The 109,640-nt window shown below is 38.8% G+C and overlaps 3 protein-coding genes across 7 annotated transcripts; 1 reads left to right on the top strand and 2 right to left on the bottom strand.

Annotated features, from left to right (window-relative positions):
• Nucleotides 1–712: 712 nt before the first annotated feature.
• Nucleotides 713–47,185, bottom strand: LOC137104152 (LIM/homeobox protein LMX-1.2-like). Of its 2 annotated transcripts, none has more exons than XM_067485035.1 (9): nt 46,895–47,182; nt 39,495–46,463; nt 37,955–38,141; nt 6,460–6,692; nt 6,055–6,230; nt 5,380–5,457; nt 4,481–4,547; nt 3,095–3,265; nt 713–2,701 (listed from the first exon to the last, which is right to left on the bottom strand). In XM_067485035.1, exons 2-9 carry the CDS (start codon nt 39,559–39,561, stop codon nt 2,544–2,546), a joined length of 1,137 nt encoding a protein of 378 aa, XP_067341136.1. In that variant the 5' UTR covers nt 39,562–46,463; nt 46,895–47,182; the 3' UTR covers nt 713–2,543. The 2 variants fall into 2 exon arrangements, with proteins under 2 accessions (XP_067341136.1, XP_067341137.1); XM_067485036.1 differs by having other exon boundaries at nt 2,569–2,701; nt 3,032–3,265; nt 46,895–47,185.
• Nucleotides 47,186–49,667: 2,482 nt separating this feature from the next.
• On the bottom strand, nt 49,668–67,203 carry mvb12ba (multivesicular body subunit 12Ba). The gene is made up of 10 exons (XM_067484659.1): nt 66,941–67,203; nt 59,887–60,009; nt 59,213–59,320; nt 58,933–59,029; nt 58,623–58,752; nt 58,149–58,292; nt 55,090–55,184; nt 53,487–53,542; nt 53,033–53,092; nt 49,668–52,651 (listed from the first exon to the last, which is right to left on the bottom strand). Exons 2-10 carry the CDS (start codon nt 59,995–59,997, stop codon nt 52,565–52,567), a joined length of 888 nt encoding a protein of 295 aa, XP_067340760.1. The 5' UTR covers nt 59,998–60,009; nt 66,941–67,203; the 3' UTR covers nt 49,668–52,564.
• A 14,061-nt stretch (nt 67,204–81,264) lies between these two features.
• On the top strand, nt 81,265–100,672 carry mapkap1 (MAPK associated protein 1). 4 transcript variants are annotated; one of them, XM_067484581.1, is made up of 14 exons: nt 81,265–81,426; nt 83,709–83,846; nt 84,221–84,708; nt 87,558–87,596; nt 87,937–88,026; nt 89,035–89,183; nt 89,485–89,657; nt 89,737–89,913; nt 91,342–91,451; nt 93,153–93,260; nt 94,194–94,334; nt 96,983–97,120; nt 98,198–98,295; nt 99,356–100,672. In XM_067484581.1, the coding sequence occupies exons 3-14, from the start codon at nt 84,426–84,428 to the stop codon at nt 99,476–99,478; spliced, it is 1,629 nt and encodes a 542-aa protein (XP_067340682.1). In that variant the 5' UTR covers nt 81,265–81,426; nt 83,709–83,846; nt 84,221–84,425; the 3' UTR covers nt 99,479–100,672. The 4 variants fall into 4 exon arrangements, with proteins under 4 accessions (XP_067340682.1, XP_067340683.1, XP_067340681.1 ...); XM_067484582.1 differs by lacking the exon at nt 83,709–83,846 and adding an exon at nt 82,544–82,610; XM_067484580.1 differs by lacking the exon at nt 83,709–83,846.
• Nucleotides 100,673–109,640: the final 8,968 nt, after the last annotated feature.

Raw genomic sequence — 109,640 nt, 5'->3', positions numbered from 1 at the left:
GTAGCTGTTAGGATAAGGTGTTCATGGTCAAATAAAAACTTTTTATTGTCTTAAATTAGGATTGATAAGATTTGGCTCTTGTGATTGTTTTTATTTTTATGGTTGGATACACAGAGCAGGGGACTTTCCCACACTAGACTGGAGATCGAGCCCAGACTGATAAATCTTTTTGGTATTGTCACCAAAAGGACATTTACATATGACAGTACATGTGCATAGTCGGCGGCAGAAAGCTGTTTTTGGTGGCGCTAATTGTGGTATTAGTATTATTATGTAATAGCATTATATTGGGGGCTAAACTGGTGCATGGCATTTAAAAGCCTACAGTATATTGGATGTAGATCTTGTCATATAGGCCGCCACTGGCAATAAAATCATATTTCCATGCTTAATTGTAATTGAGTGTAACTGTGGCGCGGGAGGTAGAGTGGCCGTGCATCAATTCCACAGTCGTTGGTTTGATCTCCAGCTCCTCCAGTCACATGTTGAAGTGTCCTTAAGCAAGACACTGAACCCCAACTTAGTTGCTCCCGGTGAGTGTTGGCCAGCTGCATAGCAGCTCCCCCATCGGTGTGTGTGTGTGTGTCATTGTGAGTGTGAATGGGTAAATAAGAAGCAGTGTAAAGCACTTTGAGTGCCAATAGGTAGAAAAGCGCTATATAAGTGCAGACCATTTAAAGTAAAACAATAAAAAATAATAAAACAATGTTCAGTGCACTGACAGGATTAGGGAGACAGTGTGAATTGGCGCTATATAAATAAAGTTGAATTGAATTGAATTGATTTGAATTGTTGGGGGACAAGAGCTAGTAGGAGCATTGAATCTTATTCTATGTTTAGACTCTCAGTTTTAAAAGTGATAACTTTACATCTGTCACAACAAAAACTGCCTCTGCTTCAGGAGGAGAGAGACAGAGAGAGATAATTTCTGCAACTATGTAGATAAGGTCATCTGGAGGTTGAGTCATGTGAACTGCAGTTATTTCCTCTTTTTTGGAAAGAAGCTTCTTCAGTCTGGTAGATGTGGACAGACAGGAAATACTCTGGGAGGTGGCATTGTTAGTCAATCTGTCTGTTGTAGTAGTGTACTACTGTGTACAGTAGACCTTGAGAGTACTGGTCATGCTGTAAATGAAGCTTGTATGTTGTAGCATCCATGTGAAGAGGAGGTTACTGTCACATGATTTCTCCCAGGGCGAACAGGAACAGTATCATGCTAACAGCCACTTTGGTTCCATTTTAAGACACGGCAGCTGTAAGTTACAGGTATAGTGTGCGTGTATAATCGTATTTCATTCTTTTTCTCTTCAGGTCAAAAATTAATGCTTGATGATTCTGCAGAATCTTGGAAAGACCATAGTTATGACAACCCATAAGTAAAGAAGGGTAAACAACTAAAACACTGCATTTTCAGGACTTGGTACTGAAGCACTGGTTTTATCAAAAGTCTCCTTTCACCTGCAAACTTTATGTTAACATTGTTTGTTCAGATATAAAGGTTCTTCACAACTATTGGGTTAAACTCCGTTAAGTTTGCTTACAACATTCGTGCTCACCTCAGGATGACCTGTGATAATTCTTTTACTTTTGTGCCATCAGTGGGTCAGAGTTTAAATTAGTGGGTGTTTTTCATCTCTGCTGTAGGATGTTGTCCTGCTGATGCACTTAGCTCATATCGTTATCACGACAGCACACATAAATATTAAAGGTGAAAACAGAAGAGAATGATAATGAAAGAAAATTCATTTTTTATTGGAAGTACCATCACTTTTTGGTAATTTAGCAAATTTAAAATGCACTCCAGAGGATCTCAGTGGTAAAATAAATAGCTAAGTGATACTAACTCACAAAATGAAAACAAAACAGACACTAAGATAAATATCAGTCAGGGTGTTTGGTTGTGTCCTTTACAACGGCCTAATATTGTCTTTTTCATAGGAGGTTTTTATTTATTGTGCGCCACCATGATGATGAAAAATAAATAAACTGCTGCTCAATCCAAACGTGATGTCTGACATTAACTGTATTTACATATAGAATAGTATATAGATTCAAGAAAGGGTATCGTCCCACAGGCTCACAGACCATAACAGCTCGATAGATGGCTTCACGTATGTCACCAAAACTACATTTGCTCAAATGTCTTATTAAAACCAACTGACAACATTAATAACTAGTGAGGAACATACAGCCTACTGTTAATGCAACACTTTGTGATTTGGATTAAAATTCCAACAAATGCCTGACTTTAGTGTTTGTCTCACTTTTTTATACCACTAACAAACTCTGTGGTATGTGTCCACATATTGTCAAAATACACTGCATCCAACTTCCATACGAGGAGTGAAAGAGTTTTATTTTCAAGCTTTCTGTTTCATTTGGCTGGTGGAGGTCAGTCAGGTATATTTGGTGGAGTCCATCCCATAGTCCCTGCTTAAAGATAAGTGTCTCGCAGGACAAGCCTGTGTCCTGTGGGTCTTTTGTCTGTGGGCTCACAGCTCCTGGCCTGTATGGTGAGTTAGGTGGGTAGCGATGACATGGTCTCAGGAAGCAAAGTAAGAGCTCTGCATTGAGTACAGGCGGTCGATGGGGTTCGCTGTCCGAGCCTGTAAAGAACCTGCGTCTGGAGCAGCCATGAAACAGTCACTTAGACTTGTCAGTGAGGCGTCACTGTCAATGTCAAGGAAAATGGAATCTGTCCCTGGTGAGAGTAGAGAGAATATAGGGAAGTCAGACACAAGCGTTGTGTTGTTTTTATGTTAAGTTATTTAAAATATTTAACTCATTAACTTGAAAAGCTACACGCTTGACATGCTACACTATTTTTTACTGTCTCTAGACAGTAAAAAAATAGTGTATTTTATTCTACTCTAGTCTAAAAATAGTTTTTCTGCTGATCCCTGTTGTTGTTCCCTGAGACAGTAAAAAAATAGTGTAGCATTAAAATCACTTCACATTTTTCAGGGAATTTTACATTAAAATCATGATGTAACAGGTGCATCCACTCTTCACAACATTCACCATTTCTTACCTGAATTTTGCTCTCAGACTGTGACTGGAATGTCATGTGCTTGCTTTAACCACTGACACTCACCATAGGGGTTCATGTGGTCACCAGGCATCTGTGGTGGGGTGAGGCCCTGATGAAAGGTGTCAAGGTTGTAACCATTGTGCTCCGTGCTCACCAGCTGATGCTGCTGCTGGTTTGGAGGAACAGGCCCTGAGTAGGAGCTGAGCAGCCCCTCTATACAACCTGAGATCATGTCTGTAACAGTCAGTGACAACATGATGTTCAGCTGTAACCACATACACAATAGACATTTTACACTGCTTCTTATTCACCCATTCACACACACTCATACACTGATGGTCCAACGCTCACTGGGAGCAACTAAGTTGGGATTCAGTGTTCTGCTCAAGGACACTTCAACATGTGAAGGGAGGAGCTGGGAATTGAACCAACAACTGGAAAATTGGTGGACGACCGCTTTACCTTCCTGCGCCACAATCGCCCCTGATGTGTTATCTACTTCTGTTTGAAATGAGAAAATTAGTTTCCCTGTGTTCCTGTGTGCACTTGTGAGGTTATTGCATTCACTGCTGCATAACCAGTAAAAGATGTAAGAAGTTTTTTAAAAAGTAATCTGTCGTGAATTACTGAAAGTTCCAACCCCACAGCAAATAAAGTACATTTGCCTACTTGCCTGTATTTTATACTGAGTACGGAATGATAGGAAAAACATTACAAAATCAGCATTCACTTGCAGTGGGGCATTAAACACCAAACATCCTTACACATATATGCTGTACAACTAACACTGTTGTATAATCACACAGTATATTGTAAATGCACTGTTTAAACTGATCTCAAAGACGTCTCTCCAGTCATCCAGGAGACTTCATCTCATCCTAACGTCAACTTCAAACAACCCCCATTTGCTGGTTTGCTCATCTCATTTGGTAACAGCAGCAGCTTCCACTATATTAAACCCTGCTGCTAAGCCAATATTGACATGCTGGAGAGTCCCTGAACAGATAGAGGCAGCGCTTGCCAAAGCACAGAGACACTTATCTAAACTGTCTGCTCATATCCGCTGTGAGACTACAGTGGCAATAAGCCGGCTCACCATGACGAGCTGTGCCGCACTTCTCGCTTTACAGTCCCGCCGTCAGAAAAACTAGCATTTACCAGCAGAGATGTGACTCACACTAAAGCCCACAAAACTGGAAGTGTTTGCTGAGTAACTCCACTCTGTTTATTGTTCCTATAACACATTTAATATTTCAATCTGTTTCTCCAAATAATTCATAAATTACAGAGCTGTCAGTAATCACTGTCATCACAGTCAGAATGCACAGATTACTAGTTGCAGATGGACATTGACTGAGCCTTTTTTGTGACACTGGAGAAAGCAGCAAACCAGTTAAAGTAAACACACACACGCACACACATGCGCACACACACACACTAAATCCTCACCTTGGCCTAGCCTTTGGCTGTTGTGTTGCTCCTGCTGTTGCTGTTGTCTGCGAGCTAACTTCTTCATCTGTAAATAAATAAAGTAAACAGCTTGGTGTGGTGCGAGGCTCATTTATTGAGGAGACACGGGCAAAATAAAAGAGAAGGAATTTATCCGCCAACCTCCTCTGTCCTCTTGTGATGTCTAGATTACACACAGTTAATGATGAGATGTTTAGGTGAAAAGTGAGTTATTAGTTCTTCGACTAATAAATGTGCATATAGGAGATGCCAAAGTTCAGATGTTTAAAATAGTGACACAGTTGTTGTGTTGATATTAAAATGCAGTAATCCAGATATCACTAAAGACTTTGATTTGAGTCTTATTTCAAGGGGTTTAGCTAAAGTATTCAATGAATCGTTTAGCAATTGCAGGCATTTTACACACACTCCCATATTGTTTTAGAGATAACTAGACAATGAGGACAAGTGGTTTGATGTTTCCAGGTCATCTTTATACAACAAAGGTCTGGTGTTGGTTCTGAGTGTTGAATTTGCATTGGGTTTTGGTTGACTGAAAAACTCAATATGTGGTCCATAAAATGTATAAGGTAAAAGTCACTAGCATTGCTTACTAGGGATAACTTCAGAGCAAGTGAAGAATGTTCAGAGTCTGTTGGTTAAATCTAACTTTTTACACATGAGGTCTATAAGCTTCAAGTTCAAACCAGGGATTCCCTGAGAGGGGACAATAATGACCTTTTTCATCACATTTGAGTTTGCAGGTCTGTGTGCAGAACGGTTTGATAGTAAGACAGAGACACTGTCATAAACACAGAAGTTCTTCCATCACATACAGGATGATGTGACAGCCTGCTGTGAGTGTGGATAGTTTGTTTTTGATGCACTGCTTTACTGACCTTTGCCCTCTGATTTTGGAACCAGACCTGGACCACACGGACACTGAGTCCCGTCTCTGCAGCCAGCGTCTCTCTCACCTGCAAGTCACAGCTTACACTCATTCTTAAGCCCACTGTCAATGATCTGAGAGCAGGTGCACACAGCAAATCAAATACATTCTCTTACGGTATAATTGACTAAATTTAGTCAATTATACCATAAGTCACTTGGAATAAATTGGGGTTAAACTAGCCCATAGAAACAGGGTCTGAAAATGCATTTGTTGTGACTTACACAGATTAAACTGCATTATTCAGGAACACAGCCACCTAATACGAACTGCATTTGCTGATAATATGTAAAGGAAAAGTTTAGTCACCTCCTAAATTAGCAGCATTTTTACCAATACAGACATTTCAGCCAATAACGAATGTCTGCGACCTGGATTAGTTTATCTATGCTGGACGTGTCTGATAGAAAACACATCAGCCAGGGTTTTTGTGCTGAACAAGTCCTTCATTCTTATTGTCCAAACAGTTTATTTGTCTACACTCTGTTATTCGACGGAGAGAGAGCTGCTTGTTGAAATAGCACTGCCCCAAATGCTGCCAGCCATTTGTTGAAGTGCCAACCTTTACTGTATTTTTCCTATGCACTGTTCATTGGAAGCCAAACATTTGAACGTCTGTTTCTACCTTTCGGCAGGGCTTGGATGACACTTCGAAGGAGGCCTTGAAGGCTCTCCTCTGCTGTGTGCTGAGGATGGTGCGTGGGCGTTTGGGCCGACGAGGGTCTTTGCTGTCATCACTGCCTTTGCCTGTTGCAGGACAATTTTCTGTTTTGACATCCAGATTCTCATCTTCACTCTTGTCTGTCAGCAAAGACAACAAACAAACACAATTCTTTAATTCTTTAATTTATTTCGTTATTATTTGTTACTTGACTGCAGATTTGACCTGACTAAAGTGTTTCTCTAGTGGTAGGTGGGTTCTCTTTGTCTGCACCGCAGACAGGAGAAGCTGAGTAGATGATGAATGGTTGGATGGATGGATTGCATTGCTAATCAATCTTCAACTCTGCTACAGAATCGTCAGTGTTACCTGAGCCAGAGCTCTCTGGACTGACTGTGTTCAGCAGGTCTCTCTCCCTCTCGTAGTCACTCTTGCACAGCAGTTGACCTTGTTTCAGGACAAACTCATCTCCTTTGCACAGCTGACGCTCACAGACACAGCAGCAGAAACAGCTAAGGTGGTAAACGCTCTCCAGAGCTCGCATCACAAACTCTGTTGCTGATATCTTCTCCAAACAGCTGCTGCACTTAGTGGCGAACAACCTGAGGACACACAGGAGAGAAATCAGTGTCCATCATTATGTGCTTTTCCTCAAGTACGACCATTCAGGATCACATCAGCCAGACACACAACTCTACAGGATGACACAGTTCTTCATCCCCAAACCAGTGACCTTAACGTAGCACAGCATGCTCCAATTGAGCACTTCCTTTGTATTGCACCCTGTGAGCTGTGCATGCACAACATTTATGGAATTACAAAGACTCTGAATAGTTTAGACAATGCTTACTGTCAGTCAGGTACTGGTGTGTCCGGTTGATGGGTTTTTAATTCTTAGAACAAATGAGGGAACACAGGCTGCATGCTGACAACTGACCAAACGTGACTACAAAAGATTTAAAGTTGGCTTTAGAGTCTGTATGGTGATTGTGGACCTTACGATACATTTAGAAAATCATCTTTAATCTGCTTGCAGAAAGGACACTACACCTGGTAACTACAGAACTGAGAGGGCAGAGGAGCAGTCAGGGCCACGCGAGGGAGAGGAGCTATCAGGGCAGCAGCCCCAAAAGAACAAAAGGCGTCAGAAGAGACAATGTCACCCACCATGTGTTGCCAAGAAGGTTTATCGATTTACATGTTGGGTATCTTCTTCGTCTTCCAACCCCTTGCTATAGCTCCATCAAATTCAAGCTGCTACTTTAATGTGAAAGCATTAAAAAAATATGTCTCCAGAGCCAGTACACCTGCTCCCTATGTAGATATAATAGGCTCGTTCTGAACAAAAGGAAGTGGAACAATTCTTAATTCAGCTGATTACATCTCTCTAAAGACTCAATACTCTCTCCACCATTGTGACCACTTACACTTCTGCAGCTGGATAAACTTTACCTGATTTATATTTGATATGGTTCTATGACTACTGTTTGATCATCGTTACACTAAGTGACCAACACTGGCAGTTGCATCATCCTGCATACCTTTTGGTTTTGTTTTTTTTTACTAGAAAAGTTGCCTAAATTTGGTAAAATCTGATCAACATGGGACAAACATAAGTGAGACTCCTCTACTATGGCAGCAGCACTGACCTACTGTACTTAATTTTTTTCACAATTATGACAGAAAGTCAGAACAGTGACTCGCAACGTTGCACATGACAACTAATCTTTAACACTACCAGCTAGAGTGGGGTGTTAAAAAAGGAAGAAGCCATGTTTTTTGTGACTGATCCAGATGTATTTTTAAATCCAGAGTTAAAAAGCACTGCAGCAAACACATGAGAGGGGACTTTAGATGGTTCATAGCAGTTTAGCATAGCATATAGCAACTAAGTTACATGTTCTATGCAACCAGTAGGCTGTAATATGATCCAGTATGCATTGGGATATGCATGATACTGTTGTTGCTGAGGTTATTGAGTGAGCAGACCAGAAAAGTGTAACATCATCGAAAGTGGGGAATTAGAAGACGCTATCTCTGCCCCCACATAGACACAGGCTCATTTCATTTGTCACTATGTGAATATCTGAATGCCGTTTTTCACTTGATCACTTCTGTTTTTTGACTTTATTCTTGTCTGCCAATGGAATCAGTGTGTATAGCTAAGTTACCATGCAAGGTTCAAATTGAAGTGTTTATTGCCCAGTTTGAAACATTTGCAAAGTAATTAATGTATTCAGTTACATTCCCAGTTTTAATTAGTGGCTGTGCCCCCATTCAGGTGGGCCTTAGCAAACTGGAAAGATAAGAAACCAAAAAACAAAAAACAGAAAATTTTTAAAATACACAATACAGAATCTGTTTATTATTCTGTTTATTAAGTATGCCAACATACAGAGAATGTGTCTCAATGTAATACAATCTAATAATTATTATTAATAATTATGTAATTTATTTTGTATTTATAATAAGAAATTATATCCAAGATAAGAAATAAGAAATCAGCTGCTGGTTTTGGTTTCGAACTAATATTCATACATGATACATCAGTATCATGTATGAATGGTTGTCTGTTTGTTTGTGTCCTTCTGTGTTGGCCCTGAGATCTGTCCAGGGTGAATTGTACCCGTGTCCCAGTGACCCAACCAGGGCACTGAAATGTCTGGAAATTAGAGTGCGTTATTGCTGTACATACTTTATACACACAGAAAAGCCAGATGTGTTCAGGCTAAATCACTGAGCCATTCTTTTTCACCCTTTCAAGCTCAAGTGAAAGGCTGTTTGAAGTTATAATGGGCCCACACAAGGCCTGCAAAGCACGGATTTAAACGGAAAGAATAGGCATAATTTTCCAATCACTGCCCACAACCAGCTAATGAGGCAATATGTGATCTTTGAAAGAGGAAGTGGGTTCTATTAGATGAGGTCTGGTCCACCCGGACAAAATCAAGATGCCTGATTTATTTGCCCTGTCTTTTATTAATTCAAGGATGTTGTCAAAAGAACCACAAGTTCTATTCCAGATATTCAGAAATACACAGCTCAAAATTAATTCTGTAATAAGGAGAATGGTTTCAAATGCTACACATTGAAGGGTTGAAGGATTTTGATAACTTTTGAAAGTGGTGAGAAAATAAGTGTAATCATGTAGAATTACAATTTGAATGAGAACATTTCCACAATAAAGCCACTGGCTCTTCACAGTTGTAAAACACCAACAGATGAAGCATCATTGGATGCAGTCAATCATTGCACCTTGTGAGCAGGAGAAGTGACTGCAGCAGGTGCTGTGCTCTCGCTCTCAGAAAAGAGAGGGGTTGAGCAAATACATTCATTTGGTCATCTGTACTGGGAGTCATGGTTTGCTGTTTGCACTCACAGAGGGTCCTGTGTGTGGATTAGCTCTATAGTATTAGAATGATAACGAAAATCTAAAAAGCAACCAATGAGTGGAGCCAAGACTGGCACTCAAGAAAAAACCCCAGCCTGCAGCACTGCTCTCTATAGACACATTCTTCCTCCAGATGCTAAAGAGAGTGAAATGTTAGACAGGGAACAAAAGGAAAAGATTTGAGTGGAGGGTCTTTTTGGAAGTGTCAGAGTGGGCAATGTTTGTGTTTGAGCGCATGCATTTATCTCGCTATGTCTGTAGCAAGCAATTTGGGAGAGAGGACACTGTGGACACCTTCACATGGCTGTTTGACAGTTAGGACTTGGTTTGGGGGTTTAGGCTGGAATAAGGTTTAGGGCAAGGCCTGTCTATAAAGTTTAGCTTCTTAAGTGTGTTTAGTCAAGCTCTTGTTCTACTTTCCTAGGTTTCCTTGTTTTCTTACGTTTAGCTTCTCTTATTTCTTAGTTATGTTCATGTGGAGCTTCCCTAGTTTCCCTCTAGCTGTATTTATGTTTTGTTCCTCTGCCCTGGTTTAGTTTATGTAGGTCTTACCCTTTATTTTCAGTGTTTTTGTGTTTTTGAATGCACTGGTTCTGTTGCTTTGGCCCAGTAAACCCTTTCCTACCACACTCTGTCTCTGTTTTGTACTTTTTATTCTATGTTTTTTTACTGCAGATTTGACCGGATTTTGATTTTAACCATTGTCATAGTTTGGATGACCTGCTGTCATCCCTAGTCATATGACTAGAATTGAATTTCTTTTTTTAATGGAAACAGTCAACACTACAATCATTTCATTCCTGAATTGTAACGCTTTACCAACCAACATGTAAAAGCTGCTGCTTGTGGCAGTGAACCCACAGAGTATTAGCCACTTATTCTGCAGCGTATTGTTTCCTTCTTTACAACCCTCACCTTCACTGTTTGATTCAGCCTCATTTTCAGCAGTAGCAGGCTGTTGTTTTCAGTGAAAACTGAATCTGGCAAGAGGGTTAAAGGAGGGAGGTGTCTGTAGGGCAGGTACAGAGGGGCTCAGTGTTTAGACAGCTGCACTCCTTTACTCTGAGGGTACCCTACTCTATTCAACAGCTTTTTCTCTTTGCTTTAGACCTCCCTCCATCCTTTCAGCCCCTGTCCCTCTGCCTGTCTGTTCAGATGCTGACATTTCCACTGGAGAAAGTCCCATTATTAGAAAAGTCAGTGATGGTAGAAAGTGGTAATAGTAAGAAGCATTCAAGTCAAGGTTCATAGATTTTAGAAATCAACAGAATGAAGCATTTGACTAATCGGCAAGAGATCAGTGGTTACTACACCCAAACCAAAATAATTAGAAGCTTCTCATTGTGACCAGATTTATAAGTCTGGGATTTCTTAGTTTATGTCCTCTGAGTTTGTCAGCAGCCAAATCTGTAGTTTGCGTGTCAACTTTTGTGACTAGCGGGATGTTAAACTGACGTGAAGTTTACCTGGTTAGCTTCAAGGGAGTTCATCTCAGTGCATCATTGCATCTTTCCAGCTCAGTCACTTTTAAAATACCGCACAAATAAACTTTAGATTAAAAGTCAGGACTTGAGACTGGATGACAGACAACCATTAACACTCACATACACACCTACGGGCAATTTTAGAGTCACAAATTCACCTACCATGCATGTTTTTGAACAGTGGGAGGAAACTGGAGGACCTGGAGGAAACCCAAGCAAGCACAGGGAGCACATGCAAACTCCACACTCTGGAACGAATTGACTGTCTCATTTAAAACAATTACCTGGCAAAATAATTGCCAAAAAAGTCTTGTAAAATTTGAATTTAATAACTGTAAAAAGAATTACAACTGGATATATTTTACAGTTTTATTGTATTACAAGACTTGCTGTAAAATTACAGCAATGTATTATAAAAACAATAATTTATTGTAATCTAGTTTACAACTTTATCTTGTATTCTATGAAAATTACAGAAATCATTCATATCCATATGGTTGTACGAGACAAACAAATTATTTGCCCTTACAAAACGAACATTGGGCTGTTCAGGCTGAAGCAGAAAGTAACTCTGCAATTCAATTTGAATTTCTTGTCAAAAGATTATATGAGTTACTCATCTACTATCCATCAGTGAGGTAGTTTTGTCCACCTAAACACTGGTTGGATATTTCTCAGCCAGCCTCAGCTTGGAAGGACAACAGCAGCATCAAAGAACTGCACCCAAATACGGTTTTAGTACCGATTCCTAAAAATTATCAGGGTTTAAATGTTCTTAAGCAGTTGAGCTAGTGTGCGGTTGATGTAGACATGTTGGGAATTCTCTAACAAAATGACTTCTTCAAAACTGGTCCAAGTCTTCTTAACACCAGGATGAACACCTCCACCCATATAAATGTTAGTTCCAACCTTATACAAATGTTAAAACGAGTCAATTTCAGGCCAATTCAAAACCTTTTTGCTACTTAATTCAACTAATGTTCTGCCAAGGCGTCTGTAGTGGCCGAGGCTTCTTACTGCTCACTGGGTCCAGGGTGTTACTCGCTCGTCTCTGTCTCATAAATACAAATGTCCAACGCTCACAGACTGTGTCACACAGTAGCTAATAATAATAAATACACCAAAGCTATGCTAATGTTGCTGGCATGCTGACACGCTAATAGCATTATAACCATCAAAAACTGCACGGAATTAATACAAAATTACAAATGTGCACATGTAGGTACTTTCTCGAAATTGCAATAAGTACAACTTTGAAACGATGCAAAGGTATAAAGGTATTTACATATGGCTTTAACTTAACTAGTCCTTCCCCATGTGGTCTTTGCCTTGTTTCGGACCATCTTCAGGGGTCAAAACAGCTTAGTGAGAATAATGGGAAATTACAAAATTACCAAAGAAATGACAGCAGCTCCTCTGCTTCCGTCATCAAATGCTCCTGTTCTCGTTTAAATTCATCCACCTAAATAAAGTGTCCAAATGAATTGTTTAGTTAACTCAATGTCAGTTTTGAAATTCCATAAAAAACCTTTCTTCTTCTTCTTCAAAAAAAGTATTTTATAGTAAAAACAAATATATATATATATATATATATATATATATATATATATATATATATATATATATATATATATATATATATATATATATATATATATATATATATATATATATATATATATATATATATATATATATATATATATACATATATATATATATAGGGATCCTAGACAAGTTAACTGAAGAAGGAAGAAAAATGAAAAGTTGAATTCAGCCCAAGCTTAAATATGAAGAAATTAATTACATTGACTAACCTAAAACTCAGCTGAATTTTTTTTTCTCCCAGCCTTCTTTTTTCTTATAGATAATTTTATGCTTCATGTAAATTAATTCAAATCAATAACTGAGTCTTTTAGTCAGTCACAGTAGGTCAGTTCAGCATGTAATTTATTGTTTATGGAGAGTAATGTTTCCAATACTAATAAACAATAAAGAAAAACGAAATAGTTACCCTATAAATCAAAGTAAAAGTGCAGGATGTTATTAAGAATATTATTTATTCTCATAGGTTGATTTTGCATATTGTATTACAATTCCAACATATGTGTATCTGCCTTTACAGATGGCAAAATTACTTTCAGCTGAGAAAGTTGAAGAGCATTTAAAAATAATATTTGCCACTGCCTTGTCATAATAAGGGTTTTTCGTTAGGGGTCGTATGCATAAAGCAGAAATGAGTTCTAGACTAGAGGCAAATGCACTGGAGAAAAGGAGAAGAACCTCTTTGTGTTCAGTGTTACAAAAACCTACCGCTACATTCCAAACCATTACCTCGTGACGATATGGAGTCAATGACAACTACCCAATGATTAGTTCACACGGAGTAGCAGGCTAATCTGCAGGTGTGTGTGACTGGGAGGAGGGAAAGGTGGAACAAAGAAACAGGGTGGAAACACAACACACCAGGCTTCAGATGATGCAGTAGAGGTTCAAGGTATGTTCTGACTAAGTGTTGGTCAGCTCAATGATTTTATAATAATGCAAAAGGCTTTTGGTGCGAGCTAACTCAACAACACATGGCTGACACATGTGCCCACAGAAAGCTCAGACGGTTATTATTTTCATGAAAGGAAAATTACAGTCATGTCAAGCTGTATTATGTGTTCTTTAAATCTAATTTATTAAACCATCCATCTTCTCGGTTCTTTAGCTGATGCAGAACACATATCACATAAATATGAACGCAAAGAGAACCCAGTGATCACAAACCAACACAACACATCTACAACTGATGCATTAGAATAACTAACAAAGCCGTTACTGCAGCATCAGTGCTGCATTTGAAGAACACTGATCGCTGCCCAGATGTGACAGCACAGAAAGCCTGAAGACAACTATTCACCCAGGTTAGAAGTGTTCTACATGATTTAATAGAAAACAGATGTTTCGATGTTTTCATTTTATTTTATTTAAGTAGTTTTACTTTGGGGAAGGGAGAAAAGGTTCTCCTCTAGTCAGCACTGTGCAGTTTCAAAAACAATGATAAAAAATTTAAATATAAACAGGAACATAACAATATAGAAACAATATACAGGAACACTAGTACCAGTTCCAGACAAGTTTTCTAATTGTTTTGTTTGGATTCACTAATCACTGCACTTTCTGTCTCTGTGTTAGAATAGACACAAGCCTTAAACAGGAGTAAAACAATCACTGATTTTATTAAGTAAAAAGTAGTCATTCTCCAAAGGAAACAATATTTTAACCTTTGCTGGATTGAAATATGTAGAGACGGTTTTGATGCTGCTGCAGTGAAACATTTCAATTATTATTCAAGACAATAATGTTGCTTATTGCTCATTGTCCCTCTCTCACACATGGAAGAGCACATGTCGACATATCGACACAGTAAAGGTTAGTAAAATTGGCAGAATTTGACATTTGTGTGTCAGAGTGAGATGAGTGTTCCAAGGCTGTGACCCGTTACTGTCTGAATAACAGAGATGACTGAGGCTCAGCTCTGGTGGGACAGAGACATAAAAAGCAGAGCATGAAGGACAGTATTGATGATATGCACCTGCTGAAGCATACAGTACTTATAGGCATAATGACACCTGAAACTGCCCACTGAAAGACACAACAATGTCCAAACTGAGCTTCGAGGGCTAGCGAGTAAGACTATAGACTCAGACAAACCACTTCTAGTGAGGATCTAGACTTTTACTCTTGTTTTAAACTTCCAACAGTGGATTCATGCAAAGTCCTCAAAGGTACATTTCACAGTGTGGGCCTGGACCACCACTGCTAGGGGCCGCCTCTTTCGAAAAGCCTCCTTGACCCTCTGGCCCTGTGCCCTGTGTCTCCACAGTGCCTGAGCGGCTTAACAAGCATAAAGAGGTACAGGATTAAAGAGGATAAGAGGAGTGGAGAAAGGATGAAGCATTGAAAACAGATTGTGTGTGTTCCTTCACTGTTCTCTTGTTTGTTCTCCCTCCTCAGGGAGCTGGGTGACCTAAAGAAGAAGGCTGGGTGGGTGGGTGCTGGCTTCGGGTGGCAGGTTGTTGGAGTTTTAATTAGTAGGCGTAATTAAAAGATGATTGTGAAGGAGGCAGGGAGAAATAAAAGCAGGATTCACAGAGTGGGGATGTGCTGTTTGCTCAGCCAAAGCTCAAGAAGTCGAAGGAAGGCCTCAGGATTCTCTGGGGACTCACTTTAACATGTTTGTTAGAAGGAAAATGATCTCAGCAGTCAATCAGACGCCCTCATTTGTTCGCCTTCTGGAGTTCACATTACCCCGAAGGATTGTTTGTGGACTGTGGTGTTAGAAGAAGAGGAAGAGGACGAATTTGGTGACTATAAGGTGAAGCAGCAAATCATCATTTTATCCTTTTAGGCTAAAAATATTATTACACATATATACACATGGGCAGTGGCAGTGGAAGGCTTAGTGCTGCTTCCTCACAGCTAGAAGGTCCCCAGTTCTAATCCACTTGCCATCTGCGGCATTTCTGTGTGGAGTTTGCATGTTTTCCCCGTGCTTGTGTGGTTTTCCTCTGGGTACTCTGATTTCCTCCCGTAGTCCAAAGACATGCATGTTAGGTTAATTAGGGACTCTAAATTGTATGTGAGTGTGAATGGTTGTCTGTCTGTGTATGTCTCTGTGTGTTGCCCTGAGATAGACTGGAGACATGTCCAGGGTGGACCCTGTCTCTTGTCCAATGGCCGGGATAAGCCCCAGCGGCCACACAACCCTGAACAGGATAAGAGTGACAGATGATGGATAGAGGGATTTATGCATGTGACCAAGTAAAGACACCCCAACTAAATGTGACAAAGCCTAATATTCAAGCGATATTGTCCATGTCCGGTCAAGACAGATGGCCGTCCACCCTGAGCCTGGTTCTGTTGGAAGTTTCTTCCATTAAAGGGAGTTTTTCCTCTCCACTGTTGCTCAAGGGGGAATTGTTGTTCAGGTAGAGTGGGTTTGCTTATTAACCTGGATTTATCACAGTAAAAACAGCAGCAATACATATAACGTGTTACTGTACAAAACATGAGAAAATTCAATACAGATGTTTATTTGGTTGTATTTACACAGTAGCATCCTATTGGCTTTGGCTCATCTGATCTTCCAGTACTTTCTTTCTTTAAACACAGGAAGGTCCAGAACAAAAAAATCTAGCTTGATTTACTGACTAGATATAATCTAAGAGGGGGATTCTGACACTGATGCAAGATCAGCTGATGATTTCACTATAGAAGGAGAGAAAAGAGTTTTTGGAAGTACAGAGACACTAAGTCCAGTCTGACTACAATGGTGTTACAGAAAAATATATTCTACAATCTTAAGCTTCAGTGGCTTTGCGTTGTAGCCTGTTTCCCCACCAATGTTTTCATATATGCATTATCTTACTCGCTTGTCCTGATCAGAGTCATGGGGGGGGTTAGGGGGGCTGAACCCTATCTCAGCTGTCATAGAGCAAGAGGCAGAGTAAACCTTGGTCAGGTCTTCAGTCTTTTTCAGGGCAAACATTATTTCCCTTCCTCTCATGCAGGCACAGAACACACATACAGTCATTTAGGAACCACAAGGGGCAGTGGTTCGACTCCCGGTCCTTCTGGTTTTAAGTCAAAGTGTCCCTGGAACCCTCAAGTTGTCCCTAGCATCTGCTGCTTAGTTGTAAGTCACTTTGGATAAAAGCATCTGCTAAATGACTAATTGTAACTAAAATTGCTAATTGGCTGGTGTTGTGGTGTGTTCAAGTGTCACATGAGGCAACCCAGCCGCTGATCCTTGTTGCCGCTTGTTCTTTGATGGTTGCTCCTAAACTTAAGGTCGCTAAAGCTGAAAAAAGCATTCCAGTCCATGGACGAATCGGTGGACGACTGCTCTACGTTCCTGTGCCACAGAAGGAAGGAAGGCAGAATGTAACTTTTTTTTTTTTTTTTTTTACAAATCCTGACATCTTTATTTAGTAAGTAACCTAACCTACTCCTGTTCACAGTTTCAATGACACTTTGAGTGTTAACAACAAGTGTGATACTGACACTATTTTGGCTTAATTTTAAGGGGTGGTGTCTGACATTGTGTCAAAAGTGGTGCAATTTCAACAGATGCCTGCCTCCCTATATTGTGGGGAGGCAGGCAGGCTGGTTCATCAGTCTGTGTTCTAATGATGTCTGCAGGCATTAAAGTTGGAGGATTTGTTGGGCTGCAAGTGTGTGTGTGTGTGTGTGCTGATTGGAACTCCACATACTGTCTAGACATAGCACCGTTGGACCAGCCCTAGAAGCAAATCACAGCAGAGAAGAGTTCAAGAAGAGAACAGAAGTTTAGTGGATCCTGCTTCAATTCGCTCATATTTATGTTTGTCTTTATCTGGGGAATTTTTAACCTTTTTTAAGCCTTTGTGTGTGTGTGTGTGTGTGTGTGTGTGTGTGTGAGAGAGGGGGGTGGGGGTAACAAAGCCCCAGGCCATCGTACATATTTCTGCTATTGTTCTTTAATATTATGTCTCAATCTTAATGTCTGTATAAAGCCGTCATACACAGATGCACCAGCCACACACACTGACCCGTCAAATCTCCACAGTCAGACTGCGTGTATTTCCTGCAACTCTGTCTCCTAAAGAGGTGCATCCAGAGTAACACAGGATTTGCCCCTGCTGACTTATGTTCACCACAAAATTCAATAATTAAACTGGTGTGAGTGCTGTAGCTAGTTTGTGTACAATAGAAATGATGGATTAAATGATTTGCATTAAATTAAATTGCATTGAATAATCCTTTAGCCTCCTCCAATACCACCATTACTTGTGTCCCTACACTGATGTGCCACATAAATACTAATAGCTGGCATGTACTTTTTACTGTACATCATACAGTAGAGGGAATTTAACAGATACACACACACACACACACACATACACACAGTTTTTGCTCATTTCTCACTAACTGCTCTGTCTGCTTCCAGCTCAGTACATCATGTGGACTGTATCCTGTTTGATGAATTGTAAAATACTCATACGTCCCACACTTGATTAAAACAAAGTATGGAGGATCGATGGTCATGTCAACAACTAATAAAAAAAGGCTTATAAAATACTACACACATTTATGGAGTTTGAGTTGACTGATGGTACCTTCACCTCCATCTCCATATCTGTATGTCTCCATATGTCTGTCTCTCTGATATTTTTGAAGAAATATGGTAATATTTGTAATAGTCTTGTCATAAGGTTTGGGCTCTTCTTTAATACAATAGTTTATTACTTAATGAAATAAATAATTATTCAGCCCATTTTTGGATCGACTATAATAACCCTGTCTCCTAAAGTTTACCTTTCTATAGAATAAACCTGCAAACACAAATATGTTTATAGGAAATATTATTGCATTCAGATTACATTTTCTTTTATTATAACGAGGAACAATTCATAGTTAATGTAAATGGAATGTCACATATATGCGAATACTAGGGCTGTGAATCGATTACAATTTTTTTGCCTTTCTGTAGCTAATATAACGGTTGGTTTATCTAATGAACGGACAACTAACTGGGTGAACATTCATTGATTTCTACAACATCTGTACAAAATAAAAATAGCCCTATATTAATTACTGGTTGAGGCTCTGTGACCCTCTACATCCATCCCATAAGAATCAGCTTGACTTATGATGGAGTCATATTCCCAGGAAGGTCACAGCTGCTCCTGATCATTACTTCCTGACGTAGTGACACAGCCTCAGGCTCATGAGCTGGTGCGACTGGTGCTCCAGCTGGATATCACCGCGTCTTTGTTTCCTTCAAAATGTCTGCCTACAGGCCAGTAACCCATCTCCCCTAAGACCAGCCTCTCACCTGTGCTCCTCACATTAAGCTCTGCTCTCGATTCTGAGACATGAAATCCCACAACATGACATATTTTCATTTAAAAATGACCTGCATAATAACGCAGATATTGAACAAATTTCGACAGCGTTGTAACGTGCAGTGTTGGACTTAGGGTCTGAGAGTTGGGACCTCTTAGCATCTTTGATAAAAAAATGGAGCACAAAGCTGCAGGCTGATGACAGCTAGTACAAAAACAGAAAGAGAATAAGGAAATAATAAGAAGTGAAAAAAAGCAAGTCTTACAAAACAATCTATTCAAGTGAAAATTAGAAGTGACAGACCACACACATGAATACTCCAGAGCTGGAACTTATGACAGTGACAAGGACATAAACCTTGTCATCAGTACTGGAACATAATGTCAGCTGACACTTGTCTTTTGTGTGTGTGAGGATAACAGACACACCCACAGACTGACGGCCAGCTGCAGACTGAGAGGTGGCGACAAACCTAGAACCAGCACATCCACACTGATACACCACATCGGTTTCTTTGAATTTGGAGACAATTTGACAAATGTCTGCTAGTCAGATTTTACAGACCAATTTTAATGTTGGGTTCATCCACACGAGTTCAGAAGAGATAAAGTGATAAATAATCAGTACTGCAGCTAAACACATCACCCGCTGCCCTGTGATTATAATTTGCTTCTAAAGAATTGCTGCATATCAGGCAAAGGTTTAATAACACATTAAATTGTTTGGTTAATAAAATCCCAATATATTTTAAAATAAAAAATAAGTAAATACAAATTTGCGCTGTTATTTATTTCCTTGTGTGAGGGATACAAGTGTTGTTGCAGAAAAAGTAAACTTTAATATAATATATTACTTTTAAAAAAGTAAAATATAAATTATATTAATCAGCGAATAGAAGCACTGTTTTGACTTTGTCCAGTTTAAGAGGCAAGACATCAGCAAAAACAATGGCTGGAGCCTCAAAAGTGTGTGTTACTGATGTAAAACAAAATGTAAATATACACAGTATCTGAAGAAAACAACCCATGAAAGCAGAGTGAGCTAAACAAATAAAAATGCAGCAAATGTGTATTAATGGACAGCAGCTAAAGTAAGAAGCACTGAGTGCGGCACAGGTGCAGTCTTACACTGCCTTGCAAAAGTACTCATGCCCCTTGAAATTCTCCACATTTTGTCACGTTACAACCACAAATATACATGTGTGTTATTGGGTTTTTAATGTGAAAGACCAACACAAAGTGGTACATAATTCATTCATGTGAGCATCAAAGCTGCACATGGGCTCAACTAATATTAATTTATTGTGGGTTGCTTCCATCTCCACCATTGCTGACTCCATGGGTACAGCCACGAATTACACACAAACAGCACAGGAAGTAATGTGATGATGGAGCTACACATCAGCCTGATGCTACAATCTACACTCAGTGCCAGGAAATGAAATGAAAGTGAAAACAGAATTTTTTTCACAGCTGACAATTCACACTACTCTATCAGCATCTATTATCCTGTTCAGGGTCCTGTTCAGCTTATTCCAGCTGTCATTCATCGAGAGGCAGGGTCTACCCTCGATGACTGGGCCAACACAGAGTGACATACACAGATAGACAACCATCAAATGTAACGAATTCTTTGGAGAAACAGAGCACATATAAAACTAAAGGGACACATTCCTGTAAGAAATAAAGATCATGGCATAAAAGCAGTGCTAGGACAACACTTTCACCAGCTCCTGGCCTTTCCATTGCCAAGCAATGCAGTCCACAAAAGTCAGCTTCCACAGCATCCTCGGTAAAATGGGCACCTCTAGCTACTTGACCTGTGCTTGGCTGGATGCAAGAATGCAAGTTCAGAAAAAGGCTAATTGAGAAACACTTTGGTCCTTTTGTACAAGATTTACAAACTGTAGTGTTTTTATTCTTCAACCTCCTATGTCAGTGGACAGGCTGTATGAATCAAAGCAGAGAATAAATGGATAGATAATAACTCAAAGAAGACATCACTCATGTCAAACTATTCGACCATCTTTGAAAAACTGGCTTAAAGCTCTACCAGCTGTTTTGTGATGTGGTTTTGGGGAAGCAGCACACTTAACACAATGAACTTGTGCAATGTAAGTCTGGTTTATAACTTAGCTCTTGTTGCATGTCATCAAGTCTCTCTGTGCATGTTTGTCTTGTCATTCTGTCATACAGTGGGGAGTGGGGGTGGGGGGGGCGGGAATGGACCAAAAACAAAGGTTTCTTTAGACTATGCAACTGTTAAGGGCATAAGAAGTGTATATTTTTCTAATGTGCTGTTCACCACAGCCCAAAGTAAACATTTTACTAATGCCCCCATCCCAGCCAAAAACACGTTAACACCTGACACATGCACAACTTAAGCACCACAACTTTACCGTGGCCAGGTTTCCACAAGATTTAAGGTAAACACACGTTGCCAGTCATTACAACAGAGCCCAGCATTGATTTTCCTGATGAAAAACAAGGGAGAGGCAACAGAAAAAGTCATCCTGGCTTTCAGCAGTGTGTTCCTGTCTGTGCCACAGCGTCTCTGAGCCTCATAAACCGCTGGTGCACTTTTAACACTCACAGCCCTGTTAGAAAATGCTGCTCTTTTATTGTTCACTGGTTATTTTTGTCAGCAGGACTGAAAGCTGTCAACAACTTATGATGTCAAGGTTTGATGCTTTGAGCAGTACAGTCATGGTGTTTACTAAAGGTCACTTCACCCAAATTGTTTAAAATCCCTACCCCCAGATACCCCTGCTGTTCACACCAAACCTTTGAATGAATTGGATATTTTACTTTTATAGTAGAATGATTAAATTTGAAGATAAATTATTTTAACAGTTTTAAACAGTTGGGCCATTTAAATGATTATCAGCGGTTGGATTTGATTGGGGGCATGAGCTATGATATCAGTGTGAGAGAGTTAGTGGAGCTAAGACATGACAAAGGGAGAGTGTGATAGAGGGAAGTTGGACAAAAGGACTCTCCCACATTTAATGTGGAAACTTAAATTTTGAAGTTTCAGACAGCAGTTGCTGGAGAACAGTCACAGTGAACGACTGAAGTTGAACTCATGCTCATGCTCATGGCCTCAGTCAAACAGCTGGACTTGTATCTTATGCTAAAGTTGAGTATGTGGGAAGCATCACATTGACTTTAGGAGGAAACATGACAAAATCCCTGCACCTCTCTTCATTATTGAGGAAGAGGTGGAAAAGGTGCAAACATTTCAATTCTTGGGCTCCTAACTCCATAGAAATCATCAAGAAAGCACAACAATGACCCCGTTTGGTTAGAGTGCTCATGAGAAAGGGGATGGAGAAAAAGTTGCTGGCTGCGTTTTACCAGGTGAACATGGAAAGTGTCCTCATATACTGCATTACAGAGTTCTTCACAGGCTGCTCTGCTGCAGACAAACAGCACTGCAGAGACTGATAAAGGGAGCAGAAAAGATCTCTGGCTGCCTGCTGCCCCCTGAAAGACCATTCCGTGACCTCCGCAGGGCTTAAAATTATGACTGAGGATCCTACTCTCCCTAGACACCACCTTTTAGAACAGTCACCTACAAGCAGTAGTTACAGAGCTGTCAAAGCACCAGACTCAAAGACCCAAAGTTTTTCCAATGCTTTTGCCAACTAGTCAGTTACTACAGTACTGCATCACGTTATGCATTCTTTAAGCTGTGCTAAGTATTCAAACATATTTATTGGCCCTCTATGCTATTTTTATTGAATGTATTATTAAATTATTATTGTATTTATTGTAATTATTATGCATTATTAAAATGTATAAAATTGTATTTATTTATGTACATGTCTAATGAATAACTTTGCTATCCAACAATAATTCTGAGTAATCGAGCAGGAATTAGTGTTTATGTGTATTTTGTTGTCTAGTGCAATGCTTTTCCAGATTAGCTCCCACTACAACTAAGTGTCCTAAAAATAACAAGACAGCTAAATTGCAGTCACACACATATTATTGTAGGGAGCATATGTGCACGGTTAGATTTTATATTAATATGCAGTTTGTGGTTCCCAGGCAGGTAAGAAGCTTTGTAAGAATGTAGCCTAACTTAAAACACTGCAAGGTATTGAGTGAAGAAATTCGTCATTTGTATTATAAGATAAAGTTGCAGTTCTGATGCACAGGAAGGTCCATCGTGCTGAGCCAGTTTCAGCATTTCTGAGTAATTTTGTATTAATAAAATGTTTGCATTTTGGTCAACAATGTGAGTCAACTCTGCTGCACAATAATCCAAACAGACCTCAGTAATTGATCTACATAACTGATATGTGTTGGCCAAACCAGAGAGAGGTCTATCAATGGCTGAACATAAATGTTGATTAATAAATATGGGATTTAAAAAAGCAGAGCAAAGCAAGATCAGCTTTGCTTTATCACAAACAGAGGTGCTTTCAAATAACCACCTGCGTTTTCTGTTGTTCCCACCACGACTGGTCGGAAAATGTTACTGCTTGTAGAATTTGACTTTACTAAAGACCCCATATCATCCTGTCCAAAAAATTATATAAATATAATAAAAGCAATCAAAACCACAGCACTTATTCTCTTCAAGGAATTTTGGCGCCTTGTTTATATCAATGTCAACTTCTATTTTGTATGTGTAAATAAAAAAAATACAATTACAGATGCTTGATTTGACAAACTGTGTTCACCGTCAATGCTTTTCAGAAGTTTGCCTGAGCTCGTACAGTGATTTCCACTTTTACAATGCTGTGGCCCCTGAGGGGCCAAAGATCGTGGCCCTTCAGTATTGGCCTTGTGTTTTCATCATACTGCCAATTAACATCATTAGCTATGAGATGGTTGTTAATTTGTTACACTTTGTTAAATTTGTTAAATTTCATATTTTACATTTGTTACCTATTTACTTTTTTAGCATTAAAATAACATTAACTTTATTGACATTTTAAATGTTGCCATTGAATTATTTAGACAATAAAAGTAATTGGGGCCAAAATGGAAGCTCAAAAAGAGTCTAACACTCAATTAAATTAATTCTTTTTCTTTAGCTCTCACCATCAAAGCATTGAAGACAGGGAAGAGAAGTGTGATTCTGCATTTGTCAGGAGTCAATTTGCTTAGCTAAAACCTGCAAGACTGATAAATAACAAAACAAATAAGTTCAAAATGCTAACGTACATATAAAACTTCTTATTAAACTAGGAAGAAATGAGGAATTATCCTTTAATAAATAAAAACTAATTTCAGGGCTGGAGAGTCTACATAGAGCCTCTTGCCTTTATGCAACACAACACAACAGGGGACATCATTTAGAAATAAATAACGCAGAAAATGAGGCAGGTTTGAGTATTTTCAGGAAGTGCTGGTGTCTAAACACAGATACTTTCTGACATAAGTAGAGTTACTATACATCACAAAGCATTTGTTGATTGGCACTGATGCCGTCCTTTAAAAGATTTTATTAGCAGGCTAAACATCACACAAAACACCATGCTGGTTAGTCACCCTGGTGTCACAGACAGTCACAGCATTCAGTGTACGGACTGAGACATACATAGGCACAGATAATGTATGCTCCAGTGAAACCAGCCCAAACAACAAGATTAAAGACATCTGTTTGTGCTCGTGATTAAAAAAAAGGAAAAGATTTATGCAAATGTCCACAGCAGTGTAATTAGGCAACGAATATCAATAAAGTAATTACTGTTACACTGGTGGTGGTGATGATCTCTGACAACATATCTACTTCCTCTTTCTCCAGGGACAATCAGCGGAAAGTGCAGAGAAAAGACGATGTGAAAAGAAGCGCGGAGCTGGACAGAAAACAACAGAGGAAGACAAAGAATCATAAAATCACAGAGGAGTGTGTGTTTGTTTTGGTGTGTGTGCCATGTGTGTGAATGACTAAGGTCTCCTCTGAGAGCAGGAAGCTAATAATGTGGACAGCTTGGAGCAAGCAGGTTTTGGATGAGCCCTTGGGCTCTTGGGGTCTGGGCCTGCTAAATGCCAGCCAGATTCCCAGAAGAGGCCCAGAGCGCTGATAGAACGATTAAACAGGAGAAAAGAGGGGGAACTTGGCGGGTGGGGGTAGAAGAGGCACAGCCAACCAACACTGGCAAACATGTATCTGCCAGATCCAAAATCTCAGTGAGCTGATGCACTGAGAAAGATTTAGAATAAAATAAATTTAAAAAAGGGGTTAATTACTGTATACCAACATTTTAGACATCTCCATATTGAACCAGAACATTCCAGACTTTTAGAACTTGGTTTTTAATTTCTGCAGTTTTTTCTTTCCTTCCAATCAGCAATCAAGCAAGAAACACAAGCAGACAAATGATCAGACATGGTGGTAAGGTTACTCTGACCTATTCAGATAGAAAACGAAAGGCAAACTGTAAAATTATTGCTTGGTCTGTTAGGAACATCCATCACATCTGTCGGATGCAGATTTACAGCTTTTACGACCCCTAGAGGAGCCGGACCACCGTCATCATGATGAAACAATAAACATGGTTTTAAGGGTTATGAACTAGTGAAGTGTTGTTGTACAATTTTGAGGAGCATCCACTGTTTCCATCTTATGATGATATTTTTTACTTTATTAACCTGACAGCTATAATGACTAGTTACTTTTCAGATTCAAACTAATATTTCAAAATACAACAAAAACAACAAATAACTTTTCCTTGTTTTACTTTTAATGTGCACTGTGGTGTTACTAGATTTACTGGGTTTAAAGATCTGAGTAAGTACTATGTACCTCTACTAATGCTGATGGTCTGGTTAGGGTTATACACGCAAACTACTTAAAGTTAGGAGCTAAATATTACATATACATACAATATTATTTAAGATATGGAAGGGGATGAAAACCTAACCTTAAACCATACATAACATAAATTAATACTGCACAGTATGTATAGCTTGTAGGAAAAGTCATCATCAGAAGAAAGAAAAAAACAGTCAGGTAGAGTCTAAAAAATTTTGTAATTTATGTTTTAAAAAGTTATACTGTAATGAATTAATTTAAATTTAAAAAAAATATTTCTGATGAAGCAACGTTTCTAATAGCTCAATGTTTATTAAATATTATGTTATACTCTTTTTGTCATTTTAAAATAATAGAGTGCAACCTTTTGCACCCAACTGTAGCTAAACAGGCAATTAGCCTGTTTCTACTTTCAGTTGTACCTTAACCATTGTGATGATGAATCTCAATATAATCCAAATCCAAAGTGTCTATAAATGTTTACGTTTTTTATGTTTTTACAACATTGATTAATGGTCAGTTTAACTAATTTAATCGGCTTTTTAGACAAAATGTACAAAAACGAGATTCTGTCATGTCATTTATTAAAAGCAGATCACCTGTGCTCTTGGAGCACAGCAGTGGCGGAGCCAGACTTTTTTCATAGGGTCGTCCAGGCTGAGAACATTGTTCAGTTCAGGGTGGCACAAAAACTAGGTAATGCTATGTCCTTACATGTAGATATACGAGAGGAATTTTAAAGCTCTGTTTAAAAGAAGTCTCCATAAAACATCTGATACACCTTTTACAAATTATTTGATGTACTTGGAAATAAAGACTTAAAACTATTTTTTAAATAATAAAACAATGAAATGCAATTACAAGCAAAAGACTACAGAATTCAAACAACAAACCTGTGAGGCCTGGTTGTTTTTCTCTGGGTCAAACATACTCTGTTTGCCAAAAGAAGACATTTGATTGTGGCATCTTTATTGAAATTAGACCAGTTTTGATTATCACATGGACAAATTAAGCTAATTGTTAGATAATTAACTCAACTAGCTTACGCTACAGATCATATCTCAGTTCAGTTTATTTTTAAAGTTACATTCAGGTCACGGAGGTTAGCAACGACTTTTCTACAATTAGTCAACGTTTTTGATAAACACATATATTCGCCTGACAACTTTTACCAATGTTGTGAGTGCCTTTTAAGGTTTTTTAAAGACTTGGAATTATCTTTAATTTAAAATACTGTGTTCGGAGGAACAACTAAACCGACCAACCTGCCTGAGAAATGGGTTTAAATTGTTTCATTGTGGAGCAGAGGAAAGAATTTACCTCCAGATAGCTAAATGAGATCAGATCAATAAAATTTCAAATAAACAAAAAAAAAATTTAAACTTTTAAACTAAATTAAATTAAAACAAGTTTCAAGGAACCCGACTTTTGACTAACCGAAGTGCTAAAACGTGAGCCAAACAATCAATAAAATAAATATATTTGTTAAATATATATACATTTACCTGCAATTATACTTAATTGACTTTTAATCCCCAATTAAGGAACTCTACAACATGTCTTCAAGTAAACCGCTAATACAATGAAATCCTAAACCAGGAAGGACGCTCAACCGGATGTTCTTTGTTTAATTGTTCTCTGGAAGAACATTAGTTCTGCCCTGGGAACAACGGTGGGGCTTGAAAATGGTATTGTGTGTGGTGGCCTATGGGGTGGCCAGACTTTTGTCTATCGTGCCTGACTGGAGCACAGGTAAATCCATCAAGAAATGGAAGCAACATGGCACCGCTATAAAGCTGCCTATAGCTGGCGTACCTTAAAAACTGTCTGACCGTACAAGAAGGAGACTAATGAAAGAGGCCATCACCTATGACCCCTCTGAGGGAGATCCAAGTTTTACAGGTGAGATGGGCAAAACTGTACAAACTGGTGCCAGGGTTCTTCTCAGGTCATAATGTTTGGTCAAAAGCTCAATTTTGGTCTCATCAGACCAACGAACTTTCTTCTAGTTGACTCTATAGTCCTGACAAATTCTAGCTGAGATTTATTGCTTTTTGGTTTTTTTAATCTCTTTCTCATTTTGTTCTACAAAACTGTGACTAGTGACAGAGGTGGTCATCAAGTATTGAAAGAAAGCGAGCAAGCATTGGTTTGTATGGGCAGGAGGCTGTATCAACAGCAGAGCACAGGAGCTTGTGGAAGAGGGGTTTTGTATGTGCTGCACGCACAGGATAGGACTAATGTCTAATGCAAATTTGGTTAAGATGTGGCCTCTGAGCAGAGGTGGCCCACTGACAAGAAAGAAAATAGCAGGCATGCAGGTTTGCTGGTAGCAGATTGCAGCTTGTAACATATGTGGCAAAAATGGAAAATATTTCATAACATATAGAGTTATAATTATTCACTGAAATAACTTGCAAAGCTGTCTGCTTAATTAGCCTAAAACATATTAGTCATTTAAAATCTAAGGCGCCAAACATGCTGAAAACAACAAGAATAAAAAAAGAGAAGACTCAAACTTCTAGAAAATGTGGGCAAATGCTTGTTGGACCCTGATGCAGAAATCTGTCCAGACAGAAAAAAATCTTTTCATGCCTCCTCTGAGATGCCACCACTAGCTAACATCCTCATACTAATCCCCTACACTAAGCCAATATTATCTTGTGAGGGAAACACCAGTCAGACATTTTTCTTCTACCAAGTAGCTGAGAGAGTGACACAATCCTTCCAACACCTAAAGTGTCAGGTTAGGGATCTTTTTTATGTTTTTATTACCATTTTGTATTTTAGGACAAAGTCTGTTATCTCCTATCTGAACCAATACTAGTCCCTGGTTTTGTGGTGTGGGCCCTAAATTAGTTGTCTCTAAATTCTCTGTGATGGTTCATAGTGTAATATACTGCTATATAGCCTTTGTTAATAATTTGCATTTATGTCGATTTGGTCAGTTTATGGGCCTGCAATGAAATCACTGTTTCATAATTATGTGATGAGATTACAGTAGAATTATCCAAATGAGGACAACTACATCAGAGACTTTGTTATAGAGGCTGTTGTAACAATTAATATGATATTCTTATTAAAAATCTTTTGATAGTGATGGTGTGATAGCTTTGAAAAATCACATGGAATTGATGTAATAACCGAACTCAGAGGGAAGAACTAAAATTGTAAATAGCAGTGTCATCTCCACTCCTGTGGTTCATCAATAAATATTAATAAAAATAAAGAAATAATAATAGATCCTTGTTGTACAGTCTTCCTAATAAATGTTCTGCACTTATTGTACATAGCACTTTTCTACCTATTGGCACTCAAAGCTCTTTACACTGCTTCTTATTCACCTATTCGAGGGGTCGTCCACCAATCCCTCGGTTGCTTGTTTGAGCCCCAGCCCTTCCTGTCACATGTCAAAGTGTCCTTAAGCAAGACACTGAACCCCAATATAGTTGTTGGCCAGCTGTCCTCCGTCAGTGTGTGTGTGTGTGAATGGGTGAATAAGAAGCAGTGTAAAGTGCTTTGAGTGCCAATAGGTAGAAAAGTGTTAAATAAGTGCAGAGCATTTATCATTTATATATATGTACATATTTAAATGCTTTTGCTGTTATGGAAATAATGGAAATTGGTTTAATTTTAATATCAGGTGTATTGACACCTTTTGGAAGTCAAGTAACTATCAGCTGAAAATGTTTTACTTTACCTTTATTTTCCAATGGTCATTTAATGAAAGGGCACCTTCACTAATCCTGGACTTGTTTTGGTTCTGGTTTGGGTGGTGCATGGAACTGAATGCTATAAAACTCCCCCCTGATTTCCCTATATAAAAAGTATCTGTCTACTTCTAGCTGAAAAAAACCTCCAGATGACTTGCGGGAACCTTTAGTTCACATTATGTCATCTTGTTGCTCATACTATGACGTTTGTGATTATGGGTAACCTGATTTTTCAAAACTCCACCAGATGACATAATTGAACCTCCTAATGATGTAAAATTCTTCTGGGTGATGTCATATGGAGGAGTTTTTCAGCTAAAAGCAGAGAAATATTTTGATATATGGATGCCAGAGGGAGGCTTAAAATCATTCATTTACATTTACACCACGAAATACAGCCATGGAAAGCAAGTTGAAAATTGGTAAAGTTGCCCTTTAAATTCACATAAAATTCCGAGCATCTTAAACATAAAGTGATCAATACTTATGTTTTTGCAATGCTTCATGTTTGTGTGAGAGGATGAAGATCTTAATCTTTTAAACACACACGAACACACACACACACACACACACACACGTGTGAGCTGTATACTATATACTAAACCACACTGTTTGCAGCTGTGGGATTTGAACCTCAGAGAATAACCCAGTCAGTAGCCAGGCCAAGTCCTGGGTTAGGACATTACAGAGTGTGGGACATATAAAAATAGTGTTCACATTACGATGTCTGCCTGTCTGTCTTATATGAACTATTGTTGTGAGAGACAGGGAGGTTCTGGTTCTTGTTTTCTCTCTGGCTTGTCTCTACCAATAAAAAAATTATTATTCCAGCAAATTCTCGTGACACTCCTCTGTCCCAGCCTAGGATGTGCTATAAATTCACTGTTACAGCAACACAAAAAAAACTACCCCCTCAAACATACAAACACACTCCCAACCCACAGTGCTCAGTGGTTTGGCTGTGTTTCATGGAGTCTGAGTGCAGAGGTGATGTTGCACCACAATTGTCAAACCATAATAAAATCAGTCAGGTCTAAACCCACTCTACCCCCCACCCCGTTCTCTTACAAGGTTTTATTTTATAAAGAAAACAACTAATGCACAACTTAATATCAGGCAACTAATTACTGGTTGCATCTAAAGAATACTGCAGCAGTAACACTGCTGAAAACTGCTGTATAAATTCATTAGTAAAAACCTTCTGTCTGAGACACATCAGAGGATAAACAGTGAGACTTTAAATGGTTCTACACTTTCTGTTGGCTGAACAGACTGTCCTGCTGTGGGTGCTCAGTGATAAATCCAAGCATTTGTGCAGGACTCAGTAGGAAGTGCATTAAATCCAAGCAATGCTCTAGAACCCAGTAGACACGTATCACTGAGATATGAGATAAACCGCATAAAGGAAGAGATGCTACTGCCAAATCTAGAAATTAGAAAATAGAAGACCAGGCAGCAAGGTGCCGAAATCGATAAATAGCAGCATGGATTCATTTTAATTGTAATGGGAATGAACATGCTGCAACAATATTGTATACTTTTCTTAGACAGATTAAATGACTATTATTTGAACCTTACAATGCCCAAACATTCTTACTGACCAAAGCAGAAAGTTGATGCCACACTGGACACATGACCATAAACTGTGAATATTATAACTCCAGTGCAGAAAATACATTTGTAGTGACAATTGTTAAGACAATTGTACAAGACATGTACTATACAGTGCCTTAAGAAGTATTTACACCCCTTTAACTTTTTTACGTTTTGTCATGTTACAACCACACATCTAAATTTATTTTATTGGGATTTTGATAGAACAATACAAAGTGGCACATAACTGTGAAGTGAAAGAAAAATGATAAATAGTTTTAGAATTTTTTTTACAAACTAATATCTGAAAAGTTTGGCATGCATTTGTATTCAGCTCCCTTTACTCTGATACCACTAACTAAAAGAAAGTGGAACCAATTGTCATCAGATGTCATCTAATTAAATAGAGTCCACCTGTGTCTAGTTTAATGTTATTATAAATACAGCCGTTCTGTAAAGCCCCAGAGGTTTGTTAGAGAACATTCGTGAACAAACAGCATTATGAAGTCCAAGGAACACACCGGACAGGTCAAAGATATAAAAGGTCTCAAGCTTTGAACATCTCACTGAGCACTGTACAAGGAGACCATTAATCAGAGAAACAGACAAGAGGCCCATGGTAACTCTAGAGGAGCTGCAAAGATCCACAGCTCAGGTGGGAGAATGTGTCCACATTCATGACAATTATTAGTCATGTCACTCCACAAATCTGGCCTTTATGGAAGAGTGGAAAGAAGAAAGCCATTGTTAAAAGAAAACCATAAGAAGTCTAATTGGTAGTTTGTGACAAGCCATGTGGGGGACACAGCAAACATGTGGAAGAAGGTGCTCTGGTCAGATGAGACCAAAATTCAACGTTTTGGCCTAATTGCAAAACGCTATGTGTTGCTGAAACCTAACACTGCACATCACCCTGAACACACCATCCCCACCGTGAAACATGGTGGTGGCAGCGTCATGTTGTGGGGATGCTTTTCTTCAGCAGGGACAGGGAAGCTGGTCAGAGATGATGGGAAGATGGATGGAGCCAAATACGAGACAATCTTAGAAGAAAACCTGTTAGAGTCTGCAAAAGACTTGAGACTGGGGAGGAGCTTCAGCTTCCAATAGGACAATAACCATAATACAACAGCCAGATTTAGACCAAAGCATATTCATGTATTAGAATGACCCAGTCAAAGTCCAAACCTACATCTAATTGAGAATCTGTGACAATGAAAATTGCTGTTCAGAGATTCTCCATCCAATCTGACTGAGCTTCAGCTAGTTTGCAAAGAATAATGGGCAACAATTTCACCCTGTAGATGTGCAAAGATGGTAGAGACAAACCCCAAAAGACTTGCAGCAATGCAATAAAAGGTGGTTCTACAAAGTTGACTCGGGGGGCTGAATACAAATGCACACGTTTCACTTTTCACATATTTATTTATTTTTAAAAATTTAAAACCAATTATTATTTTCCTTTCACTTCACAATAATCTGCCACTTAATGTTGGTCTATCACATGGAATCCCAATATATTTGTGGTTGTAACATGAAAAAGGTCTTGATTGTAACATGTAACTAAGGAAAATTTCAAGGGGTATTAATACTTTTTCAAGACATTTAGTCATTTAGCAGGCGCTTTTTTATCCAAAGACATTGTATCCTGAACAGGCGGTTAGATTCACACACACACACTCTCTCATCTTGACCCCATCCATGAGAAGGCTGCTGCTCAAACAGGGTCAATGTTAAAATCTGGAATCACTGCCATTTTAAACTACTGTGTGTTCAGTTCTCTCCTTTTAAATTTCCATTAAATTGCTACTAGTTTTTTGGTTGTTATTTTTTCATTGTGTGCACAGCTAGTGAGAAACGTCATTTAGCTTCAGACTGTGTATTTTATAAATACCATGTGTAAAATCACAATAAAAAAATCAGGAATCTTGAATAATTCTATTGGCAGAACTGAGATATTTTCAATGAGCTATGCTGTGGTATAAACCGATGATTAATTGCACGGCATCAATATTCAAATGCAGACTCTTCCGTATTTCCTCAGCAGGATGGGCATTTATCAGGGACTGTTAGTGGCCCCTCAGTGATTTGTGGCTCTCTCAATTTTCAGAGTCTTTCCCAGTGTGGTAGAGGAATGCCAAGTTGTTCTGATGTCAGTGGGAAAAAACACAGATCACTTCCTTAATGACTCGAACACCTAATACTGTGTAATAAAACAGCAGGAAGCTGGCTGCACGTAATGTTAGAGTCCTGAAGAGCAATAAAATGCATCCAACATAATCTCTGTTCTTTACAGTATAATTTAAGCATCATATATAATCTTAAATTGTTTTTTTTTTTTTCATTTTCACTGTTATTTAGGCAAAATAATATAAAAAGAAAATGGCTATTACATTTTTGCAAGTTTAAAATTAAAACGAGCAGGAGGAAAAGAGTGGCAGAACATCACTACTGAAGAAACCCAGATTTCAGGAAAATTACTTTTTCTTGCAAATGACATACACCGGAATATTTAAAGTGAATATTTAAGAATAAACTATGGCTATACCTAAGATAAATCTAACAGATATGCATCTTTTTTGCTGACAATAGAGATGTGTATTATTTACTTTACCCTGTCAATCCTATAATAAAGAAGTCAGAGTAATGTGTGTTTGCCTCATACAGCACACTGTATTCATTTCTTTAGAGAATAGTTGTATTGCCACTCTGAAAGCTGAAAAGTCTCCCTCCACAGCTCCCTGGTTTCATGTCTACGAGTGTTTGATGTTGCCTCTGTTTGAAGTCAAGGTGGGGTCAGAGGACCAGTAGCATAAATCATTGTATTTAGATGGTGGTGGAAACTGTGGGAGGAGTGTTTAGTGGGACAAGGGTCTGGAGAGGCGATGAAACCCAATCTGCAAAGTTTTCATGAAGGTTTGTTTTTCTAGTGCTGCACTTGGCAGTTGATCAGCTGTGGTATCAAAATAGAACAGGGCTTTAAGGAGCCCCTGCTGCTAAGTGTGCTGCTTCTTTGGGTTGACTTTGTTAACCCTCCTCTTTTCTTTGCCTCCTGCTCCCAGAGGAATAAAGTGTTTAGAGTCCAGGACAGCCTGCTGTGTCTGGAACCAGAATTTACTTGTGGATCCTCACTCACAGGGGTCTCTGCTTTGATTAATGCTGAACACACCGAGTACTCTGACTTCTAATAAAATAAACCTGCTCACTTTTACAGTGACATATCCCAAAAGCTCCCTATTTAGTGATGAATAATGGATGACTTACAGAGAAGGGCAATGACCACACATAGTCCACACAATATAATACGATAATAGTAGACAGTTCTAAAGAAGGAAGAAGACACCTAAATAGTTATTGTTACATAAAATAAGTATTACAGATTTCCTGCCTTTCAAATAAAATTTAAAGGGTGCATTAGTTTAATGAAGTAATAACAGCATGAGTCTGTTATATTGTATTCAGATACATATCAAAAGAATAAACATTTCTGAGAGAATTTAGTCAACATCCATGCCTGGCCTGTATTGTTTAAAGACATTTTAATGTCTGAGCTGATGCCCTGTGCTGTCTGACCATCAATACCAATGTGTCACAGCTGTCTTGAGAAACACAACAAGGATTTAAAACCTGAAAAGTCTAATTTCATTACATCCTCCGAACTGCTTTGCCATGTCCAACCTATTACTTCACACCTATTTGGATGAGTCATTCGTGAGTCATTCAAATCTAAATTACTCTGTTACGCTTTCCAGCTACATGCAATTCATGCAGATGCTGCTTGTGTTGCTGCTGGAAAAAGTTGAACTTTTATCATGTTGACATCATTTTAGAATAGGTTTGAATATTTTAATTACCACCTTTAAAACCTATGCTTCTGACAGTTTGTGCCCTGCGATGGCAGGCTGAGATCCTCTGGTAGGTCCTTTCTGTAGGTCTCCACTCAAAACATTTTTTTTTACTTGGTTTTTGTGTCTAATAAAAGACATATTGAGTGGAATCCCCCAAAATGAAAAATGCATTAATTATCTGCCTAAGGTTAAACAGTGCAATCTTAAACTTATTACACCTTTTATTAAATCAGAAACAATTTTCTTTTGTAGATGCTATGAAAAAAAAAGAAATATCACCAAATCAGAAAAGCCCTAAAGGTTTAAGAATCCCTGTCACATTGCCAAGATTTTGCCAAAGGTTTAAGTCAGGATGTCTCTGCAGTGGAGATGCATGTTGCCCATTTTACTAACCAGACCACCAACATTCATCAGTACCACAGAGGCCATGGCAGTGAGAGTTTAAAAGTCCCAGGACTGGACAAAGGCTCTTTAAGAAAGCAGAGCAGCTCACAGAGAAACCCAGCAGAGACATGATGTGACAGTCAGATTACCCGCTTTCAACATACTGTCCATGCTGTCTCTAAAAACAACAATCAGTACAACAGACCAGGCCACCCAGCAACACAGCACTGTTAAACCACAACCACATCAAAGACATCACATTCACATAGACTGTGGTGCAGGAAGGTAGAAAGTTGTCCACCAATATCACAGTTGTTGGTTCAATTCCCAGCTCCTCCAGTCACATATTGAAGTGTCCTTGAGCAAGACACTGAACCCCAACTTAGTTGCTCCTGGTGAGTGTTGGACAGCTGCATAGCAGCTCCACCATCGGTGTATGAATGTGTGTGTGATTGTGAGTGTGAATGGGTGAATTAGAAGCAGTGTAAAGTGCTTTGAGTGCCAATAGGTAGAAAAGCGCTATGTAAGTGCAGAACATTTACCGTTGTTACTTAAAGGTTGGTAATCAGTGTTACTGCTGTGAGCAACACACTCCTGTTGTCTTCTTCATACCTTTTGTATTTTTTTTCTTACCTTTAACTAACAAGCTCTTTTGTTACACATGCTATTGTGTAACAATGTATGCAGTCTGCAGCATAATATTTGCACACATTTGTGTTTTTAACATAGTCCCAAAAAACACAGCTTTTTTAAAGACCCTTTTCATACACATCTCCTACAAAATGCTTCCAATTCCAAAATCAATGATATGTCAAATCTGTGATTCTTTAAGCTTGGCACAGTTTACAGCAATTTTTAGTTGTTCATGGTTCTTGGATTTCTTTTTATAACTTTTCAAATTAAACCATGACTGCTTTACATGAAATCAAGACCTTTGAAAAAATCTTGTTTGTATCAGTATAGAGCTGCTATCTGTAGCTCCTGAAACTATATAGCAGGAGAAGTCTGGATATCAGCAAAATTGGTTATTATTAATGTAATTCAACAAATATTTATTGATTATTGTTCACTATGGTGATGGATGCCTCTGCTGTACTATGCCCTGGAAACATTGGCAGAACATTGGCATTCCTGCACAGAGGAAAAGAAAGGTGAGGGAACTGCTGTGCTATGGTCTGAAGAAAAGAAATATGGGCCTTAAAACTTTGTCTGTATCTCTCCCCTTTCTTTTAGAGGAATTCTCTAAAGTTTTTTGCACAAATTCAAGGCAAATAAAATTCTGTATTTAACGACTATATTGAAATTGGGGCTGATATTAAACAACACGTAAATACGCCCAAATATAACTTGACTTGATCTCTCTACGAATTACTGTGCACTTTCGATAGTTTTCTGTGCACATTGCCAGAAATCTGACTCAGAACTACACTTTAAGTATAGAGCTTTGTTGCCAAATCTGCTTTTTGTTGCCTATATTAAATCACAAATCTCAACCCATTTCTCACTCTGAGCAACAAGGATGGATGCACTAATATCCCAAGGACATTACAATTAAAATGCTGTTCTCATGGATCAACCTGAAAAAATGATAAATTATTTATAGTTGATTTTAAACTCTGCCACCTGGAGCACAGACCAGAGCCAGAAGAACAGAACACACCCACGTGTGCCTTTAAATGCTTTCTTTTCTTTTCAGATGTTATTTTGCATGATGCAGCATCACATGCCTGGTTATTTTGTACTTGTTGTTGTAAATGTGAGAGCATGCAGCTGAAAGTTGTCTTTTAAGGTCCAATCTTAAAACTTATTCCAGCTTTTGAATTACAGTTGTAACAGCAACAATACAATTTTATAGCAATTATTTATTCTATTACAATTCGTTTTATTGCATTTACGTTTTGAAACGTTTTGTTTCAGCTTTATCCAGTTTTCTGTATTGATTTATATCAGTTTTAATTTGTTTTCACTATTCCATACTTATTACATTTCATGTTTTTTTTCCAAATAGGTGGTTCTGCACCAGTATGACAGTAAACAACTTTGATTTGCAAAAAAATGTATGAAAGCAAACACATTTGTGTCTACGAGCTTTTATTTTAGAATAAATTTAAAACATAATCATATTAATGCAGCCTCCTAATTGCTGATTAGAGCATTAGATATCAGTGACCTTTTATAGCTCAAATTTTATAACAACCAAATCAACTCTCTTTCAATCTCCTTGGCCGTAACATCTATATAATTCACCAATGCTCTATGAGAACTAATCTAACCCTATTCAACAGCACTTTTATGAGGATACAGAGAATTTTTTTTATTACTTACAATATTATAACCTGTTGTATAATTAGTTATTTCATTTGAAAAATACATGCCTAAAAAGTACAACATGTCTATCCACATATATAATAAATGCCTGAAAGTATTAGTCATATTTTTGACCATTTGGCCAACGGTGCGCGAAAATGGTTAAAATGAGGTTAAAATTTATTCGATTTTTAACTGAAATTTTAAGCTTATTCCTAGAATGCTACGTTTTGTTTTCAATAACTAAATTGTGATGGTGTATTGATCAGCACAGCGTTATGGATGAGAGGAAATCGTTTTTTTAGGTGTAGGTGAAAAGGAAAAATGCTGCTTTACATTTTAACCGAGATGATCATCTTTCACAAGGCCTTGAAAACAAAACCTTACACAAGGCGATATGTTTTTTAGAAATGAGCAGCGTGTAGAAATGTCGTCCCGCCCCCAGCAGTTCTCCGCGTCTCCCCAGCAATTGCTGACAAGTAGAAAAACAGCTCTTACTGCTGGTAGTCGCTCCTGCAGTACAGTTTGGAGTCTCTCAAGTAGCAGGTGGCGGTGAGCGGCTGCTGGCACGCGGCGCACTGCAGGCACGCCTCGTGCCAGGACGCACCGTTGACCCGCATCAGAAAGCGGTCTGAGATGATCCGCGTGCAGCCCTCACACACGGCGTGCTGGGGACAGTTCCCGCCTGACAGACAGAGGAGGGAAACAGTGTCAGAGGCTCTGCCTGCTCGGCTGATATCAAAGCAGAAGAGGACTTGACTGAGACCTGAGGAATAAACACCGAGGACACCGCGAGCCAGAGACCCGACTGCATTCAGCACACGTGCGCGGCTGAGCGCGCGTTCTGCGCTAAAGTTGTCAAAGCAGCCACTTCTATAAGCGATACATTGAAATACATATTACAAAGTCACTTTAGTGAAGACGTTCCACTTATCTTCACTGTTTTGAAGCTGGACATAAATTTCAGAGGCAGCTCTTCAAACCAGAACAAATAAAAATACAATTTTTTCCGTCCTTTTCTGCTTTGACGTAGGGCTATACTTAAAAACATATCTTCCGATGTATATATGTATATATCCTGTAAGAATATATGTATATATATATAATTATTTTCTATATTTTTTTCTTTCATATATATCTGAAAGGAAAAAAAATATAGAAAATAATTATTGTTTACTGCATATACTGCAGTTATTATATTTTTATTATTACTGTACATGTCCTGTACATTATTACTGTAGATTATTACCATAATACTTTTGGCTAAACGTACTCTTCCAAATAAAACTAACAATAGGCTGCTGGATCTGAATTTGAAATGTACTTATGTGATCAATTTTTTTTTCCCAAACGTGGTGACGAGCAGAGACGATATCGTTACAGATTGTAGCCTGAGACTTTTTGTCCTGACCTGCTGGAATCCATGATATTGCTGTAGCTTCATACAAGCTTACACATTAAAAGAACAGAAAAATTAAACAGATGACCTTCATCATGGGTTTGAATTCCGTAGCCTATTTTTTGAAGAAAAAACAGAATGTAGTTCATTTTATAAATATTTAATGACAACCGACGACAAAACTATAATTAAAAACAACGAATAATAACAAGCAGAAATGTAAGGAGGCCTGCTACAGGAGCGAACCTAAAACTGATACTGACACGATGCCACTGCCAGTTTTTTTCTCATTATTGATAAATTGTCAGATTACTTCTTTTATATTGTAAAAGGTGTTTTAAAAACTGAAGGCAATATTTTAATTTTGACATTTGTTGATGAAATACATCCTTAAATTGAATAAATTCAGCATTATAATAAGAAATTGTGAAAATTAATAGACCTAGAAGATACCACATTAAATCAAACGAACAAAGAGATTTTGAGCAATGTTTGGTGGAAAGAAAAATGAAGTCCACACCCTTGAAAACTGACAAACTGCCCAGGTCTGCTCAGACCGATCACAAACCGGGTTCCAGGAAAATGGCCTCATACCTCAGGCTCTGTCAGCACAAAGAGAATAAACCCTCATTGCCTCACCGATCATAACATCCAGAGAGCTGGCATCAGTCCGCAGGCGATCCTCTAATTTAATGTCGTTCAGCATCTTTAGGGAGTCACAGATTGTAGTGACTGTTGGCGGACGCGCTCCTGGTCTGCTTCAACTCTCAAATCCCTACAACTATGAGAAGCGGCACAAACCACTGAGCTTGATTATCAACTTAAAATCTTCGCAGGTTTTCCGTCACGAAAGAGCATCAGCTGATGTAAATCCAAACGTGCGCCAGTCCTGAACTTGATGTGCTATCCTAAGCCCGAGTCTCTCTCAGAAAAGGAGGGCACAGACAGGAGCCCTCCCCCCGTCCTCGGCGGAGCACTTTCCCCACTGCTCTGAAGCGGTATTGGTCTGGATGGGTCCGCCTCCACTCCACGAGCACAGTGAGTCCATTTAGGCTCCTTAAAGAGGCTCTGATCTGAAGTCCGCACACACCAGTTTCATGTAGCAGCATCCAATGTGGTCCCACATAGGGACCACGACGCTTCTTCGAATACGTGTTGAACCCTGATTCCGCGATTCCTCCTTTAAATATTGTTCCATAGTGTTGTGCTGTCCACGTTTGACCTCTTAAGATTATACAACAAGTTAAACACAAACGAACTTTGGGGGTCACATAATGACTAACAAATAAATATCTAAATTACATCTCAGATGGGTCCCTGCCCCAATACAAAAATTCAACCATGTAAATGATTGTTTTCCAAAAGAATAATTTAACAGATTTTAAATGTATTATTAGTGCCTGAAAATTAATGAGCAATATTTTTGATTTTGTAGTTAAATACATTTTTAATCTGAAGGGAAACGTGAGTCTTATTGTCTTATTCATTAAAAAAATACCATTTTGTGGGTTACAATAACATAAAACTGTTTTTAATGTGAACATCATATTAAGAAACGTAACATCAATTCATAATTTTTAATAACAGCAATTTGACATCATCTTATTGTAAACCGAGGGCATAGTTGACAGTTTCAGATAAACCGCTACTGATGATGTCTCAGGACTGATGTCCTGATGTCCGCTGCAGCACAATAAAAAGCACTGTCCATCAGCTGTGTGCTTGTAGATGGAGATGGTCATGATGTGTGGAGCATGAAGTGGTTTTTATTCATTTATTTTATTAAAAGATGCAAATGGCTCAGGTTCAATAAACCAAGTTGGAGGACTAAGTGACACATTATACTGTTAGACCTGTCCTTCAACCACTTTTAATAAAACATGGAGGTGGCAGAATAAAAGCCTTTTCAACACACAGGGAACTATTACTATTCCTATGCTGGATAACTAGAATTTGTTAGAGAAGCCGGTAATAAATTATTTAAATAAAAGTTTATTTGTTGAAATTGTTCATCAGGTTATGATCCATCCAGTTCTATGGGTTTTATTGCACAGACTAGTAACTTAATTAAACCTAACATTACTATGACATATTATAGCCTACTTATTGATATTAGATAGTAGAAATTAAGTTATGTAAAAACACTGTAATAAAATCCTGTAAGAAGTAATTAAAGGGTATTAGTAAATGTGGTAATAATATCCCTGATCATTTAAAAAATATGTTATGATATTGATGAATTCATGTATGCTGTATTTAAGAAACAAAAATTAAAACACAAGGTCAGATGGACCAGATCCACAACCTCACTGCCATGTGTTAGGAAGTGTTGTTAGGAGTTTCACTGACATAATGCAAACCATAACCAGCAAAATGTCACTTCGCCAAAAGGTCCAAAAGCCCTAACTAACTTAAGACTCACACACACACACGCACACACACACACACACACACACGTCCTTTTGGCTGATCTTTCTGTTGTTTTACGCCGGATGCCCTTCCTGATGCAACCCTCCCCAAGTTCTGTGAACTCGGGGCGCGAACCTATGGTCGGTAGGCAGCCACTCTACTAACTGAGCCCCTTGATTTTCTCTAAAAGACACACTTTTTTCACCCATCAACTTGTCATCACGTCTCTTTATCTAGGTGTCACCTGGTTGACCTCAGCTGTGTTAATCACAACATAACCGGATAAAACCCACAGCAGCTCTTACTCTAAGATGATGCTCCTTTCATAACAGTTAACATAGAAATGTCAAAGTGAGATTTATATGTGATCACTTAAACGTATAACAATCAACCGCTTTTTTTTATTACAGTCTATGTTCTACTTATCTAATTGTAAATGGTATTACCTTAATTTCAGGAAGGCCATCGGCAGTCCGTTCAAATTTCAAGTAGAATCAGGGACGAGATAACAGCACATGGTAAGTGCTTTCTACAGCATGTTGCCATGCGACAACATTTTTTAGAGAAATCATATTAACACTGCTTCCTAGCCGCCCATTCTGCCAGCAGCTGTTGTATAAAACAGAAAAAAACTGATGCAAAGAATAGAGGAGGTTTGATCTTAACCATCAAATACTGTTCCTGCCTTTAAATGTAATGTAACATAAGGATGAAAGCGTGTCAATGCCCACTGAAGACTGATAACATGTGCCCCACACTTTGACTTGTATCATGTCTGTGATTTTTTTTTCAGAAGCAGGTTTTGTGGAACAAAACTGTAAAACTGTGTAAGGAAATAGGCAGCTGGCAAACATTCAAACACTGTTTCACAATGTGTGTTATGTATCAGAGCAGTTGGAAAAAGTTGTGGAAAATTAGCCGGCAGTCATAAAGCAGTGGTCTCACCAACACAAAGTATTCTGGTTAGTTAGTATATTCCACACACTGCTGTACTATTAACAGGCAACAGGAGTTTTCAGAGGGTTGGAGGTTTTTTATGAAACCAAGTCAGATCTTTTGAAATCTTTGCTTGTATAATTTGTTTTGATGCATTTCTCTGTACATTTGCAGACATGTTTTGTCCTCCTCTGAATTAATTCCACAGCTACCATCATGGGTTATATTACCAATAAAGATCAGTGAGCCCATTTCAGAAGCAGCCATGACACCACCTCCAACCTGCTTTACAGATGAGCTTGTATGATTTGGTTCATGAGAACATCCACAAAATGTTTTTCCTGATGTGGTGGTGCTAGTCTAAGTATCAGCACAGTCACATGTGCTTCTACTTCTGTTCATTTAAAATTTAAAATGTGTCATCTGATACCAAAAATGAATATGCCTGAAGCCTCTCAGAATTTTTCTAAACTCGATTGTCTTTAGGAAAGAAAAGTGCTGCACCAATACGTTTGGATTGGCCTGTAGGTTTAAAGGGGGTTTTGAGTCATGGTCATGTTGCCGTCTTTACCCCTACACTACTGTGTAGACCTACACCTTTACCTATCACTTCTACATGCTTCACTTACCTAATTTACCTGAGGAGTTGATTTAATATCTTTAGCTAACTACCCTGCTCATTTAATAACTTCCCTTCTGCTGCATGTGTCCCAGTCATTACTGTGCTTTGTTTGGTATTAGGTAGGTAGGTTAGGTAAGAGCTGATTAAATGCTCACATTAGCTAATGAACTATTTATTGGACAAATGTGTTGTTTCACATTAAAATGTATTTTGAATTGTCACTGTCCACTGACTCCTTAGTTGGTGATCTTTTGGAAAGTGGTGAAATGATAATGGTTTGTCAAATTTGCTATGTACATAGTTTCTACAACCTGCAAAATAGCTCTAAGACGTTGTCCTTATGATAATTTTTCTACACCAGGCATGATGTCAGAAGAACATCATCCTTGTGTTTCTTTACTGTGCTGCGAACCTCTGGACCAGCGTTCAACACCTCACAGCCTGTCTGTGCTGCCCTCAGTCCTGTCTGTCTGTGCTGCCCTCAGTCCTGTCTGCCTGTGCATTTATGTGAAAACAAGTCAGGGCTCCAACAATTATCAGCTCCTGTTTGTTAATATCATCATCTTAATTACATGTTAATTAAAGCATTTATAATTCTAACATCATAGTCACACTACAGTCCATGCAATAGGAGATCATCTACTGTACACACATGTAAGGAGGGCTGAGAAACAATGCTTATACTGAATGTATGTGTGCATTTCCCTTTTATGGAACAGGAGAACACTTGATATTTCACACAATTTGCAGCAAACTTTTCCCCCATTAAATTATTTTTTTAATCTTTCCTACCAATGCGGGGAACATATGACAAGTTCTTTTTCTTCTTCACGCTTTGTTGGTGGTGTACTGAACCAGTTACAGATGTTTGATCAGTGTTCACTGTTGGTAATTCCACCTCATAAAGCTCAGGGTGGCAGTGGCAACAGAAGCCACATGTTTGCCAGAAAGCTAATTGACTCCAGTTTGAGAGTAAACTACACAGTAAAAAACACACAAGATGAACCAACATCACTTCTCTGTCAGAATCTTCAACACATGCAAAGTCAAAAAGTAATTATCAACCACACCAAGAGGCTTGTACTGGCCTGTGTTCTCTGATTGTCTCTGCACTGAAAAAAATCTACTTGTGGAATTTACTTAATAACATAGTCCACCTCCTTGGTAAAAATAATTTACAATTACTCCTGCATGAGCCATCATAGTTTTTGACAGATCATTTCTCCCTTGTCTGTCTTTAAAATCAGTATACCTTACTGAAGACAGCTTTATTCATACCATAAGTCTGGCAACCTGTGGTATTGCCTATGTGCCTCTGTCACCACAGTTGTCCCCTCAGTTATTATGCTTTTCACCTCACTAAGAACACGTTATGCTTTCAAGTTGAATAGCTACTGCTAGTTAGGTCTCTCTTCACTCGTCAAAATGAGCTTAACTGTTCCTGTTGGTATTAGCGATGGACGGAGTAATGATTTGAAGCACCCTTTCTCATTCTAGCAGTGTCCCGAGTGTGTTAGTTGTTGTTAAGCTGTGCTAAGCGCCATTACCATTATGAGCATCACTGCTAACATGGTGAAGAAGTCGTCCACTAACTGCTCCTGTCCTCAGGGTTGTGGCTTCTCTCTGCATCAGAAAGACTAGCACAAGGTCTGCACCATCAGTCTAGGTATTCTCCACGTTAGGAGAACGTTGGGCGAGCCAGAGTTATGCGCACTTTGTCACCAGATCTGGCATTCAACCCTGGAAAGGCAGGTCACATTTATGGAAAAGGTCCCAGGAAAGTCCTTGGTTGCTCAGCAGGACCCCATCTTCTCTAGGTCAGCTGAACCAGCTTCACTAGTGTCTGCTGATGAGGATTTTCCATCCCATGTCGCTGCTCTTAGCTGTGTAGAGCAGATGGATTTTTTGGTGGGGCTGGAGGAGATTGGTTACGGGCAGTATGTAGATTTGGATAGAGCCGAGAAAGCTGGACTAGTTAACCCGCCACTATTGGAACCTTCCTTGGCTCCTTACCTGGCACCTTCACAAACTAATGGGGTGTCTGGTCCCGTTCTTCTCCCGTACAAGCCCTGCAGATTTTCCTCTGCACAGCTCAAAAACTCAGGCTAACTCCAGCGCACATTGAGCTCCGTCACCAGGATCCAGACTTACCAGGTGATGTGTCTTGCCGAGCTTGGAGTGCAGGGGGCGCAGAGAAACTCACTATGTGCACTAGTGAAAAGGACAACTGACTACATTCTCTGCATGTCGCATTGCGCAGCAGTCTCTTTTGGTAGGGGCATGGCAAACGTGGTGGTGGCACAGAGGCTCTTGTGGCTCACTCTCTCCGACATCCTCCAACAAGATTTCATCCCCTTGGACTGAAATGTTGAAAAGTTTGCCTGATTTTGCCTGTAGATTTTTTACAGTCCATGCCAATACTTTTATTGATGAGAGTTTACTTTTATGAGAGTTGAAAGACAGTGACTAAATAAAAGGTTTATTGAACACCACAAGGTATAGAGAAAAGCTAATTAAAAATCACTCTGGGAGGGAGGACAGATCTGACCTGAACTAAAGACTAGGCTGCAAGACAAACAAACACAGTGGTGGAGGTTGGGTGGCGGGAGGAACCTCCAGGGAGCCGAGAATGTGGGGTGTCAGGAGCTGTACAAGTTACAGCCGTCTCAGGACCAGGACGAGAGGCAAGGGTAGAAGACTGACTCAGAGACCGGCACAAGAGCAGGCGAGGTGTTGGCCAACCCAGAGACAGATGAGGAACCACACATAATGCCAGGCAATTAAGGATCAGTTACAGCGTCAGAAGGAATGTCAGCCGACCCAGAAGCAGAAACAGGAACAAGCAGGATGTCGGCTTACACAGGAACAGGGACTGCTGCTGCGCCAGTCAGCTGGGAAACAGGCGACCAGCTCAGGACCAGGAGAAACGTTGGCCAGCTTGGTAACAGCAACAGGCGGGATGACAGCCGACTAGTGGGAAGGCCCAGGGACAGGTTTGAGGTCGGCCAACTTGGAGAAAGGACCAAGGCCAGGACAGGCATCAGCCAGCTTGGAGACAGGACCAGGGTGTCGTCCGAATTGGATGCAGGAACAGGAGCAGATGGGACGGCCAAACCAGAAATACATGCCGAAACAGGAAATCCAGAAAAAGACTCAGGGACAGATAGGACCTCAACCGAACATGAGGCAAGAACATGAGCGGAGAGAGTGTCCAACTTTGCTCCTGAAAGTGCTAAAACCTGCCAGCATCTTGAAGTCTCGATGGTCTCTAAAAGCTTACTAGTAACTGATAACAGGGTATTATTCTTGCTGTTTAGAGTCCGAGACAGGTTTAGATGGTGAGTCAGTTCCTAGTGGGATATTGGAAAGAGGTTCATGATTGGAAGCTTGAGGTCTGGGGGAGCTGGTAGGCAGGACCCGCAAAATCTACCTGGCTGTGTCGTAGATCTGGCAGTGTTAGTGATCTGTGGCTCAGAGCCCATTTGGGCAAGGACTGGCTCAGGCGTAGACTGGTCGGTTGACTCCAGGCCTGTAATCAGGACCGAAGCAAGAGCTGAAGCAGGTCTAGGTGCTGAGGCCACATTGGCGCTGCATCAAGAGGCAGGAACAGAGACCCGGAAAGTAGCAGGGGCCGAGGTGGCCTGTGAATTTAGACATCAACATCAAGAAAAATGTTGAAGTTCAAGGGGATTTAAACTTTTTAAAAACATTTTAACTCTCTGAGAGTTCACACAACAGTTACTCAGCCCAAAAACAAGATAAGTGACAATGTCTGGGTATGAGTGGAGGTTATCCATTAATCCAGACTTGTGCTGCCCAGTGTTATGGATCTTCCTGATTTATTATTGGCAATAATTCAATTAAATTACCCATAAAGTGTCCTTTCTCCTACTTTACCTTCACCATCAATTTTGTACAACATTTGAACTTTTAGAGACAAAAAGCATACAGGCTGAGGAAAAGGTAGAACAAAAGATACTTGCTACAAATACAACTTACTACTAAAGACACTCACTAAAGAGGACTAACTGGGTAAAAACAAAAACACTCACTATGTAAAAGAGGTACTCACATGACTAAAGCACAGGCTACAAAAAAATCTGACAATGCTCCAAGACTAATGAGGCTGGTGGTCAGGGAATGGACGAGGATAGGAAGAGGTGATGATCAGGAACAGAGGAAGACTAATTAGCCAACAGCCCTGCAAACTAAAAGCTCTTATAGACATAAATAGATGAACGAATGCAAATCAGGTGTAATGACCGGTTGCCAGCTGAGGAGTGGAAATCCAAGAGAGACCAGAGACAGCCGGAGGTGGGACGGAGTGATGGACAGCCTCATCTGGTGAGGGGAAGAACTGCAGGGACACCTACAAACACGAGATGAAAAAGACACACAGGAAAAACTAATATTGATAAGGAAAACATAAAAACTAACTTCTGACAAAGATTTTTAAAGATCCACTTGATCTTCATTTTCACCTTCTTAGCACAGCAGAAATCTTCTCTTGCATATTTGTTAACACTTTTCCATTGGTTTTACAGTTCTTACACCATTTTTCCAAAAAGTTAACACACATGCTATTCAGCAAGCTAAACCTTTGTTGTATTAACTGTGTCAAACTAAAGGAAAACACACGTTCCCAGCGGCTAGAAATGATTTGCAATAAAGATGAATCCCTAATGTATATGTGTGCAACGTCCTACACAAGCTTTTTCAGTCAGTTATCAGAATCTTGGGACCTAATAAACAGCAACAAATGGACTAAGTGGAAATTCAAGTCTTTGTTTAGTTTCATTTGGTTTCCTTATTCTTTCACTTTAGTATTTACAGCTTTTCTGTGTTTAAAAAATATGGGAAAAAAACAATGAAGTCTGATGCAGTACAATAAAGTTGGATTTTAGGTCAAATGTTTTTTGGTAGTTGAAGAAAGAATGCAGTTCAAATGCTGTGCCATACAGAGTGGAGCTGAATTGGTCCAGTCTAGATGTTCACTGTAGGTCCTTCATGTCAAAGGTTTCTTGTACACAGGTCTCTGCAAATGTTAAAAAACTGTAACTCATTTTGTTGTCTGCCGCTGCTGCCATTTGTTAGACAGCCATCATATTTAACATTTACTCCAGATTTGAGGCAAAAATTCTAAATAGTCCATTTTTATAGAATTTTAAAAATCATTTCTTCTAGAATTTTTTCTTCCTTGCTAACTTTTTCATGGTAACATACTAGCTGTGTGTTGACAAAAGTGTGTTGACTGTGTGCGTGGTCCATGCTTTACTAGGATTAAAGACAAAGAACCATCCCTGCAGTAAAAGTCCCTCCACAGTGTTGGAACTTACATTTCCACAGCAGGGCCAAGGCCTCTGGAAAGTTAAAGCACTCAAACCTTCAGAAAGTACAACCCCCAGACTAGATGGAATTCCTGAAGAAAAGTCCCCATGGTGGTAATCAGGGCTTCTGACGTCCTTCTCTAACCCTCTTTGTGGTCTGGTGCTGCCATCTGCTGGACAACTGTGTGCAAATAGTTGTATGCAAATACTTTGCTTCATATCAAAAAATCTGGTTACCAATTTGAGTTATGCATTGACTGTAGCTTCAGGATTTGATATCTAATGTAATTCCTGCACCATAGTTGAAACCTTCCTCTTTAATAAAGCATATAATTAGTTATAGTTATGCTGCCATAGGCTTAGACTGCTGAGGGACCCACCCCCGATGCACTGAGCTCCTTTCCTCCTCTTGTCCCTCTCTCCTCTCCTCGCACCCCGCAATTGTAAAATGGTAAATAAATAGTCGCTTATATATTATATATTTTATCCAAAGCGCTTTACAATGTAGCTTCCCATTTACCCACTCACACACCGATGGCGGTGGCTGCCATGCAAGGTGCTCACCTGACCCACCGGGAGCAACTTGGGGTTCAGTGTCTTGCCCAAGGACACTTCGCCTTGTAGCCAGGAGCGGGGATTGAACCACTGTGGTCCATGGTCAATTGCCTTAGCAACTGAGCTACAGTTAATGTCACCACTGTATGACATTAACTCTGTGTGTTTTCTCCTGTTGTTGTCTTTGTCCTTCTCTGTCCCTTTCTGCAGGTGTCCCCGGCTTTGAAGCTGTGTGTCTTCCAGCGTGCAGCTACTGGTCCTACCAACCTGTCCGATGTTTTGTTGTTGCTTTTTCTTTTGTCTCTTCACTTTCCTCCACCCCAACCGGTCGAGGCAGATGTCCATCCACCCTGAGCCTGGTTCTGCTGGAAAATATCAGACAATTTATAGCTACACATTACATATTTTTATACTTTTAAACCTCTTTTTCAGCTTATCCAAAAATCTAGTATCATTCACAATCAATTTTTTTGTAACTATACCAAATAAAATTTAGGTGAAGTATTTCATCCAACTTCCTTGTAATACAAATATAAGTGATGCAGTTGTGATTAAAATTTCACTTTAATCAATATGCAACAAAAATATTGAAACATCCCATGCATGCAATCTATCAAACATGTGAAAGTGGGACATTAGTTGTGAACATAATTTTAAATGTTTCTGTATACGGGACATACTTTGTATCAGCAATTATATCAGTAGAATAACCATGTCATACGACCACACAACCTCAAAAGCTAATGCTGTCTTTATTACAGCCTCCAGTTGCTACAACTGTGATATATTTTCATCAATGTTAAGTTACTGTCAATGTTCTTTGACAAAATGGTAGTATTTTAATTCACCACATCTGCAGAAAGAATTTGACTGATGCTACAGTGGCTTAACAGTGATTAAAAAACAGATGTAGAAACACCTAAATAAGTAGATGAAAAGAGAATTTCTTTTTGAGGAAAGGGATATGACATTATGATTTTATTGATGTAGCAATGTACAATATACTGAATTTACAAAATTAACTTGGAGGGGAGGTGTTTGCATTAACAACACATAAAGCAAGAGTGGATATTATATTACAAAGTCACTAAAAAAGTACTGGCACTGCAATAATTGGTCATGAAATGTAGTCATAATTATAAAAAACACAATGTTTCTAAGATGATAAACCAAAGTCATAATCTTTTTATGTCTGTATTAAACATACAAAGTGATGGAGGAAAAAATAATGACAACAGTGTTTTAATAACTAGTTGAACCACCTGTCATAATCTCAAGTGAACACTTTCTGTAGCTAAGGATGTTGAGGAGGACAAAAATACAAATATCACATAAAATCCTCCGTCTATTGTTGCCATCATTTTTTTTTTTCCATCATCACTTTAAATTTTTATGTTGTTTTTGGGTCTGTTCAATAGAGACATGAAATATTGGGACTTTTGTGTTTAGTTAGAAACAATTGTGTTTGTTGAGGTTGCCATTTTTTTTTGTATGTTTTCCAATACGAAATATAAATGTCAGTATAAAATTTAACACTTGAGGTAATTTAGGAAATGTGTCTCCATGTTACAGTTTTGAAGCCAGAGAGCACTGACAAACTCTAAGACCATAAAATGCCCTGCTCAGTACAAACTTTAATATCATTAAGAGATCTTTCTGAAAAAAGCAGTATATTGATAATGGTGTCTACTATTATTGAGCTTTAATGAATTAAATCCTTTCTGTGCCAGAAAAAAAAAAAAAAAATTCTTTTTACATTGAAGCTAAACCTCATGAACTTAAAAATAACAAACCTTCCAAAAACGTAAGACTTTGATCAACATTGTTTTAGTGTGCATGTAATGCAGAAATAGCTAGAACTGTGGTGATAATGTGGGCTGCTTCACAGTGTTGTTGCTGAGACCTAACACTGACTGACTTCTTAGTATCAAAGTTTCATGGCTCACTGTCAGAACTGAACTCTAGTGGTTTTGAGTGGAGTGGGCTTTACATGTCCAATAGGACAAAAGTAAACTCTCACTCATTTTAACTAACAGTTTAAAAGAGTGTTAAAGAGAAAACACAACTATTGTTAAAAGAGAATAAACATGCAGTGTAGGCACAATTTCTTTTCACATGTAACCAGTGTACTTAAAAACAAACAAAAAGCAAAGAGCACTTCTGACAATTTTTCACCTATGATACAAGAATGGACTAGATTTTCTGACTGCAATAGCTTTGCAGTCACAAATGGATGTTAACTTAATTTGTTCAGGTAGGTATTATTTTTTTTAAAGAGACTTGGGATGAGGTATTGCATCTTAATATTATTTAGTGGTACTGACCAAAACGTATCAAGTAAATGGTCAGGTATCAAAAATAATATGCCGTGTGGTAAACTATATGCTAAGATAATGCTAAAAATATAATCATCTCAAAATCATTAAAATTGTCTGTTTCTATTCTGCCATTTAAACCCTTCCTCTTTGTTACAATGGTGGTCTGTGGCTGATTCCTAAGACAGGTAAGCTCTAGCAGTACATTCCTTTCCCACGGAAAGGTCTGTGATAGACGTCTGTGATAGAAACGTTCAATAACCGATAATAAAGTGTTTAACAGTTAGGCCAAACTCTAAAATACAATTGTTGCATACAGAACCGTCTTAGGAAATTGTTGCTTGAAAAGTGATTCATAGTGTGACCAACAGAATTTGGGTTGCAGTTCCTCTGCTGATGTTAATAGCCGTTTAAAAAAAAAAAAAAAAAGGCAGCGTAAATGAAAAGTTAACAAAATACATGTTATGGATAATGGTAAAAAGCACTGGGGTAAGATTGTTAATTTTAATATTTTAAGCGTATTAAGAAGGGGTGTTAAGGTAAATTACAGGTTTCTACTTTTCACGGTAAAAATGGTTTTAAGTGTTTGTATTCATAGTAATACTAAGTACTGAGAAAAAGCACTCTTATGCCGTAAAAAACTTAAGTGTTATATCATCACTACTGCACAAAAATGAGACCTAGTCCTAAAACAGTAGCTGTTACTTCAGCTATGGTTGACAAAATTCAAAACAACAATACATGGATTCCAGCAGTGTAACCTGGGTGCTGGCTTAGCAACCTTTTAACGGTAACAGTGGTAATGTAAGACAGTGCAGGAGTGGTTAACAGAATATCTGTGGCAAACAGGAAGCACACCAGAACTGTCAAAGACAAAGTGAACTCACATTCACGCCAGTATATTACTGTAACATCAAGAGAACAATGAGTCCTTCTCCACAAACAACAACAGTACAAGCTTAACACAAAATCCCAGGCTGTTTCCTTCGATACTGCCAACACCAGACCTGGGTTGATTTGCCCTCCTGGTGCTTGGATTCAAAACAGCGGCAAGAAGGATAACAACACATCTGCTTTCAGTCTCTGTCTGTTACAGGTGCCTTCCTTCAGAATAAAGTATCCTTTTTGTATCATTATTCTTTCAGATAGGATTTGGTGATTACAGGGGAAATAAACATCAGAATTCTTTTGAAATGTGTTTTAAAACCACATAATATTCTTTTCCAGCGGGCAGCGAGTACATTTTGTCCAACAACTGCCACTTTCCTCTCCTTTTGACAGCCAGCTCATCAACGTTGTACTAAGTGGGTTTTTTTTCTACACCTCCTTGTTCTGCTTCCATCCTTCAATGTTTTCAGTTGTCTTTTCATTTCAAATGCACACTGAAAGACCACCACTTCCCCCAGGAGCTGTCAAGGGCAATTTATCAGTTATTGTTCTTTTCAGTAAAGGTGTTTTAGTGAGGTGTCATTGTCTGTTGTGGGCAGGTCAGTAGTTGTGTAAAGGCCTCTTCTGCTGGTATATGACAGGACTGAGAGGGATCCCTCAGGCCTCAGAGCTCAGAGAGGTCCGAGTGGGACTGGGAGGGAGACGAGCTGCTGCACTGTGCTCTGTGCGGAAACTGTAATCATACTGACAGAAGGACAGTCATACATTATTACTTTCGAACATGAGCAGTCTTAATTAATTTATCAGCAAAACATCAGCGACTCACAACAATACAGTTTAATATACCAAGTAGCACCATAACCTCAGGTGGTGTATTTACAGAATCTTTTCTGTTAGTTACCTTCCACATATTCTTTAAGTCAAATCTGTGAAAAATTGTTTTTCCTTGTTCAAAAGACTGTTGTTTTTATGACTATCACTTGCTACAACAAAGTCCAAAGGAATCATCCCTTTTCTCAGCAACAGCTGAGAATGTTTTAACTGGACAGAGTTAAGAAATTAAGAAGGTGGTTTGGATGCATCATACATGTAGGGTTTCTAACTTGTATCCAACTGTCTACTCACTTCTTCCTCGATCTCAGCCAGGGACTTGATTGTGATGCCCATCAGATCCACCTGCTGCAGCTGAACATGGAAAACGCCAATAAATAGCAGCAGTAATGCATTTTTATGGTAATTTTATGGTAACACGCAGACCCACACTATCAACTATCAAAAATAAAATATACAAATGCAGTATAGAGATGTTATAGCACAATAAAAAGGTTGATTTTTTTGTAGTTTTGGCACTGTATTATGTTTCTTGAAGGCTCCATTTACACACTGATTGATTTACTTTTTCCTGTGGTATTAAAATTGGGATTGAGAATTGTGGATTTTCAGTAGCATTGGTGGCCAGTTTTTGGCATCATGACAACTCTATAAGACAGAAAGGTTTCAGTAAAGCATAAATGTGATCACTCAAAACAACGCCTTCAGAGAACCATACTCAGTTCAATTAAGATTAGAGGTAACTTACGTCAGATGAAGCACAGGCAAACTTATCAGAGATCATGAAAGGAACTCCATCCATCGCTGAAAAACACAATGAAATACATGTGATCTAAATGTGTGTAATGTAGAGCCCAAGAAACAGTAAGGACTAACAAACATGCATGAAAGTAGTTTATTAAAACACTCAGAAACATGTACATAATTTCAGTTCTCCCTGTCGTCTCCCATCGACTATCGGTGTGTGTTAACATAGAAAGCTTTCTCGCTATTCACCATGACACAAGAGTTGTATGTACAATGACATTCAGAATAACTTAGCATCTTAAAACAGATCAACTTCAGGTGGTCTCTCTTATTCCCAAACAGACCCTCCCTCTGCTAGGAGCAACTGTTCAGGAGAGAGAAAATTTTTCATGGTTTTCAAGCTTTTTAAAATCGTAAAAAATTTTATGTTTCAAGGAAATATTGAGTACATGTAATTTTGTTGTAGAAATGTATTAATGTTCACTCAGTTGTCAGTTTATTAGGTTCACTAAGTTACAATTATGTTGGTCTAATAACAGTCCAATCCCGTTTTTTTTTCTTTTAAATAAAATATATCATTATAAAATTGGTATCGTTCAGGAACCGATATCAAAATAAATTAGCAATGTTGAACAATTTTTAACCCTGGTCAAATTTTGAATTTAAAAGTTTTCTTCAGGTGGATCCTTTCCTCCCAGATCGTGAGGAAAACGACCTTATAATAACGGTTGTCAGGTAGGCTAATAGCATATTTTTGGTAGTAAGAAGTTTATGAAATGCCTATAATTAATCGATTTCTTTAGATCGCCTTGTTAAATAACTACTATTGACTTTCTTTTCTTTTCATTTTTTTTTTTTGTCCTTTCGGTTTATCCCGTGAGTTCAGATTCCCATAGCAGATCAATGTCGCCATGTTGACTTCGGACAGTTTTTACACCGAATTCCCTTCCTGCACAGCTGGGGAGGGGAAGGAGCTGTTGGGGGTTCAGTGTCTTCCCCAGAGACACCCTGTGGTCCGTGGAGGACTGCCTTACCAACTGAGCTAAAGCCGCCCTCACTACATTCAGCTTTCTACTATTACCTAAAGTCTCCCATCCTGTCTGGGCTGTTGGTTAGTAATTGACTTGTAAGCCTCCCTAAACCACTCGGGAAGCTGTGACCACAGATCATACTTAACCGTTGCTCAGCTCATTACACTTGTTTTTTTATTTTGGATATAATGGCCACGTATAACCCTAGTTTGTATCAACTCTTCCCCTGTCTCGGTCTTTTTCTCCTTTTATGTGGGTTTGTCTCCCATAGAGAATATAAAGTTGACATCACACTGTTCGGGGATGTGGGCAATATTTTATGCTGCTGCCACACAAGGCCAGTAGAGGTTTGACATCATAACTTTGTGAGAAGCTACAACTGTGCATGAATCAGCAGATGTTACACAATCTTAATAGTGTTTGTTTCCAAATATTGTCCCTTTTCTTCCTGTTCATATCATCTCCATCAAATTTGAACAATTTAAATGTTTCAGTTAAACAAATCATATGCATAAGTCATAGTTTTGTAGAGAAGATGTTAAGAAATGCATAGTAAAAAAAACTGTTGCTGACCTGAGATAGCATACAGGTTGGAGTTCTGGTGCTCATAGTCTGGTCGGGTGGTGTTTTTCCCCCTGAAGCTGGCCGGGAGGGTCATAGAAATGTGCCTTAGGAAAATAGAAAAAGCAAATGGCCTATCAAATTGGGGGGAAAAAATAACTAAAAAAAAAAAAGAACTTAAAATTCATACTGTCATTCTGATGTTACTAATCAGGCTTCTTTAGACAGTAACGTGAGCTGTAAACCTGGACAGGCAGGACCTTCAGTAGTCTGACGTACTGAAGTTGAGTACACAGGGCAAACATCCTACTGTGGGTTTGCTGGACACTATTTCCTTGTGTATGGACCCATGCATACACAATGCAAGTATTTTGTGCTAAGCAAACACTAAAGTTGAAAAGTACTCAATTGATTTGAAACTCTCATTACATCTGGTTGATTTTTAGATTTCCTGTAGGATGAGCATCCAGTGCTACAAAGGACACTTTCAAAGTACTGTACATACACAATAGGTATGTGATTTGTCTTTACTAGATTTGGAGAAAAAACAAACAAACTAACTAACATTTTCCTGTGTTTATCTTGTGAGAGCATCTTTGGCTTATCAGTACCATGGAATTCTGTCTCACTGGCCTGGAGTGTATTGTGATGTGGCTGATGCTTGGCGATAATAGTGTGTTGAGTTTATGCTGTTACTTTCTGTAAATAGAACATTTTAAAAGGGTAAAAAAGGCTGTGTTCAACACCTTGGTAATAAAATTTATCAAGCTACACTGCATTAAAAACAGACATGATTTCCGGTGGAAAACACAGTATAGACTGAGAAAACCACCTCTGAAATCCACTGTCAGTTAGGAAAGTTTGTCTCTGAATCCACAAATGCAAGTTAGACGTCTACAATTTAAAGAAACAACCATATATAAAGAAGAAACAGCACCACCTTTTCGGAGCCATTTAAAATGGACTGAGGGGAAGTTGAAAACTTTCCTGTGGCCTGTTAAGTCTAATTTTGAAATCCGTTAAAAAAAAACCAGGGAAGCTGTGTCCTCAATGCAAAGGAAATAGGGACCATCTGACATATTATCAGTACACAGCTTAAAAGTAGACAAAACTGTGATGGTGAAGGGGTAAAATACTACACACAACATGGGGAATTGGCTTATTTGTAACGAATCCATTAATACCTAATGATATCAGGCCACTTTATACAGTAAACCTTGCTAGTAGAGGGTTGTAACCCATTTTAGCTTCTGAACTTTTTTAACTCTCCATGCCATAGACTCAATAAGGTGCTGGAAACATCCCTTAGAAGGTTTGGTCAATACTGACACAGTTCTCAGGTGGGCTGTGGCATTTAAACAATGTTCAATATGTACTAAGGGGCCCAAAGTGTGCAAGGAAAATATCCCTTACATCATCATACCACCACCACCACCACCCTAAAACACTGATTTAGGGAAGGATAGATTCATGCTTTCACAATGTTTAAGTCAAATTCTGACCGTACCATCCAAATTTTGCAACCGAAATCAAGACTGATCAGGTCAGGCAATTTTTTTTTCAATAACTGGTTATTTTCTCTTTTCCAGATTATCGTCTACAAACCCAAGAGATGGTTTTGTGTGAAAATTGCCAGTAGAACATCAGTTTCTGAAATACTTAGACCAATCTGTCTGGCGACAACAAGTTTAAGGCCACTTAAATGACCTTTTTTACCCCATATTTACGCTTGTTTTTAAAAAAATATATGCTGCCACTAAAACCAAATTTTCTTTCAAAATAAAAGGAATTTGTCTCCCCCGAAACATTTAAAAAACGATCTGATTGCCACACAGGTAAACATGCACCTTTCCCAACTGAGCAAATATTTTTTTCAAAAAACAATCAAATTTCTCTGTTTCTTGTTTTCTTTGTATTAGTTACAATAACACACACAAAAAAAACAGGCAGCATCACTGTCTCAATGTTGCATGTGCACCACACAGAAGGGATATAAGGGTCTGTTAAATGTAAATATAAACCCCATATATTTCCTGATAAAAATAAGGATATTATCATTGTTCAAAACAAAAAAACAAAAAAAACAACAGGATTTCAAAGTGAATAGAACATTATGTACATCAGCTATTCAACTTCACAGCAGACAACTGTCCTCATTCCGTAACCATCACTGGCATTCTTTGTTTTTCAGATAGCATCACTTTTTCCAATTTCATTTGATCTAAAGATAAATCAGTTTCCCGTTCGTTTGAGTAAAGGACATGAACGGCCTCTGTCACTGATTAATGTCTGAGGAGAGTCTCAGTGCAATTTTTGAGGCTCATCTCTTTACTTTTCGTCAAATTCCAGCCCGGCCTTACTATTCTTCTTCTTAATCAGTTGTTTGCATCTTCTGGTGTAGCCTGCATATGCTAAGTCTTCTGCGAACAGTATGTTGTCATACCTTCACTCCTGTCTTCTGGAGGTTATTGCTGATGTCTCTAACAGAGCTCTCACAATGTTTCTGTCAACAACTGCTGTTGTTTTCCTTTCTCTACCTGTTCCACGTCTGTTAGTCCACTAGTGGTTTGTTTGTTCGTCAGGACGTTCGTATTCCCAATGTTTGTGCAATGGCTCTGATTGATTTTTCATCTTCTCGCACCTTCACGATTTCTAGTTTTTCACCCATAGACAGCTCTCTTGTTTTCTTGTTGGTTGACACTGTTAACTACGAATGCAGTCTGAACAAGCAAAACCCAATTCTTAAACTGAGCCTAGACATTCGTTGCTATTTATTGTTTGAATAATCAATGTCATAGGACACACAGAACACATCTGTCAGTCGATACTTTTGCTCATGGGTGGGTTGAAAAAAAAAAAAAGGTGCTATCTTCTAAGTTGTATTTCAGATCCAGATGTAAATACCTGGAAATAAAAGCTGAAATATTTATCTCTTGTCTCATATTCATCTTTTGATGTCAAACCCAAACGCTTCTTATGTCTACAGCAAAAATAAAGGAATTGGCCTCACTGTTCCAACACTTCAGGAGGGGAGTGTATTATGCTGAAACACATTGTGTAAGTGGACATACTTTGGCATAGGAGCTGCTGGGACCGGGGCTGAGCTGGAGGAGGAGTTCACAGTCTGGATGTTGTTGCTAGTTGGTGTGTGTGTGGAGTCCTGCGCCCGTGGCACGTTCCCCATGCGATACCAAATTCCCATGTTGTTGAGCTCTCTGTCAAACAAGAAAATAAACATTAATAAGCAGAAATGGTTTATTACGCGGATTATGTATGACCTTAATGTGAGCACACATGTGCAAAACATAAACAAAATGCAGACATATGCAATACGTTTATTGTCAGTAATGCTTCAGCTTCTTCATACCATATCTGAAAACTGACTGCTGGAATAGTGCGTTTTGCGATCCACCTACGTCCTGACCCAATGCATAAGTTTATTAATCACCTAGCTGGCTCAGTGTCTGAAGGAAGCTTCAGTAGTATCTACATTGATGTAGATATTAATAATAGTGAAACTGCTCATGTAATTGCAAGGTTCTCACCCGATAAAGGTGTACTGGGGGGGCGCCTGTTTGGAACGTCCCAGGATGCGGATGTCACAGATGGCTGCCTCTGTGGAGTCACGTGGGATGAACTTGATGCAGAGTCGCCTTTTCCTGAAGGCCTGTTCCTCTATGAAACACAAGAGAAGAGAGACACACAGGCTGAAAAGGCTGTCAGCTCCTATATATTAATAATGCTAAAGAGGATCTGTGAAGTTCCTAATATCGTGGCTCTCGCTTCGGTAAATTTCCGACATATTTATCAACCAGGGATTGTATTAGGGCCTTTCTTTATGACTTGATAACTTACGAGTGTCAACAGTCTCCTGGATTGGGATGAATCCCACAGGCAAGGTGTCTTTTATATCTATCAGCTTCATATCCACAAGAACGTTGCCTAAATGGCTCTGTGACAGGGGGAAAATAATTAGAATGAAAGAAGGCAGGTGGGTAAGCAAAGGGAAAGAAAAACAGACCAAAAGAACTATAATGGTATAAAGTGTTTTGGGCACACACACGCACACATATATATACATGTATACACATATACACACACACACACACACACCAGATGAGGTCTGTTAACTTACGTTTTCTTTAGAGAAGACCCTGGTGAAACAGAGGTAGCGAGTCACCTTGGATTTGAAAAGGCCATCTTTCCATAGGTCAGCATCCAGGCCGTCAGTTGTTGTAGAGATCTGGAAGCACAGGTTCAAACCAGTGTTTGTTCGACCAACAACAACAAATGAAAGAAAAAAAAAATAAAACATTCTGTTAGTTCCTCCAGGATTTTTTTGAGATTGTTGTGGCTTACAATGCCTGTAGAATTAGCTGTATTAATTATTGCAATTTCAACATCACAAATTCCCATAGAGATCTGAGCAGGTAAATGCCCAATAAATGCATAAAATGCTTCAGGAATTTTTTATTATCTTAGAGGAAAACATCATAATGGGAATAAAGATAATACAAACTAATAAAACGACATCCACTGCCGCTGTAAACAAACTTCACCATGTGAGGAAAGTGATTCTGATTAAGTCTAAAAACCAATGCTGTTCCACTTTAGTGGTAAACCGAGATAAACAGTTTATTGTGTAATGCTACAACATCTGCTGCTTTTGGTTTTAGTCCAAACATACTGTTGAATTTAACTTATTAGACAGTGGGGGACCACAACTTACTCCATTTTATGTTTGGGCTGATGTTGTCACCATCTGGCATTAACCTGTGCACCTATCCCTAGTTGTGATCAGGGACTTACCACATCATATCCAGTGGGTGCCCTGTTCCTGGAGGCAACTACTCCAACTCCAGTGATTGGGTCCATGGGCATCTCAGGCAAAGCTTCAGATAGCTCCCGAACCTCAGGCATATTCGTAGAGTTCTGCAACAAAAATCACCCAGACGGATTAGATTCTAGGAAATAAGAATGAACATCTGTCTGCTACAACTCCTGGGCCATTTTCTTTAGTCTACAGACACAGCTCTGTCACAAAACAAGTTTTGTAAAAAAAACAAACAAAACAATTCATCAAAACTTTCTCAACTTTTACGATTCTATCGCCTAAAAATTAATAACGCAATTAATTAACAATTAACAACTTGTCATTAAAAATGTAAATGGAGTGTAAATGGAAGCAGCTGACATATATATATATTTTTTGGCGGGTATCTTACATTGTAATTATATTTATTGAAAAAAAAAGTGGATTGCAATTGTATATAAAATCCTATTTCACAGTAGAACTCTGCTTGCCCTATTGACTCAGTCAGCCTTGCTCCTGCCCTAACACAATCTACAGAACTGGTGTAATACTGGATGAATGAGTCTGAACCATAATACCATCCAGTACTACTTTCCTCTATGCAAAATTATTTTTAAAAAAAAGTATAACACAATTATCTAACAGGAGAGGCAAACTGACCTGCAAACAACAGCCTTGGATTCAAAGTCTAGTCTTTATGTCTAGCCTTGACACATCTCTTCTGGGCAATAAACACAACGTTCCCTGTGGCCGCCAGTTTTGGCAGTGCCTGCTGCGGAAGATCCCACTAAGCGCATTTTCAGCCACGGTGGTGTCCTTGAGCACAGCCACCACTGACAGCTTTTTGGCCACTTTGGTCTTTTACAATCCACAGAATGTAGAGGCCATAAAATGAATGGTATGCATTTCATATAAGCATGTATCCATTTCATGACAATTTGTCTTTGGTCACTAGGATCAACAGCTTTTTTTTTTTTTTTTTTAAATGGACAGATCTCAAAGGCTCAGCCTACATAAAGGTTTCTGAATAAATTTTAAGGCGACAAATTATTTATGGGTGGACCACAGAAATCAGAAATTAAGCTAAAAATGCAGGTGCATCAGGGATATCATCAGAAAAGAAGTGCACAGATGAATATGTTTATTTTGCTGAATCCATTTTAAGTAGACGGACTATCAGGTTTTCATTTGGCACAAATTTTTTACTTAATCTCAACCTTCTCACATTTTGATGTCCCCCCCATGTAACCAACATAACCTCGACGGCAAACATTCCATTTACATGACATCACATTAAACAATAGAGCACCTCAAGACAACGCCCCACAAACTAACACAATGCACGTCCACACACAGCGGCACAAACTTTAATAAGACAACAGTTCAGGGCTCTCATTTGTAAGGATTTGCTGCCTTTGTTTGTCTTTCTTAGTAATATTGGACACAAAAGCAACACTAAAGCAGCTTTCTGAGTAAAGGAATAACTCTTGTAAATTGTCACTGATTATTATTTACAATCCAAATATCAGTTATTGTAGTAGGCTGCAATACAGTAGTATTAATTAGTATTAAAGAGTTTAGAACTATCAATTTGCTCAGAGCAGAAACCCTCCTGGACAACAGAGGCTTCTTGCATATCTCCTTGACTACCACAGCTTTCTCTGCAGAGTTGTGACACACAAAGAGAAAACCCAACTCCGTAGAAAGACTGACCAACTTTAAATTGAGACACACCAATACTAAAGAAAAGACAAACCCAGGGTTCTGACCCCAGGAAGCTTTTTGATTAATGAGCTGAGACACTAGACTCTGTATAGCAGTGCAAACAGACCCCACAGATTCTCTCTTGCAGAGGGTGTAGCCTGCATGTGTAGTTCTCTTATTTAGTCTGTCCGTGTCCAAGTATTTTTGGGCTGATTTGGGTTGAGTATTTTTGAAAGACTGGACCTTTAAATTCCCCCTACAAATTGAGATGGAGCCACATACTCCGCACATGGTTTCACAAGATATTACAGACTTTGTAATTGAGTATAGATAAATAAAAATATATAATTATATAAATAAATATAAAAATATCTAAATATTTAAATAGAGTATAAATATTCACATTTACCATCAGGGTTATGGCAAATCAACCGATTGTTTTAAGGCTCAATTAAGGCTCACAGTCTGCAAATCCACCAAAAATAAATTGATGTTCACACCTGAGCGGAAGTGCTGTATAAAAGTCTTAACTTTGGTAAAAACAGTTGAGCAGTGGTGTGATACTGATCTATATTTAGCCTATGAAACTGAAAAGAGAAGTCTTCTCTGATGGTAGTTTGTTGAGCAACATTTAGAACTGCAAATACAAAATCACTTTTTATACACGTATTTGTTATTATCCAGTTACTCAATTGAATGTCAAAAAAAGCTAATAAAAGGTTCTGGTTCGTTGTGTTTATGTAAAAACTTTGCATTTGAAAAGCCTGTACTTTGCAAACAATTCATGTCTTCAGGAACTGGTGGTGGCTCTTTCAGCCATGAAATCTGCAGCATTGCTGGCTTCCTCTATCTGATAAAACTATATTTGTGTATAATTATATAATTACATTTGTCCTTTACCTCACATATAAAACAAATCTCTAGAACAGCCTTCTTCCACCTACGGAACATTGCCAAAATTAGGAGCATCCTGTCTCAAAGTGTTGCCAAAAAACTGGTCAATGAGATTGTTACTTCTAGGTTGGACTACTGTAATTCCTGACTTTCAGGATGCCCCAGTAACTCCCTAAATAGCCTGCAATTAATCCAAAATGCTGCAGCAAAAGTGCTGCTGGAACTAGCAAGAGAGATCATATTTCACCTTCACTAGCTTCTCTCTTTGGCTTCCCATTAAATTTAGAATAGAATTTAAAACCCTGCTTTTTACATATAAAAAGCTCTGAATGGTCAGGCTCCATTTCATATTGAAGACCTCATAGCCCAGTAGACCACTTCAATCTCAGAATGCAGGCCAATTTGTGGTTCCCAGAATTTCCAAAGGTAGAATGGGAGGCAGAGCCTTTAGCTATCAAGCTCCTCTCCTGTGGAACCAGCTCCCAGTTCTGATTCGGGAAGCAGACACCTTCTCTATTTTTAAGTCTAGGATTTAAACCTTCCTCTTTGATAAAGCTTAGTTATGGTTATGCTGCTAAAGGCATAGACTGCTGGGGGACCCCCCTCCTCTTGTCCCTCTCTCACCCCACATTTGTCACTACTGTATGACATTAACTCTGTGATTTCTCCTGTAGTCGTCTTCCTCCTTCTCTGTCTCCCTCTCTGCAAGTGTCCCCGGGCTTTGAAGCTGTGTGTTTTCCCGTTTGCAGCTACTGTTGAAACAAAATATCAGGAAGCTATCACAGGAAGCTTGTTTGCTAATTGTTTGTTACTAGCTTAATTGAAAGCTGACTGTATGTACGCTACTGTAGCCTAAACATCCAGCTTAGTTTACTACAAATCTTAAAGGTGAACAAGTTCTGGTGGACTATCTGTCTGACAGCAGCCCAAACCATATCCCCCACTGTCATTAGCAGGCCAGAGATGTGGCAGCGACAGTGACAGTTTTTGTGCATTTAAGTAATGAGGTTACACAGAGAAACCAGCTTTCTCAGGAAGTCGTTTACATGCATTTAAGAAACCTGGTTATTTTAAATTTGGATCATGTTCATTGGATTAACAGAAAATCCATAATATGCATCAAAACGAAATTAGACAGATGCATAAATTTGGAACACACAATTGGTTTGGTGAGCTCATTAAGCCTTGGACTTCATAGACCGGTGCATCCCATCATGAGAAAAGTTATTTGAGGTGGCCAATTGCAAGTTGTTGTTCTCTTTGACTCTCCTCTGAAGAGTGGCAATATGGGGGTCTCAAAACAACTCTCAAATGACCTGAAAACAAAGATTGTTCAACATTATGGTTTAGGGGAAGGCTACAAAAAGTTATCGCAGAGATATTATAAGCTGTCAGTGTCCACTGTGAGGAACATAGTGAGGAAATGGAGGACCACAGGCACAGTTCTTGTGAAGGCCAAAAGTGGCAGGCCACATAAAATATTGGAGAGGCAAAGGGGAAGGATGGTGAGAACGGTCAAAAACAGCCCCACAGACTACCTCCAAATACCTACAACATCAACTTGCTGTAGATGGTGTCACTGTGCATCGTTCAACAATTCAGCACACTTTGCACAAGGAGAAGCTGTATGGGAGAGTGATGCGAAAGAAGCCCTTTCTGCTTACATGCCACAAACGGAGTCGCTTGAGGTAAGCAAACGCACATTTGGACAAGCCAGCTTCATTTTGGAATAAGGTGCTGTGGACTGATGAAACACAGATACTGAGTTATTTGGTCATAACAAGGGGCGTTATGCATGGCGGCAAAAGAACACAGCGTTCCAAGAAAAACACTTGCTACCCACAGAACAATTTGGGCGAGGTTCCATCATACTGTGGGGCTGTGTGGCCAGTGGGAATCTGGTTAAAGTTGAGGGTCGCATGGATTACATTCAATGTCAGCAGATTCTTGAGAATAATGTTGAGGAATCAATCACAAAGTCGCACAAGAAGAAACCGACCCAATACACTGCTGAAAGTCTACTCGGGCGTTTATGCAGAGGAACAAGTACAATGTTCTGGAATGGCCATCCCAGTCCCAGACCTAAATGTCATTGAACATCTGTGAAGTGATTTGAAGCGGGCTGTCCATGCTCGGCAACCATCAAACCTAACTGAACTGGAGATGTTTTGTAAGGAGGAATGGTCCAAAATAGATTCATGCAGAAACCAGATACTCATTAAAAGCTATAGGAAGCGTCTAGAGGCTGTTATTTCTGCTAAAGGAGGCTCAACTAAATATTAATGTGATTTTTCTGTTGGGGGCCCAAATTTATGCACCTGTCTAATTTCGTTTTGATGCATATTGCGCATTTTCTGTTAACCCAATAAACCTCATTTCACTACTAAAACATTAACTCCTTCACTTATTTGATAGATCAAAAATGAAATAGCTAATGAAAACCATGGAGATTGACAAGGGTTCCTAAACTTTTGCATACAACATGTAGCAGAGGAGTAATCTGAGTTCTCCTTCACCTCAGTGTTTATTCTGGAAACCTAGCTCACAGATTTGAACTGCATAGTGGCAGAAAAAGCTGCTTCCTGACTTTTTTTCTTTGATGCTGCTGAGATGAGAAAGAAAAAACGAGAATAGAAACACACACATTTGATCTACACCAACTGTTTAATTGAAGAAAAATTAATCTGCAGGGAATACGACCTATTTGGACTTCTACGAGGCACTTTCTGTTAAATTTATTATCGAAATGAGTTTTGAATATTGTTGAACTGAGACAGAGTTTGTTTTAAAAACGTGGCACCATTGCTTCATTAGTAAACTGTGTCTGTAGCCCTTTGTTACACATGTGCAGTTGGCAAAAACCGATTAGAAACCTGGTTACGCATATACATGGCAAAGAAATTGCTGTTCTCTGACATAAATCTACCTCGGGAACCCGGTTTCTCTAATTCCTTACTCCAATTTCAGAAACGGGCTTTCCAAGTTACATGACACTTAAGAAATCAGCTTTCCTGAATAAGCCGACTGTAACCTGGTTAATAAAGTCCATGTAAATGCACCAAGCGACTAATCTCTATAATCTTATTTCTTTTTTAATGTTCACCCATTAATTATAGTCAGGACTATTATTTATGTGTATGTTCCTTGGACAGTTTATTACAGACAGTTTATTCAAACAGTCCTACAATAAATCCTGACTTCATGACGGTGACAATAATCAGTTTAATTTGAAACAGTTTTAGAGGAGTTGATACAGCTTTTGTATGCTCATTATTAACATACTGCTGTCATACAGAGAGGTGTTTCTGTAGCAACTTAGCATATAGCTTCACTGATACAGATGTGATAAAATAAATATTAGAAACTCCTGTTAGCAGAACACCATCCACCCTCAAGGGCTTCACACACTACAGCCTCCAAGATGATCATACAGTTATATCAGCACATACTGTATGAGGTTTTTTTTTGTTTTGTTTTTTAATCACAGTGGATTAGTTTCAGAACTGACTGTGTGTATTTTATGATTAAAAAATGCAGTCAAGTAATTTGATCAGATATTCGTGTTGCTGCTCTATTAATAAATGCTCTACAAGTTAAAACCGAAATTAACATCGTGGTTCCGAATTCATTTAGTTTGCTCAATACTGTTTCTTTTAAATGACTTGAAATGATTCATATTGTCATTCAAGTTTTGCACATTTGTCTTATTAAATTGCATTTTATGTGACGCAAAACGAGAGAGAGGGAGAACAGATCGATCTCCCTGCTCTTTCAAGTTCAGCATCGGCCATTTGGTCGATGCCCATCCTTACTTTTTAATACCAAAACCTCTCAAAACGAAATAAGACCTCTTCTCTCTTCAGAATATTCAAGTGTAAAACTAAACCCTGCTCTGAATTAGGACTTCAGCAGCCTTTCTGAAGCAAGTTGCTGTTGGACAATGATATATGCCGAAGTCAGTGAACTGTTAATATGGAAATACAAAAAAATAGCATACAGTCACTATTTGTACCATCAACACTGAGGATCTTTAACACCCAGCACCACTGTGTGAAACGCTGCATGTTAGAACAGTTACATCGGCTCTTGTACGGACCGTGGTTGCACAGCTGTAGCCGAGCAGTAGCGGGGAGACATCCAGCCTACAAGTTAGGCAGCTAACCTAGCTACACACGCTAGTGTTCAAATACCAGCTAACGTTACAACCAACGGGCAAGGCTGTCAAATGCTAACGTTGACCAGGGTCTTCCTGGCGATGCCGGTGGGCGCAGCTTTTACACCAGGCGATTTAAGAACACTTTATACACATCCCAGTCATTGCTGTGTGTAACTGTCAAAGAAAATCAGCTTTCACGTAACATAATGTTTCTGTCGCTAACAGCGACTGAATCTGCAGTAGCGGCTAATGTTAGCTTGGTTGCTAACAAGATGAATAGCTGTTAGTCCACTTACCCAGCGAGAATAAATACTTGGAAATCACCGGTCTTCGAGTATTTTCCTCCCTCCCCGTCTCACAGCTTTGGGGACAATGGCATCTTTACGAAACAGCTCAAATCAGCAACCAAACCCAAAATCTGCCTTATAACCTATATATTTGCATAGTGGGTCTTCAGCTAGCGGTTTCGCAAGGTTTCTCATTGGAGCTGCTGTTAGGGTTTTGGAGGGGGGGTGATCAGCAGAAACCAAGTGGAGGATCCTTTTACCCTCCCCGCCCCGGTGTCTACGTACCGAACATGTAAACACAGGATCTTAGTAACGTTAGTGACGCTTTAAGGTCAGCGTGTGGTTTACGTCTTCCCGTTAATAAACCTTCTACTGTCACTCTGCACAAGACTCTTATTATTTCCAGCATTTATTATGTTTTTTTGGCACCCAGTCCTAAACATGGTTCCACCTCTAACATGTTAAACATGGTTAGGAGAGGTGCTATTACTTTGTGTACAGTAATTGCTGTTAATATTTAAATTTTTTGGTTTAATGGAAAGCCGACGGGAACTCTATCTTAAAACATGTTTGACCTTTTTGATATGACTTTGATGACAGAATTTGAACTGAGTAGCCTGGAATATGAAACCCATGAGAAACAATGAATAAGACCTTTATGACAAGATTGTCCAGTATTGTCAGGTATTCCATGGTACAGGTGATATGTTCAAAATTTTTTATATTTAAATGTTGTACTGTTGGTCTTTTTTTGCCACAGGGCCCGAACTGAAATCATTGTCAATTGAATACAGTATTACTGTCAATTAGACTCACTGGCCACATTATTAGGTACACCTGTAGCCACCTGTACAATTTAATGCCACCCAATACAGCAGCTCTGCCATGAATTCTACTTTTATAATGTTATAATTTTTACTTTTCCGATTTTGAACCAGTTTCAACTTAAAAACTGAGAAAAACTGTTAAAATAGAATTCATGGCAGAGCTGCTGTGTTGGATTGCATTTGATTGTACAGGTGTACATAATAAATTGGCCAGTGAGTGTATAGTCCTGCAGGTCATATTCAGCCATATGCAGTGAGGCCACAAGCCACAAGACATCGATGATGCAAACATGTCATTGGAGGCCTGAGCAGATCCTCCTTAATGTCAGCTATTAATTTGTATATTTTGAATGATGTGCTAAATGTAATCCAGATAATGGGAGGACACAACTGTAAAAAAAACACAGTAATAAACACATCTGCCGTTCAAGACCACTGGACAGAATTTCTTGAAGCACACACTGTACTGAGATTAAACAAACATTCACTGAACACTTGGCGTGTTCTAAAATGCAAACAAGAAGCTGCGTTACAAGAGGGAATCTAAGAATTTAAATGTTTATCCTCACGGAAGAAGTGCAGGTATGTAGGTCAATACGATTCCTTTTATTTTAAGCATCATGTCACTGATTTTGTTGGTTTTAGGCAGTTTACTATAAATCATGTGAACCAATGCAGCATTAAAATGTTAAAAGGTAAAATACCAAAAACAATATCAACATTTGTGAACAAGTGGACCAGTTACCAGTGGAATTATAAATTGTTAATACTTGGCTTTCGTATTTATCTTTATTTTTTCATGCCCCTGTACTCCACTGGGAAAAGAGGTGAAGAGGCATGTGCAAGCAGGTTGGAACGGGTGGAGAAACGGGTGTCAGGTCACAAAAGTGTTGTGTAATAAAAGTATTTGAGTATCAGCAAGAATGAAAGGAAAGATGTTCAAGACGGTGGTGAGAACAGAGATGTTGTTCAGCTTAGAGACAGTGGCACTGAAGAAAAGACAGGAAACAGAGCTGGAGGTAGCAGAGCTTAAGATGTTGAGGTTCTCTTTGGGAGTGACGAAGATGGACAGGATCAGGAATGAGGACATCAGAGGGACAGCTCATGTTAGATGTTTTGGAGATAAAGTCAGAGAGGCCAGATTGAGGTGGTTTGGACATGTTCAAAGGAGAAACTGTGAATATATTGGTAGAAGGATGCTGAGGTTGGAGCTGGCAGGCAGGAGGTCTACAGGAAGACCAAAGAGGACATTTATGGATGTAGTGAGAGAGGACATGAAAATAGATGGTGTGAGAGAAGAGGATGCAGAAGATAGGATTGGATGGAGGCACATGATTCGCTGTGGCGACTCCTGAAAGGGACCAGCCAAAAGTAAAATAAGAAGCTATTAAACAACTTCTGTTATTTATACTGTAGGTCAAGTAAAATTGAGAGGGCAAATGGTTGTTCACTTTTTATTTGATATGACACCATGGTCCTGGTTAACCTTCAGCATCCTGAGAGGGTAAAAGCAAGTCAAGCTTATTTCTGTTGAAAATCTAAACTTGTTTTCAGTTCTGGAATCATGTTGTTTATTTGTGGTGAATGCTGAAAACAGATATGGGGTCTCCTTTCTACTGGTTGTAAACTTTCTCCCTTTTTTAGTCCCTTACTCAGTTCTGCTCTCTGATCAACAGAGGGAAGCATTAGCACACAAAACAATGGCTTACTTAAGCTAAATGTTGAATACTGTAGAGTAATAGATGTAAAATGTAAATGGTAAACTTCTCAGATGTCAGATTTCACTGTAATTAAAAAATATACAGTTGACACAGCAACAGACCAAATTTTATTCCTAGCAGAAACCATTCACACAGAAATCACTTATCTCATTATAAAGAATATGCCATTTAAAGGACGCCTTCGCTGATATGGAACTTGCTTCTTTTGCTTCTAGTTTGGGTAGCACATTTAAATTAATGCCATTAATGTTCCCTCTGCTTCCCTATAATAAAATATTTTCTTCAAGCTGAAAAATGCTTCCAGATGACATCACTTGGAGGAAACTTGGAGGAAAGATTCAGTCATCTCGATTCTCAATCTATGGAGGTTGCATTCATGATCAACCTGCTTTTCCAGGGATCCTCCAGATGACATCACCTGAACTCCTAATGATAAAAAAGTTTTTCAGTTAGAAACAGAGAAATATTTTAATATTAAAAAAGCCAGAGGCAAGTTTAAAAGCATCAATGTACATTTACACCCTAAACTAAATTTAAAAATTGGTGAAGTTGCCCTTAATGCAAAACCGTACAATTGATCTTGAGATGGTGTTAGATAAGCTCATTTAAGTTTGTTTCCTTGACATTATTATACATTGTTCAGTAAAAGGAAATTGCTCATTAAATTACAGTCTAACCTCAACAGTTTTTCACTCCAATGCCTCTAAAATTATCAGTCATTATATACCAGTTATATATCTGTAGGTAACATGCCAAATGATTTGTGGTAATTAGATTAATATATTTGTCAAATTTGTCATATTAACTGAGATGATAAGGCCAACAATTAAGTCATTCTTTGTCGCCTAATTATGTCTTGCAGTGTGTCATCTCCTTTTAGGATCTTTAATATTTCAGCATTGTGCTTACATGTCAAGTCAAAAAGATTTATGGATGCAGTGAGAGAGGACACCAAGTTAGTTGGTGTGAGAGAAAAGGATGCAGAGGACAGGGTTAGATGGAGGCAGATAATTGGCTGTGGCGACTCCTGAAAGGGAACAAACGAAAAGAAGAAAAAAGAACACATGTCAAGTCAAGTTTCAGACCAATACAATTCCAATACTGTGGCGCAGGAAGGTAGAGCGGTTGTCCACCTATCTCGCAGTTGTTGATTCAATCCCTGGCTCCTCTGGTCACATGGTGTGAGTGTCCTTGAGCAAGATACCGAAACCCAACTTTGTTGCTCCTGGTGAGCGTTGGTCAGCTGCATAGCAGCTCCCCCATCGGTGTATGAGTGCGTGTGTGATTGTGAGTGTGAATGGGTGAATAACAAGCAGTGTAAAGTGCTTTGAGTGCCAATAGGTAGAAAAGCGCTATATAAGTGCAGAAGTATTCAGCCCCTCGTGGTGTTAGGCAGAAAGTCCTTTAAAAAACTACAAGGCATCAGGTTGTCACATCACCCGCTCCCCCATCCTCCTTTCCCCCCTCTCCCTATGTGTTTTTTTGTATGTGTGTGCATGTCTTTGTGTTTTTTAACGCACCTGGAACTGCAGTGGCAGCCACACCTGCATGCAATCACTCACCCCGATGACAGCTGTTCATATACCTGTTACCTACACGCCACAAGTCACCAGATCGTCTCAGTAACCCCCACGGTATTAGAGAACTCTAGCCTTCTTACCTGAACTCTTTGAGATATCCTTGTTCACTCACTGTTTCTCCCCATCTACAGAACCTCCAGTCACCCTGCTTCGCCCAGTTTTCCTCTCCAGCTCCTTGTCCCCACGGTTTCTTGTCTCCCAGGTTCCACCTGCCCTCCTCCAGCAACTCAACGCTCCATCGCCCCGTCCTGCATCGGGTCTCCAAGCTCCTCCAGCCAGACTCTCCCTTCATGGACATCGCCCCTTGCCTGCACTCCCCTCCCCCCTGTTCCTACCTGTGCAGCAACTCTCAAAAAAATATCCTTACCTCCCCTATTGCTTGGTTCCGTCTGTGCCGCTCTACTGGCGGCTTTTCGCCAGGGTCTGTCCAACCAAGTGAAGGACAAGTTGGCATGTCGGGATCCCCCTGATTTCCCTGAACGAGCTAATTAATCTAGCCTTCCGCCTCCAGGACCTGCGCACTCCCCCTCATCCCAAAGTGTGGATTTAGCTCTTCGGTGCCTCCTGAACCACCAGCAGAGCCTTTGGAGCTGGCTCGTGCACGCCTGTCCCCCACCGAGTGACAACGCAGATTCCAGGCGGGTGAGTGCAACTACTGTGGTTTCACCAGAGACTTTATTGCCCTGTGCCTCTTGCAGCCAACAGGGGGGGGGGGCTCGTCAGTGAAATTGGTGGTCCTGATGAGCGGAGCAACACCCCTCGACAATTCCCAGATCAGGCTGCTAGTCACCACTATTCTTTCGCTCCAATCAGTCTCTCTCCCCCTACAGGCCCTGATTGATTGTGGTGGGGAGCCTAACACCTCCTTAGCAGTTTTCACTCCCCCTTATTCCCCTAGGTCGGACCTTAACAGTCAGAACCCTAGACAGATCTGTAGTCACATAAATCACACACAAGACGGCCCCTCTGCAACTGTTAGTTTCCGGTAATCATCAAGAGAATGCATCTTTTTTCCTTATGCACTCTCCTGAAAACCCCATGGTCATTAGTTATTCCTGGTTAAAAAGACACAGCCCCCACATAGATTGGTCCTCCCACAAAATAATCTGCTGGGGATTATTTTATTTGTCTCCTCTCAGCTCCATTTCCCGGTCACCATCCATCTCCCAAAAACAGTTTCCCCACACCGGATTTGTCTCTCATTCCCCCCGCCTATACAAGGGGCATCAATCTTCACCAAACTAGATCCCCGCAATGCTTACCACCTGGTCTGGATCCGTGAGGGAGATGAGTGGTCACCTGCAACACCCCTCTTGGCCAGATTGAATACCTAGTAATGCCGTTTGGCCTGACAAATGCTCCATCGGTCTTCCAGTCTCTTATCAACAATGTTCTGCAGGATTTTATCAACAGGTGTGTCTTTGTCTATCTAGGCAATATATTAATATTCTCTAAGAATCTCCATGAAGACCAACAACATGTCCGGCAGGTGTTACAAAGGTTATTGGAAAACAAACTTTTTGTCAATGCAGAGAAGTGCGAGTTCCATGTAAAGACAGTATCTTTCCTAGGGTTTCTCATTAAAGAGGGGGAGATGAGACCTGATTAGCACCAGTGATACTAATAAACTAAATCAACACATTAGGAAAACTGGCTCTGTCCTGGGGACCTCTATGGAAACTCTGGAGTTGGCAGTGTAGAGGAGGATGCTGCACAAACTATAAAACATCATGGGGAACAGCTCACATCCTCACCATAAGCTGCTAGTCAAAAAGTGGAGCAGCTTCAGCAAGAGGCTTCTTCAGCTCTGCTGTGACAAAGAACGGTACAGGACGTCATTTTTGTCAACAGCCTTTTCGCTGTACAATGACTCCAGCAGTGTCAGGAGATGGACTTTCATCATTTCATCCCAACACAACTACAATAACTGTAACATACAGCCACTGTTTCTGCATATGGACATGAGTACAAACAGTATACAGCTTGCACTAATGCATTTCAATGGACAATACAGGAACATGTCTCTGGCGTTTTAGGACTGTTCACCTCACTAAACTGCACAATGTACAGTATATTAACAGTATTATTTTTATTAAATATTTAACTTTATTAATATCCTGTTACTTTGTATACAGTATATACTGTATTATTATGTGTAACAGCTTCTTTAATGCAAAAATCTATCTATCTATGAGTAGGCCAGGGTCTCCTGGTTGTGTTAGCATGAGTAATTTACAAATGACTTTAGACATGTATGACTTAAAGGAAGATACTAAGACAAAAATGTCCCTATTTTATACTTCCCACCCAAGTATTAGTCCAGTTACGTTTCACAGGGCAGCTCCAGTGTACGATGAATGATAGGTCCTTCGTTTGGGGCTTTGCTCCCCACTCTCAGACCACCCAACCCCTGATTTGACCATTCTCAGTTGTGTCATTTTGGCATGTATCTCCATGCACAAGTCTCTCTGGGTCACCAGAGAAGCAGTAAAATGATCTGTACTTAATTTTTGATGGTCAACAGCTGCACAATAAATACCAATTTTGTTGAAAGTCATTATTCTGAAGAGATCTAGGGAAGTCAGTCACAAACAGCTAGTGCTTAAGCTTGACTATGCTCCCAATTTAGTCTAATACACTCTGATTTACTATTTTGACATGTCTCCCCACTAAACATGAATATGCAGCCATGAGCATTTGCTTGATGACCTAGAGCGCTGCATTTCCCGGGGCGGCTGTAGCTCACTGGGTAAGGCAGTCGTCCACTGTAGTTCGATCCCCAGTCCCGGCTATGTCTTGAAGTGTCCTTGGGCAAGACAAGACACTGGACCCCCACGTTGCTCCCGGCGTATCAAGTGAGCACCTTGCGTGGCAGCCACCACCATCTGGTGTGTGTTAATGGAATCAGCATTATAAAGCAATTTGGATAAAAGCACTGTATAAGTGGCGATTTAGCTCTAAAAGGGCAGGTAACAATGGATGCTAGTGTGACAAAAGGGCAGTGACTTGAAAGAAACAGGAGTAATAACTGCAACTCTGCCAAAATAAATAAATTGCTACACATAAGTACAACATTTAAACAGGTGTTTGTAGAAGTGCAGCTACTGGTCCTATCAACCTGCCCAATGTTTTGTTGTTGCTTCTTGTTTCTCTTTTCTTTTCTCTCTTCACTTTCCAATCAACCCAACCGGTCAAGGTAGATGGCTGCTCACCCTGATCCTGGTTCTACTGGAGGTTTCTTCAGTTAAAGGGAGTTTTTCCTCTCCACTGTTGCCTGGGGCTTGTTTGAGGGGTAAATTGTTGGGTTCTCTCTATACTTCTTTTTAGTCTTGACTTTATTCTGTAAAGTGCCTTGAGAGGACTTTGTTGTAAATTGGCGTTATATAAATAAGGTTGAATTGAATTGAATTAATACATTTACCAAAAGAGCCAGGGTTAACAACAGTGTTCTTTAATCATTCCCATTTTACTTCTGACCAGGGTGGTCCTGGATAATAAAATGCAATCTCTACTAATATTTTTCAATTATTATATTAAAATAAAATAAAGGGCGTTGTCCACTAATTTGCTCTTTAAAAGTATGAGATTTTTTCCCTGTGACTAAGGATTTTAGTTTTGAATACATTTCTGAATTTTGAGTCAATTTTCCTTGCTAGAAATGTTATCAATACACATTTTGGGTCAGAAACAATTTCCACTGAAAATGTGAGTAATGTTAACCATTTTCCCATGGTTTCACTGCCACAGGCCAACAGAAGAGCATAGGCAACAAAAATTGCTGGCATCTCACAATTTCACAGCCCACATTGCGAGACTACGATTTGTGTTTTGGACCAGTGTAGCTCTATACTGAGTCGTCCCACAATATCAACACAACATACCAACACTATTGATATTCAGTAACAGACTGGTTCATATTCTAGTTTAGATATGGTCTTTGTTGAGATCATATTATTCCACTGAGATAAAACCTTGAAGACTTGATCTGCCAGGACATTAGTTCCTATATTTGGGGCGCAGGAGATAGAATGGTTATTCACAAATCCCTGGCTCCTCTGGTTACATGTCAAAATGTCCTTGAGCAAGACACTGAACCCCAACTTAGTTGCTCCCGGTGAACTCTCCTCCATCGGTGTGTAAGTGTGAGTGTGCATGGGTGAATAAGAAGCAGTGTAAAGCGCTTTGCGTACCAACAGGTAGAAAAGCACTATATGAATGCAGACCATTTACCATTTATTCAAATATATGAGCCGTGCCAGCAAATTAAACTAGCTGTTTATTTCTTACATTGAAGGTATCTAATGTCTTTTACGTTTTCCATTTGACACAGTTACATATACAATTCGTTTGTTTCACTATTTTCATGTTGTTTAGTAAAATAAAACAAAAGGACAGATGCCCACCTCCTGGATCTGCTCCTTATTGCAACCAATTGAACACCAAGTACAAAAAACATCCAAAATGACTATAAAAATACTCTTTCAGTCAGGGTGTCTTACTCTTTAAAGGAGTAGGGAGCCTTTTTCAAGTCATAGCTAGAAGTCACCTAGTTCATCTTGATTTAGAAGCCCAAGAAAAGTCCACCGAGCACAGCTAGAGCTTGAGATACGCAAACTGAAAATTGAGGCTGACAAAGCAGTCAGAGTTAGAATATCAAGCCCAGGACACACTGTTAATGTACCTATAAGTGTTACCACCTCCACACCTACCACTTCTTCAGCCACTGCATTTAATGTGACAAAGTACATAACCCTGGTACCAATTTTCAGAGCGTCTGAAGTTGAGTTGTATTTTGCAGCATTTTAACGTTCTGCTAATGCCTTACATTGACCTCATGAAGTTTGTTCCCTTTGGCTTCAATGCCCTCTGACTTGAGAATAGTTTATTTAGAATAGTTTTATTTGCTTACGAGTTTTGCTTATAGAGTTTAAAGTAGAGCTTAAAGTTTAAAATTTAAAATTCAAACAAAATACAACCAAGGGAAAAATTAGCTCTTTTTGTCAAGTGGTGTGCTGCCTCTAAACCTTCAGATTTTGCTTCTTTGAGGGAAATTATGCTGTTTGATTGATGTTTACCTGAACGTGTTGTTAAATATTTAAATGAACAAATTATGACTATGCTTGCCAAAGTCGCAATGTTAGCTGATGAGTTTGAACTAACACACAAAGTCACTTTTATGGTCACTGAATAACTGACTTCTATTGTGAAGGCACTGAGAAAATTCTTTTCAGTATTTGAACTTCCAAAAGTCATACAGACGGACCAAGGAACTAACTTTTAGTCTAAACTTCTTAAACAGGCGAAGCTGTACAAGAGTCACATGGTTTAATCCTGCTTAGCTAGTTTTTGGACACAGACTCTTTGGACTTGTCAATAGGCCTTAAAAGACTATGTGAAACATCTTCATGACTGGATAACTCAGGCTAATACACTCACTGAAGAAAGCTTAGCCAAAACTTTGCCAACATCAGCTGTTAGGGTTGAAGCGATAGTTAAGCCTGTGTCACCCATTGAGGAATAGGGGTTACGAACACCAATTCCATTAAAACCCACTGCTCGTCGCTCAAGTTTGGACATGCTGAAAGTTTTGCCAACTAGGCTGGACCGTCTGTCCCCATCCCAGTGGTCTGATCTGTTATAATTAATCCAGGACCACTATTTTACAATTACATTTACATTTAGTCATTTAGCAGACGCTTTTATCCAAAGCGACTTACAAGTGAGGTACAAGGCAGCAAAAATCTAAGTCAAGGAGAAAACATCAAAGCAAAGTCCTATCAGAAAAGTGTTCACAGTTCACGAGATGCAAGTGCGAGAAAGATCAGAAAGGATTTTTTATTTTTATTTTTTTTTTAAAGAGATTTAAGTTCATAGGAAAGTGTGGAAGAGTTCAGTTTTCAGCAGTTTTTTGAATACTGGGAGTGAGTCAGCTGAGCGTGCAGCGTTTGGTAGCTCGTTCCACCATCGTGTTAGCATTGTGCTAAACAGTTTTGCTTGGTGTCTTCTGTGCGGTGCTGGGACCACCAGACGTCGTTCGTTGGCAGACCGCAGCGGGTGGGAAGGATTGTAGACTTGAACGAGTGAGTTGAGGTAAGCGGGAGCTGTCGAGTTAACCACCCTGTGAGTAAGAGACAGAGCTTTGGACCTGATGCGAGCAGCTACAGGAAGCCAGTGTAGAGATCTAAAGAGTGGTGTGACATGGGTCTTTGGCTGATTACAAATGAGGCGAGCTGCTGCATTTTGGATCATCTGCAAGGGTTTTATTGTGGATACCAGTAACCTCATTAACAAAGCGTTGCAGTAATCGAGACGAGATGTGACCAGCGCCTGTACAATGAGTTGGGTTGTATATTCCGTGATGTAAGGTCTGATCTTCCTGATGTTGTAGAGAGCAAATCTGCAAGCCCTAGAGACTGAGGAGATGTGGTCCTTGAAGCTCAGTTGGTCGTCGATGATGACCCCCAGATTTTTGGCCGATTTAGTGGGGACAATAACTGTACAATCAATGTTGATGCTGATGTTTTGTTGGGTCGAAGGTCTGGCTGGGAAGACAAGCACTTCGGTCTTGGAGAGGTTAAGCTGAAGGTGTCTCTCACTCATCCAGGCTGAGATGTCTGAGAGACAGGCAGAAATGCGCGATGAGACAGTGGAGTCGTCCGGTGGAAAGGACTGGAAGAGGTGTGTGTCATCAGCGTAGCAGTGATAGGAAAGACCATGTGAGTGAATGATGGCCCCTAGGGATGAAGTATAGATAGAAAAGAGAAGAGGACCAAGAACTGAGCCCTGCGGCACACCGGTAGAGAGGCTATGAGAGTGAGAAAGATGCCCCCGCCAGGATACCTTGAAGGTTCGTCCCGATAGGTAAGAATGAAGCCAGTTCAGAGCTGATCCAGAGATGCCCAAGTCAGAGAGTGTGGACAAGACGATCTGATAGTGTCAAAGGCTGATGATAGATCAAGTAGAATTAAAACAGATGATTGACCTGTGGCTTTTGCAGCTCGACGATAATCCACAACATTCAGGAGTGCCGTTCTGTGGAGTGACCCCTCTTGAAGCCAGACTATGATCTTTGTACCGACCTGCCCGCACAAACTTGTGTTAAAACAGGATATTGGTGTTAAAACTGCATAAAAAACAACATCAATAGCTTTTGTAACCTCTGACTGGTTTTTACAGTATACAGTTATAGCGTTTGACATGTGCGATGCTCCCATTAACTCTTTCCACATTTTGTTGTGTTAAAGCCTTATTCCAAAATGGATCAAATTCATTATTTTCCTAAAAGTTCTGCAAACAATACCCCACTATGACAACGTGAAAGAAGTTTGTTTAGCCGTCATGTGCCTTTTACGGAGGAGTGGTTTCCATCTGGCTACTCTACCATACAGGCCTGATTAGTGGAGTGCTCCTTTGGAAGGTTCTCTTCTCTCCACAGAGAAACCCTGGAGCTCTTTCAGAGGGACCATTGGGTTTTTGGTCATCTCCCTGACTAAGGGCCTTCTCTCTCGATCCCTGAGTTTTGCCGGCCGGCACGCTCTAGAAAGATTCCTGGTGGTTGCAAACTATTTCTATTTACGGATGATGGAGGCCATTGTGTTTATTGGGACCTTTAATGCTGCAGAAATTTTTTGTATCCTTCCCCAGATCTGTGCCTTGATACAATACTGTCTCAGAGGTCTACAGAAAAGTCCTCGGACTTCATGGCTTGGTGTGTGCTTTGACATGCATTGTTGACTGTGGGACCTTATATAGACAGGTGTATGCTTTTCCAAGTCATTTCCAATCGACTGAATTTCCCCCAGGTGGACTCCAATCAAGCTGTAGAAAACTCTCAAGGATGATCAGTGGAAACAGGATGCATCACAGCTCAAATTTGAGTCTGATGGCAAAGTCCCATGAATACTTAGGTAGTTTGGATTTTTTGTTTTTTTATTTTTAGTACATTTCCAAAAAATTCAAACAAAGTTCTTTCACGTTGTCATTATGGGGTATTGATTGTAAAATTTTGAGGAAAATAATGAATGAATCAATTTAACAACTGTAACAACTGGCTGTAACAACAAAATGTGCATGAAGTTGTGAATACTTTCTGCATGCACTGTATTTGCTAAATTGAAAAATGCCACACTCACTCTCAACTCGCAAAGTGCGAGGTCTGTAAACCATCCATTACTGACTTTAGTAAGCAGGTAGGACAAGGAAAGGTGAAAATAGATTATCCCACTCCAACCACTCGACATGGCAATTTTTATTTATGGCAATTTTTGGGAATGGCCAAATACTAATGTAAGTTTTGCAGAAGCTTTTTAAGGGATGCTATTTTTGTTTAACTTATGTTTGATTAGATGGAGTAGATTAGATAGGCCAGGGTTTTATTTGATGTGTTTTCTTTTTTAACTTGGCTTACTTATTTTTAGACAGAAACGTATTTTGTTTGCTTATGTATGTTGTATAATTTCACACCTGCTGTTTTGTCTTAAAAAGAAACCTGTGGTTACAAACCTTTAGGATCTTGATTTCTCATTTTTATGTTACACCTTTAATAATGAACCGGGGTCGTAACAAGTAAATTGATGATCTGTTGTTCTTTTTTTAACAGCAACTTTACACTGTTGAATAAACATTGCTGCGCCTGTGCATCCAGTTTCTGGATCTTTGGAACCATCTGTAAAAATGAATAACTTTTCCTGATAATACTGTTTAGTCCTTAGCCACTACCCCTGCTGGCATCAGTGTTACATCTTCAGGAGTTCAGATAATATCATCTGGGGGAGCTCTGAAAAATCAGGTTGACCACGATCACAACCTCCATAGTGTAAGGCAACAAGATGACATAATCTGAAATGAAGGTTCCTCCATGTGATGTTATTCTGAGGCATTTTCAAGCCAGAAGAAGAGAAATATTTCAATATAGGGAAGTCAGGGAGAAATTTAAAAACGTTATAGTATTTACACCCTAAACTAAAACTAAAAGCAGCAAGTTGAAAATCGGTGAAATTGCCATTTAAAGCTTGATCGACTGTTCTCTTAATGCTAATTCCCCTTATCCAAAGTGCCCCATTATCTGCATAATGTGATTTTTCTATAATTAGGTCAATCTGTGTAAAAAATATCAGTAATCATTATATTGAATAACATCAGACTTCTGAAGTTCCACTTTTTTGCTGAATGTGTATCTGAATATTTTAAACATACTCTTACCTGTATTGTTATACAAAACCCAAGTAAAATACTAGTATAAGTATACAGCAACAACCATTTCTTTTTAGATTTTGATTCTAAATGTAACATTGAACCCATTATATTTCTTAGAGACTTAGTAGTAGTAGTTTTTCTTTTTAAAAAGTTTATTAGTTTCTAACTAAAATTCAATAGGTCTGTACCTGAATGGGTCTGATGAGTTTTACCTGGTTGTAATATTGACACTATTTTATTTTTCCTTGCTGCATTTGCACATAGGATATTGCCCAATATCCCCTTCACATGTGCTAACATATAATAACAGACACCATCTTTCCTTGGTGAGCTTTGCCCTGCATTTAAAATTGTTCTCTTTAATTGAAACATATCCACCATACTTTACTCTTTAATATTGTTGTTCTTCTGCCCGAATAAAGACTTTTTGCACATCTTTTACATTATCTGTATCTAGTTCTCTTGTATGTAATATCACTGTATTCCGCAACAGGTAACTAAATTAGGTAAGTAACTTTACACTCAATATTAAATTCCTGATCTGATTCCATTTTAAACATTCTTGGTCTCATAACGTAGAACTGAGAAAGAGGTTTAAGAATGACAAGGAAGTAATGTGAAAGTCTTAAAGTGAGGAATGAGAGTAACAAAAGCTTTGCTACTAGAGCCCAGCTGAACAAAGGTGAGTATAGACGCGGTCCTGATGCAAAGGAAGATGTGGAGACCATCGCGGAGACAAAATCAATTAGCAAGTAATTAAAGGTGAAGCAAGGGCTAAAGTATTTACAATGAAGACAACAGCTCTTTGGCCATGGTCTGAATCTGAGAATTCATCTGAGCAACGCATGTAGCCAAATATCACCACTTTCAGTCAATTTATACAGAACGTTCATTATGGGAAAAAAATGATTGCAAATAATGTCTGCTTGCATTTTCTTGATTAACGCTAATAACAGGCATTTGTGCAAAAACTGAACCGTAATAGTCTTTTATTCTGAAAGGATGAAAAAGGAAGTGAAATTAGAGTGCTGCTTCTGCTGCTAGTTTAAGCACAGATGAGCTTGCTACATAAGTTACAATTATTACTAATGGAAAAAAGTATATTCACTGTCGGGAATAGGCATGGATAAAACGGGACGTTGTGGAATTGTCCTCGGATGTAATTTATAAAGGTGAGACACTGTCACTACCTGATTAACGTTAATTTGTCTGGGTGGCTATGATGGCAGGGAACGCTACTGATAGCCAGCTAACCAAAGAAAACGTTATGTTATCCTGAACAAGCTTAGAAGCTGACTTTATACAAAAAACGGCTCAATTTGCCCCGACATTCATGTCAAATGTTTATATTGCTTAAAAACTATACCATGTTGCTACTCTCTCAGGTAAACGGGGACTTGGCTAACGTATAACGTTAATACGCTAGCCAGATCGCAAGGTTCAGAATAGCTAAGAAACCTAGTTTTACATCCTTTAGCTAATGTCAGACTGGCTCCGTGGAACACACCGGTCACTTAAGGTGGTGCTTCAATGTCTTTTAGGATGTCATCAACAATAAGCCACTTCTTTCTTTAGAGAAACTGTTTATGAAATTGTCAACATGTAATAGTTTGTCTCAAGTGACAAAACAAACTTGACATCACACAGCAGAATAGCATTAGCTGCAGTTAGCATCCTTAGCAAAGCTTTTTGCTAGGACTATTTAAACATTAAACATTTCTGTAGAAAATGTATACGGTTGAGAAATGATATATGCCTGGCAACACGTTGGTGTTCATCGGTTTGTTTCTGGCTGTTCATGAAATCTTAATCTGGAGTTGTAGTGTGTTTACCACAATATCCTGTCTTCTAAATGCTAACCTTAGTATCGCATTGAGGCTAAGCCCAAACTCTGCACCATGTTGAAGTTATCAACAGCGTTGTGTTAACAGTGTAAATACTCAGTCAGATATTTTTTCTTCTTCTTTTTTTTGTAAAACTGCTACTACTGTTCGTCATAAGTGTCCACTTGTTAAGAAGTCACTGATATAATATATTCTTAGTATTGTAACAAAATCACATAATTGTGTTTTGACAGCTTAGTGTCTCCAAGCTTGTTCATATAAGCCATACTGGTTATCTGTAGTCACGCTATTTAATACATAAGTTGATAAAATAAATAAAATAGTAGATAAAATAAGTTAAATGACAAGTAACTGTATGTAGGAACCTTCACATTACAGATTACTATATAATCACTGTAATGGATAAGTGACTGTGTATATTCAGACTTTCTCCTCTGACTCGAAGGTTGAATCCACCTCCAGATAACCAAACCTGGATGACTGAGAACCTTCACCAAGACTCTACTGTGACTGTTAATAGGCATGTGTGTTCTGGCTGCTGTATGATGCAAGCCTCAAATGGAATGAATGCCTTTCCTTCAAACATGGTGTTGACTACTAACAATCTTGAATGATATTTGATTGGAATTAATCTTTGAAATATTTCATTTAAGAAGAAGTACAAGAATGATTTAGTATTAGATCATAGCAGACTTTTTAATGCATATGTCTTGTCTCCTGAAAGACTATGCTGATGGCGTCACTCTTCCATCATAATAGACTTAAGACTTGAAAAAGCTTCAGAAGACATTATCCATTTACTCCTGAGGACTGCTTTGTGTTACTATTAAGCTATTTTGGTATATAATTAATCACTTTAACACAAAGCCTGTGCTACAGATCGAGTGTTTGTTTTGTTTTTGTTTTTTTGTACTTTGTTGCATGTTGAATTGGCACAGTTATTACACCGAATGCCTTTCTTGAAGCAACCCTCCCAAATTTCCACCGGGCTTCAAGTTGGCACTGCACAGCTGGGGATGGGCTTTTGGGGGTTCAGTGTCTTGCCCAGGGATACTTTGACATGTGGTCGGTGTGGGGAGCAAACCTCCGACCGTATGGTCAGTAGTTAGCCCCTCCACCAATGCCACCCCATCCTACAGATCGAGAGTGTGGTGTTTTAATTGATAGTTTAGGTTAAAACGGAGCTAGGACAAAATCCTTGTTTTGCAAGTCTCAAGTAAAGCCTGTTTTGCATATTGACTCCGGACAGTGTCAGGATAAATCAGCCACGTACATTGGCTGGAGTTCCATTTCAAATATGTAATCAAAGCACACAGGAGGCAAAACAGGAGAGAAAAAAGGCTTTGGTGAACAGACATAAATAATCAACCATAAAAAAAAAAATCAAATAGCTGAGTGAAGTTGTTATTAAAAACCCTTGTTATAAAAACCCTGACCTAAATAAAATACCTAAAAATATATATACTTCAACTTACTGGGCACCGTTGGATGGAAACTAAACAAAACATGAATGGCAATATAGTAGGCCTTGCATAAATATAAGAAGAATACATTTAAAATGTGCATATCTATAATATAGCACTGTCAGTTTCAACACTGGCTTCCTACAGGAGTGAAATTTTTGACCTTGAACAACCGTGGGAGGTGGTGCAGTCATCCAGCAATCTCGCAGTTGTTGGTTCAATCCCCGGCTCCTCCAGTCTAAGTGTCCTTGAGCAAGACACTGAAATCCAACTTAATTGCTCCCGGTGAGTGTTGGCCAGCTGCATAGCAGCTCCCCCATCGATGTGTGAATATGAGTGTGAATGGGTGAATGAAAAGCAGTGTAAAGTGCCAATATAAATGCAGACCATTTAACAATACAACATGCAGACTCTTTAATTTGGTTAAATATATTTTCTGAACTGGGGAAGAATTACAACCATTTTATTTATAAACAGAGTGTTTGACTCATCAAAAGACACTCTCCACATCTAAAGATTCAAAATCAGCATTAGATATAGATAGATAGATGGATAATAGATAAAAAAGATATAAATAATTAATGTTACCCCTCGTAACAAGACTGTGTGGCATGTCCTTTTAAACTGACTAGCTTTGACTTTTATTTCTCTCCTAACAGATGCTGGCACCTTTCCTACCTTGGACCAGAGAATCGACTCAGGAAAAGAAGGTGGAAAAGATGAAAAGATTTCCACATATCCTCAGCCCTTGCTTCAACACTTTAAGAGACTGAAAGGAAGTGAAAGGGAACTTCTGACATACAGGGAAGAGGGTGAGAGAGAAAACAGCCCAAGCTGTAAGCCACACTATCTAAAGCTGAGGATATGGCTTTCCTGGATAATCCTGCTATCATTTTAGCACACATTAGACAGTCTCATGTGACTAGCGATGATACAGGGATGTGTGAGATGGTACTAATAGACCAAGATGTGGATTTGGAGAAGTGCCAGCTGGCTCTAGTACCTGGCAGTAGCTGTGGTTCAGCAGGGTCAGGTTCCCAGAGCGAGGGGGGTAGCAGCATGACAGACAATCATGCCTGTGACCTTTCCCAGTCCATGGACATCACTTCCAGCTGGGACTTTGGTATCCGTCGGCGTTCCAACACAGGTAGGCTAATCTGCAGGCTGTGGCTGGTTGGCCTATTCTGCTCTTCTGCTGAGGGGTGATTGTATGTCCAATCTGGACCAGTGGCTTGCTGAGGCTCATGTCAAGTTGTGTCTTGCTATTGAAGGTCATTGCCACACGCTAAAAAGGAATGGATGTAATTACGGTTCACTATGTGATCATCTTTCTTTTTTCTTTTTCTTTTTTTGTGTAATAATGATTGTTATGAGGTGAGTAGCATGGACAGCACCATAGGAATAGTTTGGGATAAAACCTTGAGCTATATTTATGCCTCCGACTGAGCCTTTCGGTTGCAATATTTTTTTTCTACTTTCTATAGTGTCCATCATTGTTTTCTAGCAGAACATTCAATTCTATTCAATTTAACTTTATTTATATAGCACCAATTCACAACAAAGTAATCTCAACGCACATGAAAAAGTCTAGACTATAAAGACTTATTGAGAAAACCTAACAAATCCCCTTTGAGCAAGCCCTAGGCAGCAGTGGAGAGGAGAAACTCTCCTTTAACAGAAGAAACCTCCAGGGTATCAGGGAGGATCTGGGGATTTCTATCTCTAATAGCTCTAATTTTATTCATAAAGAAAGTTTTGAAGTCATTGCTGCTCAGAGTTAAGGGAAAACTAGGCTCAACAGATCTATGGCTCTCAGTCAGCCTGGCTACAGTGCTGAACAGAAACTGGGGATTAGTGATGTCCTGTATTAGTGATGAATAATATCCTGTTCTGGCATAATGGAGGACTTTTTTGTAAACAGTTTTTCCAGGCTGAACGGGATTCTTCTAAATTATTGGAATGCCACCTTTCTAACTTTTGTGTTTCCTGCTTTAAGTTGCGAGTTTGTGAACTCTACCATGGAGATCACCTCTCCAGAGGGGCAACACTATCAAGTATCATGACTACACTGTAGGAAATAAGGGCTATGTGTTTACAGACCTTGTTTTCTGTGAAAATGCATTTCAAAGTTCATCTGAGACTCATATAAAATTGACCAGACTATATTGATTTTGAATCAAAATGCTTTTTAGAGATCAATTTCATAATTTTCTGTTCTCCTGAACTGTGGCAGAGGGATGTGATCTCTTAATATTTTTACGAAGTAATTCAGAAACTTAGTACAGCAAACGTTGTGTCAGACTTCAAATTCTAGAAGAATTTAAAATTCCATGACAAACCACATGTATAAACCAGAGTACATTACTGTGTTCTGACTTTTTTTCTAACTAACTCCACTCACAATTTATGAAGGAATCTTGTAGACTTCAACATCCATATGCCATAGAAGTGAAGTGGCTATCAGGGGGCAAAAAAGTGAAAAGAGTGAAATTTATCCTAAAAAGATGGTAACTTTAAAAGATGCAGATTAGGTGCAGCTGCTGACGTTTTGTAAGAGTGTCAATGAAACTTTAAAGTGCTGTTTGTTTGTATTTTACAGATGGCTTTATGAGGGCTGAACAGCCTGGGCCTCATGGCTTACAGTGTAGACATGTTCCAAGTAGAAACATTTGCTGTGATACTGTGGAAAGAAGAAAATGTTTTGGCATATCTCTGTCAGATGCATAAATAACACTCAAGTTTCTATTAGGGATTTTTCAAGCTGCTCCTAACTATTCTTTTAGGAACTATTTCTTTTTTTTTTTTGTATACCTATATACTTCATAAATGAAGCAGTCAATCTCATATTCAACATGTGATTTAAGGGTTGTGTGTCAGCTGCAATTTTTGGGATTTGTCAAATGTTCTTTATGAGCAGCATATAAACTACAACCAATTTTATACTCGTGCCAAGTACATATGAAGTTTAGAAACCCTTCCCTGATGATATCTGTGATAGTGCCTGTGACTTACGTCAGCTTTAAAACATTGTGTAACATTATTCATTAGTGTGATCCATCTGACTTAACGTTAACAAACAATGTTATTTAAAACAGGAAATTCTTAACAGCCCTCCAATGAAAATAAGGGCCTCAACCTATGTACTGTAGATGATTGGCTGATCAAAACTGAAGCTAACAAGTTGAGTCTATAAACATTGCTGCGGTAAAAGGCCCTTTGACAGCATAAGTAAAATAATTTAACATAGTTTTTAGCTTATGTCTGTTTAAAAAAAATAGAGAATACACCTAAGTGCCTCTAAACAAACTAACAGTTTACAGGTTGTTAGTGTAGCAAGGGTGTGTTTATTTTGAATCTTGAGTAACACAAATGTTATGTAGATTGATAGCAGCAGTTCGCAAGAGAGGTCCTGAAGTGGGAATGTAAGGTTTCAGAAATGAGCACCTAAAAAGTTTGTAGAGCCTGTGAGAAGGCGAAATGTGGCAAAAGCTATTTCTATGCCAGCGACTTAAAAAATTAAGGGGCAATTTGTACTCAATGTTTGTGATATAGCAGTTACATCCCACAGAAGACAAGCCACGATACATAGAGTATATTCCAGTTAGCGTAAGCCCCTACAGTAGGGGTGGACGTCATCTTGAGTATCTGATATTTATTTAACCAAACCCTAAATAATTGAAGCTGACAGTCTATACTTAAAGCACATCTTGATTATTTCTTTTAAATCCATTTTGGTCCATCCATCAAAAATTTTGAAAAATGTCACTGCCCAATTATAAAGCCACCTGACTGTACTTTTGAGTCTTTTAATTGTAAGATAAATTGGGTTTTGGTGACAGGGGGAGTCCAAGGTAGACACACTTTCTCCCTTTGGCTCTCTTGACTTTTATGACTGGTGGTGTGCTGCTCATGTTTCTGAGTTGTGGGGAGAAAACTGCAATCCTGAAACTTTTTGAGTTGAAATTGAGAACTGACCTATGGTGGCTGTCTCATCAGGACTCCAACAAGACAGCCGCAAGAAACCTGGGGCTGCTGGTAAGATAAAAGGGACTAACAAAAGCTTTTTAAACAAAGTATTCAAGAATTTGTTGATTATCTTCGTGTGTGTGTGTGTGTGTGTGTGTGTGTGAGAAAGAGAGATTGTCTTCATAGGGTGGGTTATGCCAGGAAGAACTCACATGGTATTCTTTCTGAAAACAATGACCATTTTCCCTCATTATTCTCCCAGACCAAATAAAGAAAGATTAGAAATCTGAAAGAACATGTACAGTGTTGTAGTATTTTCATTACTTCGTTTTCATAATTATGAATATCGCCAGCTTTTCAGTGACTGTGACTTGTTTGTCACAGAAAATTAAAAAGTGTTTCTTTTCAGCCCAGCGACTTGAAAGGTTAAGGAAAGAAAGGCAGAACCAAATCAAATGTAAAAACATTCAGTGGAAGGAAAGGACATCCTCCCAATCAGGTAATTTGTTTTTGCTATTTTTAAAGATATACATAAAAATCTAACCCTGCTGTTCACGTTTTACCTGTTACTGTTTTATTATTGTAGTTTATATTGAAATTTTCTGAATTAAAAAACAGAATCTAAACATTCTGTTATTTTACACAAATATGAAATAGAATATATCATGTGAAACACCTTAAAACTCCAGTTATGGCCAGAGGATCAGGACTTAGGACTGAGTTATGTTTTTTTTTTTTTAATGTATATTATGGCAATTGAGGACCTGAGTGTAGGATTGATAATCAACTAATAGTCAACCTCCGCTTTTTACAAATGCACAAAGAATGTCAGGATGAAAGATTATAATAAAAAAGATAATTATCATAAAGTGATGCCTCCTTGTTTGAAGTCCAAGTTCGCCCACGTCAGACTAAAGTTAAAATTGACCAGTGACAGTTTAAAAATTCACACTTCCCAATGTGTATGAGCCCACTCTTTTCTCACTGCGCCATTTCCTCCTCCAGTCTATTATCTTAATCTGGGATTAAGTTAGTATTTTCATACCTGTTTTATAAAGACTGCTGTGTCATATACATAATAGTTCATTTTAAACTAATGTAATCACAAAAATATTTTTAATCTGTTCATACAGAATGATTGCAGGTTAGTAAACTACTAGTCCGATCAATTTTAATCAATTCAAGTAATTAATGACTTTTAAAATCCTGGTTGGTTCCGCGTGCAGCAAGCTGAACACCTGACCGCAAATGAAGTTCTCTAAATTATCTGGGGAAAAAGACAGACTACCCAACATGGATTGATTGCAAATGAAGGGAACTTTGAAATGGGTGTAACATGGTCAAATTTTCCTAATTCAGGTAACATTTCAGCTGAGCAACACTAAAGCATATTAAGAATTTTAGCACTAGAACGTGGCAAGTCCAAAAGCTTGACATAACATTCAGCAAACACTATTATCGCTGATCTTGAAAATAACAGAGCTTTTGCTGCATGGTTTGTGTCCAGTGGAGGATCTAGGGTCTCTGTTTGAAAAACGTGACTTTAAAGACAGGCCCCGGACAACAGGTACCAAATCCACCCTTTCACTGCGACTGGAGCAGTGTCCCCAGCAGCTTAATAACCCATTCAATGAATACTCCAAATTTGATGGCAAGGTGAGTTATTAAACATTATTATCCAGTTAAAAACATCTGTCTTTGTGTAGCAAAGCAATAATAAGCATTTTGTTAGTCTTTTCTTATTATTAATTGTATTTCAAATCCATTTCTTGTTACAGAGCCAAAATGAAGGAAATTGTGTCACTGTATATCTATCTTTTAAAACTATCTTATTGACTTTTTTATAGTCATTAGAAAACAATAGAAGCAAACAGCTCTGCAAGGAAGCTTTAGGTAGTCTTTGCTGCCATTTTCTATCTTTTTACACCCTGTACTGAACTGTCACTACACTTTTTAGGGCCACATTGGCACAACAGCTACAAAAAAGATCGACGTCTACCTCTCAATGCAGTTGGCTCAGGAGAAAGTCCATCCAATGACAGTTGTGACCATTGCCAATGCCCGTGTCCATGACCTCATTGGGCTCATCTGTTGGCAGTACACAAGTGAGGGAAAAGAACCAAAACTCAAGTGAGTACAAACACGATAACACCAGTTTCATGGAATAAAAAGTTTCTTTATAATGTGCTATTGTCACAACTTTCCACAGTGAGAATGTAAATGCCTACTGCCTCCATATTGCTGAGGATGATGGTGAGGTGGACACTGACTTCCCCCCACTGGACTCCAATGAACCAATTCACAAGTTTGGTTTCAGCACTCTGGCCTTGGTAGAGAAATACTCCTCACCTGGTCTCGCTTCCAGACAGTCGCTGTTTGTCAGAATGTAAGTACGAAATAAACGAGTAAGTACAAAATGGTTTTTACCCTGATTTTATTCAGGCATGTGGCAACTTACACCATCATTTGAACACCATCTGCACTGCATTCTTCTAGAAAGAATTCTAGCAAAAATAGAATATGTGTTCTTTCTCAAAGCAGCATATAAAAAGTTTTGTATAGTATTGGTACCAAAAACATATTTAGTAATATTAACAACCTTTAAATTTCTCAGTGAATAGTACTATTCACTACGACAATAAATAATAAAATTAGTTTTATTCAACATGCTTTTAATAGTACTTCTTAGACTGGATTTAAATGCTCAGTGCACCGCAAATTAAGAAAATGCATGCAAATGGACAAATTGCAAATTAGGAAAGAGTCTTCACCAATTTGGCCACATAGACAGCAATTAGAAAATTACCACCTCAAAAAACCAAAATACAACCAAACTCATAAACGTGCCCCAAATAGCAGCAGCGTCAATGGAATTATTTCTATGGACGAACTAAATATATATTTATATATTGGATTAATGCCATTGGAATGTCCACCTAAACACTTATTTCCCAACACCACGTAATGTTTTTTAGTGTCTGTTTGGAAACCATGCAGACAACTTTGTGTCTGCAAATGGCAGATGACAATTGCAATGTTGCCAGGGGAGTATAAATAACTCTATAAAGACATATAGATTTTTCTTTATGCTGCATTTGTTGCTCTTTATGCTGCAATTGCATCATGTAGAATTTTATTAGGTAATATTATATTTGTTTATATTATATTTGAAATATTTAAAAAGTATTTTTGATTTTGCATTTAGTATTTCTAGCAGTGTGCACAAGCATTCTTTCTGGAAGTTTTTTAATTGAAACCTTTGAGTAATGAGATTGGTTGTGATTTGTGTAAATATCCAACATTTTGGCAACATGTAGGAATATATGCAATATTTCCTTTGTATTTTCCGCTTATTTTTCCTGGGAGATTAAATATGTCCCCCTTGTTCATACTGAATGGATTCAAATGGTACTGATGTTAGGATGTAAGGTTATTGTTAATATTTAGCAAACAGCAGCTTTAAGTTCATGAGTAGAGTACTGTGGTTGGACAAAATGCAGCATTTGACTTCAGGAGTGGTCATTCTGCAGAGACCATACTCCTGACCAGAGCTTGACATTAACAAAGGCCAAATACAGGTGGATTTCAGCAGTAACAGATAACATAATTCCCATTAGCCAGTTTGGCTATTGGAATTTTATACATTTTGGGGTTTTTTTTTGTTTTGTTTTGTTGATTTTTTTTTTTTGACCTCTTTTTTTCTCCATCTATACCACATACCTGGGATATCCAAAGGTTAAATCATGGCAGCTGGACTGTTTTCTTCTTCTGCTACATAGACATCCTTAACATGTTTTGCCTTTTTCCATTTTAGAAATGCTGCTCATGGTTTTTCTCTAATTCCTGTGGACAGTCTGAAGGTAACCATGAAGGATATTCTCCAAAAAGCTCTCAAGAAAAGGAAAGGCTCACAGAAAGGCTCAGGTAATGACACTTCTATCATTTACTCCCTCGCTTTAATGTAAATATGATTATTAAAACACTACATAAAGGCAGGCGTGACATCTTCTTTTCAGAGACTATGTATATTGGAAATCTTTCTACAGGTTAATGCAAAAGGTTGCAGTCTTAGTAGTTTTCTTCAACATCATGCACATTCAACTAATACAAATTTTCATTACTAGCACCATTTTATACACTTTTTTTGTTATTGTTATGTTTGGGTTAGGTTTGCATCCCACACAGAGTTAAGTTTGCATCCCCTTATATTGATTATCATTTAAGAGCATGACCCTTAACATATCAGAGAAACTAACCCTTAACCCTTATCAAACATGGTAACAACACTGGTCTAATATATCACAAAAATAAGGCACAGGTTTGATGAAACTTAGTATAAGTGTATCTTATTGAAAAAGTAAATTGCAGATGTAGTCCTGGATTTGACTTTACAATATTGAGCAATATTTAGATTTTGGGGATTTTTTTCACTCTTCAGTTTTTAATGTTTTTTGTTTTAATGTTTTTCGACTACAGCAGCATTTCAAAATGAAATTAACGGAATAAAACCAGAGCAGTTTTTTTTTTTTTTTTTTAGTCAGAGAGGAGGGAAAAAGTTGCAGTCTTTTAGTCAAACAACCTCAGCACATTTTTGTGTGCTTTTTTATTTTTTTAATTTTCCATGTTAAATTGTGTGTCCCGGTGGCCTGAAGAGGCACTTTTATAGTCAGGGTGCTGAAATTTAAGAAACTTACAATAACATTACCCTGAAGTCTGTGGTATCCATAGGTCCTCAAGACCTATCCCTGCACTGCCGACTGTTAATTGACGGGATGCGGTTGTGGTTCAATGGGAAGTGCAGGGACAGACATTTCACATCCTCTGCTATTGAGGACCTGACAATCAAACCTAAAATGAGAATCTCTGCCTCAAACCATTGCTTTAGTAAGGCAAATGTATTCATTTTTATCTTTTTATTGTTTTGTTGTAGGGAAAGGAAAGGAATCAATGTTACGTTTTAACCCAGATGTCCTTTCTTCAAGCCTAATGTTAGTATTTTCAGGTGACCCTCCAAAATGGCAATACTGCATGTAATTGGACCGTGAATAGTGTGACTTAGGGCTTGACATCAATGCTTGCCAACCTGTCAAAAGTGGCGGGACACACCGTCACTTCCTCTACCACTGTGGCTGTAACGAGTTCCCTTTTAAACCACAATTTTTTTCCTGTTCTTAACCTAGTTTCTGTTATGATGAATAGCCATACTGATAAGCATTTTATTTGCTTATAAAGAGTACACTGAGTGAAATCAGTGAAAGTGAAGTTATTGTTGTAGTATTCGTGCTGCAGTTTCTCCACCGTCTGCTCTCTGTTTAACTGAGCGTAGGGCAGCTCCTCTACACACAGCTGAGTGATGGTTATGTTTCTCTGTCTCTTGCAATGTATATATTTAATAATAAAGACAGATAATTGTATCATGTTGTACTATATCTGACCTAAAGTCCTTAAGAAGTTGATGCAGTTTACAGAAATTTAGAAGAAAAGAGGTTATAAATCTAATGAGAGAGAGAGAAATACGAGCTTTCCTTGGACTGCCAAACCGATGTGACCAAGGTCCCAAATGTAAAACATGAACAAGAAATCTAAGGTTTGTGAGTATCTTCTGATTTAATCCCTCTCCAAAAGGGCCCATGTATCGTCTGGAGAAGCAGACCGAGCCAAACGTTGCAGTAGACCTGGACTCCACACTGGAAGGCCAGAATACCCTGGAGTTTTGTCTGGTCAGAGAAAACAGTAAGTAACTGAAGTATGTCAGAGCCTAGGTTTTAAAACCACACCTGGTCTTCTCATTGAATGACTCCATAGGTGGTGGCACTCCTCCAACTTTAGAAACTTCTGATCTACTGCGACTTTTATGCCAACCGTCTCTAGGGTTTACAGGGAATGTTCTAGAAAAAAGAGAAACTATCCGGTAAGTGGGTTAAATTGCCTTGGTCAGAGGAGAATTGCCAAAATGGTTCAAGCTGATAAAAGGCTACTCAAAAGGCAACCACTTTTACAACTGAGGTTTGAAATGCACCATCTCTGAACGCAGAATGCATCAAACACTGAAGCACATCGACTACAGCAGCAGACCATGCCTGGTGCCACTCCTGTTGGCTAAGAACAGAAAACTGAGGCTACAATTCAAATGGGCTCACCAAAATTAGATAAAATGGGGGATTAAAAAAACATTGTCTGCTCTTATGAATCTTGATTTCTGCTTTGAAATTTCAATGGTTTCTTGGCACATTTTAGGCCCCTTAGTATGAACTGAGCATTGTTTAAATGCCACAGCCTATCTGAGTATTGCTGAACATTTCCATCCCTTTATGATCAGTATATCCATCTTCTGACAGTGAGTTCACTAATCAAATGGCCTCCACAGTCACTAGATCCAGTATAGCATCTTTAGAATGTAGTTTAAATGTGAGATTTGCATCATGGATGTGCAGCTGATCTGCAGTAACTGTAAGATCCCATTATATCAATATTGACCAAAATCTTTAAGGAGTGTTTTCAGTACCTTGTTGAATCTATGCTACAAAGAGCTAGGGCAGTTCTGAAGGCAAAAGCAGTTTCAACATGGTCCTGGCAAGGTGTACAGAATATTAATTTCACATATCGTGGGCTAAAGTCAACACTAAGCTATTGGATATTTTCTGATTGGTTCTCCTTTCTATGCAGGTTCCAGAGGTGAGGAGAGCTCAGAGGAAGATCCTCCTATTGACATCACCACAGTCCAAGACATGTTGAGCAGTCACCACTATAAGTCCTTCAAGATCAGTATGATCCACAAGCTGCGCTTCACCACTGATGTCCAGCTAGGTACATACACTATAGCTGACTGCACACTGTAAAACCAAGATGTGAAATCATTGTCCGCAGTTCCAGAAGTTACAGTAAAGACTGGAATGGCAGTCACTATGACAGACCCTACCATACAGATATTATGAGAGGTTTCTATTTTAGAATTAACCTGGTAAGAACTTACTAATTTTATAGTGACACTTGCTATAAAAAGTTATTTTTAACAAGACATGTTATGTTAGAAAGAGAAGTGTCTTGTGAAAACTGACGTTCTTCTGAAAAGGAGAACACGCAGTGTCTATTATCTTACTGCACATGTAGACAGCAAGATTATATATGCTGCTATAACTGGAAACTGGGGAAGTGTGTATTTTCTTCAAGGGGCTAGCAGTACTTTGCAGTACCAAAGGTAAGGTGGTAATTTTTTGCAAATCTATTAAAAATCAAAAACTTTAATCGAATGTCGCTTCCACATGCCAGTCCTCCGTGGTGATGAACAGTCCACTTCGACTTGCAGTACCAGAGGGATGCTGCCTTTAGACTGACACACGATTTAATCTATTGTCTCTTAATTTGACCCCTCATATACCCTGAGATTTTTTGCAAACCTGAACACCTCTGTGTATTTGTGTCTGTAGTTTGGCTCTGTCACAGCATTTTCACTTAAGCACCTGCTGTAGTGGAATGTTTTTCTAACTGCTGTTGGTCCATTATTGTAAATTCAAATGTTATTAGAAAATGATCAGACAAAAAAGAATTATGAGGAAATACTGTTAAATGATCAGTTTAAATGCTGTATGTAAGAACAAGGTCTAACGTGAATAAAACAGTGAGTGGGTTTGTTTACATTTTGAGAAAACCAATTGAATCTCATAATGAATTAAATTACTTTAAATTAAATTACAGTTACTGTCAGCATCTACATGAAAGTTAAAGTCACCTACTATGATGACTTTATCTGTATTAGCACTAAATTGGATAGAAATAACAAATAGAAGTTAGTGAGTTCTAACTATGTTCTCTCTACCTCGCTACCTCTGCCTGTGCTTCTCAGAATGTGATAGTTAATATGACTTTGGGAGGTTGACTCATTTAGATTTGCATATTCTTGCTGCTGCAACCATTTCAGTAAGACAAAATAAATTGAATTGATGATCACTTATTATGATCAGATATTTAATAATCCATTCCATTTTATTGTTATGGGGTTTTGTTCTGTAAAAGCAGTTGCTTAACTTTTATTAGGTTATGATGTTTAACTGTTGTTTTTGGTTTATGTTATTTAGTTGGTCGGGGAACAGACACAGTCTGTATAGGTATATGGGAGTATTGGGGGGGTAACTGCTGTAAGGACACTGCAGATTGGTGTGTAGGACTGGGTCTCTGCATCCTAGGATCATCTCTGGATTGTCTTACTTTTGATTGTCTAATGAAAATAGACATATTTTTGTATAAGAAAGCTGCACCATCTAAAGTAGGATGGATGCCATCTCTGCTAATCAGCCTAGGTTTTCCCCAAAAAACATTTCCAATTATCTGTGTAGCCAACATCATTTGATGGACACCAGCCAGCAGTTGAATGATGACATGCGGCTGTACATGTTGTCACTGTTCAGACTTGGCAAGTGTCCAGAGAAAAATACGGAGTCTGACATTGTTTTTGCAAAGTTACACATAGATTTAACATTCATTTTACTGACCTCCGATTTGTGCAATCGAGCGTCATTAACTCCATATGATATGATATGATTTAACGTTGCCTGTTCTGGCTCCATGAAGACATTTGACTACGGGCGCTGGAGTCTGTAAACTTCACATTTCTGACTATAGAGCTGCCAATTACCAGAGCTTTCTCAGCGGGTTTGTCGCTGTGTGGGGAAAATCGATTAGAAACATGAACTGACTAGTGATGAACATTTAACCAGTCGGATTGGCTGGAAATCATTAATTTATGTAAAGTAAGAGCTATGATTAATCAGTGCACATTCTTTCAGCAGAAACCCCACAGTGTGCAGAAACAGGAAGTGACAGTATACTTACCACAGGAGGAGCCAACAGTCAAATGGAAAGAAAAACTTAAACTAAAACTTCCTGTCACCACTAATATGTATTTGATGTTTATATTAATTTAAGGGAGTTACTGAATGTGTGTCTTCACTGTTGTAGATATTATTGCATTTTCACTCTGTCAATTTACCTATACAACCTGGCTGCAGGTCCCTTAAATTAATTTAAATGAAATTCATATTTTCTAAATAAAGGCCTTGACAGCTGAGATTCAAATCTACCAGCAGGTTGTAGGTATATTCATTTTCGTCATCTGTGTTTCAGAACTACTTGTTCTGTCAACACGGACTACAAATCGACCACCCACTCATACTACACAGAATGTGAAACGAACCTACCTGCTAGCTTAAGTTAAGGAGTAGCTTAAGTTACACTAGCAGGTTGGAACTGGAAAGATATTGTAGACATACCAGTTGTACTGCTGTAAATAAGTCCAATCCAAGATTCCTACAAGTCGACCTTTGTGAAAGTAACGTCCAGTTGTGTTTGAGCTGTGTTTTAAAATAGTTGAATAAACTAAATGATCATAGTGGACGATGCTGCTGTTGAATGACACGCCGAAATTAGTTTATTTCACTGACGTGTGACTGTTTGTTTAGGCATTTCAGGAGAGAAAGTGGAGATTGATCCTGTCACCAATCAGAAGGCCAGTACTAAGTTCTGGATTCGGCAGAAACCCATCTCTATTGACTCAGACCATCTCTGTGCCTGTGACCTTATAGAAGAAAGAAGCCCCAGTGAGTAAACCCCACAGAAACAGTAGCTTGCTGTCCTTAGCTTTATTTAATATTCTCAGTTGAAGTAATCTTTTTTTCCCCTTCTTGAACATGTTTATACATTTTCTGGTAAATATGTGGATTATAGTGTTCTACTTGATAAGAAAAAGTTTCTCTGAAATAATTGGAAAGTGAAAGTTGTGTATAATTGAAATGTCTAGGTAAGGTCAAAATGATTAGCTCTCAAGAAACCGTGTAACATTTCTCTAAACTTCCGTGCAATGTTTGCATCTTTCATGAAACTTTACATAGTAAAACGATCATCAATATGAAGTATTTGGTATATTTTAGAATGTAAAACAAATCTTCAGGCTTGCTTCATACTAGGGCTGTTAATGTTACACTAACCATATAGTATGATTTGTCACATAACTTTATAAAAGGATCAGTGAGTGATAGTGATGGATTTCTATATTAATTTACACGTCTACGAATGATTTAGATCAGGAATATTTTTCTATTGTATGAAAGTGAATTACATATAATAGTTTTTGACTTTCCTATTTTAGAAATACATTTTTTTAAATCGTGAAACTATTAATTACAGTAAGTCAGTATCAGTAAATCCTGAGTAGATAAATTGTGCAGTGATTATCTAGAGACAGTCTGCAGTTAATGACTATCGTACCTCATAATAAACGTAAGGAAAATTGAGGTGGTTAATGTTCAGGTCAAAAACGGGAAGCGTTTGTTTGAGGTTATTGCTGCCAAAGTGGTATTAAAACATTGTTGCCATTACTTTTCCACCATCACGTTGTATGTCTAATGGGTCTGTTCAATAAAGACATTAAAGATTATGACCGTGAATTATCAGGTTAAAAATCTTTTTGACCAATTTATGCAGAAACCAGGAAATGGCAAAAAGACTTTTCTCACATGGTTAGTCATATAATTTAGTCTGACATTGACACGTTCACCTCTCCATTGAACAAAGGCATAACTGCAGACAGGGACAAAAAGGCTGATGGGTGTAACTTATGCATCATTTCTCTTGTCTGTTTCTATCTCACTTAACATGTTTTCTACTGTTTCTTACAGATCATGCAATATTTAAACTCACTCATCTAAGCAACCATGACTACAAGGCTCTGTACTTTGAATCTGATGCTGCTACTGTCAATGAAATAGTGTTAAAGGTAGGTTCTTGCTGGATGTCTTAGTGGTGTCGTTTTGCAAAGGTTTGGAAAACTCTTCAAGCTGCAGTATAGGCTTGATCAATGATGTCTCTTTTTATAACAGAGACTTTTAGTGAGAAGATGGCAAAGCCAGTCTGTACAAAATAGATCTATCTATCTATCTATCTATCTATCTATCTATCTATCTATCTATCTATCTATCTATCTATCTATCTATCTATCTATCTATCTATCTATCTATCTATCTATCTATCTATCTATCTATCTATCTATCTATCTATCTATCTATCTATCTATCTATCTATCTATCTATCTATCTATCTATCTATCTATCTATCTATCTATCTATCTATCTATCTATCTATCTATCTATCTATCTATCTATCTATCTATCTATCTATCTATCTATCTATCTATCTATCTATCTATCTATCTATCTATCTATCTATCTATCTATCTATCTATCTATCTATCTATCTATCTATCTATCTATCTATCTATCTATCTATCTATCTATCTATCTATCTATCTATCTATCTATCTATCTATCTATCTATCTATCTATCTATCTATCTATCTATCTATCTATCTATCTATCTATCTATCTATCTATCTATCTATCTATCTATCTATCTATCTATCTATCTATCTATCTATCTATCTATCTATCTATCTATCTATCTATCTATCTATCTATCTATCTATCTATCTATCTATCTATCTATCTATCTATCTATCTATCTATCTATCTATCTATCTATCTATCTATCTATCTATCTATCTATCTATCTATCTATCTATCTATCTATCTATCTATCTATCTATCTATCTATCTATCTATCTATCTATCTATCTATCTATCTATCTATCTATCTATCTATCTATCTATCTATCTATCTATCTATAATTACTGGTGCTTTACTATTTTCTTTTTATAACTCTGTAATATTTCACATTTTAAAAAGTGCTGTATAATGTCTTTTGCATCTCTGGAACATGTTTGACAAGTTGCCTTAATAATGCCATTAAAACAGATTCTTACTCCATTGATGATTTTCAGGTGAACTACATCCTAGAGTCTAGGGCCAGCACCTCTCGGGCTGATTACTTTGCTCAGAAGCAGCGGAAACTGAGCCGCCGTACGAGTTTCAGTTTCCAGAAGGAGAAGAAGAGTGGCCAATAGACTGGAGGTGCCCAGCCATTGGTCTGCCAGTACATGCACAGACAGATGCATGAATGCATAAATGAGGCCTGACAGTCCCCATACAAGGACATCAGGTCAGACAAGTGGAGAATGACAAGTGAGACAAGTCAGAGAAGATGAGAGCAGGAGAGCAACACACAGAAAACGGATCAGACGCATCTCTCCAGCTGAGCTAAGCTCTCTGAAACTCCACAAGTGAAGAGAGTACTCAAGCAAAAACTGCCCTTTTAAAAGAACAACAAAGAAGAATTGTGAGACAGAGTTATGACTTTGATTTTGCTGTTTTTGTCCTTTTTACTGCCTCTAAATATAAGTTCTGTCCTCAAGGATGTAAAATTTTGCCACCCAAAAATCTAAACTACAACATGTTTGCTTCTGTCCTAGTCTTTAACAGATTCAACACAACACGAAAGGAGGTTTTTACATTTTATTGTTCTATACAAAAAATATTTTAAAATTAGGAAATGAGCGTAAAAAAGTCCACATTGCCATGAATCCATATCGCTAATTCTTAACTTTAACTTTACAATGTCCATCACACAATTCAGCAGTTTATGACTTACACTGCATCAGTTTATAGTTTAATACAAACAGGTCTTATCATAAAAGTTTTACCAAAGACTGAACATTTGAATCTTTTGAGAAATGACCTAGCAACTGAGTGTATGATTCATACGAAGTCTTTGAAGAGAGAGTAGTATCTGAGAGAAATGCTCTCTAGAGAAATACAGGAGGATCACTCATAAGACCTATGAATACTTTGGTTAAACACTTCTTATTTTTTGTCCCAGCTCCTACACATACTCTTTCACTCACCAGTAAACTTGACATTGACTGTAGAAAACATGGCTGCTGCGTCATCTGTAACATCAATCAAGGAAGCAAGCTCCTGAGTGTGGGTTCCCTGTCCTTTTTCCACCGTGGGGGTCTGAATGCAGTCTAGCAAGCCGCAAACACCATGACGGAGTCTGATAGGTGGGGACCCTGTATTAAGTTACTTTACTTTTAGGAGGTTTAGTCACTGCGTGGATTATGTTCCGATGCAACGCATTATTTTGTGAATGTAAGGCTACATTTCAAACGGACTTGTCACACAAGATTTGTGTGTCGTTAGGTTTAGTTAATGTCAGGGAAAAATCTTACTTTAGTTAAGTAAATAAACATTTAAAATCACTTTTTTAAAAATGTAAGTATGTAATTTTTGCTTGTTTTTGCTAATGCTTTTTATTATAACCATCTCCAAAACTTAAGTTAACATGGAGAGACGCTATAAAAGCCTAATGAGCGAGCACTGTTAGGACTAAGATGTTCATTTCTAAAGGGTTTTGGGCAAAGCTCGTCCTAATCAGTCAAAGAATTTCTTATGTTTAGCTGTTTGTTATTGCTTGATGAAAACTTATACATGAAAATCTGTGCTTTGCCTTTAGAAGGAAATTAATGAGTTCTAATTTTCACATGAAGTGTAGCATTAAATTCTTTAAAAGCTTATACGTCACACAACCTGGTTGACTCATCCTACCTGCTTCAATGAGCACATTGAGTGTGTTTAACTGTATTGATTAGAGCTGATCATCTGCTCTGCTGATCTTTCATCTCTGTGTGCGCCCATGAATATTGACTTTAAATATTAACATTATCATTTAAGATTTCCCTTTAAATTTTATGCTACAGTTACCTATGAATGAACACGAGGGGAGTAAATCTTTATAACCGAATGAAAGCTTAGACCACTACTCATGCAGAACCAAAACCCCAAACAATTAAATGTGCAATTTTAAATATCAGATCTCTCTCTTCTAAATCCCTGTTGGCAAATGACTTGATAAATGATCAGCAAATTGATTTAATCTCTTTTACTTAACTTGGTTGCAGCAGGAAGAATATGTCAGTCTCAATGAGTCAACCCCCCCCAAGTCATTTTAACAATCACATTACTGGAAGCACATGCTGAGGTGGAGGAGTAGCTACAATTTTCCTCTCAAACTTCCCTATAAACCCTAAACCTAAACATAATTATAACTCATTTGAGAGACTTACTCTTAGTCTTTCACACCCAAACTGGAAAACTCAAAAACCACTATTATTTGTTATCGTGTACCGTCCTCCAGTCCCTTATTCAGAGTTTTTGACAGAATTTTCTGATTTTCTATCTGATCTAGTCCTTAGTACAGATAAAGTCATTATAGTGGGTGACTTTAACATTCATGTAGATGCTGACAGTAGCTGCCTCAACACTGCATTTAATTCAATTGGTTTTTCCCAAAATGTAAATAAACCCACTCACAGATTTAGTCACACGTTAGACCTTGTCCTTACATACGGCATTGAAACCGATCATTTAACAGTATTTCTTCCTAATTCTCTACTGTCTGACCATTTGCTATTAACATTTGAATTTAAAATAATGGACTATACAGCAGTTAGAAAATAATTCCACTACAGCAGATGTTTATCTGAAAATCCTATGTAGTTCCACTGGGCTCTGTGTTAGGACCAATAATTTTCACTCTGTATATGTCACCTCTAGGCAACATTATTTGGAAAATTTCCATAAATTTCCACTGAAAAGTAGAAAAGACAGGAAAAAACACCAAACCAAGACAAAAAACAAGTACAAAATACTGATCAAATGAGTAAGAAAAAAACCCAGCTAGAGGAGTAAACATAAATGAAATAAAAATAACAAATAAAAACAATACTATTTGTCCATTTTGACCATCACCCTCCTTTTTACAGAAGGGGGATGAGTTGAACAGTGTAATGGCCACTGGGAGAAAGGATCTCCTGTGCTATTCTGTGGAGCATTTGACTGTGATCAGTCTCTGTGGACTGGGTGGAAGGGATTGTCCAGGATTGAGAAGAGTTTGGACAACATTCTCCTCTCAGCCACATGCAGAGGGTCCAGCTTGTCAGAACCAGCCTTCCTTATTATTTTGTCCAGCCTGTTACTGTCTGCCAGCTTCATATCGCTGCCCCAGCAAACATCGACCATGGACTCATAAACATCTGCAGGATGGTGCTGCCTGCCCTCTGTTTTCTTGTATATCGATGCTGCATTAACTGACCGGTCCAGTTTATTGTACCTCAAGTCAGAGGTATACAGGGTGAAGAGAAAGAGATAGGACTGTCCCTTGGGGAGCACCTGTGCTGCAGGTCACTGTGTCAGACACACAGTTCTGCAGACGGACGTACTCGGGTCCGTCAGTGAGGTAGTCAAAAATCCATACACACAACCTGACACACAAAGCTCTTAATGTTCAAGCATCATATTTAAAAGTTCTCAAAGTACTATATTGTCCGATTAGACCAATCCAGATTCCGGGGGCAGACACCCTCTCTACTTTTAAGACTAGGCTTAAAATCTTTCTTTTAGATAAAGCTTGTAGTTAAAGCTGCTCAGTCAACCTGAATTAGCTCTTAGTTATCACGCTTTAGGTTTAAGTGTAATTCTCCTTTCTGTTGTGAATAGTTGTCTGTCTATGTATGTCTCTCTGTGTTGGCCCTGAGATAGACTGAAGACCGTCCTGAGTGGACCCCGCCTCACCCTATGACAGCTGGAATAGGCTCCAGCCCTCCCTCAACCATTAACAGGATAAGCGGTTACAGATAATGGAGGGATGGACTTCTGCTGTGCTAAGACAGTGATCATGAAGATCAAGTGGATCCCAATTTTATACTTACATGCCATAAGTAAAATCATTATTATATCTTCTGTCCATTCTTGCCATGAAGCAGGAGCACACAAGCGACCAGGCTGTAGATGGAGATGAAAGACAGGGTGTGCTTTGATATTCTGCTAAGCTAAAGTTAATGTGAGCTTTCTGATGTGGCAGATGTAAATATGCTTCTGTTTCTACTACGTCAGTCTTGGAGACAGACAAATGAGTAAGTCATACATCGCTAGGATTTGATTTTAAGCTCTTAGACCCTCATTTGGCTATAATCCAGGGGACAATGCTACAGTTCTAGTTCTATATTGATCTGTAAATAACTGGGGTTTATACCAGTTAAGCCCTACGATGTTAGAGCCCGGAGGGCATGTTTGAATTCAGGTAAGCTAAACATGAAAACTTGCTGAATTTGATGTCAAGACAATTGTTCTGAATTTAACAAGTATATTACCTCTTAAAGAATAAGAAGTACTCAGTGTACCATGTCATCTAGATCTGTTGTCCCTATTTTCCTGTTTGGTGGTTCAGTCGTTGATTCTGCCTGTGTACATATTGCACTTGAACGAAATGTTCTTAAAATTAAATCACTAGTTCTGTCCAGGGACCATCCTAAATCCAATCAGGTTAAAATGCTAATTTACCCAATAATTTTACAACCAATAATTACATTTTACTATAACCGAGGTAATACTACTGAGGTATAAGTACAGGTAATAATAACAATAATGGAATGGCTCCGTTTTAAATGTCCTTACTGTACTTCTATGTCCAATGTATATCAGTTATTTGGTATCTTCTCTTTGATTAAGAGCAATTAGCTCCCGATGAGTGTTGGCCAGCTGTGTAGCAGCTCCCCCATCGGTGTGTGAGTGTAAATACAGTGCTTCTTTACCTATTGTTACACTGCTTCTCATTCACTCATTTGAAATCACAATCACGCACAAATGGGGAAGCTGCTATGCACCTTGGGGAAAAAAAAACAACTGGTAAATGCTTCCATCTGGTGGTTACTATCAGGATGAACCTAACGTGGATTTGCCAGTTACAAAGTCACACATGCCACAAAACATGTACGATGGAGATACACTGCTCAATAACGTACGTTAGCATCTGCGGCTCTTTAGAATTTTCTCTATTTATACATAAATATGATCTAATACTTGATTAAAAACTGGACACTCTAAAGGGAGTGCAATTATACCAATAAGATTACATGCGTCAACTAGTGTGATCTCACTTAAGAGCAATAAATTAATGATTAAGTAATCTGCTTTACATCATACTATTGAGCAAATGAGAAAATTACATACATTCAACTTTTGACCATTGTGTGTGTTGTACAGAGCGATAATGGTCATATTTGCACTGATTGCTGCAGATCATGATTAGAAATGCCTCATTGAAACAATCATCAAAACAGTTAAATGCCCACTGTTCATCTCAAGTTCATATGAGGACTGGAGGTTAGGCTCTAACATACAGCGCTGTTGGATGATTATGCAAATGAATGGCTTATGATGAAGCAGTGTCAGTAGCTTATTTCATTTATCAAGTACTGCAAAACAGTGGAGGGGAGCTAGATCATCACAGATATCTCATAGACATACTGTACCAGACCTATTTGGATGGTACCGTCATTCCATCTAGCACTCAAAAGCCAATAAGGAGCCTGGGAAAGATCTTGGAGTCACAGCTGCTTTTCTGTCTGAAGCTAAGACTTTGCTAACCAGCATATACAAATCAGTTCTCCCTGGTTCTATCAGCATGGGATCCTGCCCCACATCCTCTCGCCTCTGTTTATTTATGAATTACCCATCCCAGTAGTTGACTTGATGTAAAGAAGATTATCAGCTGACTCTATAAAGCTTTAGGCCTGCAAAGCAGCCTTTGGACTGCAGCCCTGTATAAGAAGAACAATATGCTGCGGCTTCCATTCAGCCGCATATTTCAGGAATTCAAAGTCTTTTGAACAAGGGAAGCAATGCAAGGGCCTGGAGATTTCAAAGTGTCAACAGTAGGGAGTTTGCACCAGCCATAAATGGAAAGCTATCAATGAGTTGGACTTGGAAGAGTCTTAGCTGAGGGACAAGGAACTAACTGCTAGGAGCATTGACATCTAGACGTGCAGGTATAGGCAGCATCCCTATGCCGTGTTATGATAAAAATAAAAAATAAAAAATAAACTCTAAAGAACCTTTCTTTAGAGTTTTTTTTTTTTAGTCATCACTTTCTTCAAGTGGGGGCAGGTATAGAGGAGGTACATGCATATAAGGCTGTCACAATGTTACCTGGTACTGCTAGAGACAGGACCAGGACCATTTTTCATCTGTGATCCTCAGCATTACCAACATCACCCACCTAGCAAACGTTTCTTAGAGCAGGTGAGCAGCCTCAACCACATCAACCAACTATCTTTGCACTAGACTGGCAGCTGATGGTCAGCTGCCTTGGAAAGCCAATTACATTCCTGGCAAACTAAAATGTTGTGTATTCTATCAGAGGTCACAAAATAGCTTGTCATTATAAGAATAACTCTGCCCTGGCAGGTTGTGTGAAAGTATCATACAAGAGAAATCACAGAAAGTAACAGGATCTCCTGTTGTACTGCTGCAGGCCAGTGGAAGTGGGTTGAAGAGGACTGACATGTTGCTCACTGGTTGTCACACTGTGGGAGGCTGGGAGGATCTGATGATTACTGATAGGTCCAGGACTGATCATCTCTGGATGTGTCACCTGAGGTTTCTAATGTTCTAAGACCCGAAAGACCTGTTAAACCCAGAACCCATCACTGATGATGCATCCCAGTGCATCAATTGGATGTATTTTCACACCAAGGGCTGTTGATACAAATGAGATAGCAATGCACTATTTTAGAGCAGAACATTTACCGTTTAATTTTTTTGTTTTAGTTTTGTTTACCTTACATCATGCACACTTCTATATAAATGTGTGGTAAATAAAATGAGCAAAACAATTTACCTTAGTTTAATATGCATAGTTACATAATGGATTTATGCTGCTACAAATATATTTATATGCAGTATGTTAAAATTGGACAGCTTACCGCTCACCCTCTCTGTTTACACAGGTTGCCTGGTTACATTTGTCAAATACTATGCTTTTCAAATTCTCACGAGGTCACAAAAATCTAAATTATAGGTTTTTGAGTTTGTACAAATTGTTTATCAGTACACTGTACACAGTACTGCATAATAAATACGGGTTCACAGGAGAGTTAATGTATTTATTTTCATCACAGCACTTTCTGTGTTGTACCACTGTGTCCTAACATCTGAATAATATAATAACTTGTGCATAAATTATCAGGATTCAATGAAACCATAATGGTAATAAGATGCTGAGACTAATAAAGAGTTGGCGACACATCATAGAAGTGTCATTTTGTTAACCTGCTGAACCTATGACCCCCATGTACCTGCTGAGGTGGACACATTTTGCCCTGCATTTTGACTAACCATTCTATGAGACACGTTTCTTTTTTCTTTTTTTTTAGTTTTACCTTTGCTTGCAGAAATGAACTTTCGTACCATTCAGTCTTTTCATATATATTAAGTCATGTCCAGTCCACTCCATCAGTGGCCCTACAGTGAACTAAAGCAAACAACTTGATATTTAGACAAACCACTGAGACCAAGTCTCCTCTTGCCTTGGATTATTTTCCTTAAATGGCCCAGATTCTGCATGAACACACACATTCACTGGTGGCTTTTCTGAGCACTTGTATCGATCGTGCCCATAGTCGAGCTGGCCTCTCTCAAATGAATGACGGCGCACTAATGTGCTGCACTTATCGGAGCTTTCACAACCCTGTCAGCCTGCCAGCAGTCACAAAAGATGCTTAGCCGAGCGGCTTGATGGCCAGCCAGAGGAATGCATTAGGCCTGCTCCATTTTACCCTCACTCTTTTACATTCTTTCACTGTCATGGCCTACATTCAGAACACACATACACACACAGACACAGCTGTAAGAAACACCAGTGGAAGTTGAGTTATTTATTGATTTATTGTGAAATTGAAGGTGAAGCATGCAGGGATGAAGGACTGTAGGATCGTTGATAGTGAGGGTCATCCCATCTTCAGACTTTGAGGCTCTGTCAAGTCTCACCAAGGTCCCTGAAGAAAGAGAGAGAAAGAAAGAGAGGGAACGGACAGTAGACAGCAAGAGGGAGAGGAGAGCGAGGACAAAACAACAAGGAGAGGAAACGATTGCTGCTCTGGTGGAAAAAGCCCAGCTGAGGTCTGGTGCCTTAAATAAAAGGTTCAGGCATTTTCTTTAAACAATACTCACTTAATGTACCACAGCAAGTACAATCAAATATCTATTGTTTCTTTTAGTCACCCCCTCCCCACACTAATATGAAAGCCCCAGGAGGCCAGTGTAAAAAATATTCAGGTCTAAACTATTTTATACTTCCCTGTGTTAACAGGTGAATTAAAATATCTAACGTGAAGCAGCAGTTGAAGCCTTCTCTCCACTCGCAGGGGCTCAGAGTTTATATTCAGCTGAGAAGTACTTAGGAGCAGGAGCTAATAAGGTTCCTCAAAACAGCACTGGCTTTCTTCCCCAGTTGTTCACCCTTGCTCATCAGTTATTGTTTTGGATTGTCTGTTGTCCCTGGTGGTTTTCTATCCCCATACTGACATTTGTCAACTCCAAATTACACCTTTACATCCAGTCACTCCAGCAGCTCTTTCCCGTTTCCCTGTAGAGGATGTTACTCTGGATGGTAGTTCAGTCCTTGCATCATCCAGTAATCTGTTACTGTATATTCTTACATGCTTTTGATTTACCTGCAAACCTACTCACCACTCTCCAGCAGTATATTTAATACATACTCCACAAATTCCTCCTCAGACTTGTTTTTCATTTTACATTGTTATGAGTAGTAGATATTCACCTGCCCTCATGCATCCTGTACTCTGCACCAGTTCACCCCTTACTCACTGTGGAGATTTACCGTCCTGTGTTACTATTCTCACCCCTGCACCCATAGCCCCGTATACCACTTCATGTTCTGGTTGAGTTTTTCTGCGTACGTGGTCAGTTATTGTTCACTTGTTAAGACCTTTTTTAAAATAATTTTTACCAGAAATTAATGTTCTCACACTGCCTTAAACAATTTGGTTGCAATAGTAGTTTCAAATACCAAAACTACCTCACAGTACTATACACTACTCATTAGCAAATTACCAGTGTTCTCTACGGGTTTTGGGCCTTTTAGCCATATTTACCATGGTTTAAAGAACTGAATACACAATGCAGCAAATGTAAAATCTCTAGACAGAAAAGTTAATGCCCCTGAACATAATTAAGACTGAAGAGAGAATAAGGATACGATGAATGAAAATTTTAAATCTTATTCTCAGACAAACCTCAACTTGGAGAAAAAAAGACATACTCTTAAGGTAGACCTCAAGTTCACTTCCATCTGCGGACCTTTCTATATTTACTCCCTTAAATTAACTCACATTTCATGTCTGTTCTCATTGTTCAGTTATAGCAATCACTTCACTTCTGTACACAGGTTCTGGATTGTAACGTGATTAAACTATACAAATCTGAAAAATTCTCACTGCATCTGTTCACATCTGCTAAAGCCTCAGCTTATAGCACTGTTTTTTCTCCTGCTTTTTAGTAAGGTGTAGTTGCTCTTGCTTGACTATAAAGACTGAAATGTGGTAGGAATTAAGGGGAAGGACCCCAGATGGGGTCTACCTTTCCAGTAACTCTTTTTATAGATTTACAATTTCTATTCATCCTATACTGTACATTCCTTTTTCTGTCTACAGTCTTAACTGTGCTCAAAGGCACTGAGTTGTGATCAAGTGTGAATAGACACTGAAGGGGAATAATCCTGGTGAAAATCCCAAGTCCCAAGAACTAAAGCCCTAGAACTGTTTGGCCCGAAAATGCCTGATGTACCTTTCAATATGTCTTCATACCGATGCAACAACATATTCTCATTTCCTTCAAAAACAATCTTTCTTGAAGTTTGACGCATTAAGGTAACAGTTTTGCTAATTCAATTTTAACTCTTAATTTGAGCATTATCATGTTTTTGAATGTGATCTGTCATTCATTATGAGTTTGGTAGGTCAACTACTACCTACTGGCAGAAGGGAAGAGATCGGGGCAGATACGTGGTAGATGCTGGTTGATGTCCTCTTTAATATGGGTAGTTGATGTTTGTGTATTTTAACCCACAATCTTCCACTAACCTGAAACACAACTAAAATCCTGTATTTTTGGGGCTAAAATTAAATGACATTGTGCCACATAAGATCACATGATAGTTACCCACTAAACCTGCTACCATCTGGAGCAGGTGAACTCTCAGCTGGCTAAAGAAGAAATGCCCTAAGTGATGTCAAAGAGCAAATATTTGTCAAAGATAAGAACATATGGGAGGTAATGGGCCTAGCTATGGCCCTTTTTGACCATCAGACT

The sequence above is a fragment of the Channa argus genome, chromosome 18 (assembly GCF_033026475.1).
Source record: "Channa argus isolate prfri chromosome 18, Channa argus male v1.0, whole genome shotgun sequence".
In the NCBI taxonomy this organism is placed as follows: Eukaryota; Metazoa; Chordata; class Actinopteri; order Anabantiformes; family Channidae; genus Channa; species Channa argus.
This window is presented reverse-complemented; position numbering and strand designations above follow the sequence as displayed.

Bases quoted from the DNA above. Each gene is read 5' to 3' on its own strand.
- LOC137104152 (XM_067485035.1), bottom strand. From the start codon at position 39,561: ATGCTGAACGACATTAAATTAGAGGATCGCCTGCGGACTGATGCCAGC. The intron at 5,458-6,054 runs GTAGAAACAGAC...TGTGACTTGCAG, and splicing joins CATCCAAGCCCTGCCGAAAG to GTGAGAGAGACGCTGGCTGC. The intron at 3,266-4,480 runs GTGAGGATTTAG...TGACTGTTACAG, and splicing joins CAGCCAAAGGCTAGGCCAAG to ACATGATCTCAGGTTGTATA.
- mvb12ba (XM_067484659.1), bottom strand. From the start codon at position 59,997: ATGCCTGAGGTTCGGGAGCTATCTGAAGCTTTGCCTGAGATGCCCATG. The intron at 59,030-59,212 runs GTAAGTTAACAG...CCCCTGTCACAG, and splicing joins GGGTCTTCTCTAAAGAAAAC to AGCCATTTAGGCAACGTTCT. The intron at 53,543-55,089 runs GTCAGCAACAGT...TGTGTTTTTCAG, and splicing joins CAACCTGTATGCTATCTCAG to CGATGGATGGAGTTCCTTTC.
- mapkap1 (XM_067484580.1), top strand. From the start codon at position 84,426: ATGGCTTTCCTGGATAATCCTGCTATCATTTTAGCACACATTAGACAG. The intron at 87,597-87,936 runs GTAAGATAAAAG...GTTTCTTTTCAG, and splicing joins CAAGAAACCTGGGGCTGCTG to CCCAGCGACTTGAAAGGTTA. The intron at 89,184-89,484 runs GTGAGTTATTAA...TACACTTTTTAG, and splicing joins ACTCCAAATTTGATGGCAAG to GGCCACATTGGCACAACAGC.